Source organism: Pseudopodoces humilis, chromosome 4, assembly GCF_049639895.1.
Source record: "Pseudopodoces humilis isolate 2021_Gansu_Grassland_sample_001 chromosome 4, ASM4963989v1, whole genome shotgun sequence".
NCBI classification, from domain to species: domain Eukaryota; kingdom Metazoa; phylum Chordata; class Aves; order Passeriformes; family Paridae; genus Pseudopodoces; species Pseudopodoces humilis.
Window position 1 is genome coordinate 22,298,198 of NC_142203.1, and position 144,179 is coordinate 22,442,376.

Sequence of the window (144,179 nt, forward strand, 5' to 3'; positions counted from 1 at the left end):
TTAAATCAGGTCACCTACCTCATGGAACTTTATCCTTTGACACTCTCTACTGGCTCTAGCCTGACTTTTATCTTGGTGTTACAGGTATTAACTGTGCCAAGAGCCTCATCACTATAAACCCTTTTCAGCAAAGGTTTTTTTTTTTTGTTTTGTTTTGTTTTGTTTTGTTTTTAATAAAATAAAAGAAGGAGAGAAAAAGACATTAAAAAGGCAATACTACCTTCTTGGTCTTATCATCTGCATTTACTTTGCAGACATCAAGTCTTTATTTATTCTAGAACCACCATGTTTTCTTATTATGTCATGTGCCTGCCGAGGTGTCAGATGCAGGATGTGCCCTAAGCAAACTCACAGCGAGCACGCCTGTGGGAGGTGTGCACAGGTAGAGGAACACCTCCACTTAGTGACAGAACTAAGGAGTGGGAAGAGATGAGTAGATTAAGAAGCATCAGAAAAAGCTCCTACCTTCCCAGGGACAAATCTGTCAGGCAGGCAGGGTGCACGATACAGAGGATTCCCCATCCTGTCCTATCCTATCTTTAATCTGCAGAACATCATTACTTAAGAGATAGAGGGGAAATGGTGATAGTTTCCTGCCTTGCACAGCTGAGCATCCCCTCCATTACTACCCCACTCTCCCAGGTGCCCTGGTGTAACAGGTACAAGGCTCTGAGTTCATCTAGGTCAGAGGTGTTGCTGAGGTCAAGTCAGCCTACTCCCTGTGTCAAGACTGCTTCCATACAGAAAAAGAAAAAAAGATGTGTCATTGTCATAGGACACTTTCTTCTGAGAGGAACGAAAAACCCAATATGCATACTGGATTCACTTGTTAAAGAAAGCCTGCTGCCCCTCAGAGCCTGTGTTAAAGACGTTAGGAGGAAACTTTCTACTCTGGTACAGCTGTCAGATTATTAATACTTTTTCAAGCAGGCAGTGATGAAATTGCAATAAGAAGTCTAAGGGCAATCGAAAAGGGAATTCAGCACCTTGAGAATAACTGGTTAAGGGATCAGGAGCACATGTAAAATTCTCCTCTATTGTTCCAGTGGCAGGGAATGATGAAGGAAGAAAAAGGAAGCAGATCAAGAGAATAATAGATCGGTATCTGAATCTGAGACTGATCAGACTGCTCCCTGGCAGAATTTTGTGGGTTTTGATCATCACAGTGCTCCCAGGCTTATTTCTAGTGAGACTGTTTTTATCTCCCTTCCTCTTCAAATCTAGTTTAAAACTCCTTTAATGAGGCCTATTAACTCCTCGGTGAAGATCCTTTTCTACCTTTAAGACAGGTGCACCCATTTGTCAGCAGCAGGCCTGATGATCCAAAATATTGAAGTGTGGTGTGCAAGTGGGCACTACTAGATTTGGATTGTGCAGGGGTGGGTTTTGAAGTGCTGGAAATCATGGAAGCACCTGAGAACAGTCACACAGGAATTAGGTTTTCTTCTCCTAAAAAGGTGGCAGGATTGATAGCTGAACTAAAATGCATCTACATCAATGGAAAACATTGTGAAGTCCAAAAATTGTTAGAAATCATGGAAAAATGGTGGGATAACGTGTGTTTCTGGAATTCTGCAACAAGTGGCTACAAACAATTCAGAATCAGCAGAGAAAGAAAGCCCTCTTTAGAAGGTGGATGGATTAGGGAATATTTTGACTATCACCTAGAGCTTGACGAAAGTGATGAAAGAGTAAAACATGCTTTCTTGAAATTTGTTTTGCCCTTTTCTAAATGCATTTATTGCATTTATTGGCTCCAAACTAAGGAAAACTCCAAACAGAATGAACAACCTAATGACTCTCACACTTTAATAAATGTACTCGTCTTGGAAAAGCATCTAAACAAAACAATATAAAGACAATTCTGATATTAAAAAGACTTTATATATTATTGCTATTCAGCACACTTTCTAATAATTTGTGAGACTGTTTTAATCTGAAATTATATAGACTTAAAAACCCCCCAGATACAACTGTAAAAACAAACCAGTCCACTGAGAATAAAATGAGAAAGTCATAAAACGGCCTGTTTCAACTACAGTCAGTTTCTATTACATTTTATTAATGTGTTTTTCCATCTTCTTAGTTTGATCTTTTAATGCTCCTTCAACAAATTAGTGTTACTATGCTTCTCTTTTACCAACAGAATTAGAACTGTAGCAGTTAAAATATTCATTTGTCAATTTGTACTCAAACTTCTGTGAAGAAGATAGAGACTGTCCAGTATATTTTGCATCATTACTATATTCACTTATCCCACATGTCTAAGGAAACAACACAATTACATTCAGGTAAGTACATATTATAAGTTAGCTCAAAAAATGTTATCAAATAGTGAATTCTAGGTACAATGCTTAAGTTGGCATTAGTTACAAATTTTTTCACACAGACAATGGTTAAACTAATTATTAAGTTAATAATTTATGAGTGCAATTATTAAATGCTTTAATCAACAATTTTTATGTTTATCTTCTTGTTTAGAACCCAATAAGTTTTAACAGTTCTTAATTATGAAATTATTTTCATTGCATGGTTATTTTTTTTCAATCACAGCTTCACTTCCCATGGACATGACATGTCAATTTTTTTCACCATGTCATTTCTTACACATTATTTTACAAAGTTATTAATTCTGCCTTCTTTACTTCATTCTCTTAAATAAAAATTTAAATGTTCTATTGACACTGAAAGATTTTTACTTGCTGCATCTCTGGCTTAGGATAATTTATTTAGTTGTTATTTAACCTGTCTTGGAACTCCTTTTACATTTGAGGATTGTTCATGCAGAAAGAATAATAAATAAGCAGAAGCACATCCAACTGAAAACAAAAGGAAAAATGGACTTGGGAATTACTTGGAGGCTGCACGGTGTTTGGAACAGCTTGTAAGCATCCCTTGGACATTAAGCGAAGAAAAGAAAAAGGAAAAGAAGTGCAATAATTTTCTTTCCCAATTCCTCTATCACAACTAAAAATGTAAATGCAGTTAAGAAAGCAAGTGGAAGTCTCAGTGTAGGCATCAACAAAGTAGTTATGTACTGCTAATGAACTAATCATGATAAAAAGCACCAAGTGCTGTTCTGCCCTGAGGGAATGACATTAATCAAGAACTGTTGGCGCACTGTCACTTTTTTAACACATTTCTTTCCACTGATATGTGATTTTTAAGGTTAAATCTGTACAGATGCACAACCTAATATTCTTGGAAAATTCACTATTATTCTGGGACACTCAGGAATATAGAAAAAAAATGAAAATGAATGTCAAATACATCTTAGTGATTGTGATACTAATATCTAGTGATGCAAGTCACATTCAAGTATCTGTGTTAGCCAGTATAGCTTCTCACAGAGAATTAAATTAGAAAGTAGTCTTTGCTGTTTTCTTTGAATAACAGAACATGAAGAATATGTATATAGAAACTACCTAACAAAAAATAACAGGAATGCATATTGTAGTTCCAAAGACCAGAATACTGTAAGTGTGCTAAAGCTGATCCTTAAGGCATGTATAGATGATAGAAAGTGATATACGGAAAAAGTTGTCTAAGTCTAGCAAGCAGTAATCTATACTTGAATTTGTATAGATTTGCTCACACAAACCATTTCTGTAACTGGTAACTGCCAGTATGAGTTAGCATCTGGTCTTAGATGGACCAGATTGACAGTGAGCTAGAGACAGTTTTTCTAATCCCATTCTGGAGATGGATAACCTTAATAGAAGGATTATATGCCTTGTCCATATGCCTTGGAATAACGAATACATTAGTTTACTCCTTCACATTCCTTTATGATGTCCTATCCAGAACACATTATGTGCAAAGGTACTTTTGGAACTAATTAGCACATGCTGTGAAGTTCATTTGCTTCTAGACAGTGTTTGCTGTTTTATATTTATTGTTCCTGTTGTTTTTTTTTTTCTCTTCTAATTGATGTGCAGATTGGAAGTGAACTGTTTCTTAAATTCCTAAATTTTCAAATTTGTGTAAAAATTATAACTGTCACTGTCTATTATAAATAATATAAACATATAGAAACAAATTCTAATTATTTACATTTATAATTTTATAAAATTAACAACTGTTTATTATAAATGAATAGACTAATTTCTCTCCCTCACAAAGTTTATGTAAGTTACTGTTAATGTGAAAAGTACTAATAAGACAGAGATAGGACATAGAATCACAGAATTGAAATCCCAGAGCTGAAAGGGATGTATGAGGATCTTTGAGTCCATCTCCTACAGGGCAACCTAAAGACATCTCCTTCTTGAACACCAACAGGCGTGGGGGCCACTTCCCTGGGTTGCTTGTTCCAGGGATTAACCACCCTCTCACAGAAGAACTTTTTTCTAATATCCAGTCTTACCTTCCCCTGATATTTCTTGTATTTCCCTTACTATTCCCTTTTGTCCTATCACCAGATATCAGAGAAAAGAGATCACTCCACTCCTCCCACTCTTCTCCTTTAGTATCTGTACCTAAGCACTTTCCTCAACATGCATCAGGAATTTCCTGGACCTCTTTGTGCCTGCTGTATGACACACCCAGTTAACCTCTGGGAATTTGAAGTCACGCATAAGGACCAGAGTAACTGCTCTGGAGATTTCCATTAATTCAATTTAGAATAATACATTGGTGGCATCATCCTGGCCGGCTGTTCTATAGTAAACTCGCACAAAAACATTTTTGTTTGCTTTTCCTTTAATGCAAACACTGTACAGTCCAATCCCTCCACCCTTCCTGCCCTGCCCTCTCCCTCCTGAAGAGGCTATAACCGTCCATCCACATCATCCATTGAGCTTTTTTATATTTCTGCTTGACTGCTTCAAATATATAAATCCTTTATGGGGACATTAATTTTGCCACCATCCCCAGAAATTTACATACTCGCTGAACAGAAAGGTAAAATCAAAGGCTTTCACTCCATTGAAGGATCTGGAGTGAAATTCTCTAGGAGATACCCAAAGAGAGAAGTTGATTTTTTTTTTTCTCATCTTGCTTCTGGATTTCAAAAATTTTGTGTTCCCTGAAGTCAGTCTGTAAGGACACAGAAACCAGAAGCTTGACCCAGTTACCCATTTTTGCCATGTCTCAGGCTCTTTACTTCATTGGTGCAGATTGAAACAAGACTGAAAGTGTAACAGAATATGCGGTGGTGAAACATCTGTGGTTTTTTCACAAGCTAAATCACTTCAGAATTTTTCTACAGTATGTAAAAATGAAACACAGGAAAAGACAGATTATACCCTGCACTGCACAATCAGCTTTTTATCTATGCAAATTAGCTTGTACACTGAATGCAAGCACATGTTCCTTTCATGCCACTGGAAAGCTCACCAGAGAAAGACAGAGGTGCTACCCATATTTTAAATAGTTATCAAAATGAACAGCAGACAGGACAGAGTGTAGACACAATATATTTTTCCTAGTCTAGTTAAAAAAAAAAAAGATTGCCTTTGAGTTTTCATGAAGGAAAAATGAACTAGCAGATATAAATTCTTCTTAAGTAAATGTGCAATGTATAGCTTTTGACTTTGATTCATCAGGAAGTTATGCTCAGGAGAGTTCCAGTGAAAAACTTTTCAGTTGTGCTTAGGATTTCTATTACAATTCTTAGTGGTAAACAAAGTAGTGTTACTTTTTTAAATAGTTGTTAATATTATTTATTACTAGTTATTAGAATTCTATCATCCTTTTAGTCTTTCAGAAATAGGAAGCTGAAATGATGAAATATAAACATGTAACTCTTCGTTTTCAATTATCTCCACACAACTGTAAAATAAGTGTCTTGTCTCTCAAGATCTGCCACATGTGTTATTTCCCATATAGTTAAAATCTGGCTGAATCAGACTTCTAGTGAAAGATTAGTTGTTACAAGTATGATGTTATCAACTTCTGGACTTGTCAACTACATTTTAGTGTGTTATACCCACAAGAGAATGTAAACAAATATTTTGGCATTTTTTTTTATTCAGGAATAGTAAGAATTTTATGTATTTTGTATAATAATAAAAAACCAAGCAACCAAAACTGCAACTTTCATAACTGCAACTTTCATAATTGTGGCGTGCAATCAGTTTGCAGTAATTGTAGTTAGTAGTAGTTTATTATTTATTATTATTGTTAGAATGGTTTTGGTGGTGGGTCCTTTCCTCCACTATCAAAACGATAATTTTCTTCTCTAAATACATATTTGTAGGCATTGCAATACCATCAGCAGTTGCTGAATCCAGTGGCCAGTCTTCAGCTGATCTGACATGTTTTCTGGATGAGTAATAGCACTCAGCGAGGTGAAAAAGGGATATATTTTAGGGATAACTAGGTTTAAATTAATTTAAACGAATAAATGAACTTCATTACATGCCCAATAAAGGCAGCATTATGAATTGCAAAAAAACTGAATTAATAAATTCACACCACACAAGCCATTCTGATTTTTTTTCTCTCTAATGCATAAAGTGATGCCAAACCATACTGCATATGGCTACTGCTAAATATATTTTTAATGTGAAAAATAAAATCCAGGTAAAAGGGTTAGATGAAATGCCTAGTCTAAATCAAGAGAATGTTTCTGTAGGCATAATAAAATTTATTTAAATTTTGCCATCTCTGCCTGCGTATACAGAGATGACGACTCAATTATGTTTTGTGTGAGGTCTCTTTCTTTCACCATTGTTAGAAAGCATATGCCATTATTGGAAGTACATGACATATGGAAGTATAAAGCATAGCCATCACCATTATTACTATAATAAAATGGCCATGAATATTAACTATTTAGATTTTTCACAGTGTTGAATGCATCTAGTGTGGCAGGAGAATGCACAGATTCAGAGCTACTGTAGGACTACTGTACATCAACTATAATTGGTTGAGGTTGTTTCCCCTAGTACTAATTACTAGATGCTTCAGAGAAGGATCAAGGTTCCTTAGTACAAAATATTGACATATATTAAAGGAAAAGAGTGTTTCTTGCTCTCTTCTTCACTACTAAGGTGTGAGCTGCCAGTACACATACCTAGGTGCGTATATATATACACACACGTATATACAAATACAGTCATACAATACATATGTACAGACTTTATTGATAGCAAGGATTTTATTTTTGCCCCTGCCTTCAGTCTAAATGCTGTAAGGTTATAAAAGTGGTGTGCAAAAATCAATAGTACTCACAGTCCCAGATAAGCAAAATTTAGCAGTGCCTGTATTTTTTCTTTTGCTTCCGCTAAATAACCTTGAAAAAATTAGAACGAGGCAATTACTGAAATGCAACCAGAATAGATTGTAAAGGACACTGGTCTCAAGACATACATTTTCAGTAATAGACAGAGTTGTAAGAAGATTATTTCCATATCATTCCACCTCTGGGGTGAATAAATATACTGCATTAATTTGCAAGTTAATACATTCAGCTGTATGTTAATATATCAAGCCCCAAAAATCTCTCTATGTGAAATGAACAAGGCCTCTGGAAAAAAAAAAAAAATCTAAGAACTTTATGTATTTGTTTAAAATTCTATAATCTTTCATTAATTGCTAATTCAGAGAGTATTTCTAGTTCTGTTCTGGTGCTTGTCTTTTAGTGGTAAAATTGTATGTGAATGATATAGTAATGTAAATTAAAATAACATCTAAAAGTATGCTCTAAAGTGATTGAAAGCTTTACTTGCATTGCTTAAATGAATGATTACTAAGCCATAGAAGCAGATCGCTTTCCACATTTTCTCTTGCATTTTCTTATCAGCAATTTTATATTTAAAACAACCTATTGAAAAGACAGGAATGGTACAAGAAATATTTTTTTTAAAAGCAGAAATTATTTTTTCCTACTTTATTAATCCAAAAAATGTAATGAAAACTTTCTGTGTTTCTTACTATGTCTTACTGTGTATTGCCAAGAAGAACATGCAGCATTATAGAGTACAAACACCATATTTTTGCTTTATCTGTTTTAATATGGATAAATAATCTGCAAATTAAGAATGGATCTCTTGAATAGAATAAGTCACCTTTTAATTGCATGTAACCAGGGCTCCAATTAGGAATTTTTGGGTCTGAAGTCAGGGGCACAATGCCTATTTGCACAGATGGGTGGTGGACTCCACCGGAGGCATTAGGCAAGACCAGAATCAAGGATTATGGAATTATGAAAAGCGTTAGGAAGGAGAATGTTTTAACGACAAGAGATACACTGACAAATATTGACTTAAGAGATGATAATGAAACAGAAAAAGCTGTAGTTTAAAGATATTTAATTTTACTGAATATCTACATATTTTAATCTGGTTTATTTGCATTGGGTTTGTACTGTATTGTATTCTGGGGATAATCAACATATTTTTATGATTTCTTAACATTAAGAAATTCCTGCCTTGGTTATATCTTAATAAGTGTTTTTTTAACATCATAAAAATTATAATCCTTACCCTGCCATGTCTGAAAAATGTAAGCAGTCCTAGTGAGGTCAACAGAATAATTCATGTGGAAGAAAAGCTATTCATATGCTTGGGAGTGTTTGGGTCTTAAATTTTTTGCATGACTTCTTCTCAAAAGTGAGAATGCATATAACTTTACAATTGGCTCACAGTAATTCTACATGGTAGAGAAATGTATGTCCTCTCCAGATCTCAAAAATGGTTTAAGTAGGAAAGAAAATGATACCTGATGATTATTCTGCATTTTTGTTCTGTGACAAAACAAAATATTTGCATATGTTATTGGAGAAAAAGAATTTTACATAAATTAAATCAAGTGAAAGATGGATTAAATTATCAGCCTGAATGCTTGATAGCATTTCAACCTTCCACATTTTTTCTATTGACTTTAAAAAAGGCTTTAGATTAGGACATGAATTGCTTTATTTCTTTCAGATCAAACGACATCGGTATGAACTCACTCAGTTCCATCTTCCTCTTTTTTTGCCACAAAAAATCACCCTCAAGTATTGATTTTATACTTTATCTAAACTTATAGTTCTTTTGTTCTCTGATGAAGTTGGCAAGCAACATAATAATATAAATATTATCCTCATAAAGGAGACCCATCTTCTATATTTTCCCCCCTGGTTTTCAGAAGTATAGAATTTATAGATGGACTTACTACTAAAAGCAAGGCTGAGTTTTGGCCTATTTGCCCAATTATATTTGGAAATCTTCTGGGAAAAAATTAGAAAACTATTGGCTTGAATTAATGTAGTAGTCTTGAGACAGGGAGTTGGAAATTATGATCTCAGAACATTATTTTTTAATTTAGTTGGGTCTAATTGTTACCTGCCTACAATATGTGCATTGCCAATTTAAAACTGGTGTTTTTAAGATTTAATTAATTTATGATTTTAAGAAATGTATGTATATACATACATTTAAGAAATGTATATATATACATGTATTACATGTGTATAAGTCACAAAATTCAGGAACAAATTTATTAGAAATGAAAAAACAGTGTTAGACTACTTCATCCCTAGTAGTAGGATAAAGTGATGGTATATTTTTCCAAGAAGGCTATAAAGTTGAGGAGAGGGGGAAATTATTCCTTTGAATAGTAGTACTGTTCAGATAGAGGACAAAACAATTTTTTGGCTGAATGTTAAAAATACACTGGGTAAGTAACACTAATTCATTTTGGCAACATTGTGTGCAGACACAAAATGTAGTTCCCCTTCATATAATTGCTTAGCTGTTTTGGGTCTTTTAATTTGGTTGGTTGGTTTGTTGGGGGTTTTGTGTTCTTTTTTGTGGTTGGGGTTTTGTGTTCTTTTTTTCCTTGTAGGTTTGTTTTGTCATAGTGATCTAAATAACTAAGACACTAGTTGCTATCAGAATTTTTACATTGGCTGTCTAAAACTGGATCATATTTTAATGTCATCACAGGAATAAGAGAAGTTTTTATAGTTTCTTCAAATTCTCATGGTTCTATTTTTGTTAGCCTTGTCAGAGAAAAAAAAATAAAAGCAAACTAGTGAAATAAATGAGAATTTACTCAACACAAATATAATTAGTGTAGAATATATGTAAGTTTACAGAATTTGAAGAATAATTATAGCAGACTTAAAGCTATCAGAATAAGTGTAAAGTATGTATCTATCAATATACAGTGTAATCTATACCACAAGCAGTGCTACAGCTTCTTGTTTAGATTTTGTTAACCTGAGCAATGCCTTGGTAACTCAGACCCTTACATTTTCTTTTTTTCCTGCTTGCATTTCATACTGTGATGGGAAGAAAAATGAATATGCTGCACACTGCCTGAGCCTTTAACTACACTAAGAACAAATTACTTCTCCCACAACAGAAGTATGTTGGCCCAGACACATCAAAGGATTTCTTTCTTCAACTCTCCTAATGTACTCCCACCAGAAAATAACTTCCTATATTTTCTTCTTCTTAACACTTATCTTCGTTATTCCTCAAATTCAACAATGTCAACAATCTCAAAGAGCCATATCCTGCTAGATAGCTTATATTGTCATGAAGTAGACATTCACATTCTTTTGAACCTTTAGATATGCAGTGGAAAGGGGATTTAATGCCTTTATGCAGTGTGGGTTTTATCTGAAATTACATGACAAGGATTTTTTTCCCACACAAAAAAACAAAGATATGAACTTAATGCCAATTTAAATGTGAAAAAACATAACTTAACTGCAGCTTTGAAATAGAGTAAATTGCTTACTCTTTGAAAAGAGTTGCTGGGGTTTTTTTGAGTCAGATGCACAGAGATAAATCTTCAGTGCTACAATGGCTTTCTATACTACACTTAGTGTGCTGGATTTTTCATTTTTCTTAAGATCAATGTCTTGTAGTTTGCCGTTTCATCCCATAATGTCACTGTTTTTTCAAAACAAAAGATAACAACAAATCTAAGCTTGACATGTACTTTAAATGTATCATAGAAAAGTGCACCAATTTGGCTTTTTAAATGACCTAACAGTAAAAAATCCTGCATCTTAAAAGACCAAATCACCTAGTAGCTGAAATGCCAGGTGAACTTTGACAGACAAATGTGAAGTGATGGAACTGAGGCAAAACAACACTAGTTTCATAAATACAAAGGTGGGCTGATCATAACTATGTAGAAGGTGGACCCCAGTTTATGTGCAAAACTTCAACTTAATGCTCTATACAGGCCAAAACAAAAGAAAATTGGAAATTAAAAATAGTTCGAAAATAATATGGAAAGAACCAAGGAGGATCATCCTGATCCCCATCCCCCTGATCTTAGAAAAGAGGTATTGGAATTGTAGAAGATTCAGAGGAGGATAGCAAGCATGACCAATGCATGTAACAGTTTCTTTAAACTCCTTGACAAGCAACAAAAGAATGAAGTGGGATTTTTCAGTCTGAGAAAAACACCCCAAACAGACCAAAGAACCCCCCTCCCCACAAAAAGAGCAGTTTAGTAAGGGTTATGTCAGAGGTTGCAAGATCACTGGGCATAAATTAAGCAGGACTTCTAATAAGAGTCAAGGCAGAGATGAGCCAGGCCCAAAACAAGCAAAATTTTTCAGACAGGAGCTACATTTTCTGTGAGTGTCCCCACTACAGGATGTTGTCAGTGCATAGACTTGACATGAGTTCAAACAGAGCTGGACTAACATTGCAAAAGAGATCTATTGAGGGCTATTAAACAGAAAAAGCAAAGGAACTCCCTGACCTGAAAGCAGCTGGAAAATACGTGGAGGCAGTCTCATATGTGACTACTATGTTCTTACTAATCCTTGGGCAGTGATGGTTCAAATCCTTTGTACAAATAACAAAGATCCTGTGGAATGCTCTTTGAATTTGTTCTCATAAAAAGGCCAAGGGCTGATTTCAAAAGATCCTGCTGGCTTCCAGTCTTGCTGGTTCGGGTGGAAATCCCTCAGTATATCTTTAAATCAGACTGGTGTTATCTTACTGTTAGAGTTTCTTCAGATGGGGTTTCCATGAATACAAAATTGTTACAAGGTACCTTATCAAAGTAATTTTCGTAGGGGAAAGCTTTGTGAAGTTTTGTAAAAGTCCACTTTGTTTTTCACATGGAAATGGGAAGCATGTGATGATACCTCTGGGCAGTAATATATCTCTGTCTTCAGAAGGAAGAAAAATGGAGGGAAAAACTAAAAAATAAATATATAAGCCAGTCTATTCAGGTATCCACTAGTTGCTTCAAGACACCATATTCCATTGTCTCAATTGCTCATACAAGAGTATAAATAGGGATACATTTTACCTTTGCAGTCTTTAGAGACAGACTTTAAACAAGGATAAAATACAGTTCTTAGAACTAGAAATTTGCTTGCATGATTTTGGATTGACAAAAAAAGTATCTCTAGTTTAATTGATTAAAGTAATAACTCCATTATTGGAAACACCAGCACTACTTCCATGCCCCGCCCCCAACAAACAAACAAGCAAACAAACAAAACTAATCCAGCCCCCCTTCCCTAGACAAGCAAACCCCCCAAAACTCAGAGAAAACAAAACAAAACAACCCCCAAACATGTCTAATAACTTACGTATAGCCACTATTAGTAAAAATAAGAAAGCTCATATTGTATTTATATTATCTCTCTACCTTTCCCCACACAATCACTTTTTTTTCCAGCACAGCAACAGCTGCCAGAATTTGCAGACTACAAATGCAAGGATTTTCACAGAAAAGCTGTTCATAGAAATGTCCTTGATCTTGTAATAGTGATCATCATCCCCTGAGCTTAGCATTTTGCTGAATATACTATTATTCTTCATGAATATAAAAGAGGAGTTCTATGGAAATACCTATATTTTCAGCACATCCTTGGCAAGTTTCCAGAGAAAATTATATAATAGCAGCAACATGGAGCACATAAGCAGCCCTTAAAAAATATTTTCATTGAATTAATGAACAGGCAGTGATGTTAATGAAGCCAAGCCATTTCATCCCTTATGTTCTGTCTGATGGTATAAATGGCTTCTGTTTCTGGATTTTCCTGGAGCAGGAAATCTTATTTTGTCCTCCAAATCCACGTGAATCCAATTTGCAGAAATTTAATACTTGTATCTTAAAAAGATACATAGGGCTTTTTAGGGTCAAAATTAGTGGAATAAACTCTTAGAAATCAGTAGCACAGAGAGTAACATAAAGCCAAGAGAAACTCCTTTTGAATGTGATTTAACAGGAAGTTTTTAGGTTCAATTCTTCCTTGATTTTCTATCTGTAAAATAAAGTCCATTGATCTCAATTTTCAAAGAAAATGTAAAATATAGTGATCAATTCACTACAATATTTATATCTGGAAAACCAAGCAAAAGCAATACAAATCTGAACATGCATTTTACTACTGAAAAACTGGTTACTTCCAACAGGAAAGCATGATTTGAGTAATGATGGATATGAGTTACTTCTCTTTAACATTGTAATGAGAAACACACATTCCCATTAATTTTCATAAGAGCCAGTACAGTTCATAATAAGTTACAAATCTTCAGAGAATTCTCTAGCTTCTACCATACAAAAGCCACTTGGTCTAGGTAGCAGACCCACAATTTTGCCTTGTACCTCTGTATCTGATCAATTACTCTATTTAAAGAAAAAAAATTAGTGTCAATAAGCAGAATACTATTGATTGGGCAGACAGTTAGAAAGCCAAACCTTAATTTGACTAATGTACTATTGATTTTCTAAAGTAGCATTCAAACAATTAGTTACCTAGAGAATAGATTTGAGGGCAGAGTCTTGGGTGTAACAAGGGTAAAAATCTAGATTCAAAGGACTTTTTGTTGCTGCTCTACAAGGGAAAGCATTGAGAAGAACTACAAATGTTGGCAAAGTCAAATCTTGAACCTTTTGGCAGCTGGATAAAAATCCATTACAGTTTCTAGTGCAGTTTGTGATATATTAGCAAATGTAGCATTTTAAAAACCTCAAACCTTACTAACTACTCTTATGAAATATTGCAGAATAGATTGAAATACATAGTTTATTTGCAGTTCCTTACTGTTAGAGTAAAAGAGGAAAATAATCACGAAGATGTGATTTCAGAGCCTGAAAAAGACTGAAAAAAAATCACATCATAGAAGTATTCTGGGTTTTGGATTTGGTTTTTTAAATTAATTTTCCAGAATTTTGGAGGCACTTCTAAAGCATATTAAAAACAGAAAATGGAATAAAGAGAATACAAGCTTATATTGCTGAGAAAGAAAAATTACTCTTAAAAATACTCTGTATTAATAAAAAAAACCCCTCAATGTTTTAAAAAAGCCTGTATCAGCTTTAAATTATAATAGTTAAGAGTTGTAATCATAGAATGAAAACAAAGAAGTGGCTTTAAAATGAAATCTATAGATTTATTTTATTCTGACACAAGGGTTTTATTTTCAACATTTACTGAGAAGCTCAGCTTTGAAAGTACTTATGAGACAGAAAACCTTTTCAAATGCCTGTTTGATTTTTTGCCAAAAACTTTCAATCTCCATGTTTTCTTGTCCCTAGATTTTGAACTTTGATGATCACTCTTAATTATATGAAAATATACATGTGTTCTGTTCAATCTCTCAGATAAATGACAAACTGATAACAATAGGTTAAGCAGGTCTATGATTAAATGCTTAAAAGAAAAAAAATCCTCTCTGTACATGAAGCAGTGTTAGATCAACAGTCAGAACACTGATCATTATCTCAAACTCCAGAATTCTAGCATTTTGCCAAAGTGCCTGATTTTCTGTACCTTATCATGTGGTTCTTACGTATGTGACCTTTTCAGTCCTTCCACCTGACCTGACTCACACTTTTTTCATTATACAATTTAATGGGATAATTCACCAGTTGTATGGAAATAGATTTTGATGCAGTTAAGGCATAACACCAACAAAGTTCTACATATTCTCATGTCCCTTTTTTTTATTTTGTTTTGTTTTTGGTGCAACTCTGACTTCCACTTTTAAAAGCTCATTAGTATGGAGGGGATCAGCCTGATCACAGAACTTTTCCCCATTTCTCCCTCATGTAGGAGTATTCTTCCTTGGTTATAGGGCGTTCTTCCAAAGTAAAATAGTGACTGGCAAACTGCTGAGCACTTAGCTGAACCAACAACTTCAGAACTGTGAAGAGATAGTATAACATTTGTACATGGGTCAGATGACATAAACAGCCAAAGTAAGTTACTGTTTTTTATTTAAGGCAATGACATTCTATCAATTTTTTATTGTTTTATGATGTATGATGTTGATGTATTACAGGAATTCTCTAACTGCTTGTGTAACCATCTTTACCAATGACAGCACCATGAACTGCACAAGCCTCATATTTCTTTCATATGGAATTAACAAATCTGTTAATCTGTTAATCTGCTGTGCTCTCTACATTCATAAAATTACTATAAAATGCTCCTTGTGGTCCTAAAATTTTGGAACCTACAAATGGACTCCAGTCTGTAATGCATACTCCTAAGTCCAGACAGGTGAGGCTTTCTCCTTCACATCAGCATTGCTGCCAAACTGCATGAACTTTAGAACAAATGAAAGGTACGCAGGGTTGTTTGTTTTCTCTGTTTGCAAGCACACATTTGCAGCAGCCAGCAGCAGACTCCCTCCACTGCCTCTCCACACACACCCAAAAGCTGGCAAAGTGGAGGCCTGCGACTGTGTACTTTACCATGTTGCAGTAATTTTTTTATCACACACTGGTAACTTTTAGTCCAGAATAAAGAACTTAAACTAAAGGGTAATTAAACAGAATTTAGATGGTCCATAAAGAAGAATCAATTTACTGCAGCAACTTGTATTACTGCCTGTTCAGCTCTATTTTTAGGTGTTGAGATCTTCCTAGGCATATGGATTAAGTTACAGGATCCTGAGTGGAAGAAATTTTAAGGGACCAGTGTTTGAGATACCACAGTGAGAACAATCATTCTAAATGAGCTTGATTGGATCAAATCCTATGCCAGTGAAAAAAAGACCAATATTTAGAAATTGATATGAGTTTAAAAGACAGGGTGGAAGGAGAAATCACATTTATTTCTTCCACATGTGTGAAATGAACAAAGATCTTAAGAAGCTGGAAGAGCTTTTAAGATGTGAAGGGAAAGCGGAACTATAATCCTTAAAAGCCAGATGTTATGCCTGCGGGTTTCTAGCAAGACTTTAATTTATTAGTATATAGTAATTAAATAGTTCAGCATGGCAAGGGGGAATAAGTTCATTAGAGAAATACAGCATAAATAATATGCTGTAGGCTACTGGAAACAGCTGCTGAAATACTGCCAAATGGTGAATATTAAAATGAAAGCTGAAATATTACAGGAAATGAAATATCATGACACCTTTATAATACAGTACTTTTAAAAAGATAAAATATTTTGGAAAGTTAAGAGGTGTAGTACCTGGCAAATTCTATTACTACGCTGTGTGTGGAGGAATTGTCAAAGGATTCCATGAGGGTAATAATGCTCAGTCTAGGATTAAACACTGGAAGTACGTTTTTCTTCACTTAGAACAGCATTCATATGTATACACAGCAAGTTATACCACCTTTTGGGATGTTCACATGGTAGTTTTGTCTGGGATACAGTAAATTTTCTTCACAGTAGCTACTATGAGGCCGTGTTTCACATTTGTGCTAGAAATACCATGTGTGATAACACGTGTATTTAATATGTGTATAGTTAATGCTGAGCTTACAAGAAGTCAAAGCCTTCTCTGTCTGTTGTTCGTAGCTGTGTGGTTTCCTGCCTCTTACCCTTAGTAGGGTGTGGGGCCAGGGACGGGATGGGACACAGCTGACCCCAACTGACCACAGGGATATTCCCTACCATTTGGTGCCATGCTTAGCATATAAATCTGGCTGAAGAAGTAAGAAGGGAGGATGTTTGGAGTGATAGTGTTTGTCTTACCCAGTCATTGTTATGTGTGATGGTGCCATGCTGTCCTGGAGATGGCTGAACACCTGTCTGCATGTGGAAAACAGTGAATTAATTCCTTGTTTCGTTTTGCTTGTGTGTGGCTTTTTCATTCCCTATTAAACTGTCTTTATCTCCACCCACAACTTTTCCAGCTTTAAATCTTCCAGTTCACTCCCTGATCTTACTGGTGGGGTAGGGAGAGAGTGGCTGGACGGAGCTTGGTGGCTGGCTGGGATTAAACCACGAGAACACTACAAAGCTTAATCCACAGCACGATTTTCTATTTTATGTACTCTACATGGTATACTCTTGAAAATTAAGATATCATCCACTTCCTTCACGACTGAAGCCTGACTGTAACTCTAACTAACCCAAACTGATGTACCTTTCTGTAAATTCTGACACATGGAAGACATCTTTGTCTTTTGCCTGATATTCATCACCTAAATCTTAAAATAACAGGTTGCTGAGTAATTTATTGAGTTGAACTAACAGCCAATGATTTTATTTTTTTTAATAACAAATCATAACTGGAAAAACATCCTACAGCTTTGACATAAAAAAAAAATCTGCACTTATTGTTGCAGTTTTGAGAGTGTATTTAGAAAAGCTGGGAAAACCAATACCAGTATTTATGAATATGTGTCCATTTCTGATTAAAGTTTATGGAAAATTTCAGGACATTTGTACACGATGAACTTGGCATCACAGTAATACAAGACTTGTTTTTGTCTCTGCTTAGTTGCTTGTGACAGTGGAATGCTTGCATCCATCGGGATCCCGCAAAACTAATTGGAACTAAGTGTTATGCTCACTCCTCTTTGATTAAGGCATCTTTCACTGAGGGGAAACAGTCAGAGCAGAACAACAGCTCTCTGTACTGTCCTAAGACTGCGTAATGTATGATGCTAGAAAAGTCAAGATTAATTGCTGGAAGTGAGAAGCTCTGAAAGTGAATCTGTGCTCCACAGGGTAAGTGAGGAGTTAACACACTTCTCTGAATGAACGACATTGACAGCGACGTTCCTGAGACCTGCCCTATATATCAGCACACCGTGAAATACTTAGCATGAGAACAGAGCAATTATCAATGGGCTTAAATTGCAAGATCACAGTTAAATGTCACCGAGATCCTTCTTAATAGACTAACAGCATAGATCGCCTATGGAGAATTTTTGGCAAAAGTAATGCAGTGTCTACTGAGACAAGGAAATAGAGCTTGAGCAAATGACTTCTGATAGTTTCTTGAAGCAGTATTGCTTCTAATTATTTTTTCTACAAGGACTTCTAGAATGTTCTGGAATGTGCCAACTTTACGTAAAAAATTATCTGAACAAGCAAGATCCGTCAGAACCTCCAACAGTTATTCTTTCATCCTCTCTCTTCCATATTTCTAATGATTATAAAACAAGTTGTTAATAAGCTTTTAAAGTTGTTTATATGTATTCAAATATAAGAAAGGTAATACTTCTACTTAAAGCCTTAGACCCCCAGGGGCCTAAATTATACTCAAATTTCAAGGTTTTTAAAATGCTACTCTCCTGACTGGAGAACTAGAGAAGAGCGTAAAGGTCTTTTGTTTTGCACGAGTGTTGGCACAAAGTCTATTATATAGCATTTATAATTTTTATTTTTTTCTTTTAAGTGGCAGCACTTGCAGATGTTCACGAGAGAGCGCGGTTCTAATTTTCCCGTTTCCTGCACGGACACACAGGACAGGGAATGCAGGGTGCCCGAGTCTGACGAGAAGGGTAATCTCACCTACGTGTGGCGACAGTGCCCAGCACTGCCAACCACGGTGGGCACAAGGCGGGCATAGCATTTCTGTGAAACTGCCAGCCGCGATGCGCCCGGCGACGAAGGCTGCTGGCATCTGGGGACAGTCACCCAGCAAACGACGGAAGAGAGCTGCGGTTCCAGGCGCCCGCGGTCCGACACCGACTCAGCCGCCGCTGGGCATAGGGCAATCCAAGGAGGCCAGCCCTTCACATATTAAACAGGTACCTTTGTCCCTATAAGGGGGCTTGAGGCGAGGAAGGCGCGCCGCCGAGCCGGGGCAGGCGCGCCGCGGGCTCATCGGAGCCCGAGCTCTGAGTTATGAGGAGAGCAACCGAGCGCGGGGCCCAGCCCCCTCCCCCCGGCCTCCTGCGGGCGTTGCCGCCGCCGTGGCTGCGGCCCCGCCTCCGCACTGCCCCGCCCCCGCCCCTCCGTCATTGGCTGCAGGCTCTGCCCACCAGCAAGCCCCGCCCCCTCTCCCAACCTGACGTTCGCTTCCCGCCTCCCGAGTGGCCTGCGCACCCTGTCAATCACCCGCGCGAGGGCCGCGCGGTGCGGCCCGCCCTCCTGGGCGTCTGTGCCGCGGTGGGAAGGGGCGGGCACTCGGGCCGCCGCCGCTTCCCCTCCGCCTCGGAGCGCCGCCCCGGCCGGCCCCGCTTCGGAGCCCCGCGCCAGGGGCGGGGCGGGGCGGGGCGGGTTGGGAAGCAGTGCCCAGAGGTGAAGGACCGAACGCCGAGCCTGTACCCCGCTCCCCTGGGTTCCCCGGTAGGTTGCTGTCCCCGGCCGCTTCTCGGAGCGGCGGCGGTTGCAGCGGTCTCAGCACCCCCGTAGGCCGAGGCCTTGAATTGCCTCCCTCCCCCTTTCCCTGGCGGCCGTGGGGCGTGTGGGGGCCGCGGAGCCCCTTGCGAGCGCGGCGGCCACGGAGGCGGCCTCCCGGGCCGGGGCAGAGAGAGCTGGCGCCTGTGCTGGGCCGTGCCCCGGGCGGGTGTGGGGAGCCGGGCGGCGGGGCTATAGGGGCCTGTCGCCTCCCTGTGGCTGCGCTCCCGGGCGACAAAAGCCGTCGCTGTGAGACCTCCGAGTGCCCTCTTCTGCAGGAGTTGCTGGCGGCGGTGGGGTTCCCTGTCTGGCGGCCGGTGTCGGTGCTCCTGGCGGTGTTTGGTCCGGCCGAGCACCAAGCTGCGTTTGTAGGAAAAACTAAAATTGTTTTCCTGGTCTGTAGAAGCAGGTTGATGGAGTGCGATTGTGCTGGGTTAGCAGATTAGCAGATTAGAGGCAAATTGAGCTGCTGGTGCTCTTTTTTTCTTACCTTTTATTTTGCTTTTTATGAACTTATTTACGGTCACGCTCTGAATGTAGTGGTTTTAAGTTTGATTAATTAAAATCTCTAAAAGTGGTATTTCAGTGATTCACCATGGAACTCATACAGACCTTATTTTCAGACATTCTTGTTCATTTTACTGGGACACCCTTAATGAGTGTTGAAGTGACATGCAATATGTAAAAAGAAATTGGAATATGATTTAAGATTTTTTTTCTAGCTGAATTTTGTAGTTAAGAACATTTGTAAGTACATACATAGTTAGAAATAGATACTGTGCATGTCCTTAAGCATGTTTATAAGTGAATCACACTGTTAAGCATATTAAGCCTTGCTGCCTGGGTTATGACTGCTTGTAGGGACAAACACTTTACCTGCTCTTTAGACTCACACCTCTTCTGAACCCATTTATCTAGTGAGTGCATTTTATCCTGAGCTGCATTGGGATGTTAAAATCCAAGATGGGAGTAATGCAATTTTGCTTTAAAGGGAAAAGATGCGATAGAAGTTTCTCTGCTAGCTATTATGTTAGGAGATGTCTTCTCTCGACCCCAGTATCCTGTAGTCAGTTTTTTTTGATTGAGACGTTTCTACAGTTAAACAGTATTTGCAGTGGAAAAAGTGGTATTTTGTTGTGCTAGCCTGAAACCTGGCAAACGGCAGACTATTTACATCAGCTGAGAGAATGACTTTCAGCTAATGAAATTAATCTTTTTCTCTCACCACTTCATCAAATAGATGTATTGGCTTATAAAATGTAAATGAATTTCAGAATCTGGAGTATTTGTTCTGATACATCACATTTTCTGTAGAGCTCTTTTTTCTTATGTGTGATCAAGATAAATATATTTAAGATTAGTTGAGAGAATTAACCTGTAACAGGCCATGTCTTAACTCTTCCGAAGTTCTTCCCCTAAAAGAAGTAACTGAGCCTACAGAAGAGTTTTTCCCTTGTCCAATCTATTTAAGTACAATTAAGAAGACTGAATTTACATCCTGTTGCAATTTTTCAGTTTTCAATAGTGTCATACTTAAATTCATTGCATTATTAAAGATCATGCATTATATCAAATCTTAGTGTCCCTATTGTATCCACAAAGTTTGTCCGATGGAAATAGAGTTGTTCTTGGTTCACTAGTTACTGTGCTAAATGGGTCTGTGATAAGAAGTATTAAAGTTACATGTATTTCTAACATTTTCACTCTTGTCTTTGAAAATCTGTTTAAAAAAGATTAGGAAGTCTTCTGATGTTTAAGAGTAATTTGGTTTACTTATGCCTTTGAGACAACAATAAATGGAACATGAGGAATAGGGAAGTGGCAGTGGTTACTTTTCTTCAATATCTTCTAATTACAATAAAGAACAGAGTAGTGATCAGCTATATTAACTGTCTTTATCTAACTTTTCTCCAGCTGAACATTTTTCAGTCTGTTGTAAACAAAATATCCAGTTACATCTTGCTCCTCAGGCTTTTCTTTGTACTTTTAAGTGATTTTTTTGGGGATGTCGTACATAAAAGTAATAATGTAATTAAAAACGCACACGAACCACAGGAATAACAAAATTGTAAGGGAGTTTGACATACTCTTTCTTAGTTTAAGCTCACTGATTCAACTGCAGGTTAATGTCAGGAGTTCTCAGTCAACCCTTAATACCTCACCTGAGGTTGTGTGAACAAAATACCTGACAGTGCTTAAGGGAAGAGTGGGACAATCCTTTTTGGCCATGGTCTGTGTTTAAATGATCTAAAACTGACCATAGTATTTGGTGTCATTTAATAATGTAAATGGATGGTATGTTTCCAACGTACATTGGGCCTTTAACACTCTTTCAGAAATATTTTGAGATTTCTAGATAATTGATTTCCCTGATCGAATAAAAGGTTAAAAAGTAACTTTGAAGTAATTGTTGTATATTTTCCGACAACCCCTTTTTTTTTTTTTTATGCTGTGCAGGCCTTTTAATGCTTCCTTAGTGCTGCTGCAGCACCAGTGCAATGAGATCAAGCATGATGCTGCTGTGCTTGTTTTTCTGAGTATAATTCTGAGTAGCCTCCTAGACATTGTCACTGGAGTTCTAGAGGTTTGTAAGCTACAGCTGAAAGAGCTGGGTGAAGAAAAATGGGTGTATTTAAGCTAAATAGTTGCTTAAATAAAAGCAAACTAGTGAGAAGGAAGTTAAAAGGGTGATGATAGCAGATAGTGACAGTGACTGGAATGTCTGTCCTTCCCTGTGGTCTTAGACATTATAATTTAATGTCTCCTCTTTGGCATAGGGAGGATGTAGAAGAGGAGACATCACACACTGATCCATGCTGTGGAATTAGTTTGGATTTTGCTTACTTAGGGAGTTTTCTGAAAGCAATACTTTCAGAGGAAGTTCTGAAGAAGTGCTTTCTGAGGAAGTTCTGAAGAGGAAGTAGTAAAGTATGGAATAATTTATTTTGGTGAGATTTAGCTCACCTGTTATATTTACTTCCAGTGTTCTATAGATGATATATTCATTACCTTAAATTTATGAGAAGGTTTCTTTCTAACAGAAGGGGCAGCAAATATTTATATATAAAATACACATATATGTTAGAAACAGAAATATTTGTGGTAAATACATAATATTAAATATATAACAATTTTAGAATATAACAGATGTGTTTACCAGTGCATTCTTCTAGGATGTTTATTGAACTGCATGTTCCTTATCTCTTAGAGAACAGTTGTAATATCTACACTTCCCTCTCTTCACCACCTTCTTTATCTGGTATTTTTGACTTTCTGTGGGAAACCTTTTTTATTTAAGATAGATTAAAATCCCCATTTGGCTGTTCAAAGAAGGATATTTAGTACAAAATAAGTATATTCTGTCGTTATTAAAAGTTAAAACAGTTATCTTGCCATTTGTGTCTGGTATTCTGCCTTGTGCTGTGGATTTAGGAGTGGGAGGAGACATACTGAGCAATCAGTACCGTCTTTGCCCGAATAACTGTAGGTCAAAGAAGCCCATGGCACACACACAAGTAAGATTTGCATATTCAAGTAAGTTTATTACTTAATTTGACTTTGTATGTAACATCATTAATATAACTACAGCCGTTTTTCCCTGTGCTTTAGGAGCTCTGTAGGATCCTATTTCCTGTGCTTTAGGATCTTCTTACTAACCAGCTTAGCTTTTAATATACCAAGACTTTGTAGTAACAGTTTTAGTTAACTTAGTAATTTAATGTTATTAACTTACTAAGTTAAGTGAATTTAATGTCATTTTCCTAGAAATAATTTTATTTTCCTCCAGACTCCCTGGGTGGTAATTTATACTCTTAATCAATCATATGTTTCAATAATGTTATTTTTGATTAAGACAGGATGTGGACTATAACAGTGGAGGTTGATGTCCTTTCCAGTAGGCCAAAAATACAGATGTTTTATGACAAGGAGAGCCTAGACTTCGGTTTGAAGTATGTGGTTTGTCACAACTTCTTGCATTCTCTATAAATATTCATTGAATAATTTGTGAATTGTTGTGCTCTTTATTCAGTAAACCCTGTGCAATAACAGAATGTAGATGGAACAGTTTTCAGCAGAAGCAGAGTTGAAGAAGGTGTTTGTGTGGCATTTTGTATGTGGAGGCCACTGGGGTGTGATGTGCTTGAAGTGATGCACTTAATGGGGTGTGAAATACCAGTCATTGTGAATGTGCTGCCAGCTGTTGGGAAGGCCCTTCTCTCTAATTTGGGGCATTCTGCTCCATTTCTGGCCTTGCAGTTTTGTAGCTCCGCTCTTGCTCTCCATCCTGTCTCTTGTATCCTCCGCTGAGTTGATTCAGCTTCTGTTCAGTAGTGAGTTACTGAGATTGTGAACTTTCTGGCACTCTTGAGTGAGTAATGGTTTCACTGAGGCCTGGGAGTGCTGGGGCTGATGAGCAACAGGAGCAGCAGGTAGCGTGCCACATGCAATAGAAGAGCCATTGTATTAACCCATCAAAGTTGATTGCATTTTGTCTTTTGCATTTGCATTTTGCAAATTTCAGACTTAGCTTCTATTGTAGCCGTAAAACTGTTCTTCTTGGTTCAGTTTGTCTTTGAGCTTGAGGTGTTAATTACCTAGTTAATGTTCGATCTGTTTAATTTTTAAAGCTGCATTGGCTGCATTTTTGTAGAAAATACTTTAAAATCATCGGCTTCTTGGCAAGTTCCCTTTGTGATGCTGGAAGGTGTGATTTAGTCCAGGCGAGGACACATGCCTGCAGCCTAGAAGAAAGTACTATTTAAAAAATGGTTATGCATAGAATAATCCTGTGAGTATCTTTCTGTGTTTAAGGCACTAAGCAGTTTTCATTTTATGTCTTTTTATTGAAGTTAAATGAAGTAGTTAACATGGCTGTTAGCATGTTTCAACGACTTTTTAATGTAATGATATAAAGCAATCTTTAAACGCATTCAGCATTGCCTTAGAGGAGTTCTGCTAGTTTGTAATGAAGAACATATTTGTTTTCATGCAGTATTGATATTTTTGATGTCAGTGTAAATGTAGATAATGCCCATAAAAGTACATCATTCTTAAATCTTAAGTAATTGTACAGTAATCTTAGGAAGGTGAAGTAATACTGTAGAGGCTGAAGTCAGGGACATGATTGCTTTAAGGGTCATGGGAGACATATTTCACTTTAACCTTAGCTACTAGTATTTTCTTAGTTGCACCTTGCAGGTACTTTCTTCTGGAAACAGAGAAGTTCTATATAGAATGTTTTTTACTTTCTGTAGAAATTCACCTCAGTTGGCACTCACTTCTTGCAATGTTTCAGGAGCAGGTTGCTCAGTCTATCAGGTTATTAAAGGTTCTGTGTAACATTTGCTGATGGTAGGTTGAGGCATCTCTAAATCTGGAGAAATAAAAAATGATGAAACTAGAATTTATGGTTGTAAAGATGTAAAAGATGTAAAGATGCAGGGCAGAATTTTTCCAGCAAATAAGAGGAAGACAAAATAACTACATTTTCTATTTAGCTTTTGTCAGACTGAGAGAGAAATGTGTTTATAGAAATGCTCTTGTCTTTTCTTTTAATTTTTCCAACAGTATTCATTATTGTTTGTGTAAAACATTGTGAGATCTTTAAGTAAATTCTGTTGATTGTAATTTAGATTTTCTCTTGAAAAAAGTCCGTTCTTTAAGGAAATGAAGTATTTTTGATTTGCAGCTCTCTCATCTGCTGCCTGTAGAAACGTAGAATTTTTAGGGCAGTTTTAACCAAGCTTAAATCATTATGTCTATGAAGATAAGTTAGATAAGTTCCTGTAAGCTTCATAAAAAACAATTTAGACAGTAGATATTTATTGACCATTACCATGGTGAAGGAAGGATGTTCTGTGTTTTGTTGGTAGTAGCTTAAAAGCTGTTCAGCTTGCAACTTGTAGTACTAGGCAAGCAATAGAACATTTCACTGAGGAAGGAGGGAACGTTTCAGTGTGGGAAGGAAGAACGGGTTTTGTGATGAAAGAGAGTTGAAGATGTATTAGAGGGTGGCCTGGGAATGCTGTAGAAATGTGGAAGATATCCAGCAAGGTGAAGTTACTACACTGTGGCTGTGTGGGTGTTGAGCATTAATCTGTAGAAAGTGTTATAAATGCAAAGGCAAATTTGGGTTAAATAAAAGAACAATTTATTATAAAACAATTTTTATAAAAAAATAAACAATGAGGAAAAACCACAATAAAATAAACAGCGCAGCGCTGGGTGGACAGGGGTCTATACCCAAAGGTATAGGTGTTCCCAAATCCACGAAGGAGGTAGAAGGAGGGTAGACTGTCCGGGGTTTTTATAGGGATTTTGTGTCCTGAGGCCAAATTCCAGGCAGGCACCATTCACCAAGGGTCCTTGATTGTTGGATGAATTGATTTCCTGGCGTTGGAGAATAGAGTCAAATAGACGTCCGGGCAGAGTCTCCTCATATGTAAAGAAGTTCTGAGTGTTCCTTGATTTCATTTTGGTTCAGGCCATCTGGATGGGATGGTTGGATTCGGGTTGGAGCTGATGGATATCTCGGCTGGACTTTTTTTCCCTTTGTCTGCCTGATTGCTTCCCCAACAGTGGCCTGCAAGGCGGGGTGTTCAGGTCCGGTGATGAGTATCTCGTCCGAGCCCTTCCCTGTCAGCCTGATGGTCCATGTCCTGTTCATTCTTTTCCGTTGATGGGCGCCGGCTAGGATCGTTATCTCTCGAGTGGGAATTCCCGTCTAGATCTGGGAAGGACTTGTGGGCCACACTGTACTTTATATTTTATATTATTATCGCTACAAATATATTTATTTAGATCTCTACGAATTTTTATAAGTTCATTTATCACAAAAGCTAAGCTTAGCTAACATTGATGCTTTTGAGGAATGATTCTATCTTAATCTTCCTGAGTGGTACATTAAGAGTTCACTATACACATCAACACACTTAAGTTTTCTCATTTTAGTGCTTGAGAGTTTTATTCTGATTTTAAATCAGTGTAGTTAAGTAACTGCAATTGGACCTTGACAAAACTGATGCCAACAGCATCATGTTCAGTTCTCAGAGCTTATAATTTACATCAGATGATTTCATATTCATTGTTTGAATTTGTGTAAAACTCTGGGAGGCTTGCTTTTTTCCTCAGAGTTCCATAGGAAGGCGTTAGTTTAAATGATTTGTATTGTATCACTAATGATGAATCCAAGACCTTAAGTGTGGCTTGTGTTTTTCCTTAAATATTTGTCACTAATGTATCTTATGCATTCAAAATGAAGGTGTCAAGCATGATTCTATTTGGTGTGGTGTCTGAGACTTTATCTCCTTTTATTCCTTACTAAACTTATAAAACAAGAAAAAAGCTTTATAGCCTTTTTGAAGACTATAGAACTGTTGTTTCAATTTAATAAAGATGTTTTTACATTGCAGAGAAAGCCATGCAAGTGAGAGGAGATTTGCAAGTGTATGTTGTAGTAAAATACTTGGAACTGCTGTAGAAGGTACCTGTCTAGTTTATGGAGACTATTAAGGCAGCAGAATCATTTGATTGCCATGTAATTATTTGTTATTGTTAGAAAGCCTTGACAGATTCATAACTGCAAAACTTAGTCTGAAGATATTTTCGTGTACTGTGAGTTTTCCCTTTCCTCACATGTGGAGTTATTAAATTTGAACGTGGCTCCTGTCTTAAGTTCTTGAAGTAGAATCTGACCATGTAGAGAAGTGACAGAAGGAATTGTGCTAGAGAGTTAAAAATACTTTTATTTTTGAAAACTGATCTTCATAATCACTATGAAATGCTAGAGCACATTATGTGTTTTAGCCTATGCAAAATTTCACCTGAAGACAGAATTAGTGTCTTTTGGACTCATAGAAATGTTTTGGATTCTTTTTCTATGTAGCACTGGGGTGCTTCACCATGGTGCTTAATTCTGTCTTCAGATGTAGCTATGGTGGTAGATGAAATGAAATACTCCTTGCTTTGTTTTCTAACTTTTAGATGTGTTAACTTCAGAGTTTCTCTGGCCTAGCCTTTGACTAATCCATACCTTTCTGTTGCTCTGCTATAACAGTTGTGTGCTGTGGTACAATTATTCATGTAGAAAATTGAAGCCTCTGTTATGTACCATTAGCTGGCTCAGCATTAGCTTTCTGTCAGCTGTGGACAATATAGCCCATTTAAGTCTGTATGGTTAAATGACTGAAGTATTGCTTAGCCATCAGTTTTGTCCTTTCTGTGCTCTTTTTAGTAAATCAACTTTAATAGTGTCATTATTAGACTTCTAAAAATTATTTGTTGTGTTATGTTATGTTGTGTTTTGGCTCTCCTTTCTGAAAACTGACTTTCAGCTTTTACTCAGAAATGGTGATTATATGAAAGGCAAGAAGGATGTGTGCACAGAAGTTTTAACCAGATAACTGGATGCACTTGCATGGAATCCCAAGGTGAACTTGGTAGGATTTTGTGGTGAAAGCCTATGATGAAGTGTAATTCGTAGATTAGGGCCAAACTTGCCTTCCAGATCAATGAGAAAATAAAAATGTTTATGCAGTGACCAGAGATAGCCATCTCAGCTAATGTTTGTTTAGAATTAGAAGAGATGAAGAAATTGCTTGGAGATCTTAATTGCTGCTAGTCCAATCTGTAATTTGTGGAAAAATTGTACTGAGTTAGGGTGACTCCCAGTACTGTACATGTCTTCTGATGTGACAGCATGTTGACCAGAATCGGCAGTTGGTGGTGCAGAAGGATGCATTTTTCATTAGGTAGTAGACTTTCAACTGACAAAATTAAATGTACAGAATAGATACTGAATTTTGGAAATTGGCAGCCCTCAGATTTGTTCATGTGACTTTAAATCTTGGTACAAGAAAAGTTACACTAGTTTAACTAGAATAGACTTCTTAAGCAAGCTTCAATAAAGATAAGGTAGGTTTTTGTTTCTTGTATAGACGAGTGGTTGATTAAATGTGTTAATAAAGGTGTTCCTCTGTTAGATTTTGTGTGTTAGAGGAGGATTATATGTGGCCATATGTGGCTTGTTGATGAACTTTCCCTAGGGAAATGCCTATATTCATGACAATTGAAATGCTTATTCTAGAATCTCAAATTAATTATTTTTGTTGAAAATAGTATGTGGCAGTTGATATAGTAAGAGAAAAATGTATTTTTTTATTTAATATATTTACTGCTAGAGATGAAACCAAGACTTTTTAGAAGGCTTAGTTATGTAAATTTTCATTCGTAAGAAAGATACTTGCTTTTACCATGACACTTTCAATTAGGCTGCTTCTTTGAGTGCATCTCATTCATATGTGTTTGTAGATTGAGACTGTATGTATGTAGGCTTATATTCAGTTACCTAAAGCCTTTTTTTATAAGGAATATCATACATATCTGTAAGAGTAAGCAAATAGATATTTTAAAGCAATCATATTTTTTAGGAATGCTGGTAGTCTAATTTGTACACCAAAATTAAGAAGTTCTGTTCTTGGTTTTGCAAAACTTAGCTGAGTCTAGAATTGCTTGGTGTTACAGAAGGCAGATGTGGAAAAAAGACTGAATGCTGCGAGAACAGTACTATTGTCTGAGTTTCAGAAAGTGAAAATAAGAATCTGTGAAAAGCTGAGACTACTAAGTAAAAAGGTAATGGTAATGTAGAAAGTTTATGAGATACAAACATTGTATTGTTGGAAGTTCTGGTAATGCAAGCAAAATTTGTGTACACTTGTGATGTGTGTAACTTGTGTTAGTTGCTTTGGAGTGCTGAAGAGCATGAATCAAAATAAAAGTGTTTTGAGGCCATGCACACTGAGAAATAAACTGCACAGTTGAGCTCCTGCATAGTCTATTATAAAGATATTTCATTTGCCTTTGAAATTAGGTTATTATATTTGCCTTCTTAATAAACATCAAGAAGTAGCAGTTGCTTTGTTTTCCCTCTTTGCTGATGAAACTCTAGAAAGGATTTCAAACTTACTAGTATATTATGTATTCTTTTTCTCTGAGCAAGAAATATAGCAAATGTGGGATCTGTAATTCAGTATTTTGAAAGGCAAACTGGCAGGGAAGGGATGTGGTTGTGGTTTTTGATGGCTTGAATGTTCATCCTGCTGAAGATGTTATTTAGGTGCACTGTCGCTTCTCGTATATCCTGTATGCTTATTTTATGATTGTGGAGACAGCAGTCCTCCCATGTGAAGCTGAAAAAGACTATCCTTATTTCTTGGATTAGTTCACATCTGCTACAAAATATTGGTATTTTTTTAGGGAAAAAGATGTTGTTTCAGAGGATTTGCATATTCTTTTTACAGTGGTTCCAAGGTAATTGTTTACCTAACTGAAATAACTAAGGAATGGGAGAATAAAATAGTCTTTGATGAATTAGCTGACTTCTGAAAAGATGAAGAGCAGATAATGCCAAGCTGTATTTTGTTTTTATGTTGAAATTTTGAAAAAAGCTATAAAATCAAATGCCATTGGTCTTAGAATTCCCCAAGTGTATGAAGTGGATTATATTGTTGAGAGCAAAATGAGTTATTGATGAGGAAGTTTTCATTACATTCAGGTCACATATAAAGAACACAATCTAAGACTTGTAAAATGGTTCAGTAATGAGCAATTTTGATACAGGTTATTGATAGCTGCAGAGAGAAATTGTGTCAGGAGATATTCGTTTGGAAACGTTCTTTGTTTTTCAAAGATGGTATCAGGAGCATGTACCGTCTGGAAGTTTTATATATTGAATATTTCAGCACACTCATTTTGTCTTTAGTTTTGACTAAAGTGCTAATGATTTTGCATATTTTTTCTGCTTCAGAAATCTGAAAAATGATGAAGTAATAATTTTGTTACATTTAACTGAGTTATGCAATGAATCATTTTATTTTAGAGTTTGCTTAGGAAAACGTTATACAAAAAATAAAGCTATAGACATTTATTTGTAATACAAATAATTGGAATAGCAGCTCAACTTCTTTGGGTCACATGAAAGTCTTGTGAAAGCCTGATTTCTCTTATTGGACTAAAGTGAAAATAATGAAATCCACTCTTGAGTCATATTAAATGTTTATTTTTCTTTTAAATAAACAATGGATCCAACTAAATCACATATAATTTTAGAGATCTTTTCCAATTCAAATTCTGTCTGAAAACTTTTTCACAGTCAGGAACTGCTGTCCTAATCTTTCAAGGGATCTTCAATTATGAGCCTGTTTGCTGTGGAATTGGAATTTCATAGATTTCGTCTGTTTCAATGAGACATGTATATAAAAATGAATGAAAATGATGCAGTAATAACTAATCTAGAAAGAACAGCTTAATTCCCTGAGGCATGTAAAAATAGCAGAAATAGTTGATTAGATGTTTAAATTTTGTATTACGATCTCACAATAAAGTTCTTGCTTGAGATTTGTAGGATGAATTCCAGATTTTCTGCTCTTCAGTATCTCTACAAGACTTTTGTTGGATGGAATCTTGTATTAATTTTTGTGCAGTATAAATGTATTTGTAACATTGAAATGATTATTGGAAAGTAAAGTGAATGTAACTGTTCTCCATCTCAGTTGAGGACTAGTAGATGAAGTATCCCATAAAAACTACATGTCTCTTGGAAGTCTGTGGGAGAGGCACCAGAAACTTTCTCTGCACTCTTCTAGAAGATGTGGGGAGAAGCTCTGCTGCTAAATTACTATAATTGCCAGGAATCATGAGCCCTTGGGATTAGAAGTATGTGAACAGACACTTCAGGGGTGAGAAACTGCAGAGGTATGAAAATGCCAGAAGGCTGAGTGAATTTTAAATGCCTTGTGCTGAAACCAGAACTATTTCTTTACCATCTTTCACAAAATAATAAAATATTCTGTGTTGAAAGGGGCCCAGAAGAATCATTGAAGTTCAACTCCTGGCCCTGCACAGGACACCCCAAAAGTCACACCATGTGCCCAAGAGCATTGCTCAAACACTTCTTGTGCTCTGTCAGGCTGGTGCTGTGACCACTTCCCTGGAGAGCCTGTTCCAGTGCCCAAACACCCTCTGGATGAAAAACTTTTCCTAATATCCAACCTAAACCTCTGCTGACACAACTTCAGGCCATTCCCTCGGGTCCATTCACTGATTGTGGCATCTCTGTAGTTCTTCCATTCACCAGACCTTGCTTCCAGTGGGCATACGCCTCACTTTTTTACCTTGTTTCCCAGAGAAGATTCCTGCTCAGCCAAGCTGGCATTCTGCCTCCTCTGCTTGACTGCTAAGATTTTGGAACTGCCTGTTCCTGTGCCCCTGGGAGATGGTGCTTAAAAAAATGACCAGACCTGATGGACCCCAGCACCCTCAAATGCATTTTCTCAGGGCACATTACTGGTCCTTTAACAGCTTGAAATCAGCTCTTGTCATGCCTGGGACTGAAATTTTGCTGTCAGTTTTCCTCCTGATAACCAAGTTTTTAAACTCAATTGCTGTGTGGTCACTGTGGCCAAGGTGACCATCAGTCACCGCTTTGTTTACATGATCCTCCCTGTTAATATGCAACACATCAAGGAGGGCACCTTTCATAGCTGGCTCCATTAGTAGCTTTATCATAAGTTGTCTTGGGGTGACTTTATGATACTGGTATCCCCAGTCACCTGGTTTATGTTATATATTAAATTTTGCACCTTTTACACTGGGTCTGAGAGCGAAGGGGGTGAAGAAGAAGCACGCAGTTTGTGTTGAGGAAAAACATCACTTCCCTGCATGCTGCTCCTGGACTGTGGTGTCTGCAGCACGGACAGACAGTGGGAGAGAGCTTCTCTTTGGCTTTTAGTTAGTTTTAGCTAGCTGAGGCAGAGGAGTTCCCTGGACCTTTTTTTCTTTTTTTTTTCTTAGATCTGTTCTAACCTGCTCTGGACTGAAAAAAGCCCAGACATACCTCATGAGCTCACGCCTGTGGCCCACTGGGGTCTGGGCCTCCGCACTTTTGTGCCAGAGGGACTGATAAGAACCTAAGCGGACCGACCCACACCACATGCAAAGGACTTTTTCCTGGATTTGCCATTTCATTGAACAGCTAAAGATTTTATTGTTTAATATTATTCAATTTCTGTTAAATAAACAGTTTTTGTCACTTCTCTCCAGGGAAATCACTTTTTCCTGAACCAGTTGGAGGGAGGGGCTGCTTGGATTTGCTTTTCTGGGGTGACCCCATTTGGAGGTTCTCTCCCAAATTTGCCCTAAACAAGGACAAAAGGCTATCCAGATTTAGGGCTGTTCTGGACCTGTTTGTGCCAGTTGTATGATGCTCCCAGTTAAGATCTGACAAGTTGATGTTCCTGTAAGGACAAGGACAGTTGTTTTGAAGATCTCCCTTAGTTCCTCAAAGAGTAATTCTCTGGAATCATTGTCCTGGCTAGGTGGCCTATAGTAGACTCCTACAATGACATCCACGTTATTTTTTTGTCCCTTAATCCTTACTCAGAGACTGTCAGGCTGCCATTGCTGATTTCAGGCTACATTTCCGCCCTTCCAGCTCTCCTGCCCTGCCTGTCCCTCCTGGAGAGCTTGTTACCATCCAACATGGCACTCTGTTCAAGGGGCTTATCCTAACAGGTTTCATTTATTCCAGTGATGATTCTCATGCTGTGTGTGTTGGTGTAGAAACATTCTGGGTGTCATCTGTTGTAGCTGATGCCTCATGGACCAGTTTAAGGATCTCACTAGCACTGAGTTCCTTGAGTTTTGGCATACCATCCCAATTTCTTATCACTGTCAACTGGTTTATATCCTTTACCTTCCTCCAGTCTAGTTTAAAGTGGTATAAATTTTTTATTTTCCTCTGTAGCTCTTTTACTACTGTATGCTTTTCTTACAAATAAAGTGTTAGTATACTGATGCTAGCAGTAATGTATGATCTTGTAATTACAATGTGAAGGGTAATGCTTTATGTTACCTAAGGGAGCAGTTATGGCTACATGTTTCATTTAAGTTTGTCATTCCTGGGCAGAGGAATGTTCTATTTAGCTACTTTAATGTTCTCTTAATTAGTTTATTTAGGAGTAAATCTGGAACATGAAAAAGGAGTGAGGTAGATAGTAAGTTGTTTTTTTTTTTAGAGGTGACTTGCACACTTGAGTATGAACATTGTCATGACAACACTTTGGAACATGTAAGTTCGCATATAACTACAATGGTGTTCCTGCTGCTGCTGCAGGATCAGGCATTTGAGAAATGTATGAATAAAGAAGATGCTTAAATGTGTTGTTCTTTTATTCTGCCTTATGTAGTATCCTAGAGAGTTGTTGTTTTACTTAGTAGGGTTCTTATGTAGCATATAGTCTTCAGTAGAGTTAATTGGGACATTTTCAAGCAGAGATTTAGGGAGCTGTGTATATTTATACCTGTAATCTAGGGATACTTCTGCAGGTGTTAGGTGTGTGACTTGCCAGTCAACTGAAACCCTGTTGTCATTTTTCTTAGTTGTCTTCACTGTGCCTCTCCTTACTTTTCATGCAGTCTCTCTACAGCGCTTGGAGAAATCCTATCAGATTACACCAAAAAAATCAAATCTCTGGTAGCTATTAGTTGGGCATGTCAATTACTTTGAAGTTACTTGCTTTCTTCCAATCTTGTTTTAATTTTTATCTTCAGTCTATATAGATTATGGATTTAGTTTATAATTGAGATCTAATTACTTTTTCTTCTATGTAATACCATTTTGACTTTTTTTTTGGTAGCTTCTTTTGTCTTCTTCATACTTGAACATAGTCATTTCACTGCTGTGAGACTGCTTTGTCAACTTGTCTTTAATGGTATGTTTGCCATTATCCTGATATTTAGTAATACATTATTTTTAACAATTATTTAAATCCTAACAATAGCCCCTGATGTTGGGCTGCAGTTTATTGTTTGTGTGCTTGTTTATGTAGGCAGAAATGAAAAAATGAAAATTAAACAGAAAAACAAGCTGTGAAATGAGGATGGCTTTCTTTTCAGACAGATTGCCCGTAATTGTCATATAGCAAGAAAATGATTTCCCAAATAATTTAGAATGCTTACACTGTATGTATTCCTTTTACACTTCTGATGATGCACACCTTTGAATGATGTCTGATTTTTGAGTCTTAAAAATTATGTTGAGTCTGTGAGACAAATCTGCATCTTCCTTAACAGTCTAAGAAAACTAATGCAGTTCCAAACACTGCACTTTTGTTCTGTATCAGAAATTTTATATGCTAGGTAATTGCAAATGATACATAAATATGTCTTTGCCTTTTGATACTTTTTCTCTAGAATGTGAGCATTATGGTGAAGAAAAGATATTGCCATCAACATTATAACACTGTCATAGGTAAGTGCAATACAAATAAATATAACCACGAAAAACTTTTGCATATTTAAGGTAAATATATCATAAAATATTGTACAGGAACTTCAAAATGAAGAAAGTCATAAGCACTGTCTTTACTTTGAGTTAATTGCAGATGATTTTATTAGGAAAATGCAAGAGAGCACCTGTGTCCTGGAGAAACTGGCAGGAATAATTGCATGTCTCCCATTTGATATGCAGTGTGGAAAAAGTGTGAGACTTTCTGTTGTGTTGTTTGTTTAGCAGGTATCTTATAAGAAGTTACAAATTTCAGTTTATGTAAGAAAGCTTACCTAAAATGTAACTGGAGTATCTGTCCGTTCAACAGGAGGAAAGGGGAGTACATAAATTATTGTGCAATAGATTTGTCCATTAATAGGCACATTTCTGGAAAGCAAAACTGATGTTGGTCATAGTGTATTTGGAACACTAAAAATTCTAGAATTGTTTATTGTTTTCTTTCTGAAGAAGCCAGTAAGATGTGGAACATAAGTCTTCTTTCTTTGGTACCTAAATATTTAGTCGCATTCTGTTGCATCAGATGTGCTGACCTTCATTCTAAGAACTGAATGGTGACTTTGAAGTTCTGCTTCAACTCACTTAATGTCTAGCTTTCCTATTTCTTCCCTAGCTTTTGTAGCGTAGTGGGTGAGGGAAGATTATCTGTTGTTTCCCATTGAGTCAGTTCCTTTGAGATCTGTGATTTAGAAGGTAACTCTAGGGTGTCTGGTGGTGGTGCTTGAAAACCTGCAAGATTATGTAGTAATGTGCCTGTCTTCTCTTAAATGCTTCTGTCTATACTATAAAACACCACAGCTTTCTTTACTCACTGCTAAAGTCCTTTTCCCTGGCATTAAGCAAGTCATCTTGGGTTGTAATCTGCATTTGTGTTTTTTGATTGCTCTCAGAACAAACCTTTCATTCCCCATTCCACAGAAATGTGGTTATATTTCTTTGCCAAACAAATTTCCATGTATTTCATTGTTCAGGTAATAAGTCAGCTGTTGATCAGTGATTTTTGAATGTCATTAAGTAATAGCCATGCTATAACTATGTTTGATTTAGCAGATACAACTATTCATGTGACTGTTCATATTATTTGGTATATTTTCACTACTACCTCTTTGATTTTTGTTATTTTGTGGTAAGCTGTGATATGAGTAATAGTTTTAGTTTGTGACAAATTGGTTTACAAAATGGAATTGTCTTCAACTCAAAGTGTTAAAAATAAACTCCTGGTGACTACTTTTAAAATAGGCTGTAGCACATGAAATATGTTTTTCCAGAGGATGTTCTCCATTACTGCAGTGTATTCCCAACATTGAAGCAAATGTAGGAAAATAATTTTGGACAGGTACTTAACTCATTGTGAAATTTTGCCAGTGTAGAACCTTCTGATTTATGGGGTTTTATGCCACTGCCATCAAATAGAAAACCATATCAGGTGTTCTTACAGCTGAGATTTAAAATCAAAGCTTTCTTGTGGTTCTTTATTACAGTAGTAAGATAACATTGTTTTTGCTGAAATCCAGTGTAGGAATTAGTGTCTAGGCAATGATGCTAGACAAGGAAGAAGGGGAAGAGGGAAACAGATTTATGACAGAAGTATAGTGGGGAGAATAAGTAAATACAGTTTATTTTTAAGTTCTAAGAGTTACTGAAAGAATTCAAGTGTCCTTGCCATGAGTTTATAATTTGTGCATCTCAGAAATTACAATTCAGAAAATACAATATATTTCTATAACTTCAGTAACTGTTTAGCTTGAGCATTTGGTTAAAACAACAGATACTGTTTGAGGGAAAATAAATAAAATGCTTTCTTTTGAGGAGCTGGCATAAAGTGAAGTGAGTGTGTCCAAGTGTCAGTTTTAAGTGTGTTTATTCAGGAAGAAGTTTTATAGGGCTTTTTTGTTGCTTTTCTAAAAAATAACTATTTCTTGAAGTGTGGAAATTTTAGCATACTTTAGTCACACCAGTATTTCTTGCTGTTACATACTAGAAATAGAGAGAATTAACCTGAAAGTAGTGCTTTTCATAGATCTCTAAAGCAAATGTAATTAGTTATATCTTAATTGTGTGACTAGTTGAAGGGAAAGGTAATTTTATGAGAAGAATCTTAGTGTCTTGAATAACTTTTTTTTTCTTTTAACAGAATTCCTCTAAAGAATAGGAAATTTTGCTGGTGTTGTGCATTCTGGAAATACCTTAACTACAGATACCACCAGGGCTTTGCAAAGCAGGAGGAACATGCTGCTGTTGTCTGCTTACTGACAGTAACCGTCTGGCCACTTCACTCATGATGTTTTCATTCTCACGTTGTCCAATTGGAATTTGCTTATACTGATTTTTAAAAAGAGGAATAAATCAAAGTGGAGTACCGTAAACTTGACATGGAAAATAAAAAAAAAGATAAAGACAAACCAGATGAAAGAATGACACGGCCCAGTGGGAGATCAGGCCATAATCCACGTGGAACTGGTTCATCAAATTCTGGAGTGTTAATGGTTGGCCCTAATTTCAGAGTTGGTAAAAAAATTGGATGTGGTAATTTTGGAGAACTACGATTAGGTAAGATGCTAATTTCTTTATTTCAGTTTACATTATTCAAGGCCATTTTTATGCAGTCTAGGCAAGAAAAATTATAAATACTGTGCAGCTCTTCAAACTGCTTAAACTTCAGATGTGCAAGGCATATTGGGTTCATCTTTCGTGGCTTTACCCTAGCCAGTGCAAGCTTGATGCCATGCAGAATCTGTATAGCAGAATGCTTGCTGGGACTAAAATGTTTTCGAACTGTGTGCAGTACTCTCCTAAATTCTGTCAGTTTTCTCTTCCAAGATGCTGGAAGTTACATCATGGTTATTGTAGCAGTCTTTTCTGACTTCCTGAGGCACTTTATTGAGGTATATTTAGGGCTAAATGTATGACGCACATCCCTGTCCTGTAAGTCTGGCAGAGCTGTAGAGATCTGTAGATCTAGTAACCAGGTACTACAGCATTTTTAATAACAGGGAGCAGGGAAGTTCCTTGGTTTCTTTTCTAATGTAGTGAGGCTAAACATTGAGTTGCTGTTAAACAGGGCAGTGAGAAACCATCTGTAGAGAAAATTTGGGATAATTCAGTTGCTGTAGTTCTCTGCTGAACAGATGGCTGAAAATCAGATGGTGGAGAAGGCACAGACTGAGAAGGACCTGTGGAGTTTTGAAGAACTTGGGCAGCAAAGCTGGAAATGTTAGCATGTATTAAAATAGACACTGATGGGTGTGTGTTTTTGGAGGACTATTTGTTTAATTTTGGGGACTTGTATTTCCAGGAGTGACATGATTAGCCAGGATTTTCAAGATGTGTAAGTTCAGGTATGTGTTAATAAATACAATTTGACACTTAATGGCAAGAATTCAGTCTTGTATTGTTAGAAGGCTTGATGTGAAGTGCTTTGTGCATTAAGTAGAGTTAATTAGTTAAAAGTTAAAGTTAGATATTTGAGAGGATGGTGGGCTATATAGGTGTTGTTTGTGTTGATCTTTGCCATGGTAGAACTAATACTCATTGCCCTTTAGACAATATTTGTGATATAGTGCTTGCGTACAATATAGTATGTTTTAATATAGTGAATTCTGAGGGCTGTCAGGATGTAAACAAGCTTAGCAAATTAATACTGTAGAGGGAGTTAAAGAAAATATTAAAGACAACATTGCTGCAGCTCTGACTTAGGACACTTAATTTGGCAGTGTAATAGGTACTCTTGTTATTTCTATTAATAGTTAAACAAAATTAATACATTTTGACATTTACAATGTTGCATACATACCTTTGCAGTCCACAAATCAAGCTGAAATATTGTTCTTCCTCACTACCCAGATTTTTGCACGCTGCCTTCAATTCTGAATTTTTGTTTCAAACCTTTCAATGAACTAAATCAAACCAGCAAAATTAATTTTACATAAAGGCAGCTGCAAACTAGTAAAGTTAATTTTTTCTCTGTTATTCTGATCAAGAAGTACAGAACTGATTAAAAATCAATATCTGATTATCTCATTTACTTGCAGCTGTTACAGTGAAACAATGTATTTTATTTAAAATACAATATTAAATTACTTAAGACTTACAGTTTCACAGTACTGAAATAAAATAGAACAAGTAAGTAAAAGAAATAGGAGGAAGATTATGGGGGCGTGTATTGTCCTGCAGCAGTCACCAGGACAAGTGCAGCCATTCTCATTTTAATATCTGTGGGTTTTGCTTATATTCTACATATTTCAAATCCCTATTTATTGTTTTTTTATGAGGTAAGATGTTTTAAATGTAAATTACTGACAACAAGAGTTAATATTGCTACTATAGATTCTGATTTTTTTATTTGCTTTGCTACAGTATCAAATTCTTAGAGTGCACTCTTTCTATGAAGATGTACACAAGCACTTCGTTTTTTATGTGCACTTCTGCAGATGGGAATATGTTTCCAGCATGTGTCCTAAGGTTAGACCTGAGGGACTTAACGGGGGAATAAAGTTATAGAGTGATGAAGTTGTGCCCAGAAGATAAAAATTCAGTTATGTATCAGGAGCTGTACTTTGACCTGAGAAGAAAGTGGTGGTCAGACTTCAGTTTGTGGATCAAATGGGAAATTTGCCATCTGTAGAAAATTACTATCTGTGATGTTCAATCATTAGCTGGCAAAGGACTAAACTGGTTTGGATATCGAGGTGTTAATTTTAAGGTTCTTTGTAATAGTTAAATTAAACTGATATAGTTTAGATGAACAGATTAGGTAGTGAGAGAGAATCTGTTGCAAGTGATGCATCACTCGATACCTGTTGTGTATTTATGGACAGATCAACAGTGCTGTCATATATGTGTATCTGTTGTATTTTAAAGAGACAGTTGTCTTGACTGGCCACCTGGAAAATTAGGCCACCTCCTTCTGATGCTACTTCAGAATAAGCATGTCATTACAGCTTTTGGAACTCAGTATCCAGTTACTTCACTGTAACTGGATTTGTTACTCAGAGTAGGTGATGTATATATCTAAGAGTTGGAATGAGCAGGGCTCCTGCAAGAGTTTCTGCTAGTGTCTTATAGATTGTAATGACTTGCAAAGACACAGAAACAACTTTAAACAAAGTACAGTTTTTATCAAAAATGTAACTCACATCATCATTAGATAAGAAATACTTAGGATTCCTGGGTATCCACTCTAGTCCCTACATTGGTCTTAGAGTACACTTCTTTTTGTGGGTCAGATTATGGCATGCTGCTCATATTCATTATGTGTTTGTTGTTGTGAAGTCCTCAGGTAATTTGATTTTTTTTGTGGAGTTGGTCCACTAAGAGATGCAAACTCTTAATCTTGTTTCGGCTTTACAAGAGTACTCTATTTTTTGGAAGAATCATTAGCACTTCAGTCTTTGACTTTTGGTGTAACTCACTCGGTCAAAGCATCATCGTGGGTTCAGTTCCTCTGTGGGACATTCACTTAACAGTTGGACTCAGTGATCTTTGTGGGTCCCTTCCAAATCAGAATGTTCTATGATTCTGTGCAACTGTCTTCACAGGGAACTTTCTAGATTTGGTCAATGCCTTTTCCCCATTTGATTTCTTTAACAAAACTGAGCTAAACATAGGAAATTCAGACCCGAGTAATACTACAGAGAAATAAGGAGGATTATCATTAAGAATAATATACACTAAATGCATTTGAAGATTGTAAGGAAGCAAAAAGTATTGGAAATGACAATTTATCCTTTATTTGCTATTTTTTAATTTTTCACCTCTAAAACTTGTTTAACATTTTAGTCATTGCATTCAGTCCTATGTGATGCTTATTGAAAAAGTTCTTACCCAGTTACAGAATCCCTTTTAAAGCAGCAGATGCATTTCCAAGTGGTATAAGCCTATCAGGAATGTTACTGTCTTGTCCTAACTTTTAAGTTGATAAATTTCATAGCTGAGGAAAAAAATAGTCCTCATTTAATTAATTAACTAGTTAATTCTAGTTTTAATTAGTGGCTGATGTTTCAAAATTGTATGGTAATTTAAAAATAAATTTCAATTAGTTTTCACCAATAATTATGAAAATGTGGAATATCACATTCTAGTTATTGTGATTTACCAATTTTCAAACTTTTTTAGTACATAAAAATATCACGAACTTGCTGATATATCTGAAACTCTCTGTGAAATTTCCACCTCTTACACCGTTCAAGGAAAAATTTTTTTTAGAATAAAGTACTGGACTAATAAACCCACATTTCCTAAGTCACTGCCAGAACACCTAGCACTTTAGATAAAAAATGTTTTGAAGACTTTCTTGATGTTTAAATGGCATTTACTTGAACAGAAAAGCCATTGTCTCACATTCTTTTTTTATTCTTTTTTCAAGGAAAAAATTTATACACAAATGACTATGTGGCAATTAAGCTGGTAAGTTAATATTTTTTTAAAGGATTTGGGATGAGAAACTTAATTGGAGTTTTCCTTTCAGAAGTTAATGGTTTGATTTCTTTAATTGAAACCTTTAATATTTTTGTATGATTTCATTGAATTAGATAAAAGCAATTAGTGATAGATATAATTGTATAGTTTGGCCATATTGAGTAAAACTAATTTTTAGTTGTTGTCACTGTTTTCAAGGCTAAGTCTATGTTTCCAAAGTCAGTGATGGTTTAATGCTGCATTAATGATGTGCTCTGCAGCAGTCATCTTTAGTAGATTCCTTTGTTGTCCAACAAGTAGAGGAGCAACAAATTTACTGTGAATCTTGGTATCAGGTGACTAGAGGGAAACTCTAGAAATTCTTGAGACTGCATGTGTTTCAATGTCCAAACTCCTGCCCCCAAATAGTTTTTGTCTCTAACTGCCGGTGTTGACACATCACTTTGGTAGACATGTTTTATTTACAGTGCTGTGTAATATCCTTACTTCTCTTGCAAACATGATACTTTTGGATATTGTGTTAATACATCATTGTTTGGCTTTTTCTCAGTCATCACAGCTACTTTGGTAACACCATAATTTGCCTCTGGATTTTTTTAACTTCTTGGTAAATTACTGTTTTCATAAGTTAAGTCCTTCATGGTGAAATTCACTTGGTTACTTTTTATCATTGAAGAACTTTTAGGACTCCAGTTAATTTCTTGTTGCCGCAGTAGCAAAAACTTTTTAGATAGCATAGTATTGTTTCATAAAGTGAAAGGTAAACTGTGGTAACAAAAATGCATGGCTTTAGATAAGAAATCTGAAAAGCATTACAAATATAATAAACTCCTGAAAAATACTGGTATCACTCTCCTTGCTTTGAAAAATACTTATTTTGGGAGTAGTAAAAGTTTTTAAAACATGCAGATTATGGCTTGAGAGGGCAACATGGGATACAGTTCCAATTAGAGGGACTGTACCCAATACCCAAACAATAACCCAAAAAGAGGGTTATTGTGTGTTAAATCAGATTTAGACTCATTTTGTTTTAACGTATCTTGAACTTATTCTGTATGTCTGGTGAAAGTTGAAAATAGTCAGAGATTTCTTCTAGTTAAAGGCTGTCTGCTACAAAGCACGTTTAGAAATATATTGCAAGATAGTGGGTTTTTTTTAAGTACTAATTATTTGATCATGTAGAGAAAGAGAACTTTTTTGTCTGGTTGCTTTTGGTAAAAGTGTTTTTATTACACATGCAACTTCCTTTGCTTGGCTACCACTTCAACCCATTTCACTTGATGATACTGCTTCAACAGATCATCAGATACTGATTCAACAGATGATACTGCTTGTTGGCAGCATTTATTTGTTTGGTTTCCAAATATCTCAATCACAGAGCTGTTTGTTCCCAGCGGAATAAAAAGCTTGAAGTAACTTTACTGCATAACTTAGTTTGAAGTCACTAAAGAACCAATATTGTTTAGTATATCTATAAATTACAGCAAGTGATGAAAGAACTCTTAATGCGTAGTGGACATTTCCATTTGTCCTCTGATATGAGTGGCATGAAAAGCTGTAATATCTTTGCAAAGAAAAACAGATGAAGGAATCACAATGAAAATCAATGCTGGAGCTTGCATCATCAAAGTAAAATAAAAATACATTTATTAGCAGGTAGAGCTAGTGGATTCTTTTAATATGCTTCTCCCTCTTTTATTTCAGTACTTATTTCAGATACTTATTTCCAGACTGGAAGTCACAAGATAAAGTCTGCTAAAAGCAGCTGCATTAAACTAGGATTTATTTGGATTTTGTATTTTTTCTGTTCTTCTGTTTGAGACAGTGCCAGGGCTTTTTTCTAGCTATTATAGATACAGTGGCATATTATCCTTTTCCTTTTTAAATGTAAGCTTTTGTTTTCTCTGGCACTTTTACTTTTGTGCTTTTAGAGCAGTCATTAGGTCTATTCTTAGTCCTTGTTTTGTTATTGTAAATGAGACAGTCTTAACTTCCTCTCTGTTTTGCACCTGTTGTAGTTGAAGTTTAGCCTTCCTGAATGGTGTTACTTGAATTAAGTTTGTTATAGTTTAAGCAATTACCCTTGGCAGGTGTGGTTGTTGTAATCTGTCCTGCAGCATCCTAAAACTGTATTTGCATTCCTCATGGTAGTATTGTTGACCTACTGTTGTCTTGTGAGCAGCAAGACGTCTTCTGTGCCAAATGTTTTGTGTTAACCATATACTCTAGTGCAAGAGGACTGTGTGGGTTTCTCTCAAGTGCGATGAATGGCTGTGTTTATACAGCAGCTTGCAGAAGTGCTTCTGATGCTAAAAGTAAGTGTTTCCTACAAGTGCTCTTTTGACTCAAACTTTTTAATTGTTTTGGATTAATATTTCCCTTGTGGATGAAATTACATAAGCATGTTCCTGTTACAGTGCTTAGGGTAACTTCAGAACTTGTGTAAAAAAATAACTTAAACAATTTTTGTGTGTGAGGTCTGAGGGTCATACAACATATGCATTTTAAAGTATAATGTTTATATGTAAATGTATATTTATTTTGGTAGAACAGCTGCAGTTCCAGAATATTCCTCTTAATTTGACTTAGTTATTATTTCCTCTTCTGCTTGGGGACATACTCCAGTTTGAGAGGTCAGAATGGACCTTTTAAAGAACTGTAATGAAACTCTTAAGAGCTGGTCTTTTACCGGTTTGATGCTGTGTAGTGGTGTTTGTATGTTTCTACTGGTCAAACTGATTTCTTGTGATCAGGTGATTCTTTTGCAATAACTAAAAAAAAAGCTCTATGTGTGTAAAAGCTCTACCTTTCCTGCTCACCTCTTCTTATTTTTAGATTTACTACTTTTTTTACATGACCCTGTACTTGACTTAAACCTCCTATTCACTGTTCAGCTTTTCCTTGTCCTGAATTCTTTTTCCCTTTCCCTTTGACATATTTCTCTACTGCTCAAACTTACCTTCTCTGCAGATGGTTAACCACTACCAAAAGACTAGCTGAAGGAATTTCTGCTTGAACATGTCATGAACCATCAGTAGGGGCCATGATATTCATTATAAATTCTCATCAGGATTCAGCAAAGAGACTGGACATGCTTTAGGGAGCTCTTGTGCTTTTTTGTGTGATCACCTTGTGTCCAACAACCACTCCACTGTTTATACTTAAAAGGTGTTGGTTCACCAGCCATTACATTTGAAGACTTCCACAAGAGCTGGGTAGCAAGCCTGTAATTTTTACAATACACTTGAATAAACTCTCTACTCCATCAACACACTACTCAAAGGTGCTGGCTCACAAACCACATTTCCACAACTCATCACTCCCACAAATACACTTCAGTATCGATTATGGAATAGAGAATTATATACATGATATAAATGATAACAAACATAAATGATAGCCTCACAGAGTGAGGGATAGAGAAATAAAAGCAGAAAAGGAAGAGAACAAGGAATATCACCAGTCCTTTGATCCTTCCTTGGTCTCATAATGTGGGTGGCCCAGAAGTGGAATTGTGACACAGTGAAAGAGAAGAAAAAGAGAGCAGGGGAGCCCAATCTGCTTCCTTTCATAGTTAACCTGGTGCAGCCTCTTTTGTGAATAAGATTTTCGGTGCTGTTTTGTTCTTGGATGCATAGCCAGCCCTTGGATCCCTCCTTCAGGGAGTGAGTGCAGAGTGGGGAAGTGAGTACAAGTCTCCAGGTGGAGAAGGGAGTTGGCTAAGCACTGTGCTGCCCCACCTCAGTGAGACCCACTCTTCCAATCACAGCTTTCCTACCAGAACAGTCAGAATCTTTGAGACAAAACATGCTTATGCTAGGTCCACCACACCAGCCAGAGGCTCAAACATTCCTTACTATTGGTTGGGTGTATGGTTCATCTTTGGCTGTGGTGATCTCTGTGTATTGGACAGTTGGCTAGAAGAGGGAGGAAACAGAAGACAGTATGCAGCTAATTATAGTTGCAAATAAAGTCTGTGCTCATCATTAAAACCAGAAATCCCACCAATATTACAGTCCCCATTTGTGTAAAACACTTTCCCCACCCCATGATTTAAAAATGGAAGAAATCTGATGTCCAAGGCTTGATTCATCGAACCAGTTCTTTGGTTGCAGTGTTTGGAATTGTTCAGCAATTTGGTCAGCAGCTTCCTTCATCTTTGCTCAGCCATCTTCAGTTGAAGTTGTAGCATTATGGATGGTGACAGAGCACTTTGGTGAGGCTGAGCATGCCACGTAATGCTTGTTCAGTAATAGGTGTGCTGATGGTGCATCCATCTCAAAGGTGTTTTCAAATTGAACATTGATAGGACACAGGGAAGGAATTCAGATGCTGCATTTCCGTCTGGCATGGTATTCTAGTGTTAGGAGTAAGATTTTCCTCCAAGCCAAGCCCAAAAGGGCTGTATATTTAGTCATTCTTCAATTATGAGTGTTAGTAGGATTTAGGATAATTATTTGTGGCTCTGTGGCAGGTTAATTCCTGCCATCAGGTACTACACTGAAAAATGTATGGGGTGTTGGTCCTATTAAAATTCTAGCAAGTACAAGTATGTCTATTCAAAGTTCTAATAACAAGTATGAACCCTGTTTCAGGGGAGGTCTTCAAGTCGATTATTACAAGTAGTAAACATCACAACAGACAAATTTACAGGCAACAGAAAGAATCTTAATTCCTTCCTGTGTGAAGCAGGGCTTGGCAGGGCAAAGCCCTTGGCTTTGAGGCCTCCATATTCTTCCAAATTCTTGTTTTAGTTCCCAAGCTAAGTTGGAGTCTTACTACAATAGTTCTTGTTTAACAGGATGAAGGTAAAAGAACACATTGCTGAAACATCTCGGGTAGGTACAGGTTATAAAACAACAGCAACATGCAGTCAAAATGCCTGATGTTAACATCAGTAATTGCTTTGTCATAGTTCTTGTAGGAAAAGAAAAAGGAAAAATGCCTGGTTCTAAACCAGTGGTTGAAAAGGAGGTACTATATACTGGTGTGAACACAATGCTCTTTAGCACGGGCATTGGTAGCTATACACAAATAGCTGCTGAAAGGCTTCTTAAAGAACTGCTCCAATAGTGAAAAAATCTGCTAAAGCTGATCGTCCTGGGTGGTGCTTAAGTTTAATTTCATCTCTGTCTTTCCTTTTGTGAAAGATAGAATTGATTCCATTTCCCATGGCCCATTCCTGTACTGGAGCAGTAAAGAGACTGCCATTGTCTCACTGGGTTGAATTTGGCTTGGGTAAATACCTGAACCACTGCTTTAAAACTGTGCTGTTGCCCGTGCCTGGACTAACACCTTCCAATTGGATTAGTCCAAACCTCCGTATTTGGGGTGACTTCCTTCTCCATTTAACTTACCTTGCAATAACTTAGATATTTTGGTTACCATTGGCACTGTTTTGTAGCAGTTTGCTGACCCTGTCCATCATCTCTGGTTTCAGTTTTAATTAGTGATCCAGAATCCAGATTCTACATCCTGCAATTCTTCATGAAAGATTTACTCATACACATCCTGAAGCTGTGCCTGAGGCCTGCTAATACAACAGCAAACAGCCCCTCTGCCTCCTGCCTTTTTTTCCTGATCGCTCTCAGCAGCAAGCAGCTCTGTCTCCTGAGGCCTGCTCTCCCTCTCCTGGCAACCTAAACTCCTTGACCAATAGGCAGCCCACTGGACAAGGGACCAGAACTCATAGGGATCATTTACCTGTATGAAAACTTCAGATTCTCAGTATCCCTTGGCCTCCTCTTCTGCAGCTTCTTCTCTACAGCAACCTCTGCCTACACTTCTGTCTTTACTATAGCCACTTCTCTGGCTTCAGCCTCTTCCACAGCTGCCTTTGTCTCCTTGCCCAACACTCTTGTGGTTCTCTCCTTCTCCTCATCCTCATCCCTCACTACTTTTGATTTCTTTCTAAAAAGAAAACCTCACTCTGTTTCTAAAATTCTGGCAGCCTAATCTTGCATCTTCATTTCACATATTTGTTCCTTGTCTGAGCCCTCGTGTAAGTCCTTGTAGTCCCAGGGACAGCTTCTCATCCCTACCATTGTACCCAACATATCTCTCAGTATTTTCTCCTGCTCTGTAGCCTTGCAGAGCTCAAGATGTAGTAATTGGGTGAGGTCTCTTTCTCTGTTCAGCAAGGATTCCAATTTTGCTCTTTCATTTTTCTCTCTCTATTCAGACATCTCTGTAAGTGGTCAGACAAATCTCATGGATGTTTTTATAAGGACGCAACCAAGACTTCCAAATGTTTTTGCAAATGTTTTGCAACCAAATTTTGTGGTAATTTGTCTCTCTTTTGCTATCTAAACATTTTAGTAAAAAAAAAAGTCTGTCTCATCTTGCTCTCTGTATGAACATTGTTGTAAAAAGTCAACCAAATTTTGTACAAATGTCTCTCTCTTTTTGCTTTCTATCTAGACATTTTAGTAACGAGTCATTACTCTTTTTATCCTTTTGGGTTTCCATCAGCATGACACTCAGTGCTCCACATATGAAGATGAGCATACTCCCATAATGGGAAAGGGATCCATGCTTGGCATTTCCTGGGCTGTCATGTCCTGCTTCTCCCTGTTCCTGACTCATCCTGTACCCCAGTCAGAGAAAGAGATACCTGAGCCCATCCGAACTAAAAATAGCTCAAGAGCTGTTCAGTCCCTCCCAGTCTCATAAGAGTCCTTTCTGTGATTCCAATTTGCTACAAGCCGTTGGTAGGAGTGTGATGTTTGTTGTAAATTCTTACCAGTCTAACGAAGCCGCCAGACCACATGGCTGGGGAGCTCTTGTGCTTTATTGTACAGTTGTTATAACTGGCAACCCCCACCATTAGACTCAAAAGGTGTTGGCTAACAAGCCCTTCATTTTGTACAGTGGGGGGAAAAATATGACAGTCGTGCTTTGCCCAGGTGGGAAAAAAGAGAGATGTTCAGTATCTATAGATTCCTGCAGTTGGTCCTGCTGCATGGATGGTCCAGAGCTGGAAAGATAAGAAAAAAGTGGGCGAGGGGCCCAATGTGCTTCCTTTTATAGTTGACCTGGTGCAGTCTCTTACGTGAATGAGACTTTTCATGCTATTTTGTTTGCACATCCACAGGCAGCCCTTTGAGCCTTTCTCTGGGAAGTCAGTTTGGGGGGACTAAGCAGGAGGAGGAGGCTGGCTCAGAACAGTGCGACTCCATCTCCATGGGACCCTTTTGTTTTGATCACACTTTTCCTGTCATAACAGTCAGAATATTTGAGACAAAACATACTTATGTTATGTGTATTACTCCACCGGACTGCTTTTGGAAATACATCAATTTTTCTTTTTTTGGGTGAAAGATAGGAAGTTACAAAGTAGTGTTTACTGCCTGTTAAACTGTAAGCTTTAATTCACTGGTTCACTAGTCCACTCTTAAGATTTAAATTGCTAAAATTATAAGTTAGGGATGTGTATGGAAAGAAGGTTGTGTTTCACTTCAAGGTTGTATTGTTTTTTCTCTCTGTTTTTTGTTTTTAAGGAATAACTCCTTAAAGGTGGTCTAGAGTCACACCTTTTCAGAATCCTTCTAGGATATATAGTAAATCCAAATCAAGTGCAAGTCTGTTTAATGGACTTGGTCTTTTCTTGTAAAAAGAGCCTCCTACCTCTTAAATAATTTTTTTCCTGAAAATGGCTTTTGTTTGCCGTTGCTTACAAATCAGTAAAGTGGACACAGAACATAAACTGAGATTGATTCTCACTGAATTACTAAAACCGTGAAAAGTAGGTAATAGCTGAATGTTTGTATTGTGCTTTGGGTTATTAGACTTCTTGAACATTTCTAACCTTACAGTTCAAGTAAACTGCTTTTTCAAAGCCCCTTTGACAGGAAGTAACTTGAAAATCAAATAGTATTTTATTCCACATATTTGGGACAAAATTAATTGTAAAAATAATTCATAATGAACTTGAGACAGGTTTCACATTTCAAGTGTCTTTATTGTTAGAATGTATAAGCATGCCATAGAAGAAAAAAGGGGGGTAAAAACCTCTCTGATAAACTAAGGAGCAGTTGTTTCTGTTGCTCAGGTGACTGGGGCTCAATAAGCTGCACACTAGGTCTTTGATGAAGATTACATTTAACATTCTTTTATCTTGATTTATCTTTTTCTGTCCTTTCTTTTATGTACAGTTATTGCATACTGCAGAGTGGGATGTGCAGAAATAAAATAATTGTATGTGAAACTGTTATTGTGCTTGCCCTTTTACAACTTTGGTTGAACAAGATGATGTGTTCCCTTTGCATGTTTGGAATGACAGGAAAATATCTAAGCCTTCTTACAAAAATAAGGCAGTTCCTAAAGGCTGTCATTCTGTAAATGAACTACAAGCACATGTTTTTTTCACTTTTACTAGAGAGGATAAAAGTGTTTAATTGTCTCTCTGCTCAACAAGATTAAGCTTCAGTCTTTGGCTCTGTGTTCAGCAGATGTGTTTGTCTGTTTAAGAACATTGCCTTCTGGAGATTTATCAGGACTGTTTTCTGCTGATGGCTGGGACAAGCAGCATTCATGGGAAAGAGGGTGTGTGTGTCAGAAATTGGAAGTTATTTCTTTTACCTAGATTTTTTTAAAAAATCTATTCCTGTAAATTTATTACATACAAGCTGTTTCTATCCTTTTAATGGGACCATGTTACAACCACAAGGAGTTAAGTTGTTAATGTACCATCAATTGAGACAAAACTGTATAATTGAACAAGATTAAACTTCCTATAAGCCAGTGTCTTGTGTTATTATAAACTCTGCAGACATGCAGAGTTTTGTGGACTAAAATATTTTTTTCTTAGCTGGCAGAATCATAAGTTTTAATTAGGCATTATGGAGAGTGTGTGGTGTATTTTGTAACTAACAGACTTGTATACTACAAGCAAACTAATTGCTAAATTTGTGTTGTTTCCTAAAAAGTTAAAATATTTCAAATGCTTTATAGCATTAGTGGGTTTCCTCATACCTCTGAAAGCTGAGTACTAGAGGCTGACAGCTGTGCTGATTTGCTTTGATTCATGTTTACAGTAAAGTCTTATTTAGGGAATATCTCTCTTGAATAATTGACCATAAATTTAATGTGTCCTTCTCATAAACTCTAGCTAGACCTTTGGTGGCCCAGTTAGTCTTACTAAGTAATTAATTTTTTGAATAATGAACACTTGCTTATTTTAGAAAATTCTTGCTCACTTCTTTGCAAAGAATACAATATTCAGTTATGTTGGTTGCTCTGGAGTGTAAAAAACATACAGTAAATTCTACTTGTTTTTTGCAGAAACTGTAACATTAGTCCCTCTTTACTTTTAGGCTTCCACCTTTGGCATCCTGACAAGATCAAATGCATAAATGTTCACTGTCAGGAACTCTGACAGCAATTGGAAAAAACTAAGTCTTGGAGGAAGATGGGTTGAGGAAGAAGACTAAATTTCTCATTTTTGCACATTGGCTCATAGTTTTTATGCCCTGAATGTGACACTGAGAAACAACACAGGTTTATAAACTTGTAGCTTCTGAAAATGATGATGTGAGGAAAAAGATGAGTACTTTGTCCAAGCTTTTCCAGAAAATTGATGTTCAGCAGTACCAGTTATTGCTGATAACTGTATTAACAGTTACTTACTATATGCTGCAGTTCTGGTAGTAACAAAATGTCACTGATGCATTGGAAGATCACAGAATCAATTAGGCTGGAATAGACCTCAAAGAGCGTTGAGCACAACCTCTGACTGAAGACCACCATGACAGCATGTCACTCAGTGCTGTGGCCTGTCTTTCCTTAAACAGTTCCAGGGATGGTGACTTCACCACCTCCCTGAGCAGTCCATTCCAATGTCTTAACACACTTCCTGTGAAGAAATTCCTCCTGTGCAATCTAAACCTCACCTGGTGGAGCTTAATCTTAAGATCATGTTACATATCATGAGAAACAAGGAGTATCTTCTAAAAGAAATTACTTCAAGAATCTTGTGCTAAAGGATCTTTTCAAAGGGTGATATTCAAGAAGTTTGGGTTTCCATTTAGGCTGCACATGTGTTCCTCTACTTAATCTCATGTCACTTCATTTTGTTCTGTGAGACCCTGACACACTGGCATGTTGAACACAGAAATAAGATTTCCTTAATGTGCATAAACTATGAACTTATTCTAGGGCTTTTTTTTGCTAGTTTTGGATTTATAGTTTGGAATGGTGATACTTGATTTCTGCTAAGCTGTTACTATTTGGTGGAAGGACTTGGTATTTTTTGTTAAGATCCTAGGATAAGGCTTCATCCTTAAAAAGATACATCTGTTGAGTATTAGGTATTTGGAGGTTCTTTTCAATCTGTTAAGCTGCATATTAATGCCACTTTCTGAGAAACGTTGGACATTCCATCCACGTGCTTTGGACAAACAAACTAATTTTTACCTATTCCATTGTGCATCTTTTATTTGCTTTGCCTGTTGAACTCTGGTCCACTGGAGCAATACAAGATGTAAATATCCCTATAAGCACTAGTCTCACCTGAGAAAGTTTAATTTTCTTTGTTTCTAAATTGCCAGTCATTTCAGAAGAAACATTGAAACTTTGTGTGGCTTGGAAGCAGTGGGGCTAGTTTGGTTGGTAATAGGTTAGTGTATTAGTTTTTAGGCTTTGTTTTAAATGTTGTTTTTGTTTTTAAATCAGGAGCCAATGAAGTCGAGAGCACCACAGCTACATTTGGAATACAGATTCTACAAGCAGCTAGGATCTGGAGGTAAAAAGCAGTGTAATGCATTTTACTATGATGTAATCCAGGGTCAATTCTTGGCTGAAGTTTTCGGGTTTAGGGGTACAAATCTATTTAATAAAGTGTTCCTAAATATTTAAGGCAGAAAAAAGCCCCATGAGTTAGTGGATTAATGTATAAATTCAAGTATTCTAACTTTTTTTTTTTCCTGCTCTATGAAGTATATCTATGAAGTCCTCACTATTTAATAAATCCTACCTATCACAGCATTTGTCTGCATACAGGTATACCTTAAGCTAAGTAATCTTAGACTATTCCCAATTCAACTCTTTGAAAAAATACTGTAGATCTCCAAACTGCTAATCTACTAATCATGTATTTTGAGTTAAAGCTGATGTGATATTTGAATAGCTTCAGATTCAGTTTTACTTTACTTAACTTTTATTGATACAGTATGTATTGCTGCTTAGTAATTTTAAACCTCTTAAATACCTCTAGGAAAAGTTTAAATGCAGTTTAATATTTGAATTTCTGATTTCACTCCTCTTGGTGCTTTTATACCCAGAAGTACTTTTTACAGTGGTCGTCTGAATGATCCAATTGTCAGATTTTGTTTTTATAAGTGAGCGATACCTAAAACTTTTCACATATTTTTGTGCCTTTCACAAAACTGCATGTAATCAGCTAGGAAGATGTGAAGTGTCTTACCTTAGTGAGTACAGATTTTTCTAAATCAGCTGTAACTTAGGAAAAAGAACACTTTTGACATATTTTCATTGAAATTATTCCTAGAGTAGGTCATGTAATTAGCTATTTTTCCTATTTTTTACTAATGTAGAAGTTTATTTTATGAACAGACTACTAGCAGTGGTTTTCTACATGTGTGTTCAGGGGCTTTTTAACAAAGCAGCCTGGAATTTGCAACAGTGATTTTAGTTCTGCTTAAACTAGAATAAAATCCTACTTAGTATGAAAAGTTATCTCCAAAAAGAAATACACAGTGAACATACCCATACCACTTTGATTTTGTTACCTTGAATATGTGTGTGTTATGATGAATGTTAATACTTTTTAATTACTATTTTCACCTTTTTCCTTAAAATTCAGGATTATATTCTCATTGCTGCACTGACTGGATAGTGTTTCTCAAGTAGCTTGCAAAATTTTATGCTAGTCTTCTAAGGACTATATCTGGTGAAGCAAAGTTTCTAATATGTTCAATTAATACAGACTTTTTTTGCCTGCTGTACTATGAATGTTTTACAACTAGGAATTTTAGAGATTACTTTTGACAAAACACAACATTTCAATTTCTTTTCATAGATGGAAATTAAAGTTGTAGATAGATAGTCAGAATCTTGAGTTTATATGCTTGTTGTTTGGAGAAAGAGTATGATGTATGGGTGTTTTGTTTTTTTTTTAAGTAGTTATAAATTGTCAGCTTACCATACACTAGCATTGTGCAGTAGCTGATGAGTAGAAAGCTGAGATCTTAAGTGATTAACTCATGGGACACGACAAGCTGCACATTAGCTACATTACCTGTCTGTGAATGTAGAGGTGTAACCATCTCGAATTGCAAAGGAGCTGTCTAGTGGAGGTAAGAATAAAACTATAATTTCTAGTTCAGACTGCAGAGATTAGGCAGTGCTTCTCAGAGGTAGGAACCCTTATAGGAGTATTTATTGGGAAAATGTCTTAGTGAATGTAACTATGTTTACTTTTTTATTTACTGAGTAAGACTGGGAACTAGTCAAGTCAAAGTACTCTGCTTTGCTTCAGATATCATTCAATCTTCTTAACCCTATTTGCTGGTTGCAACAACTTTTATCTCTTTCTCTGATGCCTTGTTGAAGTACTGAAAGGGAGAATCACATCTCCGGTTCTTTTCATGAAGATGAGGTGACCTTTAGGGTGAAAAAGCAAAGGTAGAGCTGGTGACTTACTAAGCATCATCAATATTTATGAAGAGCTTTGTTATAGACCTCCTTTGTTTTTGCAGTAACCTGCTTTTATTCAAAAGCGAAAGCCTCTCCCAGCACAGAACATTGAAAGCTCCTTTGTGAGCCTTTGTCAGGCAGTCTACTTGAGGCTTATTTTAATGGTTTTTGTGGCAAGGGCTTATTATAAAGAAAGTAATTTTCTTGTTCCTGTCCACATAGAAGTTAAAAATGATTATTGATTTCTTATCTTCTGGCAGCAGTCTCTTTTTCTGTATTTTTAGGAGTTGGGCCCTCAAGCTGAGGAAGTTACACAGCCTGTGATTTCCAGAAAAATAGTTGCAGCATTTTGTAGTTTGTGTTCTCATGTAATCTGTGGTAATTTGTTTTTGTTTACTGATTTTTCATGACATGCTGTCAAGCACAGATTTAAATAATTTTATCTCATGAACAGTTGAAAGCATAGTGTTGGAAAGTTGATCCACCAAGAGATAAATTCAGAAGGCAAGTATGTGAACCTCCCATGTAGAACAGGAGATAGTAGAAAAAAACTTACACCAGCTCTATCCATATGGAGAGTATTGCTTTATGGGCAGTGGTTGTACTTTGATCAGAGAGAGAATAGATTGAAGGAATTGATCATCAGCATGCAAGTTGCAGAAAGTTCTGTCACAGGAGATATAAAAATAGCTGCCATTGCTGGAAGACATTTGAAATATAGTAATTGTGAAGATAGGAGGTTTCTCTCATACACAGTTATGCACCGTACTTGGAGTTACAGCTGTCTGAAGCTTTCCATCTTTCAAGTTTCTAAAAATCCACAATTGCAGGCTTTCTTAGGATGAAGTAGTCTTTTCTTTAGTTGTTTTTGTGTATTCGCACAAACGTGTAGTAATTTGGCTGATAGCTTTATAACTGTGTGGACTATGTATTTTGCATTTAATTTTACTAAATTGCACTCCCCCTTGTTCTCCTCATGTTTACATGTATACTTGTGTGTTTATAGCAAGTGACTACTAAACTGTGGTTTCAGAAGCAATTGGTGAAAAGGGAGTTGTCCTTCCAGTACTTCTTCCCAGTCTTGTCAGTAGAGCCATTATTTTCTATAAAACCCCATGATTTTCACAAATATGAACAACAAAATCCACAGTTTATGCTACAAATTAACTTACACTTAGTGTGAAACCTGCAGCTTAAGGGATAAAATTCCTGTAGGTCCTGTGAAATCCCACTTGACTTGGAGATGGCAGGAGGAGGAGGGAAAGGCATTAGCATATGAATGAATACTTCTAAAAGAAAGTTAGGTTATTTTCTGGCAATATGTCCTGAAAGCAGGTAAAGAAAATGTTACTGTGTTTTCAGATTATTTTACTTTCAAACCCTTCTTAACAGAGCATCTTTGTACTTCCTCTGATTCTCGTAGGCATCCTTGATGAAAAGAGTAGCATTTTGAAATTGTATGTTTTCATGGTATTTCCTTACCTGCAGCCAGTATTTGTCTACTAAGTCTATTTATTTATCTTTATAATATCCCTTTTTCTTGCTCTCCTAATGACCTTGTAGCTTGGGGTTTTTTAAAAATATATATTTGTATTATTAATCTCTGTGCTAAGTCATGCTGTTTTGTGTCTTGAATGCCATGAAGATGGAAGACATTCTTAACAGAACAAAAGATTAGAGGTTCTTTTATAGTTCTGCTCACCGAGAGAACAAGGAAAAAATAGGCATGAAATATGATAGATGTTTTTATGCACAAGACTTTGGAACTGAGAGTATTAATTCTTTGTATTTAAGAAAAAGTGGTTTTGTCTTGCCTGAATAAGAATTAACATTTCAAAACCATATTCCTTTGGAGAGGATCTGCTCATAAAGAATGCCTAACTGTAACTTTACTCTTAAATACGCTCTTTGAATTGTCTATGAATGTGCAGCAACATGGAAGTGTAAGTCAGGAAAAAAATGTGAAGAATCGTTCTTAAAGAGAAAATACTTTCTGTGCTTTTGGGCTTTTTGAAATGTTTTCGGTTTTTTAAGGAAATGGACCTCTAACTTATTAAAAGCAAGTTTTAAAATTAGTTTTAAGATGTGGATTATTTTAGTCTCATTATTATTTCATTTAGGTTTTATATCTAAATAAATATTTTTATGAAATTGCTTTCACTTTTCTGTGATAATTTTGTCATTCAGTAACTATGAGCATGTTTTCGTCCAGAAGTTTGAGATCATTAGCCAGTATGCAGAAGTTCTAGTCAATTGAATGAGGAGCATATGGATGGAATCTAGAATATCTTTGCTTCGAATGAATTTTGTTTAATGTGTATTTTCCTAATATGCAAGTATAAGAAAAACTGCAATACGATCATAAGTGTAGTACTCCAAATAAAATGATTGCTGAATTCTTACCTGAAATTGCACTAAGGCTTTTGGAATTAGTAGAAAATGTTTTTGTATTTTTTATTGATTTTTGAATTCATCTTTCATGCTATCAGCCTTTCTTTGCATGGTTAGAAGATAAGGTGTAGGTGTATTTCATGCACTATGCTGTAATTTAAGTGTCAGGTATTTAAAGTATGATTCAGTTATCTTTTGCAGAAAGGAGTCTGTAAATGAGAGAAGTCATGTGTTATGTGTTGAAGAGTGTAAAACATACTCAGCTTTCCTTGTCTAATTTTTCTAACCTCCCTTAGTAAATGGGTCATTTTCATAATGACTGGGAGCCTTTGCAAGTGAATGAGAACTCTTTTGTTCTTACTTACCTGACAAGTGGACCAGAAGAATGGCAAGCACCTTCTGCTGGTTGAAGTGGCTTGGTAGAACCCCTGTTTGTAACGCTGCTGTTAGAACAGGCTTACTTAAAACAGTTCTTGTTTATAGCAGGGAGTGGTATCTATTATTAGACTTCATTTTTTTCATGTGAGGTAATTTTTGACGTCACAGATCTAAAAACAGGTGGTTCAGCAGTGGATTATCATACTGGTGAAACTGCTGTATTAATATTTCCAATTGGGTTTTATTTTTCTTAACTTTTGTACATCTGTTCTTTTAGCTGAAATCTAGTTAATGCTTCCATGTGAAAAACGGGAAGCCAAACACTTTTCTTACAAGGTGACTGCTATTGACCAGTCAATGTATGGGATATATTTGTCTGCAATGGAAAAAGGTGTTGTATTTAAGAAGGTCATGGCCATTGTGAAATGAGTGCTAAGTATTGCATTCTGTACATGAACCATTGTGATTGGTACCAACATTCATGTGATGTGCTCTGTATTGCTATCTAAAAATACAGTTTTCGGTTTTGAGAGCATGAGAGCCTGAGCCTGCCTTTGACACAAGGGAATCATAGTACTTGGACAGTTGTAATGACACAGTTACTGTTGGATCAGTGATTCAGGAAGATTTCAGTGTGGACATAATGTGGATTTGGAAGATACAGAAATATTACCGTACAGTAAATGGAGTCTGCTCACCATTTTCTAGTCAAAGACAGTAGAATACTTATTTTTAGCATTTAGAGCATGTCAGGATTTGCCAGATTGAAAATTACATTTTGGTTTGGGAACATAGCAAAGTGAGTTTGAAATACTTCGAATTTCTTTTTTGAGGGGGCAGAGTACCTTAAGGCAAGAACACCTCTTTGTTATGAGGTACCTTATAGACCTATATACTTATAGTTTAATGTGGGCTAGTAGGTTAGACAGTGCTGTTTATAGTGTGCTGTTTTGTGTTGGAAATGTATTTGATGAGCTCAAGGCCAAGAATGAGATTCGGTACTTCTGTGTTTAATGTTTTTTCCTCTAGGTAAAGACAAAATTACTTCAGATGAGAAAATGTTTCTTCATTTGATTTCAATTCAGGCCAGCTTTATCTGGGGTGTATGAGATATGAGTGTTCAGTGACAGCTACTAATTTTTTTTGTACGACTCTATTCAGGGTGTGGAATCCATGAAGCAGATTTCACCAGTGAAAGACAAACTATCTTTCGTATTTAAGATAATTACTGGCGATTTTCACTGTCACTGTGAATCACCAGGAGAAGGCAGTGGGATCTCAGATTGCTAGTGATACCCTCTCTAGTTCATCCTCTGGGCCATAGCCACCTTGCCTTCCACTTTAGCCTCTGGGAGAAAAGGCAGCCCAGCATGATTTCATTGCGGTGTATCAGCATCTGCTATAATTCTTCCCAAGACAAAAATTTCAGTATAATAATTTCTTAATTTCTTTCTCAGTGGGTAGACTGTAACATACTTTACTAGATTGATATTCCATCATACTATGAGGAAGTGTCTCAATAACAAGTCTCCTTAAGTGTGGTGCTAGAAACAAAGCACTATAGCTAGATTATTGTGTCAGGTGATTATTTTTATACATTGATCTTCTAGAAACAATTTAAAATAACTTACCTCATTCTGTATTTTTCAAAATACTTTGGTATCTTGCTGCTATTACAGGATAAACATTATGAAAGCTACAAAGGTTTGAAGCGAGTTTGAAAAGGAGATTTTATGAGAATACTCAAATGTGACATGTGCAGCTATATTATTGAATGTTCCCACTACTTCATTAAAGCAGCAATAATTTAGTGGAGCTTCAGATTTTGGGGTAGTCTTTAATTTCTCAAACAAGGGTGTTAATGTTTCTTATGATCAACGACAATGTATATTGAAAACAAAATGTCTAGCTGTAAGCTACAGAGTTAGCAAGTAAGTTCAGGGTAGTTGTAGTTTACATATCTAAATAGTATCAGTTCTTGCAGGTATGTTGGAGTTGTCTCACTTCATATCTTTTCCATACATCTTGCTAGCCGTCATTCAGTATAAATACAAAGTGAGTTTTATTAGTAACTTCACATGAATATTGCTTTGAACTATACTTCTAGGTAGGTAGCTGAGAATTTGCTCTTAAACTGATGGCTGTTTCTTTAGTTTTCTTTAGTCATGCTGTCCTGCTTTATTACTTCTCTTCTAATTTGACTGGCATTATTATGCTGGGGAATAAACAATGAAGTTAGTTGAAGTGGTTGGTAATCACTATTAAGTTAAAAAACCCAACCAACCAAAATAAAGCTCTAAGCTTAATTTAAGAATGTAGTGTTAAACTGAATCAAATATCAAATCTCTTGACTGAAGAGGAATCTATTCATAGATGCTGTTAATCTGTGTGGTGATGACTGTTGCAGTTGTGTTGTGCGTTGTCTGGGGACTCAGTCTCTGCAGTTTTGAGTTTTTGCTGCTGATATGCTTCCTTTAATAAGAAGGTTGAACTGCTCCATTCTTAATGTGAATATGCTAATATTTATGTTTATGTGACTAAACAGTGATGATAATACCTAATTTATTTTTAAGTGTAGTCCAACAAAAATTATAGGTATGTTGCTGGAAGTTTTTCTTGTTTTATGCCAGTCCTTTTCTAGCATGTAGCTTAAGGACACACAGGATTTTCTGGATTTAAAGTAATTTTTTCCCCTAGAGTAAGGGCAAGATATCTGGAAGGAATGGCAGATGCATAATAGAGTTACATGATATTGTTTTTGAGAAACAGTAGTTACTGGCCATAAGAAGCCTGGTTGTATGCAAAAATGTATATTGTTTTTGTATTGTGACATCATAGAGATTTGAGAGATTGTGGGCCTTGTGAGGCATGCAATAGATAGCCATTTATCTAACATTCACTTTGTTCTGTAAACTTTATTATCAAGCTTCCTTCCACAATTACAGCTATTTGATTTAATAATGATTACAATAAAATGCATCTCTAATTCTGCTTTAGTAATGTAAATAACTAAGGAAGATTTTTCCTTTGGAATAGATCTCATTATTTTATTACTGTTTCTTCTTTTCGCAAACATATTCTTTTATTTCTAAGTAAGAGCTGTAGTCTAAGTGTTGTGGTGACACAGTGTCTTATTCTACATTTAGAGTTTTATAATTTGTGGCTGATCATGATTTCAGTAGTATTAAGGTGCTATGTTTCCACAGATTGTGTGACCTTCTGCTTTGCCAAGATACAACTCAAAATTATGTCAGTGATAGATGAGGTTAAATACAAGTGGTATTGCCATTGACCTGTGGGTTACATATTCCTTTGGCTGTCTCTGCTGCCTGTTTATCAAGTTAATTTCTCTTTCCTGAATGAGGAAACACACATACAATAATTGAAGCTGTGACGTATTATACCAGAGCAAATAGATGGAATTTGTTCCCTAAGATACAAATGTATGTTTGTGCTAGTCACGTATATTACTCTAGATAATTGGAGTGAATAGCATGCAGTCTCAAGCTTAAATCAGATTTAGTGATGAGGTTCTTGAAAAAGAGAATGACTAGGATGGATAATGGTCCCAAAGCAGAAATAACTTACTATTTTATTTATTTTAAAGAGGTTTGGCAGATACAGTTTAATCTGCTAGTCATGTTTTCTTTATTCTAATATTTTTATCATTTCATCATTGTAGAGGAAATCAAATCTGCCAGCTTTAAAAGCTTGCTGGACATCATGTACATTAACATGGTGGACTAAAGTATTTGAGTGAAAATTAAACAGTATAATCCATAAATCCACATAACTGGCTTAGGGGGGGCTCTCCTTGCCCCCTCTTCCTTCACTCTGGATAGTCAAGTACTTTTGGAGTGTTCGGACTTGGACACCAGAGGTGTATAGCAGTAATGTTTTAGGTGGCTAATGAAAGTTAACTTTTTTAGAAGAAATTGGAGTCCAAACAATGCTCAAATAGTTAATTTTCAAGTCAAGACTTATTTGATTTTTGTCAAGAGTAAAATAGGATTAAAATCATACTGGCTTAAAATGGATTTGCAATTTTATGACAGGGCAGCCACCTTAGTATTGTAGATTGCTTTAGTCGATTGAGCCCATTCAAATGAAAGTTTTTACTTGTCAACAAGTATAAATATCTAGGGATAGGCAAATATGAATCATACCTAAAAAAATGATTCTATTTTCAGAGTTTTAACCTTGAAAGGAAAGATGTTTAAATGTAAAGTAACTTAGTGGGATGGGAGTATGTGAATCTACTTTTTTGGCCACAAGTAAGTTTCCTCTTTGATGGAAGAGGAGGCAATTATATACAAGTTTAAGCAACATTTGGGTGACAAGCATTGAGTTCTGCTTGTAATTGGGGAGGGGTACTACTTTTTAAAAAGGATATTCGAGAATGGGGAGAAGATCTGTCAAGCTACTAGAAAGGATTGAATGGTAATCAAAATAATTATTAATCAAAAAACCAAAGATTAATGACTTCTTTAAATTCACAGCAAGACAACTAGGATACATCTTAAAAGCTTAGTGTATTTTCTTCTTTTGTTCTTCAGTGGTTTGAGCCAGAGTAATTAAAAATGGAAATAAAATACCTCCTCTTAATTGGTAATAAGTAGTGGAATATCTTGTCAACAAAATAGGGGGCTTCTTAAATTTCTAAAAATCAGAGTTTCTGTTTTTTTAATGAAACCAAGGTCTCTAAAAGGCTTATCCAAGAGTGCTTGCATTTATCTCTCTGTAGTGGGAGAAAAAGCCTCATTATATGTATGATTATATATAATCATATATATAATGGGTCATTTTGGAATTCTCATCTAATCAGAAGATCAAGTATTTAGGTATCTATCTGATAACTCAATATGATACTTTTAAATTGAAGAGCACTGTCTCATACCATATTTTGATAGAGGATGTAATATGGTTAATGCTTCTTCATCAGTAGCAATAAGCTACTCCTGTGAAGTCTTTCTGAAGTAGGTATGATTACGCATTTTAAGTACATTAGTATAGAGAGGAGTGTGAGTGATATATATTGAAAACCAAATTGTAGCTCAAGTCTTTTGAAAACTGAACAGTTAAACTGGATTTTTAGGGGTCTATCTTTAAATACTCTGACTTGTAAGAAAAGAGATTAATGAAAAGCCTCTTAAAAACTTTGCATTTGTTTATGTTAGTTTTGCTAAAACAGTGTTTTTTAATATTTGTTTTTTACCCAAAGCTGTAGCAAATACAATTAAAAATTTGTGCCCTCAGTCTGTCACTATAGTAAGGTATGAAAAAGTGAAGGCTTTATGTACTTCAGAAAACACTCAGAGTTAGGGTTACTTTTGACCTACAGAGAATGAAGTTGAAATCCAGTGTTTCATTAAGGTGTTCTGAAAATAGGTTTGGTACTTCTGCATAGTGTGCAGTATTGTAATGTTGGACCCAGTAGGAAAAGCTCACAGGGAAATAATACATTTTCAGAGTATTAAATATTTGGAATAAAAACAGAGAATATGTACTGAAGAACAAAAACCAAAAATCTTGACTAACTAGCTTCCTTAAGTAAACAAAATTCTGCTGAATGAAGATGTCCTGTGTGTGTGAAAAAGTACAAGATGAGTAAAAGCAATGATACCAAGTTATTTTTAATTAAATAGACACACAATGCATATTGTACAAAAAGGTGGAAGTAAAATTGTATCGCAAGGCTTTAGCTATTTATATTTTCAAACTTCTGAATTGCCTGTTGCTCTAAGGTAGGTGTTCACTAAAAACTATAAAGTCCAGACTTAATGTATCATTTAGCTCTTGGCTTCATTAATCTCTTTGATTTTTTTAAAAATTATTTCTCTAGATAATAAGATGGTTTTATTCCTAAAGGTAGGAATAGCTTTAATTAAAAAAGTTTATGTGTATTTTTTTTTTGCACAAGAGCTTATTTAAACCTTTCTTCATAGCATTTTAAAACCTTGTTTCAATTTATGGTTACTAAGCTTAATAGATTGTAATTTTACATTTTTATAAAAGTCTCGATATCTCGCATAAGTCAAATATGTAATAGTACCATTTTAATTAAGTATTTTATTACTATCTTCAATATTTGTTGTGTCTTTTACCTGTAGTCTTTATGAGGTTTATTTTTGCTTTTATGTGAAAAATGTATTTTTAACTTAAGATGAAACTGAAATTGAGTAAGAATTTTATTGCTATATTCATTAATCTTTTTTAACCCTTTATCATTACTTTGTATTTTCATTTTACAGATGGAATACCTCAGGTTTATTATTTTGGCCCATGTGGCAAATATAATGCTATGGTGCTAGAACTACTTGGACCTAGTCTGGAAGATTTATTTGACTTGTGTGGTAGGACATTTTCTCTTAAAACCGTTCTTATGATAGCCATACAGTTGGTAAGTAGAATAGATGTTAATTTGAGTGTTCACTAGAATAAGTAAATCAGTCTTCAATGGATTAAATGCTTACTTCACTTAGGAGATTTGCACTTCTCATGTTTTAAATTGGTGTTGGTGGTATTTAAAATGCTTGTGCTAAAGTTTAAGCAGGAATACTCTTACATTACTTTAATTTACTTTGTTCCAGTTTTTCAAGTCAGATCATGAATGTAATTACTTGTGTCTTCTGAGTTCTCATCACAACCTAAAATCATGAATTTTAGTTTGACATACTCTTTCAAAAAAGAAAAACCTTGAAGAAATAAAAGTAATTTTATCCCACACAAGCAGTCGTATTATGGGACTCCTAAATAGCATAAATATTTTTTTCCTGCGCATTCTTATAAGAAAGTAAACAAACAAATGAAAAATTCCACAAATCCTTACAGAAATTAGAGTACAAAATTATTCAATGAAGAATTATTCTCGTTTTTGAAGATTTTTTCATTTGGTTCTGACTTGAGGGTGAGTGGAAGAGGAAAGAAGGACGATTCAGGCTCTGCATGTTTACCAGATTTCCACTTCCCTAAATATCACTATATTTTTACCTTTAATAATTAGTTAAAAATAGCTGTTTAAAACATGACTGTAATTGTATAACAGGCCTGCAACTACGGACATGCAGACACATTGAACTTATTTATAGCCAGAATGACGGAATGAGTTTTGTAAATGCTCAAGTCCTCACAAGTCCAAAGATCAGCTTTATTTAATACTTCCTGTTCCTTTCTGAATATGGAAATTTTGATACAAAGCAGTCCAGCTAGAATGGACTTTATATGCATAGTGATGAACTTTCAGTGCTTCTCTCATTTATATATTTATTTATTATTATTTATGCAATAGATTTACATTGAACTTTGCTTGGTGACATAATTTTTGGTTTTGCTTTTAATGTACACAAAACATATTTGTGCTGGCTGTTTTGAGAGTCAAAAACTTCTGTTATGTGCAAGATTCATGACTAATGTCCGGTGTGAAAGTTTCTAATACATCAGTTGGTGTATATCTGCTTTGGAAAAGTGTACAGTTTTCATTGACTTTAACTGGGAGGTACTTTGTTAAGAACAGTATCGCTTTGGTCTTAAGATACTGGGGTGTGTGATTTCTTTTACACATGAAGCCCAATATAAGATATTTAGTTTCAAACACATCTTCATGTGGCAACCTGAAGCTTAAAGTAAACTTCCTTGTCTGTTTTTTTTTTTCTTTCATTGAAGATTTCTCGCATGGAATATGTGCATTCAAAGAACTTGATATACAGAGATGTAAAACCTGAGAACTTCTTAATAGGACGACCTGGAAACAAAACCCAGCAAAATATTCACATTATAGACTTTGGTTTGGCAAAGGAATACGTAGATCCAGAAACAAAGAAGCACATACCATATCGAGAACACAAGAGCCTTACAGGAACAGCTAGATACATGAGTATAAATACACATTTAGGAAAAGGTATGTGTGCTTTTTAGGTACAGAAGCAGCTGTGATTTGTCATAAAGCATCTTACTTTCAAGTTACAGTTTTTCTCAGTCTATAGTCATTAAGAACTTCAATTTTTGTGTATTGTGCAAAATATAGTTTGTCCTTACAGAAATAATGTTGATGGGAATAATCTTTTTTGAATTTCTAACCATCATGATCATGTCTTGGGAATTGTCCTCTTTGTTAGTTATCCTTATAAGAAAGATGAGGTATATCTTTTTGTAGCGTAATGCCTTCACATTTATAAGTATACCATGGCAGAGTGAAGTGTCCAGGAAATAGATGTGCTTATTAAATACAGAAAAGTAAATAGGTTGCAATGACATGGGTTTTCAGTGCTTCCTTGCTTTTCTGATCTCTTTGTGATGCACCATAAAAAAATAAAGTAGCTTAGAGATGATGCTGATTTCTTGATTTTTTTTTTTTAGTGCTTACACTATTAATTATGCTTTGTCACAGTCATTAAAGGTTATGCCAGCAAGCTAAAGAAATTATAGGATGTATATAAATATGAAAGTTGTTATTATTGAATTAATAAATTCACCTTGAAAAAGGTGTGAGCATTCAGATCTTCATTTATTCCAGCTGTAGAGAGATTTTTCTAGTGAAAACAGTTAGACCCCTTTGAATTTATGTAAGCCAGTTGCTTATCACTGCATAGTAATCACTTATTAGGTTACTCTTTGAATTGGTCATAAAAATGTTGCACAGTACTGACAGTTTAACTGTAAGTATAACTGTTAATACAGCAAATGAGAAACCATTCACACTTCTCAGACAGGAATAAGGTGCTTTGTCAATAAAGCAGAGATGTGGAATCACGTAGGTTGGAAAATGTCCTTAAGGTCATTGAGTCCAACTGGTAACAGCACTGCCAAATTCACCACTAAATTATGTCCTTAAGCACCATATCTGTCAGGCTTTTAACATACCTCTGGAAATGGTGACTCAATCACTTCCCTGGGCAGCCTGTTCCAATGCTTGAGAACACTTCTGGTGAAGCAAATATTCCCAGTATCCAATCTAACCTTGCCTGTGGCACAACATGCAGCTTTTTCCTGTTGTCCTATTCCTTGCTCTTTGGAAGAAGAGGCAAACCCCCACCTGGCTACATCCTTCTTTCAGGGTTGTAGAGAGTGATAGGTTCTCCCCTGAACCTCCTTTTCTGAACACCCTCAGCTCCATCAGCTGCTCTGGATCTGTGCTCCAGACTCTTCACCAGCTTTGTTGCTCTCTAGTGGGCATACTCCAGCACCTCAAGCATCAAGTTTGAGCTTTCTAAATCTAACTTTTGGAACTCAGGTGAACTCAAGTTCTTCAGATAAAAGAAGCATTCACTATATTTTTCAAGCATAAAGGCTGATGTCAGTTTAAGGTGGCCGTTAGATTTTTGACACTGGGCTCTCATCTCCACCAGGCAGGATAAATGTCTGATTATTATAAAATTTTCAACAGTGGCACAACCACTTTTGAAATAAAATAAATTTTTTACTCCTCCTTAAATAAGATTGCCCCAAAACCTTTTAAGAAAAATAAACCAAAATGTTGAACTGGTAATTACTTGAAAAACAAACTGAATTTTGATTACACGTCTGATATTAACACTGAATGTGTTCATTTTTGTCCAATGATATTTAATCATAGTATGGTTTGGGTTGGAAAGGACTTCAGAGAGGATCAGTTCCAAACCCATTGCCATAGACTGGAGCACCAGGTTGCTCAAAGCCCCATCCAGCTTCCCCTTAGACAGTTCCAGGGATGAGACATCCACAGCTTCTCTGGGCAGTGTGTTTCAGTGTCTTGCCACTCTCACACTGAAGAATTTATTTTAAATATTTAATCAAAACTTACTGTCTTACAGTATGAAACCACTAGTTCTGTCCTGTCACTGCTCCTTGTAAGAAGTTGGTCTGTAGCTTTCTTGCAGGCTCCCTTTGGGTTCTGGAAGGTGCTATAATGTCTCCCTGAAGCCTTCTCTTCTCTTCTCCAGGCTGGACAGCACCAGCTCTGAGACTGCCTGAATATCTTCATGGAATTGCTTGATCGGGTCCATGTCCTTCTTATCTTGGGGACCCTAGAGCTGGATGCTGCACTCCAGGTTGATTCTCACCAGAGCAGAGCAGAGGGGCAGAATCCCCTCCCTCACTCTACTGGCCACACTGCTTTGGTTGCAGCCCAGGACACATTTAGCTTTCTGGGCTGTCAGTGCACATGGCTGGATCATGTCCAGCCTCTCATCCATCAGCATGAGCAGGTCCTCACAGGGCTGCTCTCCATTCTCTGCCCAGGTTGTATTTGTGCTTGGGATTGCCCTAACCCAGGTACAGGTCCTTGCACTTTTCATTGTTGAACTTCATATTCACACAGGCTCACCTCCCAAGCTTCTCCAGGTCCCCCTGTGACATATCTTCCCTCCAGCATGTCGACAGCACCATGCAGCCAGATGTCATTGGCAGACTTGCTGAGGGTGCTCTTGATCCCACTGTCCATGACACCAGCAAAGGTGTTACCCAGCTCTGGTCCCAGTAGGACCCCTAAGGAACTGGTCTCCACTTAGACATGGAGTTGTTGACGACAACTTAGAGTGTGACCACTCAGTCAATTCCTTTTCCACTTGTTTCATCTGTCAAATCAGTGTCTCCAGTTCAGAGACAAGGATATCCTGTGTTAAGTGTCAAATGCTTTGCACATAGCCAGGTAGATGATGTTGGTTGCTCTTCCTTTATGCATCAACACTGTGTTGATGTGTTGAAGGCTACCAAATTTTTCAGGCATGATCTGTGCTTATTGAAGACATGTTGATCATCATCGGTCATCTCCTTATTTTCCGTGTCCCTCAGTATAGTTACCACGAGGATCTACTTTGTGATCTTGCTGGGCACTGAGGTGAGTCTCACTAGCCTGTAGTTCCTCATGCCTTCCTTTTTTTCCCTTTGTAATAATGAGGGTTATCTTTACAGGGCTGTACTTCTCAGAGATTACTTCTTCAGATGATTCTTCTTCAGATGAATCTCTTCTTCAGAGAGTGCTTCTGTGATGTAGTGGATGTAAGGGGTAGTGTCTTCACCTGAGGTGTTCCCTAAGGACTCGTAGATGCACCTCAGCAGGTCTCATAGGCTTGTGCACCTTCAGATTCCTTATATGAGCTCCAACCTGATCTACAGTGGGTAGTTCTTCTTTCTGCCAGTTCCTGCCCTTGTCTTCTATGACATGAGTGATATGACTGGAATACATGCCAGAGAAGACGGAGGCAAGAAAGGTATTTTTTTGCCTCAGCTTTCTCCATATCCCAGGTCTGTTTCCTTCTGGAGAGGTCCCACATTTTCTGTAGTTTTACTTTTGTCACCAACTTACTTAAAGAAGCTCTTGTTGCCCTTGACATCCCTGGCCACATTTAATCCTATCAGGGCTTTAGCTTTCTTAAGCTGATCTCTGGCTGCTTAGACTATTTTTCTGTATACCTCCCAGCCTACCTGTCCTTGCTTCCCCTCTCTGTATGCTTCGTTTTTTTACTTTGGATTCATACAGGAGCTCACTGTTCATCCACCCATGTCTCATGGTTTTTGCTTGACTTTGTCGGAAGGCATTGCTTCTGGCTTGGAGAAATTCATGCCTGAATATTAACAAACTTTCTTAGGGCCCTGCTTCCCTGCAGAACTTTATCTCATGGTCCTCTGTCAAGCAGGACCCTGAATTGGCCAAGTTACATCTGCTGAAATTCAGGGTACTGAGCTTGCTTTGCTCCCTTCTCACTACTTACCCTGTAGGATCTCAAACTTCAGCATTTCATGATCACCACAGCTAAGGCTGCCCTTGAGCTTCATATTCCCCACCAGCCTCTCCTTGCTGATGAGAACAAGCTCCAGCATAGCATATCTACTTTTTAACTTCTCTGTCGCTTGGAGAAGGAAATTATCATCAGTGATAACTTACTGGATTGTTGATGCCTTGCTGTCTTGTCACAGAGTGGTTGAAGTCCCCCATGAGGACCAGAGCTTGTGAACATGAGGTGGTTCCCGTGTCTTGCTAGACAACTGTTACGAACAAGTGTTTGAGATCACTTAAAAAATCGTCAGCATGGGTATCAGTAAAAAACTGATTTAATATTAAGCACAACAAAGTTCTTTGCAAGATTCACTCTGCTACTTACTTGTCAGTTACACCAAGGGTAAAGGGGAAAAACCCCAAACCCCAAGAAAATTCAGTCAGTCAAAACAGAAATGAACTGAGAACTTTCTAGGGGTGTGTGTTTAGGTGCATGTGACAAGTGACAAAAGGACAGTGAAGACAAGTATAAAAAAGAATATAGCCTAAAAGTTTAACAGCACTCAAAAGTATTTAACCTTAACTGGCATCTTTACTTATACCTTAAACTTAACAATTCAAGATAGGAATAACACTTACCAGCATTTAACCTAATTTATAACTTAACCTTACTAGTTACCTTACAGGCCTAACTTACTTTGATATCCAAGATACTTGAAGATCTAAGAGAACAGCATTTCTCCCAAAATTTGCTGTAGTATGTGTGTATGTTTATGCACAGAGTCAGTGCAAGGTACCTATGAAAAATTCCCCTTAAAGGCAGACAGTTACTCACTCCGAGTGCTTTTGCATTGTGTAATTCTCCTTTGTGCAGAGTTGAGCCTTGAGGAGTGGGAGTATTGGCCCATGATTCATTTTTGTTCAGCAACCTTCTGAGTACGGCAAACTTGAGAGTTTGTGGGCTCTGAGAGGGCCCACTCGGAGAGAGGCTGCTGGTCACAGCTGCTGCAGTCCAGAATAATTCAAAGATTCTCATTTTAGACCACTGTTTGTAGGGTCGCAAGAGAGTGGGCTTTAGTCATAATTATATTTCATCCTAGCCACAGCATGAGTTGGTGGACTTTCTTTGAAAGTGTGAGAACAGGGATGTTGTGCTACACAAGGAAGAAAAATAGTTTCCAAGGCTGCTCATAAAGAAAACATGAGCTTGTTAGACAGTAGGAGTTCCTGGGAGTACAGTGTTTCTGATAAACTCAAGAGCTGAGCCCAGGTGCTGTTTGTCAAACTGAGACGTAATGAGCTTTAATCAGATCATAGCGTGGCCTGGAAGGATGCAGCACCACAGGGACTCAGCTGCTCAGTCTTCCTGGTTGGAGGGCCTGTGGCTGCCTAACCCTGCCCTCCCATTAATTCTTCCCAATAGCTCTCGTTCAGCTCCTCCCCCATCCCCAAGCAAAACTCCATGCACTCAGCTGGTTGTTGCCATGGAGGGTGACATTGCCTCCTGATCTTCCTTGCCTCTCCTTCCTAAAGACCCTGAATTATTCCATTCCAACAGTTTTTTTATGTTCTGTGATATGCCTCAAGAAAATTAGTATATTTTTAAATCCATACACTGAGATATATGGAACACTGAAGGATGTCAAGCTCTGTGTTTACAGGGACTGTGGCATATAGGATACAGTTTTCTCTGAAAATAGTGGTAATAAGACAATATTTTAGAGTGGTGTTTTCAGTCTGTAGATAATTTCCTGAGCTGCTTGAATGGTCTGACAACTGACCCTTGTAAAAAAATAAGTGTTTTCAGTAAAGAGGGAGACTGTCAGGTTCGCATTCTCTTATAAGTTACTTTTGAACACATCATTATTGAACTGTAACTTCATCTGTTAGTGTGCATGAGTAAGGAGCGATGTCCTTGAATCAAAAGTATGTTTTAGGATTCATAAGTATTTAAAATTATCGTAACAAACACATTGGTACTAGAAAGACTTAAAATGTATAATCAGAACTTTCTGAAAAATCACCAAAGCCCACTCTTTTAAGATGCATATAGGAAATACGTAGTTTCTGAACATCCTGTAGCCAGTAGTCATTTGTTGCAGAAGAGACATTTGATCAAGGATTTCTGGTAGTTTTGTATCAAGCTGGGAATTTGTAAATGGAATAGAAGGTATTTTGTCTATGTGAAGAATAATACGGCTTTACTCAAAAAGCTATCTGAAGGAAATAAAAATACTCTGCACCCCTTACTAGCATGTAGCTGGTGTCCTACCTTTCTGTAAGATAATTTCTCTTAGGGATAAAATTACTTGGTGCTTCTTCTCCAGTTCACTTAATTTTCAGGAAGGGAAAGTGAGATTCCAGAGAGTGTAGACTCTGATTGGGACATTAATGAAGACAAAAGTCTGCGTCTGTAGAAGTCCTGCAATTTTCTGTGTTTGATGGATGTGTAAATTGGTAATTATTTTGGGATCTCCCTAAATTCAGAAGAACAGTGTGTTAAAATGTTGTCTAAGTTATTTGGCTACTGAAAGTATAGTCACATGGAGTCAGGACTTACTCTAATCCAGCCATCTGTAATGGTCTCTGGAGAACTACCCATATCCTTGATTGTATTGGTCTTTTCTTGATAGTGCTTAATTATTGCACAGGCACAGGTTAGTTATCAAACAAAGACTACTTGGAACTCTACTGGGAATGAAGCAAGTCTGCTCTTAAAATGAATAGAAAGGCCAAATGAAGTCAATTTCTTTAAAGAATTACTTATCCTCAAACAAAACTAGGAGAACCCCATTCTTACCTTTTAGTACATGTACTCTCTTGGCAGAGCTCTCAAAAGTTCTAGATTTAGAATCAGTTTTGGAGTGGCCAGATTCCTTTGTAACCTAAACCATCCACAAATAATTCTACACTGGACCAATTTATGGCACGAACAATAAGCATTTGGTCTTGAAATTTTATTAGTCTAAATCCTGAAGTTTTTCCAGTAGCTAAAAAAAACCAACCTTCTGCATTTGTAGTAGTTTCTTTGTTTATGGTGATGGCTCTACAGGAGACACAGCAACTTTTACTTGCCACTGAGCCAGTGGTGCAGGATGAAGTCTGTCCCAGACCTGGGCTCCCCTCTGGGAAGTTTGGTATGTTCCTTCTCATAATAATGAATTATCACTGGACTTCAGGGCAGAATTTTACCTGTCTTAGATAAATCCTTTTCCTGGTGTAAGTTAACCTTCTAAATGCACAGTTATATGAAACTGTGCCTCTATTTTACATTAGTTTACCCTAATAAAAACAACAAATAAGTCTTTGCACCCTTAATTAAAGGTATAAATGAAAATAAGGCGTTTTTTACTTTCAGTCTATATTTTTCTTAAGACAACAGTATGGCATACAGTGTGTGCTTATGATAAAATTGGCATGCAACTTAGTTTTTATGAACCAGAACCATTAACTTCAGGATTCATGGTTTTGTTCAGGAAAAAAGGCTTTCTTCCCTCATATTATTAAATGAAATCCAGTCATTTTTAGTATGGCTAAAGACTAGGGGTTTCAAACTTATTTGTGCTAAACTTTAGAAACTGATGGTTTGAGCTAGGTAATCACTTCCCATCTCCATATTTAACCAGGTCACCTTCTCAGTAACTAATAATGAGAAGTATAGAAGTATAGTGTCTTCTGATCCAAATACATAATCTTTCTACTGCTAGAGCATTCCTAAACTTCTTTAGGGACCTGGATGCTTCTGTTGTTTAAATTGTGTTATGGTTACTTAATTGTTTATGCTAAAAAAATAAAATTTCTGGGGATAGCCTGCTGAATGAAGCTCTATTTTTTATTTAAAACAGCCTGTTTGAATAGACATAATTATCTGTAGTTTATGAGCTAAATAAAAAATATTAGTTTCTTATGAATTGAGCTGTTTCAGATAATCTCTTTGAGAGAAAAGAAACCATGTGCCTTAAAGCTTTGTTGTGTATTTGTTACGATTGTATTATCTTTTAGGCAACATATCCTCTCAATCTCATTAAAATGTGATACAATATTCTGTATATGTCTGTGGCCCTTCTTCCAGCTGGTGCTTGAAATCCTTTTGTCTTCCAGCTGGTCCACTGCTATATTTTTCCAGTTTTTGGATGTCGTTTTTTGAATAATAGTAATACAGTCTTTGAGTTTCATGTTTCTCAAGCTCATCTTGAAGATTTCCATAGGAAAGGGTATTTGACTACTGTTTTTTAATTACTTCAGGCTGATCTTGAGTGAATTCTTGAATGGATTCTAAGTAACAATCCCTGTCACCCAAATTAAACACAAAATCCTTTCCCATAGCTTCTTTTTGAGGGCATTGTGAATTTAAATGTTATATCCTTGTTCCTGGAGAAGTTTCTGTTGTGCTACAGAAATATAGCCAACAGTCCAAATCTCATAAAAAACTCAAAAACAACCAAGCAAAAAACTCAGCAAAATAACACCACAAAAACCTTAATTTGAAATAATAAAGATTAAAAATGTCATAAATAGATTCTACAAAGGAGCAATTGTCTCAATAAGATGCTATTGCTTTGGTTGTTTTTTTTAAAGGAGAAAGGGTTAATTTTGCATTGGCATAACTTGCAGAAATTAATTGAAAGAGTGGAATTACTGTCCCTTAGCTAAGACCAAATGGAGCTTTCCAGTGCATTTTTGTGGGCCGTACCCTGGTGTTGCTCATAGATGGACCATGTATTGCACACTTGTACCATTCCTGTATGCTTTGCCACTGTCTTGCGTTGCGCAAGGTGTTTGTCAGGAGCAGTGCTCCTGAAGTAGTGATTTTCTGCATGCTCACCCAACCACATAAAGAGCACAGGATTTCTGCCAGCACCATCTGGGACGTAACGTTGCTTTCATATACTGAAACATGTCAGGCATAGAACCCTGCAGCTTACTCCTGCTTTCTTCTTAACCTATGAGATTATATCAGTGTAGCATGTGGTCAGCAGGTGGGAAGTTGTAGGGTTGGCATAGAAATTGAAATAGGACCTTAATTGTCTGGAGGGCCCTCACTGAGACAAATGGCAGGAGTGGAGAACAAGCATGGAGAAGTGAACACAAACAAGAAGAGTGATGGCAAGGGACTTGGAAACACGGAAATGAGCGAAGCAGAAATGACTGAAAGAGGCTTATATAGCTGGCAGATTAGTGATGATGTGAGGGGCTAGATGTAGCCTACATGTTACCACTATCCTTTTTTTGGTATTTTCTTACATGTTTGATAATATGTGTTTATTCAGTGTTCAAATGAGAAGATAGGGCTGGAAAACAGAGTAGTAAGTACATTGTTCTGTTTTCATGAAAATTAAAAATTGTTCTTCAGATCCGATATATTTATGGCAATATTATGTGTTGATCAGATCAGAGCCAGGTTGGATTCGTTGACTTTGCTGTGTTTGAAAAATCAAACATTTTTTTCATTTACCTTCCTTCTCCGTTCCTCTTGTTATCAAAGCCTAGTGGCCTTGTTCTGTGAAATACTCAGTAGAAACTGTTAGTATTTTGTTTTTCGTCCTTGTGTCAGGCAGACAGTCAAATTTAGAATTAAATGCTACCTCTTACTGCAATATGTAATACAATGTATAACTTCTTTCAACAGCAATTCAGAATTAAGTCAGATGGAAATGATCTATTTTCCACTAGTAATTCAAAGACTCACTATTCTCTGTTACCTTCAATTTTCCCAAAAATGACTGATTTAATTTTAAAACTATGTGAAATGCACTTTGAAAACTCTGTGTTTTCCTTGTTACTTTCCTTTTTCTTTAACCTTCTGTGAATTTTTTGAAGGACTGCCACTGCTTTACTGCAGATGAAAAATTGTGCATTGAGCATTGTGTTCTGTGAAAGCTCATATGTCAGCTAGACCTGATAGTAGGCTGTATGTACATTCTGATTTCTGTCCAAATAATAGTATTTCTGAGCCTTCTTCGATCTACCTATGACTTACTCAGAAATTCCATGATGGGTCCCTGAGGAAAATGCTGTCTTCTCCATGATTTTGTTGAGGAAAAACTAGTTCTATTGAACCTTTCTTAAATTATTTTAAATTCACAAATAATAGATTAAAAAAATGTTGGAATTAAAATGTAGTTTTAAGGTCAAATATATTTTAGAATGAGAATTATTTCTTTTAGCAAGATAATTTGCTTGAAATGTTGAGACGAATATAACTGAAGTCTGTATCTGTTTTTTTTCTGGGTTTAGCTGTGATCTTAAGCAGTCTGTAGTACACAAGAATGCCCCCACATGCTCAAGTACTTTGTACCTAATAATTATTTTTATATAATCTGGCAGCTAGTCTTTTAAATATAATGTAAAAATAGACAGATGGAAGTTTTTAATAATATCTGTATTTTGTTTCAGAGCAAAGTAGAAGAGATGACTTGGAAGCTTTGGGTCATATGTTTATGTATTTTCTCAGAGGAAGTCTTCCATGGCAAGGTTTAAAGGTAGTGGGTTTTGATCTCTTCCTCTGTCCTATTTTCAGGTCATCAACTTTTATTGACATGTTTGGGATTTTTTTGAATGTGTGTCTGCAAGCTGTATAACTTCAGAAGCTTGTTTGTTCTTCTGTCATAGGCAGATACATTAAAAGAACGTTACCAGAAAATTGGAGACACTAAACGAGCAACTCCTGTAGAAGTATTGTGTGAAAACTTCCCAGGTAATGTCTGCTATTAATAAAAATGTTGTGTCTTAATTTATAAAATGAAACTGGCATAGGTAATGGCATAATTTCTGGGTTTTAAATTACAATATGTGTAATAGATCACAGAATCTCAGAATGGGTCAGGGTGGAAGGGACCACAGTGGGTTATGTGGTCCAGTCTCCCTGCTCAAGCAAGGCCATCCCAGAGCACATGGCACAGGATTGTGTCCAGGTTGTTCTTGATATCTACAGCGAGGGGGACTCCACAGCCTCTTCAGGCAATCTCTTCCAGTGCTCAGTCACCTGCACAATAAAGGAGCTCTTCCTTTTATTCGGGTGGAGCTTCCTGTGCATCGGTTTCTGTCCATTGCCTCTCCTGCTATTGCTGGGCACCAGTGAACAGAGCCTGGTCCATCCTATTTACAGCCACCCATTACATATTTATGTGTATTCATCAGGTTTCCTCTCAGTTGCCACTTTTCAAGGCTGAATGGGCCCAGCTCCCTCAGCCTTTCCTTATATGAGAGATGCTCCAGTCTCGATCAACTTAGTAGCCCTTTGCTGGACCCAGTCCAGGAGCGCCGTGTCTCTCTTGTACTGAGGAACTCAGAACTGGACACAGCCACTGAGTAGAGGGGCAGGATCACCTCCCTCAACGTGCTCTTTGTAATGCACCCCAGGATTCCATCAGCCTTCTTGGCCCCCAGGACACACTGCTGGCTCATGAAGAACTTGTCCAGAAGGGTCCCCAGCTCCTTCTCCACAGAGCTACTTTCAGCACGTCATTCCCAGCCTGTGCTGGTGCCTGGGGCTGTTCCTCCCCAGGTGCAGGACCCTGCTTTTGCCTTTGCTGAATTTCAGAAGGTTCCTCTCTGCCCATGTCTCCAGCCTGTTGAGGTCCTTCTGAAGGGCTGCAGAGCCCTCTGGGGTATGGGCCACTCCTCCCAGCTTTGTGTTGTCAGTGAAATTGCTGAGCAGGCCTCTGCCCCTTTATGTCATTGATGAGTGAAGTAAATAATACTGGGCCCAGATAGAAGAGTTATCCTTTGAAAAAACAGTAAGCTAATGCTGTTTTTCTTCAAATACAGATTCTTCTGAAGGAAACATTAAAAAAACTGTTTTTTAAGGCACACAGTGATCAACGAGTCTGCGCTTGTCACACTGAAAATTTTGCAAGCCTTTTCAGCTGAAATGTGGTATCATACCCCTATTAAAAACAAGCTGCATTAGATACAGCTTGAACTAATACTTAAAATAACTTGTGAGATTCAGGTTTCACTTCTAGCTCTCTCTAAGTACAAGGAGAATCAACGAGGTGTTGGAAAATTGGACAGAAAGGAAATACGACGTTTTTTAGAAGTTATAGTTGTAGTAATATGTCCCTTGCAACATGGGGACGTGTATGACACGTCATGTATGAACATGATTTTTCCAAAATACAACTGAACACCTTGAAAGGTAATCAAAATGTCATTGATAGGCTAAGTGGATTTGCTGAGAGTAGCTCATGACAAATGAAAATAAATCCTGTCCACAGTAGGCCTAGTGGACATGAGGCTGATGCTTTATGTTTTATACCCCTTTCTTTACCTTTCCTCAGTCTTGTCTCTGTAAAATTGACTGGAAAGAAAGAAGAAAGTAGAGGCATTTCTCTCCACATATTTTTGCACACTGTGCATTAGAATTGGAAAATTCAATAGAAGGTCTCAGCTGGTAACGTGAAGGAAAAATTAGTGGGGTGTCACTTGCTAGGACATGTTTGGAATATAACAGTGTATCTTAGAATATGGTAGCATCTCAACGAACATTATTAAGTAATTTTTCTTTCTGGTAATTCACAGATTCATGGTGAGCAACTGTTCAGGTTTTATGGTGAGAGGTACAAGTTGCTTTAAAATGAAATAAGGTGGTGGGGATTTTTTTGAGTTCCAGTAAAACAGATAAAGGCAAATATATGTGTTTCTTCTTTATCTAGAGGAAATGGCTACTTACCTGCGTTACGTAAGAAGGTTAGATTTTTTTGAAAAGCCAGACTACGACTACTTGAGAAAGCTCTTCACAGACTTACTTGATCGGAAAGGCTATATGTTTGATTATGAATATGACTGGATTGGCAAACAGTTGGTGAGTACAGTTCAGCTGTTAGTAATATCGTGGGTTTTTCTGTGATCAGTTTTGGGCTTCATAAGATAAGTGCATCTCAAGGCTGCTAATGGAGTTGTGAAGAGCTGCTATTACAAGCCCATCTGCAGATGCGTGTTCTAACATTATCTTTTGGCTTGAGTGCTTCATATTCAGTCTCTTTCCAAATGCGCTCTTAATACCGAAGTACATCTCTGCTCAGTCCAAAAGGAGGTGGTGGAAATTCAGGTTGTTTATTGAGCTGAAGGAACTTAAAATTCTGCAAGTAATTGTCATTACTACATTTTTTTTTCTATTGTTCCCAGTATTTTTAAAATGCAGAACTATAACTTCTCTGCATATGAGGTATACTCCAGATATTTATCAGTTATTATGATGAAATATTGCATAGTTCATTACATATTTTATAACAGTGCATCTAAGGTTTCAGGAAACACTCTGTTTATATAATTTAAGAAATGGTAGAGGATGGGTTTTTCTTCAGCTTCTCAAAGTTTTTGGCTTCTTTTTATTATGTAGGGAAGGGAGGACTAATATTTTTATATTTGACCCGTTTCAGATTACACGCTTCACTCTGCCGTTCCCTTTGTGACTCTGAAAGAATTGTAGCATTTATTTTTTTGCAAATTATTTTTTCCAGTTAGCATTAAAAATTACTTTAAGCCTTTCATCAGGTTTCATCAGAATGTTGTAACTGCTAACTGCAGAAAGTATCAGCCTAAAGTCTTTCAGAAAATAAATGTATGATAATACTTAGAATTGCTACTTCAGTACATTCTGTAAGATACGGTTTACTTTTTTTTCTTGTTGGTATTAGTAAATATCTAGTGAAGCTTCTGCTTTCATCTTTTTCATCTCTTCATAATTTTGTGTTATTTGAAACTGTAATTTTTCAACATTATATTACAAACCAGTAATTACAAACTTTTGGTGAGACTTGGAAATTTATTTTTTTTACCAGTTGCTACATATTATTTATATTTGTAGCCTACTCCAGTGGGTTCAATGCATTCAGACCCTGCAATGTCTTCAAACAGAGAAGCATATCAGCACAGAGACAGAATGCAACAATCCAAAAATCAGGTAAAATGCTCATGTGATATTATCAGCATTACTATGTCTTTTGTCTAATGATTTGTGCTGTTTTTATTAGAACATGAAATTAAAATTGACCCTAGTTTTTTTTTTTTGTTGTTGTTGTTTTCACTTTGATTTAAGTAGATCTTTGTTGAGGTCTATGTGTGTAGAGATACATAAATATCTCCTAAAAGCTTGCTAGTTTGAAGCTGTGATATAATGTAGTGAATCAGTAGTCAATTTTCTGCATACTCACACTTCTTTATTTGCTGTCTCTCCTCCATACACTGTATCCTGTCTTTCAGTTCTAACATGTATGTATAACATTTTGACTTTTTTTAAACCACTGTAATAACTTAGGTGGTAACAATGTTAGGAATTGAGAGCTATGTCAGTTTACCTAAGCAAAATTGAAGAGCTGTGTAAGTGTTCTTTTTCTTACTAAGAATTTTGAGATTTAGCTACTTCAGCTCTGTATGAAAATTTACATGAAGGCATGCGTAAGTATGTTGATATGGTGAATGTGGAACTGCAATCTATATAGGGATTGAGTGTGTAGTGCTTCTATGTTTTTTAAAAATAATACATGACAATATACAAATAGTTTATTTTTAAATTTTTTTCTTCTTTTGCATAAATCATAATACATTCGAAAATGATAGTCAACAGAACATAGGGCAGCTTGGGACTCACAGCAAACCAATCCACATCATTTGAGGGTCCACCTGGCATCTGACAGACATGGTGGCTCTGTACAGGTATTTTCTGCTTCTTTCATGACCTAAATCAGTCATTTTTTATTACATAATACTACTTTCCTGTAACGTATCGCATGATTCATGTTTGCAGAATGCTGCTATTATTTATTATTTCACTGTTCAGTTGTCAAAACAGGTGCTGAAATTGTGGAACTTTTTGTTGATGGAATTTTTCTTGCATGTTTCTTAGTTGAACAGTTGAACCGTTTCTTTTACAGAATATTTACTGACCTAAATGCAAGCAGCTGAAGTTTAGACTTTAAATGTGTTAATTGTATTAGCAAGTAAAATCCACCATTCAGTGTTGATCAGGCCATGTTTTTTGTTCCTTAAGTAAACATAAAATTAAAATACTGTTAAGTGTTGTTTGCTTACACTTCACTCCTTTAATCAATGTTATTGACTAGAAAAGTGTTCCATGGCAGCACCTCACACATCTCAGTGAAAATATGTGTAGAAACCAACAATTTTTCTTATATTATTAGTTTTATTTCATATTCAAAGAGCTCTTTTTCTGGTTTGTTTTGAATTCTTAAAATTAATTTTTGAAATTTTAGCTCTTTGAATATGTGTGTGCTCTTTGAATATGAAGGTGTGAAGTAGTGGGAGTAATGTGTAAGTAATTAATACTGAAAGATTCAAAATGCCAGCTATGAAGTCTACATGAAATGTTGAGCTTTGAGTCCAAAATGAAAAAGATTTAGCTTTGGGAAGCCTTATCTGGGTGGGGGTTGTGCGTGGAAAATTGTCTGCTGCATTTTTGATTATGACAATCTAAGTTACATATGTTTCTTCTGAATTTTCTGATTTGGAAAAATGGTCACGGCCTGAAGAAAGAAGGAAAAGTTGCGCGTACAGAAAACAAGGCTTCAGTCCTGTCAGGGTGATAACGTTCTCTAAATTTTGTTGCTTTAGAAACAGCTGTCATGTGTAACATAACAACATCTAGTAGGTGATAATTATTACAGTGTATCAAGAAAAAATTAAAAGTTGTTTTGTTTTTCCCATTAACAAATGTTTAAAATACTTTCTTTTCCCATAATTTAGGTTAGAAAAATACACATTGAATTTGTTAAATTACAGTTGGTAGAACTTTCAAAGTGTCATCATGACCCTGTTGGCAATTGTGGCACTTAGGAAACCTTTTATTCTTTGTCAGGTAAAGTGTAACAATTACAAGATATTTTCTTCCATTGTAAAGTATGCTAAATACCCTTTGGAGATGTGAAGAACATTTTCTAGGAAAATAACACAAGAAACACTAGTATTCCTTACTGTTAATATTGTGGTTTTTCTGTCATCTTTCCTCACAGGATACAGAGTAATCTGATCTCAGTTCAGATCATTTAGATCTGTCGAGGCTAAGCAATTGCCATATGAATAAAAGCACTGTGCAAAACTGCAGCCATGGTCTATGTCTTTGAAGATCAAGTGTTGTGCAGCAGGGTGTTTTCATATTGGATTGCTTTTTGTTGTGGAGTGGTCATGCTTCCTTGTTAAGGGCGCTTACAAAATCACACAGGATCTCCAATTTTGCTGTGATATACCCCCTGGCTGTTGTCAAATACCCCTTTGTTGCAGGAATACTAACTGAATCATGCTATTTGTTAAGTTGGTTGATTAGCTAGCTACTTTAGTAGGATTCCTGATTGCATTCAAGGAGACAAATGCTAAAAGTCCCACAGAAAATTGTTCAAAGGAAAAGTTGAGTCTTAGGTATGAAATTAAAGTGTGTTTATTTTTTTCTGTGATGTTAGCGAGTCATTGCTCATCTTTGAGATCAGTTTTATAAATTTTTCTGCAAGATATGAAAATCTGTCTGATATATTTTAAAGTGACAGTGGAATGATTTTAGGTTAGTTCTATTAGTCATCTGTAATAATACTGCTGATGTAATTTCTGAGGTTCTTTTTTAGGTGATTGTTAAAATTTGCTGGTGATTTTTTTCTGTGGCATACTAACATGGAGTGGACTGAATGTTGGTGTATATGTTTGTTAGCATACGCTTGTATGCTTTTAGCTGGAACCATTGAGGTTCAAACTGGTTTGTTCATTAATGGATACTGTTTTATTTTTTGTATTAATTTAATTTATCCCAGATCCGAAGCCTGTGTTCAAAAGATCCTGGTGTGTTTAGACACATCTAATTTTACTTTATAGAATCAGTAAAGTTCAGATAGTATTAGGAAATTGAGCTGTAAAGGGAAGACATCCTTTCTTCCACCTACCACAGTACATTTTTCTAGTTCATGCAGACTTATTAATGATCAACTCATACCTCCCAACAATTCATTCCAGAACTTTTGTGCCTTTGTTTTTATAAGTTTGCCTCACTTCTCAAAATGTCAGCTGTACAACACTGAATTATTTCTTTCTCTACATGAGCTGTAATCTGCTTCTGCACTCATAAAGACTGTATTAATCTTTTCCATTACTTCTTTTTTCATCACTTATTAACTGATCTTCTTCCTCTTATCTTTTCTCTTTCTTTTTTCCCACTGGGAAATTTTTTTAAGAGGAGGTTAGATTGAAAGATTGGGTTAAAGAGTTCCCAATAAAGTACTTAGGAACTGCTTGAAAGATTTTTATATTTGATTTAAGTAGTTTTGAGTTGCAAAATTCCTCTCCTTCAAGAAGTTAAGATGATAAAGTGTAAGATGAAGCAAATCAATTTTGCTAAGCTTTTGTAAACTAAAAAGGTATTGTGATGACTTTTATTCTTTTGTCTTAACTGAAAACTTTTTGAAGGTAAAATGAAGAATTGTATAGTATCACTAATGAATCTCTTAGAAATGTAGACTGGCTTTATATTTTGAGTGGAGAATTCAGTTACTGAGATTCTTAATGGAATGAAAGGGTTTTTTCTGTGTCTGTTTTAAATTTTTGCATTTCCTTGTTGTTGGTATAGTAATGAAAATTAGCAAAATCTGTTTTTTTATGGCAGATTTTCTAACTCATTTTTGAACATAGCAAGTAAAAGGTCAGTTTTTGTACTGATGCAAAGCAAAGTATAGAGGCTGAAGATTTACTGTTACCTTTTAGGGAACTGGTATTTAGGCTTAACTGTGTCTTGTTTTAAGTGGCCTTTTTCAAGCTTCCAGAGGACCATGTATCTAAGAAATCAATCTATTCCACAATTCACGTGTCATTAATGTCTAGTCGGTGGAATTTTTGTTTCTTTACCTCATGGCATAGAAAGTATCAAGAAATAACCAGTGATGCAATATGCTCCTTTATATAGGTGCTCTTTGTATTAACTTTTAAAAAACTTTTAAAGAACTGATTACATTTGAAGGAACTAAATTTAAAGCAGGATAAAGTTATAAAAATTTTTAAGGTAGTTTTAGGTTTTCAGTTTAGTGGTTATTCTCCCACTTGAAAATAGGTAAGTAGCTTAAGTTAATCTTCAATATTGTGATATTTCTTATTTGAAACTTTAAAAATATTTGTTTTTTGAAATGTAATTATGTTACTGTTCAGGGAAGGATGTTCATCTCCATTTTATAACAGAATTTTTAGGTGCAAAACCATAACTTAAATATCCTAATTTTTTCACTGTCGTTGTATTCAAGTCTTCTAAGAGATTAATTGTGCCTCCCATTTTTTCATCAGGCTATTGATTTCATTAAAGGAAGTCCATTCCAAATTGAGTCACATGTAGAGAATTAAATTGAAAGTTTCTCTTAAAACAAACTTAGTGTCATGTAGCTTCTCTCTCCTGAAGTTTTAGCTTTTTATGTGGATCTAATGTGATGAGTTTTCATTGTGCCTCATTTGTGATACATTCTGGCTTCAGAATCTGGTGTACCACTCCTTCAGTGGATAAGATGTCCTCTGGGTGACTTATTCTTGCTCAATTCTGTTATGTTCCCATATCTTCCTCCCTGTATTGTGCAGATTTTTGAGCTGATTGGCATATACTTGGAGAGAAAAATTTAATGATTTGCCTTATTAAAGGCTCCTTTATTGATGTAATTTAACTGATGAAGTTAAATTCACACGGCTGAAGCCTTACCGACAGTGGAGTTGTAGCACTCCTGCCTTGTAGTCTTTGTATCAGTCTTAGTTAGTTTCATTTCCTTCATCTTATTAAGTAATGAGCTCCTAGAGCTGCTTTTGGCAGTAGTAGATTTGAGTGAAACTCAGTGTAGTTGTGGTTCTGGAGAAGCAGGACTGATGCCGTTTCTTGGATTCATACTGTATACACTTTGGTTCACTTCTGCTTTCAGTGGTTGTAACTCTTTCCAGAAAGAAGAACTTCATGTTCCTTCCACCTAAACTATGTCATGCAACAGACCATTGCACTTCATAGTACTTGTGTATATGGTGAATGTGTATGGTTGTGTATGTGTGTGGGAAGGACTACAGTCTCTTTCTCCTTGGTATTTGTCAGAGAGGCAGAGATTATCTGTTACTGACCAGAGCAAGGCAGGGCAGTCTTTCGCTATGTGGTGTGAAGTTTTCAATGAAGTATTTCAAATTCTCTTGAAGAGTTTTTAAATTTTAATAAAAATTTAAAGTAAACAATCAACGTAATAGACCAGCTTAGGAAAAAAGCTGTTTTAAAAATAGATTTATCCAGCTAATAGAAACCACTGTCAAGAAAACTGGGATTGAAGTCAGTTTGAAGAATAAGCTGCAATAAGCTTTGTTTTGTTATCAGATAGTAGTGTATTGACCTCAGGTAAACTGAAGACAAAAGCTTCTGGTCTTGATCAACCACTCTTACTCAATCTTGAGCATAGATCTGAGGCTCTTTTTAGAAAAGTTGTTTTTAAATCTAGATTGTGGAGCAGAAATCTTGCATTATTGGGGCTGCAGGCAAGTTTGACTGCAGTATTAATTGGGCTGCACTGCTGTATATAGATTAGTATAGGCTGTAGTTGTGGTTAGTTATATTGTTAGGTGCAGGGGCATGTGGGCATGACCCTATCAGTGATGCTTTCCAGCTGTAACCATTCTGTGCTTCTATGTTTCCTTTGGAACCAAACTCATTTGGTGTCAAGTTGAGCAAAGTTTTTTTTACCCTTACATTTTTATGACTCCTGTCTTAGTTAGCAAATACTTCTGATGTACTTTTCCACTCTGAGTATTTTACAAGGAGCAATGACATGACCACCACAAGATACCTGGTGAGGTGGTTGGGATAATACTCTATCTCCTTCCTTAGTAAATATGTACAGTGATGGCAACTCAGAATATTCTGTGACTCTGTAAAACTCTGTTATTGTAAAAACAATAACTAGTAATCCAGAATGTTTGGTTCAGGACGCCTGCCCCACCATCTTACGGTTCATTAAAGTACAATTCCTACTTATGTGAAGTGCTTCTGTCATGCCCAGTGATATGAAACTGAAGTTTGAGACAGCTAGTTGAAACTCCACTGACTTATCATTGCAGGAATAAAGTCCAGTCTCCCATGATTCCTGTAGTTATATTAATTAAAATTTAAGTAGCTAGATTCCTGCAATTGTTGTTTTGTTATGAGCCTGCAGGGGTTTTTTGGCAGTGGTTCATATATTAGTGAAATTTGAAAAAGGAGAAAACTCAGCTGGGTGTCAGCAAAGGGCATGGAAAATGCCTTGAGTGCAGGAAACTTCTGAAGCACTGTATTTACTTACAATAGGAACCACAAAACAAACCTCAGTAGGCTAGGCTCTTAGCTTTGGTTATAAATAGATGAGACATATCTGCTATAATAAGAGGAGAGCTTAGAAGAATGAGGGAAATAATATTATGGTGGTGATTTTCCTTCCCTCTCCTTTCATCTACCTTAATCTCTGGCCATCAGACAACAGTAATAACCTTGAATTATGGACTACTCTTAGTCTCTATAGCTGATTTTTTACAGATGTTTTCTGCAAATTTTTATACTGTTTGTCCAGAATTATATTTTTATGCTTGGTGCCTTGTGGAGCAGTTGCTGCTAGCTTGGTACTTAGTAGACCTCTCCATGGTGTTAGTCAACTCTTTAATGGGTCAATTAGCACTGTCGGCAGCTCTGATCAGGTAGGCACTTGTCTACAGCCAGTTAATCATCTTCCTTTTTGTATTCTGTGGGGTGAATAACGAGGGGCCTCTCAATGGCTCCATTTGTCATGCAGGAAAGCTGACAGGAACTGAGAAAGAGAATATTGGGTTCCACTTGGTTTAATATCCAAACAAGTATTCCCAGAGAGCCACAGCTTTCATGGTCACTTGAAAAACTTACCTAGAAATTTGATGGTAAAGTAATAGGAATGAAGATTAATCTAATTTTTTATAAATTGTTTTGACAGCAGATATTTTTGTGTCCTAAAAATCAGACACCATCTATACTCTTAGGTTTAGAAGACAGCCTTTGTTTTTTCCCCCTTTTCTGGTGAGTGTTCTTTGAGATACAGCTGAATCAGGCCTCCATATTCACTCTGAATACAGAGATAAACTAAGAAGCATAAGTACCCTGAAGGAGCAGAGAAAGGGCTAGACTGACTGAATTGCTATGGGAAAAGTGCTTAGTGCCTTCCCTTATGTGTCTGAGGAGATGTGGGGGAGATTAGCAAATGGCATCCGGAGGGTTGTTTTGCTTCATCCACTCTGAATGCATCATGTGGAGGTCAGTTCTGCTAATAGATATGAAAGGAAAAGTAGAAGAGCAGAGGTCTGTCAGAATAAAACCTGGAGAAGATACTGGAATAAAAATAACTATGGAAATATGTTTTTTAAAGCTGTATTGTAATCTTAGGAATTAACAAATGTATGTCTGTCACTGGTATGATTTCAGGTCTTTCTTGTGATTTCAGGTAGTAAGCTCAACAAATGGAGAGCTGAACACAGATGACCCAACTGCAGGTCGTTCAAATGCACCCATCACAGCTCCTGCAGAAGTAGAAGTAATGGATGAAACAAAGTATGTCCTTCTTTTTATACTCTTTGGATCTTTTGTGCTCAGCTGCTTCAATATTTTTCTCATATAGTTTTTCATAAAATATTATCTGAATTGAATACTCCTTTGGTGAGGAGCAAAATTACAGTGCTATACTTAATTTTCTCTTTAAGTTTTCAAATAGTAGAGTTCCTATAGCTTGTGCGTTTTTAGGCTAAGCCTTCAATGACATGTCTTGCTATGCTGGCTAGAGAAGTGTGTGCAGTTTTTATATTTCAACTCATTTTGAAATATTTATTTTAAGGTAGTATTCTGACTACCAAAGGCTATGTGTAGAAAACATAAAATTCTTCCTTTATATTGTATTCTGATTCTCTTTTTTCCTTACTCTCTTTCTGTATAGCTGCCAGAAAGTGTTGAACATGTGGTGAGTTATACAGCACAGGCAGGCAGAAGTAGCCCCAGGAGCTTTGTTCGTGTTATTTGGTTTAAAACTAATTTCAGAAAACTTAAAAATAAAATGTTGATTTAGAAATGACAAAAATGCATTTTAATTCCGTGAAGCAATTAAATGTCTTTACAAAGAGCCACCTTCAGGAGCTGTTCTGCCTGCTTCAAATCCTGCTTGCTTTTAAGTTGTGTAGTTTGTGATGTACTTTACGTCAACCTTTTTAATGGGTACTAGAATTTTTTTTCTTACTTTCTATTCTGTTTGAAAGGGGAAAGCATTCTTTTCAAATATTGTAGCATTCAGATAGTGTATTAACATCTAAAAAATAACTCACATGAATAAGTAATAATTGCTAGCAAATGTTTGAACTTTTCCAGTTATCTCTGTAAACAGAGTGTTTACCAGAGTATTAGTCTGTGACAACTTTCTAACTAATCACTAAAATGTAACTTCAGGGTTCCTCAATGTTATGGTGTAATGAAAGGGAAAAATATTAAGACCTGTTAACATGGGCTAGACAATTAATGTTTATATATCTGTGTAGTAAACTTAGACTTGCAAAATAGTGCAGGAAAATATTCTTGATAGCTAAAGGTGGCAAGAATTTCATAATTGTGCTTGAAATAGGATTTTACCAGGGTATGGATCTAGTTTACCATAAAATAGAGGCAGACAGGTATGAAGGATACATTAGTAGCAGAGCAATTCATTAGCAACAGTTTTTCTAGGACCCATTTTCCTAACTTCAGGAAAAAGGGAAATTTCTCAAAGTGAAATTTTTTTTAAAGCAATCGTTCCACAGGTTTTTGTTTTGGTAGGAAAGCATTATTTGCATGTGTAATTAATAATTTTGGATGGAGGTATCTGTAGGACCACATTTTTACACTGGCTTCCTGTGAGTACAGAGAAAAACTAAATTCTTTGCTGGCATTTTTATGGAGTACAGTATTATTTTACTGTCAAGAATATAGTTCTCTTATATATATATATATTTGAAACAAACAAAAAAAAACAAACCAGAGGGGCTAGGATATTGATAGGCTGCCCACAGGTAAATTTCCTGTCCCCTTTCTTTAAATAAGCACAGTGATAATCTTCCTTATGCTCAACTCATGTACACACAGAAAACAATGAAATTTCTTGCACTTTGAGAAGTGCTTATTAGGGTTTAATTAGTTAATTAAACCTATTTTTAATTCCCTACTTTACTTAGTTATCTGCAGAAAGTTAAGAGAATTCTCAGGAACCAAGATACTCAGCTGCTTGAGAAGTGTAGAAGTTCACTTTTTCTTAAATGAATACATAATGGACAAATATGGGACACTTGACCTTTTTGGCCTGCTCTTAACAGGTTTTGTTACAGACAAAATAACTAGTCTCAGTATCCTACTTTAGATTGATTTTATTTTTTTCAGGTATGTAACACTCAAATTAGTGTTTCATCACTATGTGTTTAAGCTGAAGTTTCCTCGGTGACTAGAGGTTTTTCGGGGGTAGTTTTTTATATTTTGAAGTTGTTTTATATTTTAACATACATGCCCACCCACTCAACCTTACCCCCTCTCCAGCTTTGCTATCAAACACCAATGCATAGGTACATATATTTTTTCAGAAAGAGCACTTTAGAAGATTTAGATAATTTTACATTTTAACATGGCAGTTACAAACCTAATATCAAAAGGGGTTGTGAGGCAATTAAACATTTGTTTATAGATTTTACACTGTGGAATAGGTTAAGGGGAATGGGATTATTAGTATTTTTCATGTCTGTGACATGGATATTTTTGGTTTTAAGGAGACTCCCACTTTGTGCCTCTTTCATAATGTTTTCTTCACCTAAAAGTATGAACAAAGTTAACCTGTCTTGCTCATATCTTCCATTTGTAACATTTCCTCATTCTCTCAAAAGACAAACTTGAATCTTATTTAGAAATGCTTCATTCTTTTTTCTAGATGTCTTCTTAGTTTTAGAAGCTTAGCATGCCTATATCCTCATCTAAAAGATTTAAAAAAGGGTGCCCCTTATGTGGGATTGCCCCCATTATGTATGATTTTAACTGGGAAGGCAACAGTCATTTAGCTGAATATTAGAACTTCTGTTACCATTTCAGTGCAATCCTGTAAATAAGAAAGGATAAGTTTGGGGTTTTTTTATTCAGTAAGGATTTTATTGTTTTGGGACTTCTAACCAACATTTAACCAAACATTTAATTTTTTGATAAATATTTATGTACTCACATGCAGTATATCTTCTAAATCTTACGTTGTGTCACTTTCATGGTGGTTGTGCAGCTGGCATGACCTAGCAGTGGGTGTTGTGTTTTGGGAATTTCGCTAGGTTTGTATTTTTATTTGTGAGTTATGGCAAGGGGGGTTGTTGGTTTGGTTATTTTTGGTTGTTTGGGATTTTAGAAAAGCTTTCTCCCTTCATTTGTTACTTACTGATGTTGTAAAGCAAGGAGAAAACTAACCTTATCACTGTGCTGCCCTGACACTTGGTGATCTACAGATCTATCTACAATCTTCTACAGGTGCTCTTTCATTTATCACTGAGCAATTAACTTATCTTTACTGTTTGCCAGCCATCAGAACAGTTGCTTCTATGAAGCATGTTTGCATAATCTATGAAGCACTTTTGGATAACCAAAAAGCTCTTCTGTGGGAAGGCAGAGAAGGGCAAAAAGGAAGTGACTATATGATCTGTTCTTTTTGCATCTTGCATTTTTGCCACTTTAAACACTTGTTGTTAACACTACAGTAAAGTGCCTGGCACATGCTTTATGGTAAATATAAAAACACAACTATCTCATCACAAATGACAAATTAAGTTGCTTTTGAATTTTGGCCCAAGGCACTGTTTAAATGAAAGGAAGAGTATTTAACAGGAAAAAAAGATACGATAATGTCTTAAGAAGGACAAGAAGTGTTCAAAAGCATAATGCTGAGATTGCTACCTCAGATATTACCTCAAAGGTATCACTTTACATTGTACAGGAAAAGTGCAATGATTTTTGCATTTTATAGATTGCTATTATACTGCCTACTCTAAAATGTTACATAAACTGCAGATAAAGGTTAGCAGTCATTAAAGGCCTTATTTAAAAAAAATATTTTCTAGAGGTAGAAATTTTTAAAACTTACCTTTTCTGTATTTTGCATGCATATTGTATAGTATAATAAATTTTTGGTTTAATAATCCTTAATAATGCACCTAAGCAGTGTAGTGTCTGTGTTATGTATAAGTGACAATAACACCCTCTAGTGACAGTATGCTTAAGAACAAGTCTAAATTTCTGTTATGAGTAACGCTCACTGAGAGATTATGCACTGTGAATCTCTTACTCAGGGTTATGTTTCTTTCATGAAATTCATTGTCAGCTGATACTGTGTGATCTCTCATAATCCCATTTAAAGGTGCATATATTTTAAAATTACATTTATTTGGCCTTGGAAGCCAATTTGAAGTCTAACACTTCTAGATTTAAAAATACATAGTTTTTTCAGTGTACTTGGGTTCAGATTTCCAAAACAGTCTTATGATTTGCAATTCATCGTGGAATTGGCATTCCTTTAGTCCTTTTTAGATATGTTATATATTAATAAGATCTTTCTTTTTCCCCATCAAATAAAAGTTTTCATCATTTAGTGATTTCTCCTTGAATTGAAATACAGTTGAGTGATTTTTATAATTAAAAAACCCCAAACAAAAGAACTGTTAATAGAAGTTATACTCATTATAGTAGGATTATGCAAACTCCAGAAGACTAGAGGATTAAAAAAACAGTGCATTATGTTGGTTAAAAATAGAACTCTTGAATTCTCCATTGCACGGACAGTGCACTTTTTTCTGGTTGACAGAGAAGTAGCAAACTAAATAGGCTATGCAGAAGGAATGAAAAACAGTATGAGATTTGCAGCAAGGATGAGTTAAAATTTTCTAATAAAGAAAGAAGAAAACCTAAAGTGTCCTTAAATAGCAAAGAGGATCCAACTAGTCCTAAACATCTGAAAAGTCTGATCTACTTGGGTTGTGATCCATATGAGCAAAAGAGTTCTAGAATATAAATTAGCTGTCTGCTGTATTTCCATCTTCTTACAGTTACTTACGTAACCTGGGTTCTGTATATGCTAGTGTTATAAATCGTGGGTTTTTCCTAAGGCACGCTAATCTTGAACAAGTATAAAAGTGATTTACCATCACAGTTGAGAGTAGGATTTCCTCATCTACTGGATCATAGGATAATACATGTTGAAAGGGAGGAGCACTGCTTTGCTTTGATACATATATACATATATATATACATACATATATAAAATACTTGGAGTGAAAAAAATAATTAAACTAAATTGGAGTTCATGGATCCACAAGTAAATTCAGAGCTTAACTGACAATGGATGTTAGTAGTTATAGGCAGATGCTAAGAAAAGGCTTAGTTAGTAGTTATGGGGGAATTACAGTTACAGTCAGTGGCTACTACCCTTCAAAACCAATTATATCTCTTCTTTAAGAAGTACTTTAATAAATACAGCATGATATTTCTGCTAGCTGTAAAAATACTTATCTATGTAGTTTCCCCTACTGCATTTTAATTTTGGGCTTCCTCTTCAGCAATAACCAATGTTTTTTTCTACTGAAAGTTATGTAACTCTCAGAGCAGTTCTGGTCTGCCTCTGCCCACTGCTACTTTTTCAGTGACTGAGCAACAGGGTGCCTTGGATATTTTGAGAAGGTAACTGCTGTCTCCCCTTACTTTGGATGTTGTTCTCACCCCCTGTAGAACCTTATTTTTAGACCCTTACTCTCCCTGATTTTTAAATGCTTTCCCCATTTCCCATATTCCAAACTAAATCATCTGGATTCCTGTGAATTTTAGTGATGTAAAATGCTTGGTGAACTTAAGGATTTACTGATCAAGGCTATTGATGCAGTATATTAATATTTTCACTTCTGCTGTAATTCATAGTTTAAGATTCTTAAGTGTATAGTGCTGCAAGTGAGAACTCAATAACCAAACGACGGAACTCCATGGGACAAACTCTGTTAGAGTAGACAGCTTGCATGTTCAGTTTTGATCACACACATTGTAAATGCTTTAGTGTGAAGCTTTATTTTTAAAGCAGGTATTCAGGGAGTTAGGCATGTTAGACTTAAAATAAGCCTAACAGTAAAATTTTAATAATTTTTGTGTGTGTGTGTGTGTTATTTGTTGCTTTCCTCTTCAGTTTATTTTTCAAAAGTACTTTCTGGACTTCTGTAGTCCTTCCGTATATTATCTATATGTAACTCCCTCCACTCTTTTTCATTTTGTAGTGTTCTTTCAGGTACTTCCAGATTGTCTCTATTTGCTAAATGAAATTCACAGTGTTTGTCAGTTTTAGTTTCATTCATGTAGTATGTAATAAAGCAGAAGAGAGAATCTCTATATATTATAGTGTTCTTTGTATTTAAGCTGTGATTTTGCACTGTAGTAGTATTATCACAGCACTGGATCAGAACATTAATTATATTGTTCATTAACATTTTCTTCTAAAATGTGTTGTGGAATAGCCTTGGAGAAAGGTTTTCCAAGTTCTGGAAAAGGTTGACAGAGGAAGCTGGAATTGTTTTCTTGTTTTAGCAACAATAGTGTCTTAAGTACACAGTTTAGGTGACACAGTCATAAGCACAAACTTCTATTTGGCATATTGCCATTAATATCAACAAGTACTCAGATAATGGAATATTCTTTATTCTTAAAAATGTATTTTTAAGTCAGCCTGTAATACCTGTGCTTTTGATACACTCATCAATACTCTAAACTTAATAGCTACTTGCATTATACCTTTTTTAGTTTGATACTTTTTTCCAAAAAAAAAGGGGAAACATCAAAAGTATCTCTACTTCAGTTTTTTCTCTAATAAATCAATTTCCTGTAATAGAGCTTAATGTATTCTTATGGTGCTGGCTATGGCTATGCTGAGGTGCATACTTCAAATGAGACATACAGTAAATAGTTTAGTTTTGTGGTTTCTTTTTATATCATGTGTAATTCGTGTCACGCTTGCAGGTGCTGCTGCTTATTCAAGCGGAGGAAAAGGAAAACCATCCAGCGCAACAAATGACTAGAGCCAAACAGAACGTGGGAAAATGTTTATTTGTTCAACTGTTGTCTTGTGATCTTAAACTCAACAACAAAACCCAAAGCAAAAACCTCCATAATAAACACATTTTCCAAGGACTTTCTAAGAAACAATATCATGTCTCTGTGCTTTGATTTAGTTCTTCTGCATCCATCTTCTGTAATTCATCTGTTCTGAAAGCTTTACGATATTATCAAATAAGAGTGCTTCTTTGACCATCAACATATGGACCAATGAAATGATAGAAAATGAACAGTATCTTGAGCAAAACTGAACTTGAGAAGTGTTTCTTCTTTACTAGGAAGTAGTAGCAGTGTCTTAGATGAAGACGGATGTCATAGATCAGTTATTTGAGTTTGTAGCAGTGTATCTAAAGCAGTTTTCTTCAAAAATGAAGAAGAAAAATACAGGTACACAACCATATTGCGAAATAATAAAATCTTAAGATTTATTTTATGATACTTGCATTGTTTTCTTCTTTTTCCTTAGTATTACTGGCTAGTCAAATTGTTACTCTAGTCAAATTGTCACTGTCTAGAGAAACCGGGGATGCAGATTTAACTGTTGACAGTTGTCAAAATGCTGGTGCTACTAATAGAAAGTATTTCCAGTATCCTCTTGGTTTGAAAACCTGCTTTTGTTTTGCCTACACAGAAAATTGCAGTACAGTAGAGATTATAAGTGTTTGTTCAAAGAATACAAATGTTTGTATAATTTAAGTTGTACATCTGGTAATGTTAACAAGATCAAATTACCTTTAAAAGAGTTCTACAGAGCAAATATTGAATCTGGTTGAAGCAGAGTAAATATTAAAGCCTGTACGTTCACTAAGGTAGTTGTTGATTGACAGTATCTTTAACTTGAAAATACGGACGTGCCATGTAAAGTTAGACATGCATTATTTTGTTATTTAATTTAGAAAACAAATGAAATAGAAGTGAGTTAGACTTCTGCCTTCACTGCATACTAGCCCAGAGCATCCCAAATTTCCTGCTGTTTTTTTCCTGGAATTTTCTTATCTGGCACTGTAAGGTCACTAGTATCAAGATGGCAAGGATGTGTCAAATGCTTATCTACAGTCCAGTGAAACGCTTGCAATATGGACAAACCAAGAGTCCTGTAGGCAAGACAGCCCATTTTTATTTTTTTCTTCTTCAGGAAATATATGCTTCTTTTAAAGCCATAATGACAGAGTTGTGGCTTTGTCATGTTTAACTGCCAGTTATTGAAGAAGGGCTGTGGAAGATGAAAGTGACTAGACAGATTTATTGACCAGAACACAGATTATCTCTATTTTTCTAGAATTCTTCTAGAGCCTAAGTAGTGTCTTTTTTCTGTCCACAAATGTTTTTTTGCATACTTATTTATTTTTAATCTGTTTTGTGTTAGCATTTAAAATGTATGTAAAAGCAAAGGTACACCTTTGAATTAATCATTACATTTACAAGGATTTTAATTTAATTTTGTAATTTATTTTTCACTAAGAGCCAAAAGTGTATTTTATTGTTTGGATTATGTGCTCATATGTATGCTTTTGTATAATTTGTCATTATTACTGTTCATGCTTTTAAATTTTTGTTCTAGAAAACCTGGACTTGGCTTACAAAAACACACTGTGTAACAGGTCATAAGTTTCCACTCCACCAGAGCATTTTACTGATTATTTCAGACTCATGAGGTTGCTTCTTTCTTTTCGTCTGAGCTGAGAAGTAGGTCACTTGACCATTCTTTTATGAAAACACATCCTTCTTTGTAGTACTTGACCAAATCTGTTGCTTGTGTATGTGGTATGTGTATTTCTCACACACCTGATGAGTTTTATTCTTGGAGGTTTTTGATCTCTACAGTGTTTGTATGATCTCCATAAAAAGGCAGCGTGACTATTACGGATTTACAGTGGTTGAATATATAAAAGCTGTTTATTTGCTGAAATGGCTGGTAAAGCACTTGCTTTTCAGCAGTATTTTTAAGTGCTTGATTTTAATGCAGAAGAAAGTTTTCTGCTAGTAAAGCAATTGGCACTAATGTAGGTATGCCAGTATAATTTGCATTTATATACTTTTTCTTCCTGTCTACAGTAACGAAGTAAATAATGGCTGGATGTCTGAAACTGCAATATATCCCTGTTTAAATGTAAGGAAAAAAAAATAAAGATAGTTTTTTAAAATTTGCCTTTTTCCCCCTTTCCTATAGTATTTGATGAAATAATGTTTTAGCATGTGCTGAACAATTGTAATCTCTTTGGATGGCAAGGAATTTGAAAGCATGATTCCTATAATACTATCTTACAGTTATGTTTGCTTACTTAACAGATGTTACTGTTATGTGCTTTAATAGACCTGATAACAACAGTGGAGTTCAATGCACACATTTGAAATCTACTCATGGATTAAAGTTTATGCTTTCTCTGCCACCTAAAAAAAGGCCTAAGGAGGTCTAGGAAATACATGAGAAAAATGTATTTTGGATTAGAAGAGTCCAAACACAAAACACCACTTCCCCCTCTTAATGTGAATGTGGAAATGTTTCACTGGATCAGGCTGCTCAATGCCCCATCCAGCCTGACTTCTGAGTGTTTCCAAGGATGGGGTATCCACAGCTTCTTGAGGCAACTTGCTCCAGTTCCCTGTCTCACCACCCCCGTGGAAAAAAAGGTCTTCCTTACATCTGGTCTAAATCTACTCTCTTTCAGTTTAATCTGTAATTTCTTATTCTTTCACAGACCATGGTAAAAAGTCTCCATGTTTTACACTGCAAGTATTGAAAGTCCAGAATAATGTATTTCCAGAATCATCTTTTCTCCAGGCTGAAAAACCCCAATATTCAGTCTTTCCTAATAGGAGGGGTGTTCTCATCCTCTCATCATTTTTGTTGCCTTCTCTGGACCTTCTCTAACAGGTTGCAAGTGTTTCTCATGCTGGGGACCCCAGAGCTGGACATAGCACTGCAGTGGGATCTCAGCAGAGCAGAGGGGCAGAAATCCCTCCCTGGCCCTGCTGCCCATGGTGCTTTGGATGCAGCCCAGGACGCGGTTGGCTTTCTGGACTGTGAGTGCACACTGCTGTGTCATGTCTAATTCTTCATTCATCAGTATCTGCAAGTTCTTCTCTGGTGTCAAACCCTTTATCCACCAGTCTGTACTTAGAGTGGGGGTTACCCTGGGCCAACTGCAGGATCTTGAATTTGTCCTTGCTGTGCTTCAGAAAGTCTGCATGGGAGCATTCCAAAAACTTGTCAAGGTCCTGAAGTGCGTAGAAGGTAGCTTTTGATAAAGGTCCATTCCTAGCTCTGTTGTTTGCAACTAAAGATAGTCTGATGAGTGAAGATTGGTGGCTGTCTTGGTCACAGTTGATTATGAAGATGTTAAGTTTAAGTTATTTGGCACTATGAAAAGAAAGCAAAGATACTACCCAGGAAGAGCAGGCTTTTGGCTTTCAATGATGTTTGGGTCCAGGTACTCCAGTGGACTTGTATACAAAGAAAGGCTGCTGTGATGTGGTTGGAGGCTGTCTTTGGCACAGAGATCACAAAATGATAGAGCTTTTGATTCTCAGAGAAGTGAGGCGGTGGATCAGAACACCTGCCATCTTGGACTCTAGAGGATACCCTGGCCTTTCAGCTTTATAGCAGAGCAGACTTTGTGTAGTATGGAATATTCTTTTGGTCAATTTGGGTCAGTTGTCCTGTTCATGTCCCCTCCAGGTTCTCCCAGCCCCAGCCTGCTGGTGGTGGGTCTTGGGGAGACGGTGCTGATGCTGGGCCAGGGCTGCTCAGAGGTAGCCAAAGTGCCACTCTGTTACCAGCACCTCACCAGTCACTGACACACAGCACAGCAAGGTGAGGGCTGCTGTGGGGAAAAGAACCCATTCCAGCCAGACCAAATACAAGTCAACATGGTACTCATCTGCAAGAAGGCTGGAAGGAAGATCCAGGGAACCAACAGGTCTGTCAGCCTGACCTCAGTGTTGGGGAAGGTCATAGAGCAAATTTAATTGCCATCATATGGCAGTCACATACACAATGAGCAGGGGATTGGGCCCAGCCAACACAGGTTTACAAAAGGCAAGTCCTGCTAAGCCCACATGGTCTCCTTCTTTGACGAAGTAACATTAGTGGATGTGGGAAAAACTGGAATGTTGTCTGCCTGGGCTTTAGGCATGGCTTTGATGCCATTTCCCCCAGCATTCTGCTGGAGAAAGTAGCTGTTCATGGGTTGGAATGGTGCACTTGTCACTGGGTAAAAAGCTGGCTGTGTGCTTGGGCCCAGAGAGTGGAGGTGAATGGGGTTACATCCCGCTGGCAGCTGGTGTTACCTGTGATGTGGACCAGGGCATTGAGTGTAGCCTCTCTAAGTTTACAGATAACACTACATTGGGCAGGAATGTCAATGTTCTGGAGGGTAGGAAGTCCTGCAGAGACCTAGACAGGCTGGATGAATGGGCTGAGATTAATTGAATGAAAACCTCAAGGCTGAGTGCTGAGTCCTGCCTTTGCAATAACCCTAGGCAGAGCTACATGCTGGGGGAAGAGTGGCTGGAAAGGTGCTCATCAGCAAAGGACCTGAGGGCACTGTTTGACAGCAGCTGAATGCAAGCCAGCTTTGCCCAGAGGAAGGTATCCTGGCCTGCATCAAAAATGGTGTGGCTAGTAGGAGCAGGGATAGTCCCAGCAGGATGGTCTCCCTGTTCAAGGCACTGGTGAGGCCACACCTCAAGTGCTGTGTCCATTTCTGGGCCTCAGTTCAGGAAAGACATTGAAGTGCTGGGGCATGTCCAGAGAAGGGCAACAGACCTGGGGAAGGGTCTTGAGCTCAAGTCCTGTGTGGAGTGGCTGAGGGAGCTGGGAGTATTTAGCCTGGAAAACAAGGCTTGGGGGCCTTCGAGTGTGTATCCAGGTGGGGGTCAGTGTCTTCTCTGAAGAAACAAGTGACAGGACAAGAGAAAATGGCTTGATATGGCACCAGGAGAGGTTTAGATTGGATATTAGGGAAAGATTTCTTCTTCAAAGGGGTTCTCAAGAATTGGAACAGGCTGCCCGGGGAAATGGTGGAGTCAGCATCTCTTAAGTTATTGAAAACATGTAGATGTGGTGCTTCAGTACCTGGTTTACTGTGGTGGGCTTGGAAGTCCTGAGAGTGATTGGGCTGAGTGATCCTAAAGGGCTGTTGCAGCAGAATTCGGTATTAATGCTAAGAATGTGCTATTATACCATATTTCAAATGCAGGAAGTGCTGGCATTGACTGGCCGTTGTTAGGCCATGAAGACCCATAAAAAATGAACAGTTGCCTTTCTGTGACTCAGTTTGAGACAGCATAGCTGCAAAATATTTATTTGGGTTTTGAGGCAGTTGTCTGTGGGTGACTAGGTAAACCCCCACTTGGTTTGACCAGCTGCCAGTTGGGGCATGGGTTTGGAAATGAGTCTTAAATTCATCACACATTAATTTAGTATTTTCTTTATTGTCATTTCTTGCACTGGCTAGTGAGTTTGTTGTGATGCTCCTAAACAAAGTAGCAAGAACTTTTTACTGCTTCAGAGATAGAAATCTTGAGATTTCAGTAGTAGTCCCTCTTTTTTGGTTTTGTGGAAACACAGGTTCTGAACTTGGGTATCCACTTCAATTTGAATCAATTTTTGAGGGGTAAATTTGTTTGTTTCATCAGCTGAGAATGTATACTGTCTGCATTCTGCCATAGAGGGTTGTCCTGAGGACCCCTGCTAGAGGCTTGTTTTCCACATTAATGCCCTCTTTCTATGAAGAAGAGGAACTGAGGACAAAGTTGTTTAGAACTCCCAAGAGTTATGTAGGTAGTAAGTATACATAAATTACTCTGATCTGATTGATAAATCTCCCTGCATGGCCCCTAAAATCACAACTGGATGTAACAATTAAAATTTGCTGAGGTAAAGCTAAATTTGAACCATGTCTTACATGCAGGACAAATTAATGTATTTCTATATTTATTTTCTTAAATGAAGAAATTGTATTCTATAATATGGTTGTGCTGTGCCATTTTATAAAACAGATACAGAAAACTACCCTTTCTGGAAAAGACAAGGTAAACTTTTGTAGTCTTAGGAATACCCACATGTTGCAGGTGAAATGAGCCCTCTGTATCAAAGATCAGTACAGAGACTTTCAGTACCTGTAAATTCTGCTGCCCAGTTAATCATCTGTTCTGTGTAAGGCATTATTGAAAAAGCTCCTGCTACAATGAACAGGAAACTTGTTAACTTTGCCATGTTCTTGCTTGCTTGGTGTATCAGGATTGTCTTCCACCTGCAGTTTCTTTGTAGGAGGCTCTGTGAACTCCGTCTCCATTTGGAAGGGTAGTTTACTTCAGAGGTGAACACAGATGCTGTAAATGCACTTGAGCGGGTCCATATGCGGGAGCTGCAGTATGTGGCAATATGCTGAAAGTGAGCAAATGTGGGAGGGCACTGTTTGAAGTTCTCTGTGCTGTTGCTACCTTCTCTTCACTTAGGAGACCTTGGCATCAGATACATGAGGTAAGTGGAAACACTGGTGTCAATTTGTATGTTAAAGGTTAGCAAAGTTTAATTTCTTATTCTTGTTGGTGGGATTTTTATTTGTTTGTCTATTTGCTTTTGCTATCAAATAAACAGAAATGAAAGTTCTGCTGATTCCTCCCCACACCACAGTTGGATATGCTTGCTCACTTCTGGGGTTTGTGCACCCCATGTTGGAGCCCAGAGCCTGAGAAAGCTGGAGGGTGCACAGTCTGCTGGTCCTCTGCAGAAAACCATATTTACAAGGCTAGTTTTCAACACTTGGCTTGGTACAAATGATGTCCACAGCTCTTGGTCAGTGTTTCTAGCAGTTATGTTGTTCTGGGCTAGGTTTCGGTAGGGAGTGTGTTTCCACCTTTTAACCTGAGCTGAGCTCATGCACCTACTTTGGTTTGATTCAATATAACTTTACAAACTTGGAAAGCTCTCAGATTCAAGGTTGGTGATTCAGACAAAAAATGAAAACTGGAAAGAGCTTACTATTTGGTTTATTTCCAGATGTCTGGCAGTCTGCTGGCTGGGTGCCTGCTGGGGTTTCAGTCCGGTCTAATGAGTGCAAGAGTCCCAGCCTTTTGCTTGCACTGTCAAGGAGAGACATCTGGGAGTTGTCATCTGTGCATAGCCAGAGCAGACCGTTTTACTACAATGGACAACCATGTTAAATTTTTGGTGCCCAAAAGGATGCAGGGCAACCCCAGAGGCCTGAAGAGCTGCTGTGCCTGACTACAGAGGGGTGTGAGGACCTAAATACCACAGCTGCCTGTGTGAAAACAGTCAAAGCCACAGAATGAACTTGGTAATGGATCACCCAAGCAGGAACTTGAGATAAGCACAGACAGGAGAAATTTACAACAGGAATATACTAATTGCAAGCCTAATGGAGGTGAGATTTGCTTAACTCAACTTAGTTAACACATCCAGACAAAAGATTCCCATTCTTACAGGCTGTGGGAAAATAAGCAACTACTCATGCACATGCCACCCCAAGTTACAGGAACACCTGCGACCAACCTGTGGATACCCGGAACTTGGACTGTATGAAGGTGGTTCCCCCAGAAGACTGACTCCAGGATGCCCCCACTGAGAGGCCCAGGGTGAAGAAGCACCAGTGGGATACTGCCGGAACTGTGGATGGTGACTATTTTCTGCTTGATCTCTCCCTTTCTCTTCTCTGTCCCACTCCTTTTTTCTGTTTCTTTTTTCTACGTCACAATTACAGTTAAAAAAAGTCCCCATTACTGACTTTGGCATATGGTTTCATTAGCACCTTAATTTGGACAGAAGCATATCTCATTATTTGGATCATAATGGCATGAAGCCCCAGCTATTCTGTGCAAGGTGTCCAGCTACTTTTGGGAAGGTGTGCCATGACTTGGTGAAGGAGAAGAGGGAGCAGAAGCAGCCTGCTGGAGGTCAGGTTGGGCCTGGCTGCACTGTGTGAAAGGGAAGGGGGCATGAGGTTTGTTAGCAGCAGCTACCCCTCCCAGATCTGGCCTTCTCTGGGGGCAGTTTTCCTTCAAAGCTGTCCTAGTTTAGGGCAAATTTGGGAGAGAACTTCCAAATGGGGTTCCCCCAGGAAAGCAAAATTCAAACGACCCCTCCCCCCAACTGGTTCAGGAAAAAGTGATTTCCCTGGAGAGAAGTGACAAAAACTGTTTATTTAACAGAAATTGAATAATATTAAACAGTAAAACCTCTCACTGTTTGATGGGATGGCAAATCTAGGAAGAAAAGTCCTTTGCATGTGGTGTGGGTCGGTCCGCTTAGGTTCTTATCAGTCCCTCTGGCACCGGAAAGTGCCGAGGCCCAGACCCCAGTGGGCCACAGGCGTGAGCTCACGAGGTATGTCTGGGCTTTTTTCAGTCCAGAGCAGGTTAGAACAGATCTAAGGAAAAAAAAAGAAAAAAAGGTCCAGGGAACTCCTCTGCCTCAGCTAGCTAAAACTAACTAAAAGCCAAAGAGAAGCTCTCTCCCACTGTCTGTCCGTGCTGCAGACACCACAGTCCAGGAGCAGCATGCAGGGAAGTGATGTTTTTCCTCAACACAAACTGCGTGCTTCTTCTTCACCCCCTTCACTCTCAGACCCAGTGTAAAAGGTGCAAAATTTAATATATAACATAAAACAGGTGACTGGGGATACCAGTATCATAAAGTCACCCCAGGACAAACGCCAAGCCTGCAAAAATGCAGCTGTTGGTCTCCTCTTGCAGATGACTGTTTTCTTGCACCTCTTGATCAGCTGGGGATTATCTCTCTTGGAATTTGTAGGTTTGAAGGTTGTAGGAGAAGAATACCTGAAATCTGCAAAAGCAGTTCAAGCTAGTTGCCAGCCTTTGGAGACGCCAGGATAGGAGAACTGACCATTATGCTGGTGAAAGACCAACATGGGTCTTGAAGAGGTTTAATGGACATTTGAAACCTAAAGCTTAGACTGACCAAAAGATTGTGCTAGGTTTCTGTTGAGTAGTGAACACCCTCAAGAAGAAAGAGAAAAGAGGAAGAATTGAACCTCTGAACATTTCCTGTCCTTCTTCTCCTCTCCTTCAATGCGAAGGCTTACATTACTGTAAGGTGAATTTCTTGTGCCAGAATAATTTTGAGTCGGTGTGCAGGGGAAGTGATGCAGGTTGCCAGTTAGCTGGGCTATGCTGTTATTCTGCAATACTGTTCAGCCCAACAGCCTGGGAAGCAAGGGCAGTGTCTGTGTGCTGAGAAAGTGTGGGTGGCCAAGCCAACAGGAGACAGCTGGGACAGGTTGGTACCAGCTACTGAAACAGTAAGTGGTACCAGAACTGTACAAAAATTATGGCTACCACTGAGAACTGCTACAGGAGATTGCTTGATGTATTTGCTTTAATAAGGTTCTTTTGGCAACCGTGACTTGCTGGAGGAGATACTGAAAAAGAAGGTTTTGGGAAAATATTTTTGCTTTGGTCTGTCTTTAATGCCTGTCTGGAAATTATTTTCATCTTTTGTAGATGCTAAACATCAAAAGGTGTCCTGCTTGCTCGGTTGTCTCATCCTTAGGGACAGCAGAAGTTGAATCTTCTCCACTGATGTGTCTGGAGCAGCAACAGATGATGATCCTCCTCTCGTCACCACCAAGCTTAGGCTGCAGCCCTGCTTTCACTAAAAGTAACTCATGGGCAAGTCTACCCAGATTTGAAGTATCCAGAGAATTAGGCTTGGAAGGTTGACATATTTCAAAGGTATTGCCATTTTAAAAGTAAATGGGATTTTTTTTTTCCCTGAAAACTATGAGGAGACTGTGTCCGTGTCCCACTGATGGAAGTTATCTCCACCTGCTGAAAGTTCAAGGCTGAGGCTGAATCGAGAAAGCAACACTACAGCTGTATTTTGGTTGTACTGCAAAGTTTCAGTAGCAGGGGCTATAGGGGTGGTTTCTGTGAAAAGCTGCCAGAAGCTTCCCCCATGTCCAGCAGAGCCAGTGCCAGCCAGTTTCAGGACACTGCTGGCCGAGGTTGGGCCACTCAGTGACAGTGGTAGCATGTCTGAGACAACAAATTGAACAGGGAGAAGAAGTTTTTGTGCAGGAGCAGTTGCAGCCAGGGAAGAAGAAAGTGAGAATATGTGATAGAAACATCTCTGCAGCCACCAAGGTCAGAGGAGAAGGAGGGGGAGGAGGTGCTCCAGATGACAGAGAAGAGCAGCACCTGGTGTAGACCATGGTGAGCAGGGTGTTCCTCTGCAGTCCATGGAAATCCACAGTGGAGCAGAGATCCACTTTGCAGCCTGGGGTGGATCCCACACTGGAGGCTTTGATCCACTGGGAAGCCTGTTCTGGAGCAGGCCCCACGAGGAAAGGAGCCCGCACTGTAACAGGTTTTCTGCTAGAATTTATGACCCTGTGAAGGACCCATAGAGGAGAAGCTCATGAAGAACTGCAGCCTGTGGAGGGGCTCATATTGGAGAAGTCAATGGAGGATGGTCTCTCTTGAAAGGGATTCCTGCAATGGATCGGGGGAAGAGTGTGATCAATGCTCCCCCTTTGGAGCAAGAGTGGCAGAGATGTGTGGTGAACTGACCACAGCACTTGTTCCCTGTCCCCCTGCACTGCAGGGTGAAGGAGATAGAGAATTAGGCAGTGAAGCTGAGTCTGGGGAAGATGGGAAGGATGGGGGGGTTTAAAGTACACTTTTTACCACTTGTGCAGACACAAAACTCACATTGCAGCTGAATTAGTTTTTAATGTTCTTTGCCTTGCCTTGCCTTGCCTTGCCTTGCCCTTGCCCTTGCCCTTCCCCTTCCCCTTCCCCTTTCCTCTCCCCTCTCCCCCTCCTTCCCCTCCTTCCCCCTACAGATTTCCTGCTATGGGTGCTAAAATACTTTCAGTTTTTCAGTTTCAGTAATTTCAGTTGTGTTGTGATGCTGCCACTTAAACTGAATATCTGAAAGTTCTTTTTATATGTGCTTTGGAACATAAATAATTATTTTCAAATAAAATATGCTTTATTGAGAGATATCATGAGGAATATATACTTCAGAAAATGCTCCATTTTGTTGAAAAAATTTTTTAACTTAAAAAAAACCCTGCAAGCAAACAACATACACACAAAATCCTCAACTCTGATCTTGTGTTAAATATGTTAAACTGTTGTAAATGTAGATACTTCAGTAATGGTCAATAGCTGTCTCATGTACCTAGTCTATGAGAACATAGACTTTTAATTTAAGAACTTTTTAATTTTAAGAACTTTAATTTTAAGAATTTTAATTTAAGAACTATCCTGTAAATATTTTTTATGTACAAATTGTTGATGTTATTTTTTTAAATTGTACATTAGAACATTCTCTATAGGATATATCATTGGAAACATACTTACAGGGCACAAATTATACCTGCATATTTCAAAATACAGAAAGGAAAAGCAACCAATGTTTTTAATTAGAAAAATGCACTCAAATTTTCAGAAGCTGTCTTTTCATGGCAGCAATATCTATTGTTCTGAGCCTTCAATATCTTTGGAAGTGTAATGTACAAATGTGTAATTCAGAAATTAGCAGAGTAGTTATGGTTGGTGTATACTGATGACAAGCTAGGAACTGAGGCACTAGTGTGCAGATAAAACTAAATTAAAAATCGACCCCATCTTTCATCATGGAACTAGAGCAGTGGAATTATTCTTATTGATCTAGTTTAATATGAGCACGAAACTCAACAGCTTATAGATCTCTTTGGGATCCTTTCTTTGCATATGCCAAAAATGTAGGATTTTGCTAATGGGGTGAGGATGCACGAATGAAATTCAGGCTCAGACAGGCCTGAGCCTCAGTGGTTTGGTCTGGTTTGTTTGGTTTTAACTGTGTAGCTCAGTAAGTTTTGAATCCACATGTTTTTTAATTTTTCCCCTATCTCTGTCATATACACAAACTATTTTCCTGTCCTAAAAGAGAGAAAATAGAGTTAGGGGAAAAAAAGAAATTTGCAAAAATACTCCACTGTAGATGATTATAACAAAGAATATAAAAGGTGTACCACAACTGAAAAACATGAAACATTACATTTCCTTTCATGTGAGGCTTGGTGTGACCTTCATTGCTGGAAATAGCAGGAAGTATTATTTCTGCAATGAATATACTACACTTACAGTAGTTGTGAAGCAGAAAGCTTAGCATGAATAAATACAGATATAAATTGTCAGGTCACATTCCAGTGAGAGTTCATGTTAAGCAGTAATATAAATGTAAGAGTTTACAAAGAAATGAAATTTGTAATATAAAGATCAAACCTGCCTATGAGAGTCTTTTAGGGAAATCTGTTGTACTGAAAAGATTACAATTTTGTTTCAATAGACAGTAACATAGTATGACAAAACTAGGGCATTTCTCCTGGATAAATGTGATAGGAATTAGGATCTGATTCAGCAGAAAAACTGCATCTGTTTCCGTGTGGATGATCTTACCATACAAGGAAAACCTTTTTTAAAAATATGAATGCTGCTCTTAGATCAAAATAAAATAAAAAAATAGTCAAAATTTTTAACTTTAGAATACTCATGCACTGAACTTCGTAGTTGCTGAAGTGTTTTAGTGATTTAAATTCAAACATTCCCTTTTAGCAGGGGTAAAATGTTCAGGTGTGGACATCATTGACACCGTGCTTTGTACCTTTCCTTCAGCAAGCACAGTGATGTCAGAGCAGTGTGTCAGTGAGACATCACAGCCTGTGAATGAAGCTGTAGAGCTAAAGGTGCAAAATCAGTTTGCATGGAAACTCAGCAGATCACTTCTAGTCCGTGTGTCCTGTGGAGATACAAGGTTGTCTGGATCAACAGCAGTGAAGCTTTTAATTAAATAGAGTTAAACTAAGACGGCTTATCAGAAACCACAAGTAGCCTTAGCATAGGCAAGTGATTGCATTTCTAATGAAATTTTGTCATTTTTTTTTTTAAATGTAGCCTTTCCAAATATATTTAATTCATATTAACAGTGAAAATGGGTAAGGTTTAGAAAGTCACGCAGCAAGAACAGCCAGGTTGCAGCAGATTGAATGTGCATTGAGCAGAGTAGTCTGTCACTGTCAGGGTTCACCATCAGATACCTAAGAAAGAGTGTGAGAAAAGAAAAGATTATACTAATATTTCTCCCACTGATCAACTCTCTCAGCATTACATAGTTCTGGAATGTTTTCAGTCATAAGCAGTATTTATCAATTTAATAACTTCACTGAATTTTATTTTTTTCTTTGATTAAGTTGCCTGATTGCTTTGTGAATTGGCATATACCTCCTTTAGACACCAGATGAAAAGAAAGTTTTGCTGTTAATCTTTCTACATGAGTTCAACAAGCTCTTAAAGGAAGCTTACCAAAACTTAGTTTTGGTTTGTTGGAGTCTTTTATTTTGTTTGGGCTTTTTTTATGTTAGGGGGTGGCTTTTTTGTTGTTGTTGTTGTTTCTCTTTTTGACTGTGGGGTTTTTTTTTGTGTTTTTGTTGGTTTGGGATTTTTAAGTTCTGAAAATATGCCTTAGCACATGTAGGAAATGAGTGAAATGGAAATAAATGTAGGAAATACCTGATAATTCTGTGCAATAACTGCAGCACTTGAGAGGCTGATAATCAGAAATGCAGGATCATAAAATGCCACCCCTTAATCATGTTAGTTTTGTTGGGTGTAGAACATCTCTCTGTGCTTGTCATTGTGCTTATGTTTCTAGAATTTTTTGGAAATTACTTTAGTAAGTAATTTTAGTAAGTTTGTCACTGAACAACTTTAACTGGTCTTAGCTCAAGGGCCTGATTTCACACATGTCCCTTCTATTGCTGTGGCATGGCAGTGGTAAGGAAATTCAGAAACAGATACAACATTAGTTAAATTGGCAGGTTTTTGTCGCTAAAGGACAAAAAATGATTCACGTGAACACTTTTCAGTGTTAGAACAGGAAAGAACCACCCTTCATTCTCTGACTCCAGTATTTATAGATTCTCAACAATGACCAGGGATTGGATAATTAAGTTACCACCTTACCAAGCACACTGGTCATGCGAAACGTTCATCAAAAGCTGTTTCTTAGAAGGAATGTGATAAACAACCTATGTTTATAGAACTTTCATGGGAAAGTATCTAGAACTATGAAAACATTATCAGAAGGCTTTAGTTTTCAGGGTGACAGGTTTTGACTGTAGTCTTGATTTCTCTGGCACATTAACTTTTCCTGATACATAGTTCTGAATACTTTTTAATGTTTATTTTAGGTTCTAGGCTTTGTGGTTTTCTGTTGTTGGTTTTGTTTTTTGTTTATGTGTCTGTTTTGTTGGTGGTTGTTGGTAGTTTTAATTGCTGTTCAGAATGTGTTGCAATATTTCACAGTGTCAAGGAAAATAATCTGAAATGGACAATTGCTGTCCTTTTCCTGCTTGGAATGTTTGTTTTGACATCTGCATATTTTGTCTGCACATAGTTTCTAATTTTTCATTTTTGCTTACACCGTGGAAACCAGATAGATTTGTCTCAAATTGTCGTGTTTTGGAACTTCCAGTCGTCAGTGAAGGTCTCAATTTCTGAGCAGCTAATAAATGAGAAAATGTAGTCTGTTCAGTGGCTTTCTAATTATATGCATCTCTGTTTAAAAGTCCTCAAGGCAGAAATTAAAAATGTCAGTGTGACATCAGTTGTGATCTCTGAACACATTAAAGAAAAAATATTAATGCTACAGCATATGCACCACATTTGTAGAGAGTTTGATCTTTTTTGTAATGTTCACTCAGTGTTTAGCCACAGGCTTTCAAGAGTGAACTTTTATTCTGGACCTTTTTTTTTTTTTTTTCCAATGTGTATTCATGCTTTTAGTCTTGAGAAAGCTTTTTAAATATATTTTTTATCATCTAACAAGTATGCCCTCTATTTCCTTTTAAACGGCAATGTAAATTCTCACTGTAGTTAGGGAAAGCTAACTACCCTTATGCATATGTGTTTGTAGTTAATTCTTACTTTATTTTGTTCATTTGGTGATGCTATTTTCCCTTAGGCTTCCACTTCTATTTCTGTACTCATTTTAGCCTGTGTATTCATTGACACAAAGGCTTGTCTTGTCTTTACTTGCAGTGTAAAGTACCATGCTGGAGCATTAATATTTCAGAGGAAATACTGTCTTCTGACACTATATGTGCAAAATCTCAGTAATAACAGACAGAATACAAGGTTTTTGCCCGCTGCCTTAATATAATAACTTACAGTTTATGAACTGTTTACTACAGCATTAGGCACATGAAAGCAAAATTCTGCAATCATAATAGCTGGCTTCACTTAAGACAGTCTGCTAACAGCAACTGGCTACTTCAAGTTTCTGGTTGTAAAACTCTAGAGAGCATCTAGTAATAATGTAGCTTCATAAATGTTGTATTGGCTGCTTATTATATGTTTGCCATTGACTATGTATGATCTTTCTGTGGATAATGCTCATAGCAGACTGGCTGGTGATGGGTAAAATTTGCAGATGTATGCAAAATACTTGATTTAGAACCTCCTGTCTTGGAGGGGGAGATACACTTCATTGCAAGCTGTCCACACAGAAATGATGCACAGAGAAAAGTACTGAGCTGACTTGGATAATCTCACTATTTCACAGACAAACCAAGTAAATAAAAAGCTTTTTCCTCCAGTAACTCCTCTGGTAGAAAACCAGATGCTTTCTGTCACATATCTCCATATTTCTCATTAGGCAAGTGCTGTAAGAATGTTTTTTTTAACATTCTTCAGCCCAAAAATGTTTAAGTTTCTCCAAGGAAAGCTGGATCACCTGTTTCAGGTGTATTCAGGGTTGATTTTTTTTTTTTTTTTTAAAGTAAACTGGACTTCTGTATTTTTCTGACACCTGAAACTTGTGTAGTTTAAATAATACCATAAATTAAGTGCCTGGTAAAAGTACAGGGGTTTTGGTTGTTGTTGTGTTTTGTTTTGTTTTTGATGGTGTGTGTGAGGGAGCTTATTTTAAAAAGTGGCTAGAATCTTCTCGCTGGGCAGGAGGATGAAATGTACTTACAGATGTTTCTAGTGTCTCGAAATATATGATAGACATAGGCTTTGGTCCAAGACACACTGAAGGAATCAATAACCTTTTCTGGTCTTTTCCTTGAGGCGAGGCTGGTCTGTTTTAAATTGTCGTGGTGTGTCTGCTGCTCAGTTTCACCTCTGGCTGCAGAGGATGGGTCGAGTTTCGGGAGCCCAGCTGAGCTGAGGGAGCCTGGGCAGCGCTGCCTTCCGGCTGGAAGAGGCTCTCGGACGTTCGGCCCCGCAGGACAAAGGTGGAGGCGAGCACGGAACCCTTTCTCCCTGTCCCCCTCTCCGCCGGCTGTGCCACTGGATGGCAGCATTGGCTACGCGTTGGCACCGGCGGCACCGCGCCGGGCTGGGCTCCGGTTCAGCCTCGTTAAACATCAGCCGGGTAAAAGATTGATAGCAATGCAAATGTATTTATAACCACTAGAGATAGTCACCTTCCACCCCAATTAGCCTTTGAATTGATTTAGTGAGAAAAACATCTATTACGGAATAAAAGTCTTAGTGATTAGTGTTGCATTATTTCACTACATTTGAAATAGCTGTAGGTAAAAGGGTCTTACAGGCATCAATAAGCTTTAATATTATAAAGTGCTTTTAGGCTACATCAGAAGCAAATTACAGGTCGATGGTTTGTTTTCTAAGTAAAATATAACTACAGGTACAGTGTGTATGCTGGGACTCTGTGGCATTTACAAAATCTAGCTTACAGAATTTTTCTTTTAATTTTATTTATTTTTAAAATGGATTGTTTCACAGATCACAAAAATGTACTTCTTCCTGCAGTCTAAAAGAATTAAGTGTCTTTTGAAGCTGTCTGATTTTTTTGCCCTTTCCCTATTTTTCCTTCTTCCAAAATGCAGTTTGCTGCAAAGAACCTGGAATGAGAGGAGTGGTGATGATTCTTTCTCTGGAGCGTGAATCCTGGTGGTACATCAGGCACATCCTGACGTCTGACTAGAAGTACTAGGAAAGGACACAGGAAAGAAGAGAGTCAACTCTGCTTCAGCTGAAATTATTCCAAGGGGCTGGTATGTTTTAAGGTTTCTAATGCAAAGACCTAATATACATCACATTAAGTCTCAATTACATATTGAAAATATTATTTCTTTGAAAGGCAAAATTTCCCTGGTATTCGATAGTACTGCACTGGTTTTGCTGCTTTGCAGCTATGATGTAAATTAGCTTCCTTGCTAAGGAGTACAATGTGAACATACAGCCTTTGAGAACAGAACTGGAGCTGTAGCTGGATGCTTCCCAATTCAGACCCTGCACCTCCCCCCGCCCCCCTTCCCCCACTGTAAAATCTGTGCAATCTTTGCTTTCCATTTATGTATTCATTTGTGTTTGTATAAAGGATGAAGCTTAATGAAGTCTGTGCAGTCACAGCGGGATAAACCACTGTGAGATCAGATGTGGCCCTGTGCTGTGTCTGAGAGCAAGACCTTTGAGTGTTGTTATTCTCTTCATTGTTCCTCAATCCATCTTTATTTAATGCATAGCTTATATGGTTAACACCATAGTTTCAAAATGTACTGTTAGCATTTTCACTTTTTTGGGAAAAATTGTTGTGGTTTTTATGACAGTAGAAAAATACTTTTCTCAATCCAGTGTGCTGGTTTTGAGGGCTCAAACCACAAAGACCACCTTCCTTCCACTCCCCACAGCAGCTATTGTGACTGTCTCAAAGCCTAGTCTGAAATTTACCTGAATTCTTAATGAATGCTTGCATCCAGATGGCAGAATGTTTTTTATTGACGCTGAACAAAGACACCTTTCTTGGTATAAAGCTTTAAATACATTTTATATGTTTGTATTTATAGTTTGCTTTCCAACATTTAAACAAAGAGTATGGAGACAAAGAAAAATGATAGAATAGGAGAGAAATGTTAGCAATGTTTGCAAAGAATATCTTTGAATGCACAACAGGACTGAAGGGCTTAAAATCTAGAATGCTCTATAAAAATTGGAAAAAAACAATCAAAGTGAATAATTCTACTTTTAGTTTCATTTGTAACCCTGTTTTGGATATCTACAGTGCACTGCAGCATTGATTCCAGATAATACAATGATATCCCACTTAGTCATGGTGAGGCATGCTTGACAATCAATCAAAAATCAGCTGGAAGCAAAATCTCCTCAAGGCAGCCTAGATCTGACAGGATTTGTCCTTATTTGTGTGTACATAAGTGTGAGATATGCAAGCTTTTCACATAAATGGCATGCATGAAAACTACACTGGGATTTAAAACGGGTATTGTGCATTCTGCAAAATATTTGCTCTTGTATATCTCCAATTCTAAAGAAATAAGCAGTCTGATAAAAATAGGATCCAGGGAGCTACTACTGGCATTGATTTTTAATTTACACAAAAGTTATTGCAAATATATATCAGTGTCAATTAAAGCAGTTTCATTGCTTACAACATATAGGAAATCAGATTCCATAATTACATTTGCCATGCGGATGGTAGCACTGTTTCCAAGGTTCAAAGGTCACTGACAATTAGCATAAGATTTAAAATTAAATTACACTAAATATTGTCTACTATAATTACTTGAAAATTTGACAGGAGTGTATGAATGTTTAAATATAAAGGATATATTCTGGCAGCAAATCTCAGATGTATTTTTTCTCTAAGGCTTTCATTTTCAGATGTTTAATTTTGTATTTGATTCATAGAAAATACCTTATGTTGCACCTAGGTAACCAGATAGAGCTCATTTACCATAAAGACAAGACTTTGTGCAATGTTTGTAGTAGTCTGGGAACATGACAGTGGAGATAAGATTAATAAAAAGGCAAATGTAATAATCTGGAGTTGGTTAAACATTTCAGTGGACAGCAGCAAAGAAAGTCAGTTTGGTCATAACTGCAAGATAGTATTTGTATTTGTTAGACTTTAGGTCTGATTTTTCCCAACAGAAATTTTTAGCTCAATTTCTTCTCCAATTGTATTATATTTTTAGTGGTTAAAATGTATGTATGTAAGTTCAGTGGATGCTTTTCCAAGGCAGAAAATGTGGACGGCCTTTCTGCAAGGATATAATTTTAAAGCAGGTATTATTATAGCAGAAAGTAGATTTGAAGAAGAGACATTGCTTCAGTTTTCTCCGTAGGTACAATTTGAACATTGACAGAATGGTTTCTGCAGCAATTAATGGCATGACACCAGGAGTATGACACTGAAGAACCTGCCCTGACTGATCTTTGTCTTTGCCCTGACTGGCAATCTCAGATGTGCTAAGAAGGTCTGCACAGCCAGCTGAATACGGGATCTATCTCTTTATATAGCTGTGGAAAAGAAGTGGAATAGACTTGGGCCTATTGTTGGAAGGCATTGCTAATGCTTCTTTAAATAAGGGCAAGCTGTCAGCTGTGTTCAGAGATGTGATGGTTCAGCCAGTCATGGTCTGTGAAAATGTTGCTCGATGCTATTGCTGTCTTTGACTGTTGTCTCGTGTCTGAGAGACTGGAAGATGTTACCGTCTGTGGTATTTCACATGTGTTGCTTAAAGTTCCTTATGTCAAATAAAATTCAGGGATATGGCTGCAAGTTGGTTTAAAATTAGCCTAAATAAAAATCCAGATTTCAGAAGATCGAAATCTAAAGAAGTTCACTTGAGTGAAGTTTTCAGACTGTGCATAAGACTGTAAAAAAGTATATGCATGGCCAAATTTTGAGAGAGGCAGAAATGTCACAGAAAATGAAAACCTTAGTTTTCTCTGAATGTTTTTTCATTCATAACAGGTGAGCATGTTATGACAGATGTGCAGTATTTTACATATGCAAGATGTAAGAACTCTTTGGCTAAAACTTAAAAATGCATAGGAATTTTTCCATGTTATGGAACATAAGAAAACATGCCTTGAGCTGAAGAACAGGGAAACACAACATTCTCTAAGCTAGAGTACTACATATTTCTAGGGGCAAGCATAAGAAAAGTACTAGTGGAATCTGTAAGAAATAATTTTACAAACAAGGTTAGTGTTCAAGGGGCTGTGTGAAGAGCAATTCTGACATTATGAGAACACTGGTCAGAAAAGAACATGCTTTTAGTCCAAGTTAATATATTAATGAAAAGCCAAACTGTTTTTTCACTTCTGGTTAAAGATAAATGTGAATTATTTAGGGAATAAGGTGTTTTTCTATTTCCCATACAGGAAAGAAGGATTATTTGTAGAAAGCATTTAAGGATCAGCAGTAAATGAAGCAAAGGTGAAGCAAATTTTCAAGAAACATTATGAAACTGTAAACTGATGATAACACTGGCATGAAGATCAGTTTGAGGTAACATCAGGACTGTAGTCCAAAATTGGCAAAGATTTTTTTTGGTGAAAGCTATGTTGACTTTAGGTGATTATTCTAAAATTGCAAAACCAGAATTTTTAACTTCTGCATATACTGATTTCAGGAAAGTAAATCAATTGCCAATGCAGATAATAGGCATATGAATATTATATGAATGACTTGAATTGCTAGAGCATGTTACATTAAGGTGTGTCAAACGTGTGTGCACCCTTTTGCTGTGTGAAAAAACAGTTTCAAAATGCAGTAATGACAGAGGGCACACCACTGACACTGAGAATGGTTTCAAGCATCAGCACTTTATTGTTCCCCAGTACAACTTTTTATACCCTATTTCTCTTTTCTTATTGGTCAATACACATCAGCTTTCAGTGCTTCTTTTCCTTCAGTGATGGTCACCTGTCTTACACAGCTGCACCCTGTTAGAGATGAGGCTTGGCTGCAGCCCATTCCCAATGTCCCATAATCAGTTCTTCTACACACTAACACTTCACAAATTATAGGGTAATCACTTGAAAAAAGTATCTTGGAAGATGTTCTTATTTCTTTTCTGCGTGACAGAAGACGTAGGGAAAAACACATGTTGAGCATCTAACCTGAGGGAGGCTACAATTTTACAGGTGATCAAACCTTAAAAGAAAAATAAGAGGGCTAGAGAAGAACAATGCAGAGGTGCTTTAAAGACTTAAAAATCCAATGTGATTCAATCAGAGTCTGTTTTTGTTTTTTTTTTGTCTGTTTGTTTTTTGTTTGTTTGTGTTTGGTTTTTTGTTTGTGTTTTACTTTTTTTTTCTTTTATAGTTATGATTACTGTGTATTCTTTTAGCTGGGAAAGAAAAAGTTAGTTTTTGGTTTAGATGGTAATACCTAATCAACATCCTCTGTGCTGCATCTCTTGAGAAACACACAATTCTCAGTTACCCTTCTCCCCCCTTTCCTTTAATATCTGATACTTTTTTCTTTTTATTATAATAAATTCTTTTACTTATAAGATCTCGTGTGAATTTTCTTTAATGACCAGAGGCTGTAGTTAGTCTGAAACTAGAAGCATGTCTTAAAGCCACACAAATACCTAATTTTTCTCATCTGAAAACATTGAAACATATTTCTAAATAAGAAAAGTGAATGTTTATAATGAGCCAACAGTCCTAGGAAATTTGCTATTCTATTTGGTATTTATAAAGCCAAAAATATATTTTTCTATATTTGATTTTTTACAGCAAAAGTAGTATGTCTTTTTGGTTTTCCTCTGGGGAATGTTTTTTGGAGCAAAGGGGAAAAAAAAGCCCCTGGATTTTACAATAGGTTTAAAAGAGTTTGGATTTGTAGAAATAATTTCAGTATGCACTGAAACTGCATGGAAGAGTATCATTGAGGATTTAAGACCTCCCGTTTTAGCCATACCTATTTTTGAAAACTAGGAAAAGTTAGTCTGTGTCTAATACACAATTAAAGTAAACAAATTCAATCTCTGTAATATTTATTTTAAGTAAAGAAAGTACAGATTCTTTAGATATTGCTTTTATAGGTTTACTGTTTTAGCATGGAGGCTGAAGAAAATATTTTTTTAATAAGAATTTTTTTAACTGTGAGAATTAAAGAATAATAAGAAAAAGACTGAAGTAGAAATGGGATGTCTTTTTTTCCACTTTATTTTTTTTTTTTTTTTGGTGCAGACAGGGTAGCACTGTAATGCATTCCAAAGATCTGCTGACTCCTTGACAACTCCTGATCTTAAACTTTTTCAGTTGATGTGACTCTTTACTGCACAAGTTCAAAATTCCTGGTAAATGGCTTGCCACGTTTCAGAGATCTCTTAGAAACAGCAACTGAAATAAAGGGGAAAAATTCTGTGTGTTTATCTTTGGGTTACTTTAGGAACAATAACTATCTGATGTACTTCATTGTTGCAAGTGTTTAGAAACTGGTTTGTAATTGACAAGAATTCACGTGGTGTGAGCCATTATCAGCACTGTCACATTGTGGACATTCTCAGAAGACACAATGTGTAAGATCCATACAGTGATTGAAAAGGGTTAAAATGAATGATGGGAACTCAGAGGATAAATTCTACTAGGTCAGGCTTTGAGCAACCTGGTCTAGTGGGAGGTGTCCCTGCCTGTGGAAGGGGGCAGTTCATACCTTTATGATGATCTTTAAGGTCCCTTCCAACCCAGACCAGTCTCTGATTCTATGAAATAAGATTTCAAACTGAACAGGAAGATATTGCACCTCAGTGTTGGGTATTTTAAGAATGATGTCTCCCAAAAGCAAACAACTGTTGTATCAGAACCATTTCTGATTATTTTTGCATCTTACAGATAGGAAAAGGACTGCTGCAGTAACAATATTCCAGGAGTAATTTATCCAGCTGTAGAAATTTCATGGACTTAGGTCAAGCAGGGATAGCTGATCCCCATTTGTGCTTGTTTGGCTTTCAGGCCTTGTGTTTGAATTTTTCATATACTTTTAGGTCATGTATAGTCTGAAATGTACTGGACCTTGTTATAAAATAGATATTAGGAAATGCATCTATTCACCTCTATGGATATAAGAGATGACCTTGGGAGTTCCAGCTGCTTTGTATTGGCCAAGGTCACATGTAAACTCTGTGGAATATAAGCACAGCACAATATGGCAATTGTATGACGTTGTATGACATGCAGATAAACATTAAGCAGTCCCTTTCTCAAGTATTATCTGCTCTTACAAGCTATGCCACCCCTATTTTATAGATAGGAAACCAAAGCTGTGAGAGATTAAATCTCTGTAATTCTCTGATGTAGGCCACACTTTGAGGATACACTGCTTGAATCTAAAGCTTCTGCCAGCAGTTCTGCCTCCACCTAGGTCACAGGATAATTTGTCTTTTAGTGGCAATATTAACAGATACAATGGCATGTTGTAAATGCACTGTAAAAAATGCTTATTTAAATGAAACACTGCAGCTAGTTTCTTTTCCCTTTTCCTTTTCCTTTTCCTTTTCCTTTTCCTTTTCCTTTTCCTTTTCCTTTTCCTTTTCCTTTTCCTTTTCCTTTTCCCTTTCCCTTTCCCTTTCCCTTTCCCACTCCCCTTCCCCTTCCTCTCCCTCTCCCTTTCCCTCTCCCTTTCCCTTTGGATCCCTGGCCAATTAATTAATTAATGAAAATGTCACTCACACTATTCCTATTTAAAGGCTAGTTAGCCATGGCCTTCTTAACATGTTGAATAAGGCACAGTTAGCAATGAGTTAGTTTTTTGGTTTTTGTTTTGTTTTGTTTTGATTTGTTTTGTTTTTAACTGGCTCTTCCAATTTGTGGAAATGTAGGATTTGTTTCCATGGTAACTTTCAGACTTCAAGGCTTGTGGGAAGAAGACTGGTAGGTGTATGATTTAGATTATAGTTGCTGGGTTTTATTGTGTTTTAAACGTGTTTAAGTTGGAACAATTTAGAATAGTGAGATTTGGAAGGCCTGACTGAAATATTTTGCTAATGTCTTTGTCATTGTGAGGTAGAAATAATTCCAATGAAAATTTGGCTCAGACTAGATTTGGTGGGTTTTTTTGTTAATTTGGGGTTTTTGAATGAAGAGTGCTTATTAAGCTCTCTTCATTCAAAGTTCATTTGTATACTGAAATGTTATTTGCATGCTTCTATTTCAGAAAAAATCACCCTTTATTTTAGGAAAACTGAACTTTTTATGAATAAATATTTCACTTGAGGTTTAATTAAATACCTTGTATTTATTGATATTAGTTCTATATATAAGGTGTTCATTTCTTTATTACTAATTCTATTGTCCAAACCCCAAATATTCTTATACCATTTCCTCTCAAGGTTAAAGTAGTCTAAAGGAAGCTCTTGAAATCTAAAAATAGGACAACGGGCCTACTGTGATTTCAGTATTATTAAATAAAAATATGAACCTGTTTTTGATTGAGCTTTAACCATGTTTTTATATAATGTGAGTATGGTTACTATCTTCTTAAACTTGATTTTCTTCTCTTGAAGGAATTTTTAATAAAAACCCCACCTAGTGGTCATCAAGTTCACGTATGTATGTATGTATGTGTGTATGTGCAGCTGGTCTTCAAGGCAGGCTTCAGTTCATCTTCATTCAGGGAACACCTTACATCTCTAGTGTTTTAATGTTAAAAAACAATGAGCAATTTTGAGAGATGATGACTTTAGAGTTCAAAAAGTTAAGGAACCCATGGCATATGTGGACCATTGCTTATTTTCATTATTCTCAATGTAAGAGATTTTCTCTGACCAAACAACTTGATCAGACCCAAACACAGCATCTGAACTGTTGTAGTAGAAGAAATATTTGTTTTTCTGTTGCTTACTTTTCTTTGGTTAGGCTAATTTTTAATGGTTTTCTTCAGCTTTCATAAGAAGAAGCTTGTACTTAAATGCATCTGTTTGGGATATGGAAAACATTTATTCATAAAGCCAAAAGCCTTGTGAAGTGTAAGAAAACATAGCATATTAAGATTTTGGAAGAGAAATCACTCTGCTGAGGAGGATTTGGCATCTCCTGGGGTTAACTAGTCATGCAATTTTACTTCTAATTTTGTTTGGATCCTCTCCATAGAATATCTTTGCTTTCCCAGGTTTTTGTGGTCGTGAAAATGCATTTGAAGCTACAGAATGGATACCAAATCAGTCCACTTGCTACTGAAACATACAAGTTTAGGACAGCTACTTAGAAAGGATTAAATATGCCTAACTGTATGTTTTGGTGGGTTGATCTTGGCTGGATGGCAAGTGCCCACCAAAGCTGCTCTATCACACTCCTCCTCAGCTGAACAGGGGAGAGAAAACACAACCAAAGGTTTATGGGTTGAGATAAGAACAAGGAGAGATCACTCATCCATTGCTATCATGGCCAAAAGAGACTGGACCTGAGGAAATTAATTTATTGCCCAACAACTCAAATGGGATAATGAGAAGTAAAGCTGAAACTCAAACCAGCGTCCCTTCCCTTGTCCCTCAGGTCAGTTTAATTTGTGTTACTTTACCTCCTCCACCCCAGCAGGGGAGGGGGACAGGGGGGTGGGCTGTGTCAGTTTATCACACATTGTCTCTGCCACTCCTTCCTCCTCAGCGGGAGAACTCGCCACACACTTCTGCTGCTCCAGTGTGGAGATCCCTTCCAGAAGGTGCAGTTCTTCAGGAATAGGCTGCTTCAGCATGGAATCCATGCAGGGCCACAAGTCTTGTCAGCAAACCTGCCCCACATGGGCTCCTGTCTCCATGGCTCACAAGTCCTGCAGGAGCCTGCTCCAGTGTGGGTTTCCCATAGGGTCACAGCCTTCTGTCAGGCATCCACCTGCTCTGGAGTGGGAATCTCTCTGTGCTGCATGTAGATCTCTGCTTCCTCATGGACCTCCATGGCTGCAGGGACACAGCTGCCTCACCATGGTCTGTACCACGAGCTGCAGGGAATCTCTGCTCCAGTACTTGACCACCTCCTCCCTCTTTATGGCCCTTCATGATATGTTTTAGTGGGCATAGGAGTATGGTGTTAAAAATTGTATTTGATGATCTTGGAGGTATTTTCAACCTCAATAATTATATTATTCTATGATTCACTGACCTTGGTATCCGCAGGGCTGTTGCTCTCTTGCTCTTCTCTGGCTGCAATTGCTTCTTCACCATAAAATATTCCCCTTCTTAAATCTGGCAGAGGTGCTGCCACTGTCACTGAGGGGCTTGGCTTGGAGAAGGCTGGCATTGGCTCCATCAGAGATGGATACAGCTTCTGTCTGCTTCTTCTGGAATGATGGAGTCATAGAATCAATTAGGTTGGAAAAGACCTTGGAGATCATCAACCCCAACCTCTGACCTAACACCCTCGTATCAACTAAACCATGGCATGTACAGTCTTTTTTTAAACACCTCCAGGGACAATGAATCCACCACCTCCCATTCCAATGCCCAACCACTCCTTCTGTAAAGAATTATTTTATGATCTCTAGCCTAAACTTTCCTTGGTGCAGCTTATGACTGTGTCCACTCATCTGATTGCTGGTTGCCTAGGAGAACAATAGGAAGATATCAGGTATGGAAGTGAAATTTCATATGATGTAATTTGGAATGGAATGTAATAAGACTTTAATTGGCTGAGGGTTTTTTTGTTGCAAATCAGAAACATCAATGACATTCTTTCAAGTTCTGTTCAAATTCTTTAGACCTGAGAAAAATTACTGTAAATGTGTGATGTGCTGTCCTCTTTGCTCTTAGAGTAGGGGAATAAAGATATTTCACCATAATACTGTAGATTGTGTGTCAATATCAGTAGGTCTCTGAACTAGATATCTCAATTTTCAGGTCTCTCCTGATCCAGTGATATTTCTTCTCTATTCCTTTCTTTTTTTTCCCCTCATGTTAGTATAGCATTTACTTTTGAGGCACTAGTTTTCATTTTACTATTCAAGTAGATGGAAAAAGAAGCTAAAAGAAATGAATAATTGACTACTGTGACAATAAATTAACTGTCAAACCTGGTTCCTTTGTGCCATTTGCTTATCCTAGATGCAAGCTACACATGCAATTAAGAAAAAGGAGGCTGTGGCAGAGATGGGTACTTGTAGTGGTTTCCAACTTAGTTTCACATGAGTGAATAGTATTATTTTGTGGTTATGGACAGTATTGGTAGATAATGATTTTTCAGGTGGATAGTCATATATTAATTTACTGAACACTTAAGGGAAAGTCAGAAGTAAAAGTCAGTCCTTAAGAGTTGCTTTTCTGTTGTTGGTGGGGTTTTAATGGTTGTGGGTTTTTTGTGCTGATGCTTTATTTTTATTGATAGATTGAATGTCTGGGAGAAAGGAGGCTTCAATATAAGTAGTGGATTCTTTCAAATTGAAAAGTATGGAATGTGGTAAAAGTTTCTGGGGACCCGACTGTGAATAATCAGTAGCAGGAGCTCTGCCTGTCTGTAAGACCCAGATTTGCTTCCCTGTAAGAGTCTGTTGGTCCTTAGGGCCTAAAATAAGAAAATGTTGACAGCAATGCTTAAATCAGTGTGGTGTTTTTTACTGCAGGCTTTTTTTTTTTACTTTGCAGGGGCATAACGGTCACACTGTTGTATAGGTTTTTCTGTCACTATCATACATTAGATTTTCCAGGTGAATAGGGCTTCAGGCACTCAATTGACACATTTGCCCAAGAAATTATGTAAACAAGTTGGAATCTTCTTCGAACAATTGCAAAATAAACTCACTTTCTCAAGAAAAGCTTGCTGCCAGTAAACACTTCCATGCTATTGTTGCACAAACAGTAATGGATCACACTGTCCAAGTTTATGTCATGTTGGTGGCAGATGGCACGTAATAAACAACCTGCTGTTTTGATTTCTGCATGCTTTGATTGTTTGTCCAAATGAGCAATAAGTGTAGCTAATGTTTAGGCTCTAAAATATCTTTGACTGTGAGTAGAGAATGTTTCAGTTGCTCTGCTGAAGCAGATATTCTCTATTCTTGTTTTCCCGTCGGAGTTCACAAAACAATGATACCCTTGAAATAGCTGCAATTTTTGGTTCTCTGACCACTTGACAGTATATTAGGTATCTGCTAATAAAGTATTCAGTATCTCCTGTCAAGGCTAGGAGGAAGGATTAAGTCAAGGTGACTTATTTTGCCTAGTCTGCTATTTTACTCTTTTTTCCTTCTTCTTGCTTCCAATCAAGAAAAAAGTTAAAATTACATTTTATTCTTGTTCTTTCTGAAATAATAACCAAATCTATATTTTAAAATGTCTTTGGATTATCCTGACCCATTCTTTTTCTTCTGCTTTATTCCAAAATCAACGAACAGGGAAATTTAATTGTACTATTATTTGACTTCCACATAAAAAATTACCTTGTAAAAGCCAATTCCAGTTGGTGCTGATGTGTTTGCTTTTTGAAATATCGAACATATGAATGTTTGATTGCTCAGGATCAGATTGGATGTAATTTCCTTGGCTTCTTTGATCTTTAAAGACAGCAGGAGTCTACCTTTTTGAATGGCACTTGAATATAGGTTAAAAAAGGGAAAAGAAAAGTAGCATGTGTGAATATCAGGGCAAATTATATCGTTGTATCCTGAATGACATGCCTTGGTATTACAATGCTAAGCACAACTCTCTCTGTTCTCGATAAATATAATTATTTAATTCAAATATGTGTGTGAAAATTGCCATTTGTATGATTTAAGTCATGACCATTTAACTATTATAATTGGAATTGATTGTCCAAGTCTTTGTAACTCGGTTCCATGGTAACGGTTTGGATATTGGTGTGCTACAATAAAATTGTCATGGCTACACTGAAGCCTTGATCTTAAAATGTAAACTTCACATGAAAATGGGGATTTACACTTGTCTAATCGTTGGCATTTTCACACCCTGTTAAAATCAGCGTGCAAAACACTTGGGCATGAGCAGGAAAGACTGCTGCTCTGAAACACTTAAATTTTAATATCTCTGCCCTAGGGTCAGATTAAGGTAGTTTTTGGAATAGTTTTGTAAAAAGTTAAGAAATTTAGTAATGGCTAAATTGAGCATTGAGCTGGTGTTTGGGTTTGTAATAAATAAAAACTGAGAGCTAAACAGGGCAAATCTTTTTTCCTAATATGAATGAGCAAGATTTCTGAAATCCATAGACTCCCAGACACTGTAGCTGGCCATTTATCGAGCCTCCACCATAGCTAAAGATGCACTTCAAGTGCTTTCCTAAGCTGCCATCACAGGGTGCATATTCCTTCTCAGAGATCTTCTCACTTTCTGACATTCAGCCCAATTTTACCTGACTAGGAAGGTAAGAGATCAGCTGATAAATGAGTACACAAAAAAAAGAGATAATTAGAATCTAACAGGAATCTTTCAAAATGGCACTTGGGAGGGCTCCTAAAGGAGGCAATTACTGCCTGAAATGTTGACTTACCACTTCTTCTTAACTGTCATAGGAGATCTCCTATTTGCTGGTGTCAGCATTTGATATAGGACATGGTATATGATAACCCCTGAAGATGGAACAGGATAAAAAATTAAGCAGTCATTTAATATATATGTTTGATTAGCAATTGATGCTTAATTAGATCAAGCTGTCTTTGCCTAGATTAATGCAAACACAGTGACCACAAGGTGTGAGGTATAATATTTACGATGGAGCTTTACAAAGGTAAGGATTGGATGAAACAGCTTAAGTATGAAATTAACAGTAAGATTAATTTTTGGGAGTCTTATTTGGTTTAGAACATGACAGGTTGGCATCTGACTACCTTATACCAGGTTGGTATCTGACATCTTTTAATACAGGAGGGAAGGATCCAGCTTTTAAGAGAGTGGTACTTCAAAACTTGATTGAGCAGCCTGAGAATGAAGAGATTTGATTCCTTCAAAAGGAAGGCTCCTTCTGGGTAAGAGTTTTGGTTGGAGGAGAAGAGCTCTGCTGAGTGTGTGTGTGTGTGTGTGTGTGTGTGTGTGTGTATGTATTCCACATTTGTGATTGAGATGTTATGATGCACAATTCAGTGTGGTGTTAAGCAGAAATAAGTGAGCTAATCAAAGTCCTGAAAACTTTATAGCTGCATCAATAGTTTTTCCATCAGTAGTGTTGAGCCAGTTAATCCTTCTTCTCAGGGTGAATACAGTTATACAAACTGAGCTACCTTCTCTGCCTACCAGTACTCTCTGCCTTGTAGGTACACTAGTCAGGTATATGGATATACTTTTGCCTGGTATGCACCAGCATGAAAGATTGCATGTCCTTGATAATGAGAAAAAGATCTTGTCATGAGAACAATGGTTGAGAACATAAACTATTGAGCTGAAGCAAGATTCTCCTATCTCATCATGCAAACGCCTTCTTTTCTGTTAAGAGAAACTCCTGTTTTTTCACCATTTAATTCGAATGCAGGACTCTTACAAGTTTTATTTCACTGAAATAATATCCTTTTAATTTAATCTCTGCAATTTATGAGCTTCTTAACCAGATTTACTTTTCTGAAAATTTCCAATTTGATATCAGTCAGAGTCATCATGTAATGGTATTGCATATGAAACATTTTTAGATGTCCCCAATGCCTCAGAAGCTTTATTGTTAAGTGGCTTGGTAGCAGAATGTCTTGTTAGCTGGTGTAGAGTTGCTTATAATACTTCTATATTTCCTGTTGAGTTATAGCTTATACTATTAATAACATATAGAAGAAAATAATTATGAATTAATTTCAGAAGTAGTTGGTGAAGTGATGACAAGCTGATAACAATTGTCACTGTTTCCCAATTGAACAAAAGTTTCCTTAAAACCCTGTTTTTTCACCATTATCTGGAAAACACTGTTTTCTTTGAGGCATCAAAATTAATCTTTCTGTGCATCAACACAACAAAATGTTTGCCAGGAGTAACAGCAGGTCAAGACATCAACTGTAAATAAAAGGGAATATTTAAATCTTTGCAAGTAAAAAACCCCAACAACTCTTTGCAGCATTAAGTGAGATTGGGCATGGTGTTAAATATCATTGATATATTATTTTAAAGTCAAACTTAAGTAATATTCTCTGTTCAAGCATTAGGGTGCTGTTTATTCAAAAAGGCTGAAATCTTGATTACAGGCTAATGCTGTGCAAGTGCATCAAATCAGAGATAAAACTACACTTTTCCCCTTGCTGGGATGTCATCATGAAAATTTTTATGCTTAAGTCACAGGAAAGGGTAGAGGTAGTCTTCTGCACCTAAAAGCTTCTCAGGGGGTTTAGTATCCATTGCTATTTTTTGCTAGCTGAACAGAGCTTACACAGCCTTTAGTGACTAAAGTCCTTTTTCCCAATTCAAGGGGTAAGAACACAGATTAAAGCAAGAGAAAGATTTATTTTTTTTTTTTAAAGACAATCAGCTAGGTGTCCCATAAACAGGGATCCTTCAACTTCCATGTTGAGAGCTGAGATGAATATCTACCCATCTGGCTAACTTTAACTTTGGAAGGTTATGTTTGGGCCAATTTATTTTCTCTATCTCCTCCAAAATCAAATTAAATTTATGCAGCCAGATATAGTTTGTTAACTCAAGGCTTTTTTAATTTTTTGGTCTAGCTGATCAAAAGTAATAGGAAGAATTCAATGAAAAGCTGACCTAGACCTTTCAAAGTCAAGGACTCCTTATCCTTCTATCACAAGTTATAAGCATTTTGCAGAGAGGAGGGAGGATTCCTTTTGAAGCAAGAGGAAACAATTTGTCAAGATGATTTCCAGAAGTCCTCTTAGTTTAGCACAACAGTTTGACAACAGCAAGGTCAGTAACAGTGCCTTTGCAAATGGCTCTGCATCTACTATGTTCAAAAATGAATGACAAATTATGGAAATTAGTAATGCAAAACCTGATGTCTACAGTGTGTAAATATATTTCTTCTCAAGATGAGATAGGATGTGAATATAGAACACAAAACTAGCTCAAGCTGAATATAAACATGCAAATATTTAGTTTAGAAAGAGAAGCAAGAGGAAAGTCTAGTAAGGAATGGAAAATAAAGCATTAATTCATATCATTCTGTACAGCAAATTTATAAATGTCACATTCATATATGTGAATGTAAACAATTTCAGTGCTGGATCATTTTGCAGTGATTTTTTTTTTAAATTTTAGTCCTTTATTTCATCAGTATTTCAAATACAGGAAATTCTGATTCAAACCTTGTCAGTAATTTTTTTCAAATAACAGGTTTGACAACTCAATTTTCCTGTTACTGATTTACTTTAAGAACTTTCAAATCACCAAATTGTATTTGTTATTCCTTTGTTTGTTTTGACCCATATTTTAGTTGTCAAAATGCAAGCAGATTCACAGTGTTAGTTACATTTCAACACAGTAATTGCTAAATCATTTAGGAAGGAGGAAATAAAAAAATCCCATAAGCAGTTGTTGTTATGCATGTGTATTTTTAATATCTGATTTTCAGCATAACCTTAGATTACAATGCAGGTTAAATTTCCCTTGCTGATTTGTAAGTATAATGTAAACTCTAGGCTCAGTTAATGATATTGCAATATAAAACTGTTCTGTTGCAAAGTAAAGACCTTGCTTAGCACTGCAAAGCTCTGGGTTCATTTCAGTGTGATCATTCAGGCGCTATGGAGGGATTATGCTTTTATTGTATTTTGTTTCATGAATACATGAATGAATAATAAGTTCAACAAACAAGAGTTCCCTACTGGCTATCTCAAAGAAATCATTTTGCAACATGTTATGAATTTCAATCAATCATCCTCAACAGTCCTTGTCCTGTTGAGGTCTGTGCATTAACAAAGTCAGCATTTTGGATCTATTGTAAATGGCTTGAGATTTGATCAGAATGTCCGAGATCAGGAAGCTGAAAAGGAGTGCTAGGGAGGAAGCATCCTGGGTATATTGCATATTTTTTTTGTACCTAGCTTTCCACGCTTTACAAGCATTGATTACATTAATGTTGCATGTCCAGGACGTGTGCTTGTTTTGTGTGACTTCTCTTTCAATGAGCTATTTCCCTTAAGAAAGAACTAAAAAAAGTAATGATAAACCACAAATACATATAAATGCATACGCATACATGTAATGCATACATGCATTATGATTCAGAAAAAGCAGGATAAAAATGCACACAAGAATGTGGACTGTGTTTAAGAGTAATGCTTTATTCCATCTCTGTTGAAATTTATCTGTTTATAAGGTAAGGTTAAATTACTATTTAATTTAAATTGTGATAGGAAGAATAAGCACATTGATAAGAAGGTCAGAACTTTGCAATATTTGCATGTAGGATGGCATCAGTATCAAATTACCATATCTGATTTTTTTATACCTTTTGCAATAAGTAGTAAAAATAAATAACACAGTGCATGAGAACACAGTACAATGTATGCCTTGTACACTTCCTGGGGCTAAGTGTTCTGTGGATGCATCAATTAAGAATTAATAAAACCCCTGAAGTGCTTATAAGTTTTCTGAAAGGAGAGATGGGGGAACAACAAAGATCCATTCTGATGGAAACTACAGTCTAGTATGATGCATTTAATTCTGTGCCTTGTCGCAGCTTCATCCCATCTCTTTTTCTGAGAGGGACAAAGCTTTTCTCTCTATTCATTTGCTATACATCCCCCTGCCTTTCCTTTCTCAGATTATTACTGAAGTGTCTTTCTTGGTTTTTGCTGTTATTTTATAAAAAAAACCAAACAACTACTTATGCACCATAATTTTGCTTAAAATATATTTACAAACTTTTGTAGCTATTCTTAAAAAAACCCCATGCCATGTAAGTACCATGCTGTAACTCTGCAAGTTGAAAATGATGGCTTACTCTTTACACTTGTCAGAGACAAATATTTATGCCAACAAGTATTTATTTGACAGCTTGCTGCTGTTTACAGGTTGTTTGTTGTCCTCAGCTGGTAAGTATTGCTCTTGTGTCTTCTCTTTTTTCACTAGGAAATGAGCGCGGGGCACGGATCTGTTCTTCCAACACTTTTATAGAATTGTAGAATCATTTAATTTGGGAAAGACCTCCAAAATCATTGAGCCCAATGGATAACCCAGCACTGCCAAGACCAACACTAAACTGTGTCCCTAAGCGCCATATTTACATGTCTTCTAAATTGCCTCCAGAGATGATGACTCCCTAGACAGCTTATTAAAGGGCTTGAGAACCCTTTCAGTGAAGAAATTTTTCCTAATATACAATCTAAACCTACCCTGGAGAAACTTGAGGTTGTTTCCTCTTATCCTTTCACCTGTTGTTTGGGAAATGTGGCTGACCCCCACCTCGCTACAACCTGCTTTCAGGCAGTTGTAGAGAGCAGAAGCTTCCCCAGTTCCGTTGCTCTGTTGCCCTCTGAATTCACTTGAATGCCAGAATGTCTTTCCTGTTGAGGGGCCCCGAACTGAATACAAGACTTGAGGTGTGGCCTCACCAGTGCTGAGTACAGGTGGATTATCATTGCCCTCATCCTGCTGCCACACTACTGCTGATGCAGGCCAGGATGCCATAGGCCTTCCTAGCCACTTGGGCACAGCTGGCTCATGTTTAGCCACTGTTGACCAGTGGCCCCAGATAATTTTCCACCAGGCAACTTTTCATCTGCTCTGAGCACTGGCTGGGGTTGTTGTGACCCAAGCGCAGGATCTGGTATTTTGCCATATTGAACCTCATCCACTTACCCTCAGACATTGATCCAGCCTGTCCAGATCCCTCTGAAGAGCCGTTCTGCCTTCCAGCAGATCAACATTCCATCCCAACCTGCTGTCACCTGCAAAGTGACAGAGGGGCACTCCATCCTCTTATCCAAATCATGGATAAAGATATTGAACAAGACTAGCCCAAATACTGGGCAACACAACTGTTCACCAGCTGCCAATGGGATGTGGCACCACTCACCTCCACTTTTCCAAGCCATGAGCAGCCAGATTCTGCAGAATGTTGTGGGAAGTGAAGTCGAAGGAATCAGCAAAGCCCAAGTATACACATCTACAGCCTGTCATCCACAGCCTTTCTGTCATTCACTAAATGAGTCACCTTGACATAGAGGGAGATGAATTTGGTCAATCATGACCCCCCTTTCATAGACCCCTGCTGGCTTATCCTGGTCCTCTGGTTGTCCTGTATGTGCTGCATAATGGCACTCAAGGTGTCTGCTCCAGGATGTTCCCCAGCACTGTGGTCAGGCTGACAGGCCATATCTTCTGCTCTGACTCTTCTTGTAGATGGAGGTCATCAACTTCCACATGACTGGACCTCCCCTCTCAAAGTGTCTTGGCAAGAACCTCCTCCAGCTCCATCAGGACCCCTGAAGTGGGAAGGGTCAGTTAAACTGGATGGTGAAAGTGTTGATTTTATTTATAGGCTGTATAACACTTGTGTATGAATGCCAAGAATGGAACTTGAACACTGTCTTGCCTTTACAAATATTAATCTAAGCTCCACTGACAATACTTTTGTTTATATTTTAGTAATAAACTGTGAGGATAGCCTTAAGATCTAGTTATTAGGTGTAAATGCTGCTAGCTTTTTGAGTTCCTTTGTCTCAGGCACTTTGAAAAATGTGGGTGTTTGCATGGAAATGACCTGGCAGATCCATGTTTTGGATGGATATGTTTGGACCTGCACTAAAGTATTTGCAAAGCGGTCCCTACAGGTGATACAGTCGTATTATCTGAATAATCAGTAGTGCTTTTGTCATATAAATATATGTTGTTTCTGATATGGCTTCTTTTTTTTTTTCTTGTTTATGTTGTAGAGTTGATGTTTTGGTACCTGCTTGGTTGAGAGCATTATGGAATCACAAAACAAACATCATTTACTGATACGTTGACTAATTTTGTCTTGTCAAAATTGTCAAATCCTCTTCAAAGTGATTGTCACCACCTCTTTGATTTGGCACTCTGTTCCATATACAGCCACTGCTCATGTAAATTATGTCATGCTTTTTTTCCCCTCTGCCATTTAACTTGAAAATAACTACTTTGGCTTAATTGGTGATCTAGTCAATTTTACAGGTTGGCCTCATTTCATGTTCTCATTAAGTTTGTCACCTGTATCATTCCCCTTCATTCTAGAAAAACCCCTTATATTCTTTAATAATTTTGAGAGCTGTTTTGCAATCTTATTTTTATTCTTTTTGCAATATATTGCAAATATATTACCAAAACAGGTAAATTATATCCATTGCAGTCTTGTTAATGCCAGAATACATTAATAATTTTAATAAGATTTACCTCAAAAGCTGTCCTTCCCTTTGGTCATTTCTTAGTCTTGCTTACTGATAAACTCCTCAGTTCAATAATAATGCAGAAAGATAATTTCCCACTAGGGGACAAAGATGATATATGCTGCTAGGTAATAAACTTGGGTGTTATACAAAACTGCACACATACCCACTGTGTGCACTATGATTAACCTCATTAGAAACGTATTTTTCTCAATTTTACATGGCTTGTAGGACTCCATAGTACTGGAGGAAGAGCTACTAGAATTACAGATATTATTTGCTGATTAAATTTATTTCTCTTCTCCTGTGTAGGCCATCTACAAGGAATCACATCTAAACACTTGTCACTCTGTTATAAAGCTAGTCACGTAAGTCCTAGAAAGTTGGGCCCTTCTCTCTGTAAAAACTTCATTTGCCCTAGAATATTTCAGAGAGTTCTCTCACATACTTTGAGATTTGAACATCTTCTTGTTGCAAGAATTAATACTACTTATTTTTATTTTTTCCATCTAACAGAATAGAATCATAGAATGGTTGGGCTTGAAAGGAATGTAAAGACCATCTTGTAACAAACTCCCTGCCATGGGAAGAGACACCTTGCACTAGACCAGGTTGCTCAGAGCCCCACCCAGCCTGGCCCTGAACACACCAGGGATAGGACAGCCACAATTTCCCTGGGAACATTTCCCATCAGCCTCATTGTCAAGAATTTATTAGTGGTATCTAATTTGAGCCTCTTCTGAGAGTAGGTTTAAAGAATTATTTTAAACAAAAAGTGGTTTAAAATAATTCTTTCTTGTCTTGTCACTATATGCCTTTGCAAAAGATCTCTCCCCATCTTTCCTGTAAATACACTTCTGGAAGGCCACAATTAGGTCATCTTGAAACCTTCTCTTCTCTCGACTGAATGATCTCAATTCACTCAGACTTTCCTCATAGCAGAAGTACTCCATCTGTCTAATCATCTTCCCGGCCCTCCCCTGGAGTCACTTAAACAGGTCAATGTCCTTCCTCTGCTGGGGGACCCCAGAATTTGACACAGCACTCCAGCTGGGGTCTCACCAGAGCAGAGCAGAGGGGCACAATCCCCTCCCTCCCCTGCTGCCCACGCTGCTTTGGATGCAGCCCAGGACAGTTTGGCTCTCTGGGCTGTGAGTGCTCATGGCTGGGTCATGTCCAGTCTCTCATCCACCAACACCTCCCAGCCCTTCCCAACAGGACAGTACCTTGTACTTGGCCTTATTAAATGACATGAAATTCCCAAGGACCAATTTATTTACCAGGTCCCTCTGGATGGCATCCCATCTTCGGGAGCATCACTGCACCACTCAGCTTGGTGTCATCTGCAAATTTGCTGACAGTGCATTTGATCCCTTCATCTATGTCATAAATGAAGATATTAAATAACTCTGGTCCCAGTACAGATGCCTGAGGGCACCACTTGCCGCTGATATCCACTGGGACTCTGAGCCATTGCCTACTACCCTCTGGATGTGACTATCTATCCAAGTCTCCCAGGGTACCCCACTGACTGTCTCCCTGAAGAGGTGGAGCTTGCTTTGCTAAAGTTCAGGACATATAAGCTTGACCTATAAGCCTGAGGACTGCAAATTCCACCTGTCATATCTGCAGGCCAGGATGTCTCCAGTCTTGATGTCCCCAGTTAGCTCACTTACAGTGCTGACCAACAGATCTAGAAACACATCCCTTCTCCTAGGGCTGTGTACACCATGACCTAAGAAGATATCCTTCCAGGAGTCTCCTGGATTGCCTAGACCTTGCCATGATCACATCTCAGTACCTTATATAAAACTAACTACATTGTGCTGTGCAAAGAGAGCTGCTGTTGAAGAGCTTACAGCCTTGTAGGTATGTCATTGAATGGAATAAGAGCATTAGTCTTATATGGAGGAGAAAGGAGATGAGAAAAAAGGAGATTAAAATACTCTCAGAGAGAAATCTGTAATAAAATTGTTTAAACTGGAGAAAAATCTTCCTGAATAGGGCAATTTCACAGCCCAAATATGCTTCAAAGTGTTTTCCCTTTGAAAAAGGAAACAGGTACTTATTGGCTATAGGCTCCCCTTTTAACCTCCTTATATAACAATTGCTTCTGGATAATGCCCTGATGGATTCATGCAGATGACTCATTTTTTGCAAGGTGCATAGGGTATACTGTACTAATTTACTAGAATGGGGTAAATTAGATGGAATTTTGTGCACTGAACATTTTTGAACTCATCTTCAGGTTCAATGGATTACAAATGGATATTTGTTTGTTTTGGTGGCTTGAGAAATCCATCTATTCTTTTTCATATCTGAAATGTTTCATACTAAAGCCTTCGTAATACCCTTCAGTTTCTGTTAAATTGATGTTTAAATTGGAATGAAAGTAGGAATCTTGGCAGTTTAGATAATTTACTTCATCTGGTGGCCAGCTATGTTAACAATCACATCATATGCCAGCATTTACACTAGATGAAAGAAATCCCTGGGGCACTAGAACTGCATTTTAGAAGCAAAGTGAAAATGCAGTTATGGTCTTTGTTTCATCATTTTATTCCGTAAAATGGAAAATTATTTTAACTGGAATTTTTAAGTGTTAAGAGCCTAATGTAAAGGCTATGTTGAGGGCTAATTTGGGTGTATTTGCCTTGGAAGCTTAATGACAATTGATCAGTATTCTGGACAGGAAGTGTTCAGCACGATGTCAGCAAATTATGTCTTTTTATTCTGATGTATCAAGTACTTGAAGGAAATGGTATATTGTTAGCATATGAATACCATCAAAGCCCCACACTGCAAGATATATTTCAGTTTTCTGGAATAAGATACATGGCCTCTCCTTTTTTTAAATGCCTCCTCTTGTAATATAGTGCATGCTTGAACCTGAAAGCTATTTCTTGTTAAACACAGACAAACTGAATTTCAGGATTCATTTGCTTGTGCATGACTGCACATTCCATCACTTGGCAAAAAAAATTTGTAATATCAAATTGGCTTCCTGCTTGAAGAGTAAAATGTGTTTGATTAAAAATAAAGTTGTTGTGGGAAAACTAACTGTGGGATTCTTTAGTTTTTTTTTCTATTTTTTTTAAGGGCAATTCTCAAAGAATGCATTTACGTCATCTGTATTTCCTTGATACTAGCAATGATTATAACTATCCCACATGAAAAGTATGAATTACATCTGTGGTTATTCTGGGTTTGCCTTTGTTATTGTCTGCTGTGATTGTATTTCTTAAATTGAGCCAAATTAAGAAAATAACCAAAAGTAAATCCCAGAGATTTACTGTACTGCTGGTCTTAAGGAATATGCTTGTCCTTCTTTTATTGTCCTCTAATAAAGACAAGCAAGCACTCCTTTACCTTGCACCAGAAGAAATTCTCCTAACTTGAAAGTCTCAGCTATAATGTGACTCTGGGATGAGTAGTTGTTTGACAGTATTTCACAGGGAAAGATTTTTCAAGCACTATTTAATCTATAGTTTAAAAGGTATGAAAGTTTGTTTACAGTGACCATCAACTATTTATTTACAGATATATTTGGGCTGTGAAAATTTCACTAATTTTCCATAGTTACTTTGTTAACTGGCAGCATAGAAAAGCCCTTGTAATTGAGGGTCAGTATAAATTAAATTAAAAACATTTAACACTAGTATGAGACTGGTAGAAATTGGTGGTTCCTTATTGATTATGAAATTTTCAGTATTCTGAATCTATTCCAGTTGACATCAAGGATGTGTCTTGCTCTGATACCTTTGTGTATCAAGCTGATTTTGATTTCTTTGCTTTTTAACATTGGTTACTACAAATTTCCTCTTATTTTAATTATACTTTTTAAAATAGCAACATGATGTATTTCACAGTTCCCTTTGCAATTAATTTTATTGTTAAAAAGTTCAAAAACTATTGTACCTGAAAAAAACTGTATTATTACTATGCAACACTTCCAGCACTGGAGGCTCTGGCTCGGTTCTGCTTTGCTGCCCTTGCTCAGCAATACTCTGATCCAACACTTGAGTATGTGTTTCTCGTCAGGTCCATGAAGAATAGCACTCCTGAAGTCAGGGAGACTGCACATGTTTGAGTGCTTTGATGGACAGGGGAAAACTGTGTCCTTAAAATGACACTACAGATGAAAGAGCAGGGGGATTGATTTGCAACATGGTTACTAAAAATGTTGTTGTTTACTCTATCAACTAATTGCGAATTTGAAACATCACTCAAATACTTAGGAAATGCTTATTAAATGAATATTTTGAAAGAAAGAACAGATTTTTTTCCCTAAAACATGATGCAAATTTTAAGCTTACAACTAAACACTTGCAAAACTGAACAACTGATGTTATCACACATCAAGAAATGTACAGTTCTTGTTTCATGCAAGGCAAAAGGAGTGAAAAAAAGAAAATTAAATATGGAAAATCCATCAATTTGCTCTCCACATATGCCTTGCTTTAAAGTAAAGTTTTAACAGGCACTTTTGTTTTCCCAAGTATTTCTCTGTCACTTAAGAGACGAAGATATAATAAACCATTTTTATTTTTTTAAAAGGACACTTGGGAAAAATAGTTCCTTGAAATGAATATATAATTTTAAATGGTGAATCAGCCAATAGTATGATGACTGTATATTTGGGATTATTTCTGGTCTTGCTGCAGTTGAACATGTGCTGAAGATTTAAAGACATCCCAGGTGGTCTAAAACTCTTACCACCCAGTCTGACTTTGGTTTTAGTGTACTATAAATAAGTGTCAAAAACCACACATTGTTATTAAGGACTGCTGCAGTAACTCTTAGAACTGGCAATAACTGAATAAGTCAGTGGAAATGGTGTGTTAAAATGAATGAAAATAAGACTAATAGACTTATGCTTTTAACAGAATAGCTCCCCTTCACAGAAGCCCAGCTCTATCTCTATACATCATTTGTTTAGGAAAAGTGTGATTAAAGTTTATGCTAACTGACTGTCAAGTGTATATGACAGCAACAAATGAAAATACACAAGATAAAGTCCCTTTAGAATTAGAAACGTATATTATTTGCATTGACTTACAGATCATCAGATTTGTGGTAAAGGCCCCTGCAAGAAATGTACAGGTATTTTCAACACAATCTTGAAAAATGTTTGAGACACTTTTGGATTTAAAAGGGTTATAAGCTGTTACATAGTTACTTTTCTTAACAAATCCCTGTCCTGGAAACACCTGTGCTAAAGAGGTTTGTGCTGATCTCCTGTGAAAATTGGCAGAACACTCCAACATTTGCTGAATAAAACCAGGATGAAAATCTTTCCAATTAATTCTTAAGGCAATTTCTTTGAGGTATAATGCAGCAATTCTACCCTCGTAGCATCTGCTAAATGGAAATAGAAAAAATAATGCAGATTCCTCATGCATGTTTAGTATATGTGAAAGATAACTGAAAGAAGAGTTAGGGATTAGAAAAGGTAAATAGGGCTACCAAGAGCATTTACATTTTGCTGACAGAAATGCTTATTTGTGCTAAAATTTTACAAAAGAAAAGGAGATGAAAATATTTTTCTCTGAGTTTGGAGACCAGTTTCTGTTTACCATTTGTTTAAACCCCAAAGTGCCAAGCTGGAGGGAGGGGGAAATAGAAGCAGACAACAAAGATAAGGATGAGCTCATACTACCTAAGTTTGTGTACCACATTCTAGACTCCTTCTCCCTCAGTGTTCGCTTGTTCACTCAGAGGGACAAGAGTTCTTAAATTCCATTGAGAGTGTGAAAAACCTGAAGGAGACTGCAACCATGTTAAGCTTGTTGGTGTGGAGTACCTAACAATCACCCCAAGGATTCGGAATTTGTTGCAGTCATTCATAAGATCTTTCAACTATTCTTTCTGTTGGTTCCTGTTATTTGAACCAGCAGGAGACTGAAAAGGACAAGACTATACTTACTGATGTGTTCAGAGGGATACAATCTTGTGAATTCTGTTTCCTGCTGACATGAAGAATAGGAAGAGAAGGGCAGAGTAGCAGTATAATATATCATGATGGTATCAAACCTCTGTGCTCTGGATGCTTTGTTTGATCACCTTTTAAAGGATCTGCAATTTTAACATTATTGTGACCCCTTCTGTAGGTCAGTGGAAGAGGACTTCTGTCCTTGCTCCTGCCCTTCTTATCCTTCACAATTATCCAAAGGCAATATGTTTTTTCGGGAGTGAAGCTAATGAAAGCAAAGCTCTAACTGGGAAAACAGTAATGAGAAGTTGGGAAGAAAATTAGAAAAATTCCACAGTGAAACATAAAACTACTCAAAGGTTTCTTCCTTGCCATTATATTGCAGTCAAAAATTGTATTACTTGTGATGGAAGATCTGAGTAGGCTTCCAGCCTTTCCAGCTACATGGGCCTAGGCAAAATGAAAAACACAGACTTTTTTTTAGTGTTACAATAATTTAATCTGAAATTATTCTTTACAGTAAAGTGCATCAAAATTGCTACTCATTGACAGGGCTTCTTTAAATCCCAAGTATGACCTTTCATTACTTTAATTTGACTGGATTCACATCAATAACCTAAAAAAAGGGTCGTGAAAAAAAAGTAACACTGAATCACTATCTCACTTCTTAATTCTTGGCAGTTTACTGTTGCAAACTGTACTCACATTTATTGTAATCTTGGATCTTAGCCTTGCCCAGAAAGCATAAACATTTCTCTGTATAATTTTTAGGTGCACTAGATAGTTCAGGGCAGGGGAATTTAATTCCCAAATTGTGAATATTTCTTTATGGTCACCAAGTCACTATGGCAGATGAGATCAAGTGTATACAAAGAAGATTCAATACTGTAAAATTGTAATTATTCTGAAGACTGTTTCTGGCTTTACTGTATGTACTTATGAATAAAAATGCTACTCAGGGAACCTTAGGTTCATTGTACCTCTGCTAGTGCTGAACTTTGCTTATGCCAAAACATAACTTGATGGTGGCCGTATCAAGAAATATTTTGAGTTTTGTGATAGTCATAATGTATCTCTTTTTTGTATAGCATTTCAGTAAAGCATTTTTCTGGATTAGTTCTGGGTAAATATTTAGTTGGATAAGTTCTTCCTGTGGTTCTTACTTGTGTGTTTGCACAACTATTTCTCAGTGAGAAATGTTAGATATGTGACAGAAATCTGAATTTTAACTTGCATAGTGTATCTGCGAATCATTATTTGATTGTATTGAATTTAGTTGCTGCATCTGTAACTACTGTCTACATTTCACTTCTGCTACTGGTGTGTAAACTACAGGTTTTCTGGTAGAATCAATCAGTAATGGGACAAATGGGAGTAAAATATGTGTTGTTCTCCTGTCAGTCAGTCCTGTGTATTAGGAATATTATGTTTGTTGGTGCATATAGTTTGCAATTCTCATGTGACCTTTTATAAGTTTCTTAGAATTATAGGAATATACAGGTAAGTTGATTTTTAGTTAGCACTTTAAAAGGAGGTCATATTTGCTTTGCAGGTAATTGAACTGGTGTCATAATTTCCCTTTTTATTCCCTTTCAACTTTTCAGTTGATGTTTATTTCTCACATGCACCAGTATGGTGATGATGGTGTGCTATCTTAAAAATATAGGGTTGCTTTTGTTCCTGAAGAGAAAGCAGAAATAATTTTCCTCAGATATCAGATGTTTTAGTGCTGACAAAGTCTAAGGAGTAATGTATTTTTTCTACCAGTTTTCTTCAATGGAGTTTGCTACTGATAGCTAATAGTGTTTCTTTGTTTGGAAGTTTTCTGTGGTTTTTTTTTTTTTTTGGTTGTCAGTTTGGTTTCGTTTTTTTTTGTTGTTGCTTTGTTTAGTTTTAGTTTTTGCTGGACTAAATTACTCTCTTACTAAATCATTAAGGCTGAGTCCTGTAGCCATGAACTTACTGATTTGTGTGTGTGTGTTAACAAACAGAAAATGCTAATCAATTACAGAAATTGGTTTGATGACCTATCAGTTGCTTTTCTGATAGTTAAATAACTTTCAGAAGGACAATTTTGACCACTGGTTAATATGGCAGAAATATTTTGATATGTCTTCTTCTTTTAAATCTGCTTAACAATTTTGGGGGAAGTAACTCAGTGACTGTAAATTTTGGAAGAGGTAAGAAGAACCGTTGCTGAAATAACAGTAAAAGGCTTTTGTATCAGGTGACTCACATCACTATGTATGATGAAGTAGCTGAGCACTGGATTTTATTGCATGCAATATTCTGTGAAAAGTACACCAGTTAAAGAGAGCCCTACTCTGACAGTTAAGGTATATATTTCACTACTGGTAACACATACAAAATGCAGGAGCTGAAATATTAAATCGTGGAAATTAATATGTCTTGGTTGTACTGTGTCTTCAGACAATGGTGGTACTGTGTCTACGAAAGTCTGGAGTTTCTGCTGTAAGCTTCCATAAAGCTTATTGGTCTTTCATGCAGTGTGTCCATAAATCAGTGAGGTTTAAATAGTACTGCCCTCTTGAACAACTGCTTATTTGCCTTGAGAAAATTCTGTAGCATTTTAAACGTCACTTTATGACACTGTAAGTAATGCTTGCTCCAGAAACACTTGGAAGACCCATTAAACTTAAGGGTCTATCAGCATTTCATTATAAAGCTTGATTTCAAGGGGTTTATAACTCATCCATTTGAAAATGAATTTGACTGAAACTTGTTATGTGACTTATTGTGTTTTTTTAGTGTTGACAAATTATTTCAGGTGGTCTTTTTACTTGTGGGGGGAGGAGTGGGCAAAGATTGTAGGTATAAGTAATTTTTCTTACAGAAAACAGCCTTTAAATATAGATGTTTTATTTCCATCCAAAATGGCTTTCTGATTATGTACTTTGAAAGATCTTATCATGTCATATGAGTTTGCAGTTATCATACTCTATATGTGCATCCTTGATGAATATGAAACTTCTTTTCAAAGAGAATTTTAGGAGACCTTATTTTTAGCTTTTGGTTTCAACAAATGGTATTAGGTGCTTTGTATAATGGAATACTGGACTGAACTTCTAAGTTAGGGCTTATAATGATATTATTTATAAACACCACTGCTCTTTTTTTAAAAAAATCTATCAAGCAACACCTTTATTGGCTGCCAAGTACCTCAGTGTTATATTTTGTTCATTACCCATCTGATTCTTGATAGGAGATTGAAGGGTGACATTTGAAACACATAGGCTGACTTTTTTGAGGACAGCAGATCAGAAGTAACTTTATGAAGAAATTGGTTAACAGAGTTTTATGAAATCAAACAAAAAGAAATGAAACTTTTCTTACCACTGTTTTATAGAGTTTTGATAAAGGTAATATATATACCTTTCTGGAAAAGCATGCAAAATTGAATAGTGAAAGAAACAGCTTTTTTTCTGAGGTGCTGCTAAACATTCTAAACTTTAGACATTAAACAGCACTTGACATTCACTAGTAAACTTACAGAGAGTGATTGTCAGTCCAAGATATAAGCACAATATACCTTCAGCAGAAAATACTGTTATGTGAGTAGGCTATTACACTCTATGCCATTTTCTGTGTCAAAATTATCTGTGAATCTGTTGAAGGGTAATAAAAAATATGGGGATTCCTCACCTGAAGCGTAAAGAAAATTTTTCTTTTTAATAAGATATTTAGTTGTGCTATAATTTATGGCTTTACGTTCTTTAATATGATATGTTGACAAATGACCTTGATTATGCATGAATGGGAAGCTATCTTTTGTTTAGTTTGGTGAAAGTTGATTTAGCAGTTGTTTAGTATTCACTCTTTTCATTTGCTCTTTAAACTTAAAATCTGGGTAATTGCAACTCAAAGCAGATGTTTGATCTTTATGCCTGAAAGTGAATTACTTAAAAGATACTATAAGGATTTTGCATTCCCTAATGGGGACCAAAGGAATGTGAAGGGGAAGTGGTGACTTAAGTTGAGCTGAATTTTTGTTTGAATTCGGTCAGCTAGCTGCAGAACTGTAATTCAGTCAATAATATTTTGCCTTGCTTTGGTTTACACAGAACACTTCCACATCTTACAAAATCAAAGATTAGGGAGAGGCTTTGGTACATGTTATGTCTGATACCAGTACTTGTAGGAAGTTTCTGGTAAACAGGAACGTAAGCAATCTATAGATCAGCTGGGGCCCCATTCTGGATTGAGAAGATGTTTCATTATTTCCTTTGTGCAGCTTCGAAGATAAAGTTCAAGCACAAAAAGATACAAATGTGTGGGTAGATGCATGTGTACATGTTTGTATGTATTCTAGGTAGTATAGAGCTATATTATGCATACTGTAAATATGCCTTGTTTGTATAATGCAAGTTTTTTAGTATCTTAGCTCCTTTCTTGCTGAGCTATTTTAACAGATGACTCTGACCATTCATCCAGATTTAACTTTTCAGTCAGCACCCAAAGAGGTTGAAAACAGAAGTCATTCCTTACAGGTTAGGGATTGCTTGTGTTTTTCTGTACTGGTCTTATATTTTTGGCAATCCAAGTGAAATTAAATCATGTTTTCTCGTTCACCTGCTGTATCTAACTGTCATATTGTTGTATTATGCATTGATTATAGAGGTTATCAAGAACAGATGGCACCATGTTACAGATGGTTACAGAACAATGGCACCAGTTCTCTACTTGCCCCCTATATCCCAGAGTCCTGTCAGTTTATAGACAGGCATTCAATGTTTCTTCTTCACGTGGCCTGTGGTGTTTCTGCACTGCACAGTCCAGCTGAACTTGAACATGAAGTGTGTCATTTCTTCTTGGTTAGGGAGATGCTCTAAATGACCTCCAGAAAGCTGTTTAGTCCTTTATCACTGTGAACTCACTGTTTGCCTTTGAAGGGTGTACATAAAGTGACTCAGTGGGAACCAGATCAAAGTAAAAGGCATTGAAATCACACTGGTATTTCCATATTGACCTGCACTGCTGTAGGGCCTTTCACATGCACAGAATCAGAGCTGTGTACCTCAGTTTCCAAGCGAGTGAAATATAAATTTTATTTATTTATTAAAAAAAATCTCTTACTGTAAATCATATTTTAATCCAGATCATGACAGCCAATGTATGAATGACCTCAAGCAAATGAAACAATTAACATTTAAGGAATGCTAGGTTAATATCCAGGGTTAGAATGAAGCTAATCCTACTGTAGGGTACAAGGCTAGCAATAAATTTGTGGGAGAGGGATCTTAGAATTTCATGGGTTTATGATCAATGCAGTTGTAGTTTTGGAATGCATTTTCTGATCTGGGGCTTCTGTATCATTGATCACCTTTGCTACCATTTTCTGAGTAATCCCAAAATCCCTGAATATGTCTGTGCAAAAGTAGTGAAAACACGTAACAGATAACTAGTGATTCATCCTAGCAAAGATTTAACTGGTTGCTACTAGCAAGCATACTTAGAAATGGGATTACAGGCTTAGCAAAAGCATGAATGCATAGTTAAATATATATATATCAGCTGCTTAGTGTTTATAACTGTGATATTGCCACTAGCATTACAGCAGTGTCCCAGACAGAAAATATTATAAATTCCCCATTACACTAAATGTTAAGAGGTCTTTAGTGCTGAAAGTTATTGCCCTTATGATACACTTTCTTCATAGCTCTTCCTCCTTTAGGAGGAGGGAAAAGAAATAAAAAATGCTAATTCAGCAATCTGCTGGTTATATGACATCATGGTTGTTCTCATTCTTACCCAGTGAGATTTTTCTTTCCAGTATTCAGGAAAGGCAACTATAATATATTTGATGCCTACCATTCTAACTTCCTTCTAAACTCTTACTCCTAAATCAGCTTACGATTTTCTGTTCAGTCACCAGGCACTGAAATATCTTGGGCTGAGATTGTCCATTTTCTGCTGTGGGTCTGGAAGTGAATTCATGCTCACTGACCATGGGCTCCAGACTGGAGTGTCTGCTGCCACTGCAGCTCCCTCAGTGTAAGACCACAGTACAACCTGGCTGTGTTTTTTTCCTGAAAAAGGCAGAGATGAGAGGAAAGCTAACCAGTTTCTGTGTATTACTGGTTAGGATTGACCAGGTGGTTTCTGATCAGGAAATGTACAGAGGTGAAATATAGATTTAGGTGTCTGAAGTTATAATACTCCTCTTTGTGCCATGGAATGCAAGATGAACAGAAATACTGACAAATGCTCTGTCATTGTATTGCCATCGACTTATCCTCTGTAACACTGGAAGGGGAAAGAGACACATCACTAATTGCAAATTAGGCTGTCACAAGGGTAAAATTTTCCAATGGACAATGGCATATGCTTATCTATTCTGCTTTCCTTGTTAGTCTTAATTCATATTTAGAATCTCTTAGTATGAAGATTCACTTTTGAAAGCTGTACATATGAGCCACTGCTTGGTCCTCAGCACTATTTACTCTCTCTGCAAATATCAAATTCCATTGACATGGAAGCTAAAGTCCCTGTGACAATGACTCATTGTAGTTCCTGCTTTCCAGTACCTATAATTTTGCTGCCAGCTGTTTTTATCTGATCCTTAATTATAAGGTGAGTGTTTATACTCAGAAATGGAGCAAGTCAATTATTATCTAACTCAAATCACTGACATGCAAAACTGATCCATTTTTTATAAACCTTTTTCCTGAGTTTGGAGTGTAAAAAATGCCTTCAATATCCATGTGAGTGAAGTGTCTGACTACTCTGGGTAAGTTTCTCCTTTTTTGTCATAAAAAATCATCTGACTTTGGTTCAGACATTTATTTGTCAGCTAACAGTTATGCTCCATTTTCAGAAACATTAAGAACAGTCACAAATGGAAGTGTGAGGAGGCTGTAGAAAGATGAGGGAATGGACTGTATTTGTATTTTTCCTGTTCAGCATAGAACTGGAAATTCTTCATGTCAGCACTTTGAACAAAAGCCCTTTTTGGAATGGTGATGTGCTTAGCAGCAGCTCAGGAAAGGTGCAAATGAAAATGTACCAGATGCCAGAAGTTTCTGAATACTGAATTCTGAATTTACTTCATTGTATGCATATGCATTCACAGGTCATTCTATAATTTTATAAATAATGGAGGAAATTACTTATGTTTCCTTACATAACACACCAAGAACATGAAATAGTCATTACATCATCTGACTTTCTGAGTGCAAAGTACTTTATAAAAACAAATGTGCTTGTGGGAGACTCCCACTTTATATAGGCCCTTTTAAAGGGTTTTCCAGTTGCTTTTGCAGAAATATGTTTGGGATTTTTAAAAGAAAACTGTAATTTATTAAAAATAAAAGACAAACAGAGGCAGTAAAGGTAGGAACAGAAGACTCAGTTCTCACTGCTAAGGATAAGACATGCACAGGGTAATGTGAAATGGATAAAACATGCATGACTTGCTGGGAAGATGATACAGATACATGAACGTGATATGTATGCAGAAAGTGCAAAGTCTTATATGTCATATGTACTTTACTCTCTTATTCAATGAATACTTCTAATTATGGATCCAGTGGGCTTATTTCTACTGTTTTTCTTGCCAAGTGAAGTATTCAAAGTGTGGCCCAAATGAGCCCTGGTAAGGGGCATTGTCTGTGCTGGAGAGGAGTAAAAAAAAACAAACCTCAGGGACATAAAGTACTAAGATGCCCAAATTTCTTTTCATCCTTACTCATCTTAGATGGCATATCAGGAAGGTGGACAAAGCCCTGCTTCACATCAGGTGGAGCATATGCCCCCTTTTCTGCACATCCTACTGAGCCCTGAGACTCTTCCCTCCTATGCCATTGCAGCTCCCAGGGGAGCAGCAGGAAAGAAGAGGAAGATCTCCCCATGATTTCTCCATCCTGGAGCTCTCAAGAAGATGTTTGTGCAGTAGAGACAAGCAGAAGCCCCAAAGAAAATGAGTTCAGGCACTTATTTGGCATCATCATTGGAGCTTTGTGCAAGCTGGCAGTTGGCAAAGGGGCTGACCTGTCTCCTCAGGATGGCGTTTCTTTCCAAGGACCAGGTGACACCAAAAAGATGTCAGCTGGACCGTGCTGTGGTCAGTTGCTTGAAGCGCTGCACTCAAGTGTAGCAGTCCTCCACTGCCAAAGGTGCTGGCTGCCCTCCCTGCAGGAGCCACAGACATTGCTTGGGAAGGTGACCCTGCAGAAGCGTGAGTCTGGACAGGGTTACTGGTGACGAGCTCTGGGACAGCACAGTAAGTGACAGCATGCAGGTGAGAGCTTTATGTCTGCTCTAAGATGCACCAAATCCAGTGGAGAGCATTTAAAGTGCTTGCACACTGTCATCCACAGCATGAGGAATAAACAAGAGGAACTTTGGCTCAGTCCCAGACTGACAATGCTGGCTTAAGTGGGACTTGGTGGGAAAAGTCCTATGGCTGCAGTGTTGGGGTGGGAGGTTATAGACCCTTCAGGAGAGATGGGCAGGGCAGAGGGGTTGGACTGTACTGTGTTTGCAGCAGGGAGTGACATGGTTGGATAAGGATTAAAGGGAAAGAGAATAAAGCAGATGTGGTTGTGGGAGTTTACTATAGATCAGCCAGGATGTTGACATTGATTTACTAGTCTAAAAGGACTTAAACCCCTGCTCTAAGTCACTGGTCCTTGTTCTGCCACTACAGCCCTTTGTTAAATTCTCTTCCCCTTCTTCTTATGAACCCCTTTTAAGTATTTAAAGGTCACAATTAAGTCTTCCTTCTCTTCTCTTCCCTAGGCTGAATGACTCCGATTCTCAGCATTTCCTTCTCACTATAATCATAATCCTGGCTGTGCTCTGGACTCACTCCAACAGGTCCATGTCTTTCCTGTGCTAAGGATGCCAGAATTGGACACAGCACTCCAGGTGGGATCACAGCAGAGCAAAGCAGAGGGGCACAATCCCCTTCCTCACCAGGCTGCCCATGCTGCTTTGGATGCAGCCCAGGACATGGTTGGCTTTCTGGGATATGAGCATACATGGCCAGCCATGTCTAATTTTTAATTCATTGGTATGCCAAATTTCTTTTCCTCCTCTGGTCTCAAACCCTTCATCCATCAGCCTGTACTTAGACTGGGGGTTGCCCTGGGCCAGACACAGGATGTTGAACTTCTTTGCTGTCCTTCAGAAAGTTTTCATGGGCCCAGTCCTCCTGTCTAGGTCTAGAAGAAGGTCATATAGAAAATGACTTTTGATAACAGTGCTAAGGGAACTGAATATGGAATGTGCACTCCAAGGTTTGTTGTTTCTAGCTGGTGGTGATCTCATGGGTGAAGATTGGTGGCTGTCTTGGCCACAGTGATTATGAAGCTGTTAAGATATTTGGCACTATGAAAAAGGCTGCCAGCAGAGGTACTACTAAGAGCAGGCTTTTGACTGATCAGGGAAATAGTTAGTAGGGAATCTGTTTTCAAGGGTTTCTGAGTCCATAAATGCTGGGGGCTTTTTAAGAGCCACCTTTTAAAATAGTTCAGGAGAAGGGAATTTCCATGTTTTGGAAATCAAGAACATGCAGCAGAAGGCTGGGTAGGTAGAATAGGCAACTGAACACTGAACTCTGGATACTAATTCTGAATATTTAGGTGGAAAAGAAATTTTATGGACTTTAAAAGCATGGTAAGGCTACACAGGGGGATTATTTGTCACTAGGGAGAAAACTTGTATGATGAAAGCTCAGTTGGAATTGAAGTCAGTATAAAAAGGAAAAAAAAAAAAAGCTTGCCACCTTTGCCTCTATCCTT

At 37.1% G+C, this 144,179-nt stretch overlaps 1 protein-coding gene across 5 annotated transcripts; it reads left to right on the plus strand.

The window, feature by feature from the left end:
- The first annotated feature begins 19,293 nt into the window (after positions 1-19,293).
- On the plus strand, positions 19,294-94,553 carry CSNK1G3 (casein kinase 1 gamma 3). Of its 5 annotated transcripts, XM_014257100.2 has the most exons (17): positions 19,337-19,405; positions 34,150-34,224; positions 34,706-34,763; positions 36,934-37,349; positions 41,164-41,204; positions 51,888-51,957; positions 62,891-63,039; positions 64,302-64,536; positions 74,728-74,813; positions 74,944-75,028; positions 76,989-77,137; positions 78,143-78,238; positions 78,895-78,990; positions 85,773-85,879; positions 86,259-86,282; positions 90,945-91,036; positions 92,354-94,553. In XM_014257100.2, exons 4-16 carry the CDS (start codon positions 37,172-37,174, stop codon positions 91,000-91,002), a joined length of 1,374 nt encoding a protein of 457 aa, XP_014112575.1. In that variant the 5' UTR covers positions 19,337-19,405; positions 34,150-34,224; positions 34,706-34,763; positions 36,934-37,171; the 3' UTR covers positions 91,003-91,036; positions 92,354-94,553. The 5 variants fall into 5 exon arrangements, with proteins under 5 accessions (XP_014112574.1, XP_005528170.1, XP_014112577.1 ...); XM_014257099.2 differs by lacking the exon at positions 34,150-34,224 and having other exon boundaries at positions 19,294-19,405; XM_005528113.2 differs by lacking the exons at positions 34,150-34,224; positions 90,945-91,036 and having other exon boundaries at positions 19,294-19,405.
- Positions 94,554-144,179: the final 49,626 nt, after the last annotated feature.

What these genes read in the sequence shown, in the direction of transcription:
- CSNK1G3 (XM_014257099.2), top strand. Translation starts at nt 37,172, where the DNA reads ATGGAAAATAAAAAAAAAGATAAAGACAAACCAGATGAAAGAATGACA. An exon ending in TGCAACAATCCAAAAATCAG is followed by an intron (nt 78,239 to 78,894) that starts GTAAAATGCTCA and finishes CGAAAATGATAG; the next exon opens with TCAACAGAACATAGGGCAGC. An exon ending in CAGAAAGTGTTGAACATGTG is followed by an intron (nt 86,283 to 90,944) that starts GTGAGTTATACA and finishes TTCTACTGAAAG; the next exon opens with TTATGTAACTCTCAGAGCAG.